Source organism: Citrus clementina, unplaced genomic scaffold (genome assembly GCF_000493195.1).
Source record: "Citrus clementina cultivar Clemenules unplaced genomic scaffold, Citrus_clementina_v1.0 scaffold_2, whole genome shotgun sequence".
In the NCBI taxonomy this organism is placed as follows: Eukaryota; Viridiplantae; Streptophyta; class Magnoliopsida; order Sapindales; family Rutaceae; genus Citrus; species Citrus x clementina.
This window is the reverse complement of record NW_006262688.1, coordinates 13,411,496-13,534,337: the sequence shown is the minus strand read 5'-3', so window position 1 is coordinate 13,534,337 and position 122,842 is coordinate 13,411,496. Positions and strand designations below refer to the sequence as shown.

At 34.4% G+C, this 122,842-nt stretch overlaps 18 protein-coding genes, 1 long non-coding RNA gene and 1 other non-coding gene across 26 annotated transcripts; 12 read left to right on the top strand and 8 right to left on the bottom strand.

The window, feature by feature from the left end:
• Window positions 1-1,168: 1,168 nt before the first annotated feature.
• LOC112101136 lies at window positions 1,169-4,657 on the bottom strand. The gene is made up of 3 exons (XR_002907227.1): window positions 3,767-4,657; window positions 1,745-1,793; window positions 1,169-1,663 (listed from the first exon to the last, which is right to left on the bottom strand). It is a non-coding gene; the product is annotated as an uncharacterized LOC112101136 (long non-coding RNA).
• A 105-nt stretch (window positions 4,658-4,762) lies between these two features.
• Window positions 4,763-6,687, top strand: LOC18052606 (pentatricopeptide repeat-containing protein At5g56310). The gene has a single exon (XM_006447010.2). The coding sequence runs from the start codon at window positions 4,913-4,915 to the stop codon at window positions 6,302-6,304; it is 1,392 nt and encodes a 463-aa protein (XP_006447073.1). The 5' UTR covers window positions 4,763-4,912; the 3' UTR covers window positions 6,305-6,687.
• Window positions 6,688-6,844: 157 nt separating this feature from the next.
• LOC18052605 lies at window positions 6,845-8,792 on the top strand. Its single transcript, XM_006447009.2, has 3 exons — window positions 6,845-7,022; window positions 7,108-7,626; window positions 8,132-8,792. The coding sequence occupies exons 1-3, from the start codon at window positions 6,959-6,961 to the stop codon at window positions 8,701-8,703; spliced, it is 1,155 nt and encodes a 384-aa protein (XP_006447072.1). The 5' UTR covers window positions 6,845-6,958; the 3' UTR covers window positions 8,704-8,792.
• Window positions 8,793-9,320: 528 nt separating this feature from the next.
• On the bottom strand, window positions 9,321-13,947 carry LOC18052604 (protease HtpX homolog). Of its 4 annotated transcripts, XM_006447006.2 has the most exons (9): window positions 13,522-13,947; window positions 13,245-13,302; window positions 12,731-12,798; window positions 11,671-11,850; window positions 11,243-11,339; window positions 10,522-10,631; window positions 10,292-10,425; window positions 10,037-10,212; window positions 9,321-9,533 (listed from the first exon to the last, which is right to left on the bottom strand). In XM_006447006.2, exons 1-8 carry the CDS (start codon window positions 13,756-13,758, stop codon window positions 10,077-10,079), a joined length of 1,020 nt encoding a protein of 339 aa, XP_006447069.1. In that variant the 5' UTR covers window positions 13,759-13,947; the 3' UTR covers window positions 9,321-9,533; window positions 10,037-10,076. The 4 variants fall into 4 exon arrangements, with proteins under 4 accessions (XP_006447069.1, XP_024045828.1, XP_024045829.1 ...); XM_024190060.1 differs by having other exon boundaries at window positions 9,321-10,212; XM_024190061.1 differs by lacking the exons at window positions 9,321-9,533; window positions 10,037-10,212 and having other exon boundaries at window positions 10,293-10,397.
• An 11,904-nt stretch (window positions 13,948-25,851) lies between these two features.
• On the top strand, window positions 25,852-28,139 carry LOC18053007 (transcription and mRNA export factor ENY2). 2 transcript variants are annotated; one of them, XM_006447004.2, is made up of 5 exons: window positions 25,852-26,033; window positions 26,210-26,297; window positions 26,432-26,526; window positions 27,338-27,414; window positions 27,775-28,139. In XM_006447004.2, coding segments are annotated over exons 1-5 (336 nt in total). In that variant the 5' UTR covers window positions 25,852-26,031; the 3' UTR covers window positions 27,849-28,139. The 2 variants fall into 2 exon arrangements, with proteins under 2 accessions (XP_006447067.1, XP_024046877.1); XM_024191109.1 differs by lacking the exon at window positions 25,852-26,033 and having other exon boundaries at window positions 26,169-26,297.
• A 598-nt stretch (window positions 28,140-28,737) lies between these two features.
• LOC18053006 (B2 protein) lies at window positions 28,738-32,086 on the bottom strand. 2 transcript variants are annotated; one of them, XM_006447002.2, is made up of 6 exons: window positions 31,979-32,086; window positions 30,204-30,787; window positions 29,792-29,892; window positions 29,511-29,594; window positions 29,292-29,402; window positions 28,738-29,176 (listed from the first exon to the last, which is right to left on the bottom strand). In XM_006447002.2, exons 2-6 carry the CDS (start codon window positions 30,775-30,777, stop codon window positions 29,129-29,131), a joined length of 918 nt encoding a protein of 305 aa, XP_006447065.1. In that variant the 5' UTR covers window positions 30,778-30,787; window positions 31,979-32,086; the 3' UTR covers window positions 28,738-29,128. The 2 variants fall into 2 exon arrangements, with proteins under 2 accessions (XP_006447065.1, XP_006447066.1); XM_006447003.2 differs by lacking the exon at window positions 31,979-32,086 and adding an exon at window positions 31,847-31,965.
• A 12,192-nt stretch (window positions 32,087-44,278) lies between these two features.
• LOC18053005 (mitochondrial import receptor subunit TOM20) lies at window positions 44,279-47,541 on the top strand. Its single transcript, XM_006446999.2, has 6 exons — window positions 44,279-44,630; window positions 44,754-44,832; window positions 44,973-45,142; window positions 45,228-45,275; window positions 46,263-46,358; window positions 47,049-47,541. Exons 1-6 carry the CDS (start codon window positions 44,535-44,537, stop codon window positions 47,181-47,183), a joined length of 624 nt encoding a protein of 207 aa, XP_006447062.1. The 5' UTR covers window positions 44,279-44,534; the 3' UTR covers window positions 47,184-47,541.
• A 907-nt stretch (window positions 47,542-48,448) lies between these two features.
• LOC18053004 (uncharacterized protein YciO) lies at window positions 48,449-52,104 on the top strand. The gene is made up of 9 exons (XM_006446997.2): window positions 48,449-48,772; window positions 49,177-49,292; window positions 49,898-49,951; window positions 50,030-50,054; window positions 50,477-50,599; window positions 51,069-51,235; window positions 51,480-51,549; window positions 51,716-51,814; window positions 51,925-52,104. Exons 1-9 carry the CDS (start codon window positions 48,548-48,550, stop codon window positions 52,000-52,002), a joined length of 957 nt encoding a protein of 318 aa, XP_006447060.1. The 5' UTR covers window positions 48,449-48,547; the 3' UTR covers window positions 52,003-52,104.
• A 1,262-nt stretch (window positions 52,105-53,366) lies between these two features.
• On the top strand, window positions 53,367-57,496 carry LOC18053003. The gene is made up of 9 exons (XM_024191784.1): window positions 53,367-53,670; window positions 54,078-54,219; window positions 54,317-54,319; window positions 54,432-54,568; window positions 55,424-55,625; window positions 56,428-56,666; window positions 56,968-57,079; window positions 57,174-57,322; window positions 57,459-57,496. Exons 1-9 carry the CDS (start codon window positions 53,458-53,460, stop codon window positions 57,462-57,464), a joined length of 1,203 nt encoding a protein of 400 aa, XP_024047552.1. The 5' UTR covers window positions 53,367-53,457; the 3' UTR covers window positions 57,465-57,496.
• LOC112101177 lies at window positions 57,335-60,544 on the top strand. Its single transcript, XM_024191783.1, has 6 exons — window positions 57,335-57,604; window positions 57,825-57,997; window positions 58,119-58,520; window positions 58,623-58,678; window positions 58,804-59,006; window positions 59,089-60,544. Exons 2-6 carry the CDS (start codon window positions 57,839-57,841, stop codon window positions 60,390-60,392), a joined length of 2,124 nt encoding a protein of 707 aa, XP_024047551.1. The 5' UTR covers window positions 57,335-57,604; window positions 57,825-57,838; the 3' UTR covers window positions 60,393-60,544.
• Window positions 60,545-60,823: 279 nt separating this feature from the next.
• Window positions 60,824-62,065, bottom strand: LOC112101163 (putative fasciclin-like arabinogalactan protein 20). Its single transcript, XM_024191677.1, has one exon. It carries the CDS (start codon window positions 61,985-61,987, stop codon window positions 60,965-60,967), a length of 1,023 nt encoding a protein of 340 aa, XP_024047445.1. The 5' UTR covers window positions 61,988-62,065; the 3' UTR covers window positions 60,824-60,964.
• Window positions 62,066-71,192: 9,127 nt separating this feature from the next.
• LOC18053002 lies at window positions 71,193-74,815 on the top strand. Its single transcript, XM_024190173.1, has 7 exons — window positions 71,193-71,370; window positions 71,462-71,502; window positions 72,372-72,429; window positions 73,206-73,299; window positions 74,100-74,184; window positions 74,265-74,330; window positions 74,540-74,815. Exons 1-7 carry the CDS (start codon window positions 71,262-71,264, stop codon window positions 74,651-74,653), a joined length of 567 nt encoding a protein of 188 aa, XP_024045941.1. The 5' UTR covers window positions 71,193-71,261; the 3' UTR covers window positions 74,654-74,815.
• Window positions 74,816-75,073: 258 nt separating this feature from the next.
• LOC18053001 (probable methyltransferase At1g27930) lies at window positions 75,074-76,319 on the bottom strand. Its single transcript, XM_006446991.2, has one exon. The coding sequence runs from the start codon at window positions 76,124-76,126 to the stop codon at window positions 75,272-75,274; it is 855 nt and encodes a 284-aa protein (XP_006447054.2). The 5' UTR covers window positions 76,127-76,319; the 3' UTR covers window positions 75,074-75,271.
• Window positions 75,157-75,237, top strand: TRNAL-AAG. The gene has a single exon. It is a non-coding gene; the product is annotated as a tRNA-Leu (tRNA).
• A 14,969-nt stretch (window positions 76,320-91,288) lies between the features above and the next one.
• On the top strand, window positions 91,289-92,387 carry LOC18053000 (50S ribosomal protein L27, chloroplastic). The gene is made up of 3 exons (XM_006446989.2): window positions 91,289-91,716; window positions 91,824-91,925; window positions 92,030-92,387. The coding sequence occupies exons 1-3, from the start codon at window positions 91,423-91,425 to the stop codon at window positions 92,210-92,212; spliced, it is 579 nt and encodes a 192-aa protein (XP_006447052.1). The 5' UTR covers window positions 91,289-91,422; the 3' UTR covers window positions 92,213-92,387.
• A 224-nt stretch (window positions 92,388-92,611) lies between these two features.
• On the bottom strand, window positions 92,612-94,309 carry LOC18052999 (protein transport protein Sec61 subunit gamma). The gene is made up of 3 exons (XM_006446988.2): window positions 94,155-94,309; window positions 93,943-94,059; window positions 92,612-92,857 (listed from the first exon to the last, which is right to left on the bottom strand). The coding sequence occupies exons 1-2, from the start codon at window positions 94,246-94,248 to the stop codon at window positions 93,944-93,946; spliced, it is 210 nt and encodes a 69-aa protein (XP_006447051.1). The 5' UTR covers window positions 94,249-94,309; the 3' UTR covers window positions 92,612-92,857; window position 93,943.
• A 432-nt stretch (window positions 94,310-94,741) lies between these two features.
• On the bottom strand, window positions 94,742-96,594 carry LOC18052998 (zinc finger protein 511). The gene is made up of 4 exons (XM_006446986.2): window positions 96,334-96,594; window positions 96,169-96,233; window positions 95,786-95,984; window positions 94,742-95,342 (listed from the first exon to the last, which is right to left on the bottom strand). The coding sequence occupies exons 1-4, from the start codon at window positions 96,460-96,462 to the stop codon at window positions 94,974-94,976; spliced, it is 762 nt and encodes a 253-aa protein (XP_006447049.1). The 5' UTR covers window positions 96,463-96,594; the 3' UTR covers window positions 94,742-94,973.
• A 3,750-nt stretch (window positions 96,595-100,344) lies between these two features.
• Window positions 100,345-102,111, top strand: LOC18052997 (peroxidase 55). The gene is made up of 3 exons (XM_006446985.2): window positions 100,345-100,646; window positions 101,069-101,260; window positions 101,339-102,111. Exons 1-3 carry the CDS (start codon window positions 100,431-100,433, stop codon window positions 101,909-101,911), a joined length of 981 nt encoding a protein of 326 aa, XP_006447048.2. The 5' UTR covers window positions 100,345-100,430; the 3' UTR covers window positions 101,912-102,111.
• Window positions 102,112-104,010: 1,899 nt separating this feature from the next.
• Window positions 104,011-104,571, top strand: LOC112100903 (peroxidase 55-like). Its single transcript, XM_024190772.1, has 2 exons — window positions 104,011-104,178; window positions 104,254-104,571. Exons 1-2 carry the CDS (start codon window positions 104,011-104,013, stop codon window positions 104,569-104,571), a joined length of 486 nt encoding a protein of 161 aa, XP_024046540.1.
• Window positions 104,572-105,518: 947 nt separating this feature from the next.
• On the bottom strand, window positions 105,519-109,557 carry LOC18052996 (protein NUCLEAR FUSION DEFECTIVE 4). Of its 2 annotated transcripts, none has more exons than XM_006446984.2 (3): window positions 108,730-109,557; window positions 106,506-107,437; window positions 105,519-106,417 (listed from the first exon to the last, which is right to left on the bottom strand). In XM_006446984.2, the coding sequence occupies exons 1-3, from the start codon at window positions 109,063-109,065 to the stop codon at window positions 105,901-105,903; spliced, it is 1,785 nt and encodes a 594-aa protein (XP_006447047.1). In that variant the 5' UTR covers window positions 109,066-109,557; the 3' UTR covers window positions 105,519-105,900. The 2 variants fall into 2 exon arrangements, with proteins under 2 accessions (XP_006447047.1, XP_024046250.1); XM_024190482.1 differs by having other exon boundaries at window positions 106,506-107,444; window positions 108,730-108,819.
• Between the last annotated feature and the right edge of the window lie 13,285 nt (window positions 109,558-122,842).

Sequence of the window (122,842 nt, the reverse complement as noted above, 5' to 3'; positions counted from 1 at the left end):
AACATCAAATGTGGTATGGGAGTAATCTAACTCGTAAATTAAGATGTGGAAATTTTGACATAATTGAACTTGTGATTGATTGTGTGTGAATTTCCAAAGTTAGCCAGCACTGAGGCTGGATTTTTTATAGATTTCAAAAACTAACTTTTTATTTTAAGAAGCACATGTCAAAAAAATATGAAAATGAACTCAAATTTTAAATTGTTTGCCCTGAATATGGGAAATCTTTTTCTTAAATGTTTGATTGAGCTTTTATCAGTATTTCATTTGCTACTATGTATGCACCAAGCCCTACAGCTGATATTGTGGTTTCATTGACAGTCTCAGTGGATGTGATAACCTCTTATATTAACAAAATGACAAAATAACTTTATATGTCATACATTTTACTCGTCTATTAGTATTTTCAAAAATTTCTTAACAATAAATATTTGCGAACTTTATATTGAAAATGAAATTGTGCTTTCATGTCAAAATTTCAAGTTTTACAGACGTCAATGTCTTCGAGTAACTAATAGATGGATGCCTTGCGTTTTGCTAAAAAAAGTTTTACTTTTCTTGATCCATACGCTGTTATTGGGAGGTCAAGCATGTATTAAATTTGATTTGATTGCCACTACCACCTTGTAACATCTTGAACAAATGATAATGTTGCAGATTTTGATTTACTAATATTAACACTACTGATTGCAGATCGTATTTGTGGACCTAAACAATCAATTAATTTCCTAAGAAGAAATATTTGCAAAAAAAGTGTATAATGTTACTTCCTACAAGTGCTCCCTATCACAACTGCTCTCCTTACCAATGCACGGAGTTAATTGTACCTTATAGTTTCTCAAAATGGAGTTAATTTTATCTCATAGATTCTTAAAATGGAGTTAATTGTATCTCATAGATTCTTAAAACGGAGTTAATTGTACCTTATAGATTTTCAACTGTGCATGTACCAAATAAATACAATAACCCACAGTTAGCATTACTAATTTCAAAGAGCAAAATACTAAATAACCTAATAATAATGTGAATTAAATGTTTATCTTGAATATGAGATGTTCAGCTCTAAGCAAACTGTTGCATGGTTCATGAATTGCATGCACAAAAAATTGGTTTTCCAATTTATAGGGAACAAGGATAATGTTACAGCCACAACATCACGTAAAATAAATATAGAATTGAAACATGTGGCATTTCATAAAAGCAAGTTGGAGAATTAGCATACCATGAATCCAGTTAATGTCTTCTCTGTTGGACAAAGATCAATGACTTCGTCGAACAGATGCACGGGTTTGAAAGTGCAATATCATTTTACTTTCCATGCTCAGTGCATAGTGGTGCTAAGTTTTAGCAAGCTTGCTTTATAAACCTCATTAAAACCAAAAGTTGAACAAACTAATTAGACCCCAAAAATTTAATCATTTCTCAATAATCTACGCATGTCACATTCTTAGCTTTTTGTCTAATTCCCAAAACTTTTTAACGTTTGTCTTTCGATGTATTGAAAATACCTAAAAACCTTTCACAATTTTGCAGGCATAAGGGCAAAGCCACTTAAACCTTTTGCCCATAAGCCAATCGTGAGAATAGTAGTATAGTTATTAATCTTCAATCCTTCACGTATGTATGTGCAATTTGCAAAGTCTTTTATCCTTTGCTTGAAGTGCTGCAATGTGCACATATAAATCAGATTGGAAAATAGAAATTAAATGTGAAGTTCAAGGTTGAGAGTATTTTGAAGAATCACCTTCACTCCTCATGTAGTGCAACAAATATTTTCTTCAGGTTTTTAATCTCTGCAGTCAACACCATTATATCGAATGAGTGCACAAAAGTTGGCAATAAGAAATAGACAAAAATAAAGTGTTGTGAATGCATCAATAAGCAAATTTAATTAAAAAAATCCCCTCAATTTGCTCTTAATTTATAATCTTGTCATAAAAACATCCAAAACAACCATTCTGACAAGACACGTTCCCTGGAACTATGATGAACCAATGATATATTGAAACTAGAAAAATAAAACGAGGAAATAATGAAAGCATGGAGTGAGGGATAAGCAAATGAACATAGAGGAAGCTCACATAATAACCTCAAAGTCCCTATTCTATAACCGTCTTTTTTAATGTAACAAAAAAGATATAAGAGAACCATAATGGAGATAGCAACTAAAGTTCCAGAAAGCACATCAAGTACCATAATATTAACTCTGGTGTTTAACCTTGGCTTCAAAAATTGGCATACCTAGCGACTCGCTAGGTAGAAATTGAAGAAAACTCTACTGTAATTCCAACCGTAACCACCAATACAACCATCCCTCCAATTTATTCATAAATTAGGACCATGCATTGTCTAGATCTTGTCCATTAAAGGGAAAATTGTATTCATATTGCATACAGCAATCCATTATAATTTAGAAAATATCAGTCATATCAATTCATAAGGAGTAGTTCATTCTCCACTAGGCTATGAAAGCCAAGCCTAATTCATAGACACCTCTAACATAAAAAAAGACACAGGCAAGTATACATGTTGGCTAATCAATCATGCTATAATTTTCACATAAAAGAACACAAAATGATAGAGAACGAGTTATTCTAAAAAGCTCACCCTCATAATGATTATTGAAAACAAAATGAATCTAAGAAAACTCATATGTTACATATCATATGCCAAATCAATCATGATATAATGTTCGTGCATGTTATTCTGTAGTGCCATTACAGGAACTCCAAATTACTTCAATCAAGTCCATAAATGAAAATGCCAGTATGTTGACAAAGTAATTTAAAACTTAAATGATATATGAGGTTTTAAAGTAAAACTGGAAAAGTATTCTTGAAGCTCAGAATAAGAAGCGGTTGTGGATGAAGAAAATTTTTTAACAACATAGTTAGTAAAATTGACTGCGAATATCAAAATAAAAATTGCTTTGACAACATAAAAATAGAGACAATCTTCTTAATGATAACTGCCTACAATATATCGACTAATATATGTAATATATACTCCTCCAAATTTCCATAAAGTAAATATACATTTCCCATAAATTTATCTTTCTTCTTGTTGTGATTCATGACTTCATGGTTGTTCTACAATAGATAAGTAATCAATTTTATAGATTCACATACCATCTTTCTTAGTCAACCACTCATTGGCCCAAATGGTTCACCATACCACAATTAATAGACACACAAACCAAGCTATAACAGGGAATAAGATAAAAAAAAAATAGATGTTGAAGTACCGCACGCCAAAAACTTGTTACACATTGCTATCATTATGTACTTTTCTTATCCAAACAGAGGTTTATGTATCTAGAATTTGGATCTTTAAAAAATTCAAGCAACATATCATACCGATAATTAGAAAGATACAATCTGACTAAATGAAATCCAAATTGCATTTGAGAATGTTGAATCAAATAATTAAAGGTTTTCAACTGGCATTCTTATAAGAACCAAATTAGTTTAAATTTTCTTTATGATCAAATTAGTTTAAATTTTCTTTATGATTTATACTCATACATTATATAACTCAACATACAACCACATTGACAAAACAAATATATAATAAAAGAAAATTTTCATTGTAAAACAGCCATATATAAGCATATTGAAAAAACTATAAAACTCTACATTACATATTAACAAGAAACAGACATATAATAGCGAGAAAATTTTTATTGTAAAGCAAGAGCACATACTATGTGATATATCTATTATCTAAGTATGAAAATAAGCAAAATAAAGAACCATGGAAATTATACTTGATTGAGCTTTAATCATCTCTCAGCTCATCATCTAAGGCACCGCGATAATGTTCACTAATCCTCATCGACACTTGCTTTTCCCATTTGACAATCTTCTTTGCCTTTGGACTAACCTTTTCTTGTTCCTTCATTGCCTTTTGCAATATCTTTTCCTACTCTTTAACCAAAAAAGTACTCAAATCCGACAAGAACTCATCGTTCTTTATACCCCAATTAAGATCATCACCAAGAATTGGACTTTCCCTACTCTTTTTCTTTGAAGCATTCTTCGGAGAACACCAGATAAGGTCATTTCTTTATGGCGAAGATGGCAGAGAAGAAGGCGAATCCATCCATGAACTCGGAGAACTCAACGGCGAAGAAAATGACTTGGATTTCAACTTCAGCTTTGATTTCGAGGAAACAGCAATGGCAGGAACAAAAGCATAAACAAACCCATATCTAGAATTTTCTTTATAATCAATTTCTCGATCTAGGTTCTATTTGGACTCCAAGAAATGGTCGAAGGAGGAGAAGAATCACAACTACAAAATGATTTTGCAGTCTCCAAGGAGGGAGAGTTTTCCATCTGGGTTTTGTTTGGAATTCGAAATAAAAACTCCGACTTTGAAGTTGGATTTGAATCATTGAATCCCTGTGGGTTAGAAATTTAGTGGTGGAGGTCGGCAGTGAATTTTGGAAGGACGATTGTGTTTGAGAAGAGATAGAACTCTTTTTGAGTGTGTTCTTAATTTTGATAGTTAAAACGACGTCATTGAGCTTGTCATGACTAGTTATAGAAGGGCGTCTCTTTCGTTGATTTTTTTTTTTTTTTTTTGTGACCGATTTCAATCACTTAAACAAGATTCATTTTATTGCTATTATGTTCACCTGGCATATGCTTGTTGGCCAAATGGTCATATCACTGGCTGTATACGTAACTTAGAGAGGTCTTTTGTTCTAAGTTTAATAATTTTAAAATTTTTATTAACACGTGTAAATATTATTAGTTGATCTTCCCCTTCAGATTCTCTAATTTAGCACACCAAAATAACACACTGAAATATTGTTTTTGTGTGTGTGTTCCTGTTGTTGATGTCACTTTGTGTTTCCCACGAAAATGCAAAATGAGACTTGCAAGTCTAGCTCATCACTATCGTAGCCATGTCTCTCAAATGTTCGTCTCTTCGCCAACCACCACTACCGATACCACCGCTTTCTCTTCTCGCCGACAAATGCAAGTCAATGCACCAGCTCAAACAAATACACGCTCAAATGATAATCTCTTCTCGCATTCAGGACCACTTCGCCGCCAGTCGGTTACTTGCCTTTTGTGCTCTATCTTCCTCCGGCGATCTCTCATACGCCACAAGACTCTTCAACAGCATTCAAAGCCCAAATCATTTCATGTGGAACACTCTCATTAGAGCTCAAGCTAGTAGCCTAAACCCAGACAAAGCAATATTCCTTTACATGAACATGAGAAGGACTGGTTTTGCACCGAATCAACATACTTTTACATTTGTTCTCAAGGCTTGTTCGAACGTCCGCTCTTTGAATTGCTGTAAACAGATTCATACCCACGTTTCAAAATCTGGGTTGGATTTAGATTTGCACGTTGTTAATTGTTTGGTCAGGTGTTACTCTGTCTCCAGTGATCTAAATAATGCACGTCAGGTGTTTGATGAAATTAGGAACAGGACTTTGAATGTATGGACTACGATGATTTCTGGGTACGCGCAAAGTTTTCGTGCTAATGAAGCGTTGATGCTGTTTGATCAAATGCTTATGGAAGGGTTTGAGCCCAATAGTGTGACTTTGGCTTCTGTTTTGTCTGCTTGTGCGCAGTCTGGTTGTTTGGAATTAGGTGAAAAAGTTCATGTTTTCGTTAAAATGAGAGGGTTTGAAATGGGAGCGATTCTTGGCACTGCATTGGTGCATATGTACACAAAGAATGGAGCACTTGCAAAGGCCAAAGCATTGTTCGATTCCATGCCTGAGAGAAACATTGCCACGTGGAATGCAATGATTTCTGGGCTGGCTAGTCATGGACATGCCGAGGAAGCACTTGATCTTTTTAGGAAGCTAGAGAAGGAGCAAATTGTGCCAAATGATATAACATTTGTCGGGGTTCTATCTGCTTGTTGCCACGCTGGCTTCATTGATGTCGGTCGCCAGATTTTTGGTTCAATGAAGAGAGTATACGGCATTGAGCCCAAGATTGAACATTACGGGTGTATGGTTGATCTGCTAGGTCGAGGTGGGAAGGTATTAGAGGCTGAGGAATTGATAAAACGGATGGTGTGGAAACCTGATGTTGTGATGTGGGGAGCTTTGTTGGCAGCTTGCAAAAATCAAGGGAATATAGAGGTTGCTGAAAGAGTAGTGAAAGAGATTATTGCTTTGGAACCCAACAATCATGGCGTTTATGTCGTTTTGTCTAATATGTATGCAGAGGCTGAGAGGTGGGAAGATGTTACAAGGCTAAGGAGTGTGATGAAACAAGGCAAGTTGAAGAAAACACCTGGGTGGAGTCTTGTGGATGGTGATAAATGATCCCTAAAATTTTTGGGAACATATGCATCAGACAGCACCATTAGGCCACTGATTTTTGTTGCCCAGGATCATTATCTGCTAGTTACAGGTGATGATCATCACTGATCGGATCTCTCCGATGGGGTGTTCCGTTGATCGGGTTATGGGACCTGCTTAGGGCCTCTTTGTTGGGCTGACCAGTGAACGGTCAGGGCAACAAGGATGTTGGCTTTGAAGCACTGTGATTTTTTGTTGTTATTCATCAAAAGATGAGGAGCCAAAAGATTATTCCCTATTAGCAATAGAAAAAGCTCTTATTTCTAGCTTTTCCCATGTATTAATTAATACCAATCTTGGACAGTTTTAACTTACCAGACCCCAGAGCCATCCTATGCCATACATAGTGGGAGGGCCTAAAGTCCGTACCAAATTACAACAATGCGTCCTTTTAAAAATAATAATAACGAAATTATTATAAATATTCAATAATGAAGGCCCACATTGCAAGTTGCAACTCATACGAAAAGTTCCGATGTGCTGTCTGAAACCCAGAATATAACTACATATGGAAGACTGTAATTCAAAGTCAACTCCTTGAGCACATGTTGCATAGTCTGTTCCAAATTAGAAGAATCGACATATGTAACACATAGGCGTTTCTCTTCTTCTCTAAGCATGAAAATGCAGCTTGAAATACTTCTTGTCCAGGTTCTCTTTGCAGGATTAGCATCTGCAGCAGGTAAAAGCAGTAATACACTTCAAGTTCACATAAAGACCACCCATTCTTTATTTTTTTAATTCTTTTCCTTTTCGTTTATCCACAGATATTTTGCAGAACCCAGATTTTGAATCTCCACCAACAAACTTAACACCAAATCGCAGCACCCCATTTGTGCTGTTGAACGGAAACAATACGATTCCAGGATGGACTTTTGAAGGGACCGTTCAATATGTTACAGCTAGTCAAACCATAAGACTTCCAGATAATGGACATGCCATACAACTGGCTCAAGATGGCAGAATCAATCAGACTTTCGCTGCCAATGGCGATGACCTGATTTATATACTTACATTGACCCTTGCCCCAGGCGGTCAGAATTGTTCAGCTAATGCAAATCTTGTGGCGTCAGCACCGGACAGCCACGGAGTCTACTCTTTGAAGCAGCATTATGGGAAGGAAACTTGGGAGAGCTATGGTCATTACTTGGGTAGCTGGGGTCAGGATGAGCCCATTAACCTTGTGATCCAAAGCCAATCAACAGAATCGGACGACAATTCTACATGTTGGCCAGTGATTGACATGCTGCTCCTCAAATCCAGCAAAACACTTGTTCAAGGCAATGGTAAGGGCATTTATATATCTACTAAACATATAGCCATAGGCCCCGCTTCATTATTTATTATTATTCAAAATCTTAAATCTTGATTATATATTGGATGGGTTCTGACTGCGAAGATTATCTCCAAAAACCTACCAAGGAAAGCGAATTAGTGCTTTCACTTATTCCAGTTGATAACACAGCTTCCATTGTTTTGATATGGTATACCATTTAACGCCTTATTGTTTGAGTCCCTTGAAATGGATGTCTTATTTAGAAACAAGGCGCCAAATTTTTTGAACACTTACAGTCTTGAGGCATTCAATTGTATATTTTGCGTATATGTAATGGCATTAAATTGTATATTTGGTTTATATATGCAGTCATACTGAAGTTATGTTTTCTAATTTTGGCGTGGACACACAGATAACTTATTGCATATATACAGTAATGGCATTCAATTGTATATTTGGTTTATATATGCAGTAATACTGAAGTTATGTTTTCTAATTTTGGCGTGGACACACAGATAACTTATTGCTGAATGGAGGATTTGAATTTGGACCAGATTTCCTGAGTAATTCTACTGAGGGAGTTCTACTAGAGTCAGCACCAAGTCCTATTCAATCTGCGTTGCAACAGTGGTCCGTGATAGGAACAGTCAAATATATCGACTCTAAGCATTTTTATGTCCCGAAAGGCAATGCTGCAATAGAGATTGTCTCAGTTTCAGCTGGCATACAGACAGCTACTACAATGCTCACCGAGGGTTCTGCATACAATTTGGATTTTACACTTGGAGATGCCAAGGATGCATGTGAGGGAATGTTTGTGGTAAGGGTTCAAGCAGGATCATTAGTTCAAAACTTTACAGTGCAAAGTTTAGGGACAGGATCTGCCATCAAACATTCAGTTACATTCAAGGCAGGTTCAGGTTCAACACCAATAAGTTTTATAAGCTACAACATAAACCAAACAAAAGATGGTGTGTTTTGTGGTCCTCTGATTGATGATGTGGTTCTGCGTGCCTCTCATGGATTTAAATTACAATTGAGGCTAGAAATTCTGATTTATGCTTTAGTTCTGGTAGCAATTCTGTGATAAGATTGATACTATTAAACATTTGTAATTTATAAGTTTAGCAGCCATTTGTTTTAGCATCATTCATTAAATCCTACTATTGTTCAGATTTCTACTACTTTCAGTAGATATATCTACAGCTTTTTCATTATTTTGAAAAAATCACAACAATCAGTGTGGCTGTTAACAACTCTTTTTATTAAGCAACATGCTCAGTGATATGCTGAATTTGCGGATAATATGCTTTATTGCAAGCATTTTTTGCCATATGATGGAAACCTGGTTAGCCTCTAAAATTCTCCCAGATGATTACTATGTTAGAACATTTTGCTCTTTTGCAGCAAAGAATCTAGGTAACGGTTAAGAACCAAAAATTTGACAGTATGTTATGATATTTGCCCTTCCATAATCACATTGTTGAAATAGCACTTATTCAGCTGCCAATTATTTTTTTGTATTTGACATTAAAAAACAAAATGATAATGTGTGCAGCTAGCTGAAATAACACTCAACATACAGTAAAACTTCATAAGTATTACAATAATACTTAACATTTTTATCCCATCAAAGCCTAGAAGTTTAAAATTAAAATGCACAATATTTTTTATGGTGTAAACAGAAATTGAAGAACAATCTGCTTCTATGGAACATCAAGTATGATAATGACTTTTCATACATATGCATTTGCTATACTTGCAAGCCAGTATAAGATTTCCTAATTGTAAATTTACAGTATCTAAGTGAAGATGTTTAGCTAATACTTTCTAAATCGCCAATGAAATCCGCTCTCCCATAGGTAGCAATGTGAGGAACCATATCATGCAAGCGAAAGAGAGAGCCTGAATAAGCATCTGAAGAAAATCAAAGTAAAAAAGCAATATAGATCGTGTGCATATATAGATGTTGTGTCAGGATGTGTCATTTCATGGGCTGGCCAATAGAAGAGCTATAAATTAGTTATGATTTATGAGCAACCTATCCTACCAATTTATGCCAGCAGAATATGCATAGAAGTATTAATTAGATAAAAATGGTTGAATTTTGAAGCATAGATATTTGGATTATAGCTCCAAGGTGTAATTTAATTGCATCAATCTAGTTGTGCCATATAGACAACTTAAAAGGTTTTATTTAATGACTTCATAACCAACATATTTTGAATAGGACAACACAATTTGTGGATGTAAATGCTTTTGGAAATCAAGCTAAAACAAACTATTGATTGTTAACTAATAATATAATTTTTTTTTTCTTAACTAATAATATAATTCAAAGCTAAGTATTTTATATCTTTTCATCTAACAGAATGCTGATGTTTTTGGAATCAAAAGGCAAATAAGAAGGGGCAACTAACCATGTAACTCAAAGCCTACTATACTATCTCCAGGGCAATGCTAAAAAGTGTGTACAGTGTTCATCTTCATCGCACGTTTCAGGAGAGATGCGTAGTCCTGACTTCTTGACCATGCATCAATTTCTCGGGCACGTAAAACCAGCAGTGGATGTGAGAGTTGCCTTGTTTGAGCATTTCTGAACAACAAAAAGTTAGACAACCAAGAAAAAACAGATTAACACAACTTATTGGAGGTCCACTCATGTTGTTGCACACCTTATGTACCACCCGACTGGACTTGAAGAAGCTTTGTCATAAGAGCGAGCTTGCTCCAAAAATGCATCCACATTCAATTGATCAGCCAAAGATGGACAGCCCCCAGCTAATTTCATTAAAACAGATATGACCACCTCTTGTAGGAATATAAAATAGAATCAGATACAAAAATGACTGAAAGGCAGAAGAGATTATATATTTTTTGGATTTAAGATGTCTGTTTTATATACCTTAGGGTCTTGGGAAACAAGAAGGGCTGCACGATCACACGTTAGTTCTGCTGCTCGCAACCAACGAAATAACTGTTCTTCTAAAGACTGAGCTATCATTCCTCCAATTCCTGAGCAAAACACAGGTATTCATACCACTAATAATGCATGTTGATCATTGGATCTACAATCCAACCATAATTATGTAACAATGAACTTTAACTGAAGTGCAGAATAAGGATCCACATGCATGCATACCAGTAATTAAAAGCCTCGGGTCAAATTATTACTAACTGTCACAAAGGATTGGAATTTTTAATTTTAGTTTGCAACTGGTGGTGATAAAACTCCTGAAGGTAGAAACTACTCTTGTCTCTTCACTAAATAACTACCCTTACCAAATGGGGAAAATGCCATGAAAACAACAAATTATTTGTACATACAATGTCATCACAAATGAAGCCATACAGATATTGTATGAACAATGCTCCATTTATAATGTTTCAAACAAATGGCATATTATAACTTTTATAATATCTATTAAAACAAGGGAAAAGAGTTCTTCTCAGTTAATTACAAACCGCTTAACCCTAGAATGTAAGATTTTTGCTGAAGCCCAATTAAATGTTTCAGTTACCCTTGTCACAATATGTTTAACACGATTTTTATGGAACAACAAGAAGATGACAGATGAAGCCATGTAATGTCAACCAAACAAAGAAACTGAAAAATAAAAACCTACCAGGTATAGTATAGGCCCCAAGGGTAAGAATATTTGCAAATGTGAGCCATACACCATGGTCGCATTTCAGATGGCCCAGCTCATGAGCCAGAACAGCCTATTTTTGAAAATCAAAAAGCAGAAAGTCAGTTGCATTTCTTCATTTGAAAGATGGAATAATTTCAAAGTAATAAGAAGTATAAAAATGTTAGTCTGCCTTTCTGTAATCATGTACATATTATATGTTCACTTTTGGTAAAACAAGATTACAAACAGAAATTAAGTCAGTTAACAGATATTTCTTGGAGTCAAATGTCCAAAGAAGATTTATTATGAGACCAGTCAGAAAATATAGCAAGGAATATCTAAGGTGCAGAAAAGGTGATTAAAACCAGAAAGTTAAAGTTACGAAATTATATGTATAATTGTAACAAGAAACAAGAAAAAACCTGCAACTCTTTTCTTGTCAGTAGCTCCACAAGGCTTGTATGAACAACAACAAATGGCTTTTTACCACTTATAGCCAACGTATATGCATTTGGAACAGGACTTTGACGGACATACAGATCAGGTGCCTCAAGGTTCAGAATTTCAGCAGCCTCAGTCATTAACTGATGAAGTTCAGGAAGCTAATACAAATAATAACAATTTAAATCAGTTGTATGGGCTAATTCATGTGAATTTTCTGGCTCATTTGACTAACATAATCTGAAAAATTAACTAAAGGACGACTAAAATTTTATTAATAATATCAGAGTAAATCAATACTATCACAATAAAAATCAACTAAAGGACAATTAAAAGTTTAGTAAGAATATCAGAGTAAATCAATACTATCACAATAAAAAATTAAACAATGAATGTACAAACATCTACAAAAAGAAATTGTATGCAATCTGCTAGGACAACGCAAAACATGTGAAGTAACCATGTTTGACATGACATCACAAATAAATACGTGGTTACAGGATGCTAAGCCATGGCTTCTGAATTCTAGTTGATATAAATACAGCATGCATGTTCCCAGAAGAGATTAGCTACTTTAGTCTATCAAATCTGTTGTAAGCCACTCTCTAAAGACCTAAAAGTAACAATAAAAGTTGTCTAAAGACCCAGGAAATTGTGAATTTCTTGTGGATATTCATGCAAGAACTGCTTCAGTTCCACCAGTCCTTGCTACATAGGAAAAGGCCCAAGTATAATTGCTGTATATTTTTCCATGAGTGAAAGTAAGAATTCATAATAAGGCACCATTTGACATAAGGGTTTGATATTAGAAATACTTGATTGTAGAAATACTTGATTGGATAACATAAGTTCAGAACCTTACAAATAAGATTGTCTTTTCTATAGTCACATCTCAAAATAACTTACTATAAAGGGAAAAATAATAGAAACCCAGTTCAAGATCTGAAACTTCACCGAAAGTTCATGTAGGTAACTAATAAAGATAAATATATCAACCAATATATCCATCTGACTCTAGGATGTTGTTCATTGAGTGTAAACCTGATTTTTCGAAACAAGAACTGAAGTTCCTATATTCTCTAGAAGCATGATTTGCTCCGTCACAGTTCCTGCAATAACAAATTCAAAGAAACTGCTTAATATTGAAATGTCACCAGAATAACAGTCATCGTCCAGCCCTTATTCCTCTAAGGCAAGGAGGTGTAGTAAAAGGCCTTTTTAACATGGATAAATGAGTTGAACTGCTCTACATGACAAATTATTCTAACATTCCAAAAATTAATGTCTTCATATGTCTATGTGACCATATAAGAACCCAATAACATCAAATTCAAGTAAAAGGGCAAATAAAGTGCATCAAATTTACATAGAACTGACAAGAAGAGCAGTATCATAGTCATGTTACATTGCTAGTTTTGAAACTTCAACTTCTGACTAGTGAATGAAGAGCACTATCATAGATAAATAATTGTAAACCATGAGACAATGATGCCATTACATTACGACAACATAATAGTAAAACATGGCATTGATTAAATAGTTAAAAGATAATTACCAAGTAGAGCCCGTCCCAAATCGTTTAATCCAGGAATTGCCCTCAATAGTAGCGTGTTCTGGCCAAAGAAAAAGAAAATAAAAGAAATCACAAATGAAGAAAATAAAAAATAAACTCTTTAATTCCTAGCGCCATTATGCTTTTGATTTTCAAGAAAAGAAAATACCATCCAAAAACACACAACATGATGGTAGTAATTAAAAGATTTTTCTCAAGAAATAAATACAACCCATCACCAAATGTAGCTCAAAGAAGAGGAATTTTAATAAAATTAAACCTGCTTGTCAAGTGGGTGCCGAAAATCATCAGCATCAAGATCACGAAACACAACAGAAGCAGCAGCTCTACAAACAGGAACCAATCTTATTCTTCGACTCTGCTTCATTGAACCGAACTTGAAATTCCCACTAAACGAGGTATGGTTTAGTTTATCAGATGAGACCCCATAGCTGAAACTGAGAGTCCTGGGCTTTTGAGTCGAGAAAAGAGAGGACGATAGAGTTACGGTGGCCATGGAAGAATTGATAAAAAGACCCAGGAAGTGAGATTAGGGATTTGATGATCAATCCAAGAAGAGTTTTAATTTGTTGGTGTTTGTTTAATTTTGCTAAATAATGCTAATGATTTTTATTTTGTTTGGATATTTTTGTGCGTATGTAGCTTTGTGTCCACAGCCAGACCTATGGCGACTGCTTGGCGCCATTTCGTTTTCCGTTGGTTGACTTACGCCGCACGAATGAAAGCCGTTAGTCATTAGCCGTGCGCACGCGATGATGTTTTTTTCTAAACGAACCCATTAAATTTCCCTAGACACCTATTTAAAAAAATAAATATATAATAATTAAAATTAAAAATCTCAAAACACTCATTTTCTCTCTCTACTTTACTATTTATACTTTTTACTATGTATTATTACATCTTAAGATCTCAGTTTCATTCATTTTTCCATTTATTCTTTTCTTTCTTAATAAATCAAACTCTATTTCTTCTTCCTATTACCATTCTTTTCCTTATTTATCTTAAATTTATTATTTTAAGTATAAATATGAAATATGAAGAAACTTTTATAATCTTCATGACTAGTAAAAATTGATTGACATTTTTTTATTATGATAGTTTTAAAAATAGTTTGTAATAACCACTGTGAAATTGATTTTGAGAAGTTAAAAATCAAACATAAATGTTTATTTTAAATTGAAAAAAAGTTTGAATTACTTATTGGAAAATTGAAAATTAGAAAAGAAAAAGAAATAAGGTTAATTAAGTAATTTTATTAACAATTATTTTAAAATAAAAAACGTAATGTAAATAAAGGGTTTAGAAAGGAAACTTATGCATGCAAATAGCCTCAACCCTTTTTTTTTTTTTTAATAATATCAACTACTTACAAGTCTTTTGGACCAAGATACTCCTAAAACTTTAAAATAAACAACACCAAACCTCTATGCAATAGCTAAATCCAATCTTCACACTCTAAAGAAGCACTCTCCATTTTACCCCTTCATATTCATCAAATAATAATTTTTATTTGAGCATGACAATAAAATTATCAACTGATTTAAAAAGCTATAAAAAAGTTAAGATTATAGTTCAATTTTTAATTTTTTGAGTGAGTTTAATATAAAGGGAAGTTCATTGGAATACAATACAAGTGTATTTGTTGAGGTCATACTATAGCCAAAGGAGGAAAGTCAGCAGCAGTCAACATGGAAGCACAACTGCCCAGCAATGATAGCTCAATAGTGCCAGCTCAGCACATTCTATTATGCATTCTCATCACGGCTTTAATAAGACTTAGTTAATAACTCGTTTTGTTTTATGTAAAACTAATACTATAAATAGTGATTGTATTATATATTTGTTAGTTGAATAATATTTTCTAGATCTGAAAAAAAAAATTATATCATTTTCTTTGTTTCGAAACAAAAGTCTATAAATAATTTTAAACTTTTCTTTCATGGTATCAGAGCTAGGCATGGCCAGCTCAAGTAATCAAAACACACAAAATGCAAGTCAACCTTCACAAATCATTTTTTCTTTTATCACTCGAATGAACCTTGATCAATCGAATTATATGATTTGGAAATCTCAAGCTCTTTCTTCCATAGAGATAATCGGCTTGAGTGATACATCAATACAGATACATCAGCACCAAAATGATTTATTTCTCGTCATGAAGCTAATAGATCTACTCAGCAAACTGACAACCCTGCATATTTGAATTGGCAAGCACAAGATCAAGAGCTTCTTAGCTTATTACCCTCTTCTCTTAGTGAAGGTATTATTAGCCTTGTTCTTAATTTAGATTCTTCATTTGTTGTTTGGAAAACAATTGAAAAGAAGTTTGGAGTTCAATCACATGCTAAAGTCCTTTAACAAAAATATGAGGTGAGTTTATTTAGGAACGATTTACTAAGTCTAGAGGATTATTGCTTAAAAATGAAAGTTATGGTTGATAGATTAGCCTATCGTTGGCAGTCCATTATCATAGAAAGATTTGATGTCACGTATCTTAAATGGTTGAGGGCCTCGTTATCTTGATGTTGCTACCTTAATTACTAGTACTACTATGGGCTTCGATGATGCATGCACATTATTGTTAATACATGAATCTAAATTAGAACAAGCTCAAAAAGATCAAAATGTTAATAGTGTGTTTAATGCCAATTATGCTCATATAAGAGGAAATGCCAAAAGAAAAGGGTATAGGGTAGATACTAGGACCATTTTTATCGTATTTTTGGTGGCCAGGGCAATGTTGATAACAGGGGAATGTTTCACAATATTTACCTCAGAGGCTTCCCTTCTAATCATGGTCTATTTGGTAATAGTTTTAATAGAGGACAACATATTGTCACTGGATGAGTGTTTGAGCGGTCCGCAACAATATGCCAACAAAATCTAAACTATGTGTTCCTTTTCTAATATGTCAATTGGTGCAGCTATGTTTCCATGAAGCTTCTGATGAATCATTGGCTATTACAATGTTAGATTTGGTTTTAAGTTAAATCATACAGCTGATGCTTTCTGAAATTGATATCATGAGAACTTTGTACATGCACCATCAAAACATTTTAAAAAAGGTAAAAGTGTGAGATATGACCAGCTATGATCTTGGTTTTAATTTTAGGGGTTCTTCTCCTGACTACGTTATAGCCAACTATAAAAATAGTCCTTAATTCTATCCTAGTTGTTATGCTTACACACCAAAACCTTATGCTTATATGCCTCGATGTACCTACAAACTAGACTCAACATACATGCCTGAAGTTAAAGTTGTTTTTGTTGTAAATTTTAAAAGAGTTGCTGATAATAGATAGTATTTTGATAGTAGTACTTACCATCTTACTAATGGTATTGCTAATATATAAATTCGTGAGAAGAGTTTAAAAGTTGAAGATCAGCTACAAGAAATGGACAATGTTTGTCTATTACTCGTATTTGAAATACATGTCTATATTGTAAAGGTTCACTACAATATCGAAATCACACACATATTACACTAAAAGATATATTGCTTATTCCTTTTACTACAAAGAACCTTTGAATATTTCAAAACGTACAACTCATGTAAAACTTATTATTAAATTTCTTTGTAATATTTATTTTCCGAAGGACAAACTAAGGGGGCATGTTCTTCTACAAGGTCTTCCTAATAAGGGACTTTATAGACTATTACATCATTCTAATTCATTATCTACTGCAATTCCTTAATCCTGTCTTTCTCAAGTTCAATCTAGTACACCTTTGTCCATGCCGTCATTTGTCAATTTTCATTTTGATGTTAAGTCTCTTTATTATTCTGTTTTGAATTTTGTTAAAACTATTGTCGATAAAAGTGCTCAGTCCTTTAAACATTGCTTTCATACCACTACAACTCCTTATTATCAAATTTTTAATGAAATAACTCTTCTATATATGAGATTTGGTTATTAAAGCAATCAAATATTGATGCATTTGTTGAAAACTTGCACTATCATCTCAAAAGGATCTCAAGTTGTTATTTACTATTTTTTTGTGCAACATGTTAGTTAGGTAAAGATCATAAGCTTCACTTTCTTACTATCGAAACAATAACTACTCAAGAGTTTGAACTTATAAATACAAATTATGGGGACCCTCTCTTGCTTTGTTCGAAAATAACTATAGATATTATATTAGTTTTTTAGATGACTTTGGTCAATACACTTGAATTTACCCTGAAGACATAAATATGAAGCTTTAAAAGTATTCAAGCTGTTTAAATTGCTGGTTGAGAATCAGTTCAATAAAACCATTAAGATGCTACAATCTAATTGGAGGAGGGAGTATAGAGTGTTCAATAACTTTTTAAAACAAAATGATATATTCCAACACTTTTATCCCTACATACACCACTAAAATGGCCTAGTTGAAAAAAAAATATAGGCATATAGTTAAATTTGGCCTATTTTACTTGCTCAAGCCAAATTACCATTCAAGTTTTGGTGGGATGCTTTCCATATAGCTATTTATCATGTAAATAGGCTATCCACTCTTATACTTAAATACTTGTCATCATATGTGAAGCTTTTTAAACACAAACCTAAATACACTATGCTAAAATGTCTTGATTCTATTTGTTATCCGTATATGAAAGACTACAATAAACATAAATTTGATTATCATTCCAGTAAATGTATCTTTATTGGTTACAACCCTTCCCACAAAAGATACAAGTGTTTACATCCCTTAGGTCAAGTTTATATTGCTAGGCATGTCATTTCTTATGAGAATATGTTTCTTTTTATTACTGATACTATTTTTCAGTCATCACATATTCTCATATCTTCTTCATCTTACATATATACATAACAGCAAGTTAATAACTTGTATACTCTTCAATATTATTTTAATGATAGCTTTAATCTTAGTCCATTAGCAAGTTCTAATAGTAGAGATATCAAAAACTCAGTAAGAACTACACATACAAATAATCAAGGAAATCAGCAACAATCTTCACATATACATCAATCACAAGAAACATAATCCAACACTGATTACTTAATCCACTTAACCAAGAACCAACAAATGATTCACTTCTTTTAAACACTACTCAACTAAATCATTCCCAAAACACACGTAAAATGATTGCCTAAAACAAAATAAGTGTATTCAAACCAAAGGTTTATACAGTTGTCCTTGTGAACAAATGACCAAATAAAGTGAAATAAGCAATGGCTGATAAAAAATGGTTTCAAGCCATGAAAGATGAATATGATGCTTTGATAAAGAATGGTACATGGATCATGGTTCCCAATACTTCTCCTTATTGAATTGTTGATAACAAATAGGTGTTCATAATTAAGTACAACACATACGGCAATGTAACTAAATACAAAGCATGACTAGTTGCATAAGGGTTCCAACAAGTTATAGTAAATTACTTTGAAATATTTAGCCCTGTAGTTAAACCATCAACAATGAGAGTTGTTTTGAGTTTAATAGTGATATACGACTAGAAGATAAGACAAATAGATGTTAATAATGTCTTTTTAGAGCTGCTGATGAATTATATGAAATTTATATGCATCAGCCTAAAGGGTTTGAAAAGTCACAATATCCTGAATATGTTTGCAAGTTGCAAAAGGCTCTCTATGACTTGAAATAAGTCCCTAGAGATTGGTATGAAAAACTCAAGAGTTATTTAATACAGGGGGCATTCAAAACTCAAGGGCTTATAATAGGCAAAGACTCCATGATCAGGGTATTGATATATGTTGATGATATTCTTATTACAAGCACTCATAAGTTGTTTTTGAAGAGTTTATATCAAAGTTTAGCACTATATTTGTGTTGAAAGATTTGGGTATTCTATCTTATTTTTTTGGTATAGAAGTTTTGTATGCAGATTGAGAAATTTATTTGTCTTAAAAGAAATATATCATAGACTTACTCACTAAGGCAAAATGTTAAATTGTAAAAGAATTGAAACACTTATAAGCACAAGGTTTAAGCTTTAAAGAGAAGTAAAGGGACTATTAGGACGATACATTGATGCAAGATGCTATAGAAGCATAGATGGTGGCTTGCAATATCTCATTTTAACCAGACCAAAAATATCATTTGTTATACATAAGCTAAGTCAATATGTGGGTAGTCCTACACTTTAGCATCTAATGACTTACAAGCGAGTATTAAGATACTTAAAGGAGACATAAGATTATGGCTCGAAGTTTAGTTCAAAATGAGAAATGAAACTGACTGATTCACAAATGAATACTAGCCATGTGACTTAAATGACGAAAAAATCTATTGGGCCTAATGTATATATTTAGGAAATAATTTAATCTCCTGGTCATCAAAGAAGCAATTTGTAGCAATTAGATCTAATGCAGAGAGTGAGTAGTTGACATGGCTGCAATAATTGTTCAGTGAAATGGGAGTACATTGTATATCAGTTTCACATATTTGGTGTGGTAATAAGAGTGCCATTAAGTTAGCCGAAAATCCAATCTATCACTCAAGAACTAAACACATTAAGTTGTATATACACTTTCTTAGAGACAAAGTACTTGCAAAAGGGCTTGAAATCAACTATATACCAAGTGAAGAGCAAATTCCAAACATCTTAAGCAAACTACTTTTATTCATCCAATTTAATTTTTTTTAAAGCCAAACTTAATGTGCAACCTTACCTATTAAGTTTGAGGGGGCAGTTAAGAGAGTGCAACCAAATAAGGAAAGTCAGGAGCAGTCAAATGTGGAAGCTCAGCTTCCTAGCAGTGATAGCTCAACCTTGCTAACTCAAGACATTCTGTTATGCATTTCCATCACATGCTTTAATAAGATTTAGTCAATAGCAGATTTTATTTTATGTAGAACTAAAATGATAAATAGCGCCTGTATTAGATATTTTATTAGTTGAATAATATTTTTCAGATCTGAAAAAGAAATTTTTATCATTTTCTTTGTTTCCACACATAAGCCATTAAGTAATTTTAAACTTTTCTTTCCACATTAAATGGTTAATGTGAGTTGATAGATTTATAAATAAGTAAAATTATGTAAAACTCTGACCAAATCAGGTGTTTCACAATCTTAAAAGACAAAACCCACAATCCGAGTAATAAATGCGTCAGCCAGACTTACAAGCCCTTGTGATCTAGGTGACTAATGCCTATTGCTCGGGTGACAACTAGGGTTGGCAATGGGACGGGATGAGATGGGATTTACCAATCCCAGACCCATCCCGTATATGCAAATGGGATGAAAAAACGTCCTAGTCCCGTCCTTATATTTTTTTTAGGACAAAAATATGTCTCAATCCCGTCCCAAAAGAGATGGGATCCTGCGGGATCCCATCCCAATTGGAAAAAATTTCATTATTAATCGGTAATGAGACGGGATGAGACGGAATTTGTCAATCCCACTCCCGTCCCACATATGTAATTCGGATAAAAAAATATTCCACTCCCGTCCCAAATTTTTTTATAGGACAAAAATATGTCTCAATCCAGTCCCAAATGGGATGGGATCCCGCAGGATCCCATCCCATCGGGAAAAATTGCCATCCATAGTGACAACAAGTATTTTAAGTAACGGGCATCTCGTCTCATTTTTTTCCTGCGCAATATCTTGCAAGTGAAAGATATTATAAGCAGGAAGAAAGATATTATGACCAGGAAATTCTTGAGCAATGTCCTTATCGCTCAATTTTTGGCAAGTTGTCATCTCACTTGATTTTGAAATTCGATTCATTTTTACTACCACTCTTCTATTTTTACTATATCTTTTTTAATTTTATAATTCTAAAAAGTTCGAAAGTAATGGTAGACGGCATGTTGTCGCCTATATTGCAATAGGCGTTGGCATGCGATCGCCTATGGGCAAATAGGCCATTTGGGCAACACTGACATCATGCCCACATTGCCCAAGTTAGGATTGCGCAAAGTACCTAAGCCATCAAAGCTTGGCATGAGCAAAATGCACATAACAAATAGTTAATGCAGACATTCTACTCACATTGTCGAAGCTTGGCATGGGCAAATGCGCACACCGTTTTTGGGTAACATAAGCCATATGACTATATCTTGAAAGATTGGCATATCAATCTTCTCTTCAAACTCATTTTAACAGACATTTTAAGTAAAAATTTCTTAAAGGCATTTTACAAACCTTAATGTTAAGAAGATTTCCATTTTCATGTCTGATACATGTCCTAATGCTTAACTATCACCAATATTAATTCAATAAACAACTTAAACAATGTTTAATGAACAAAACTAATGGAAACAAAATAACATCGCGAAATGAAGCTAAGCAAGATCTTAAATTAAGAGGAGAAAAACCATGATTTGAAGTTGCACAAAACTCTTAAAGAAAGTAAAGCGACCATCAAATAAAGGAAGTTGCCATAGAAAGAGGACATATTTGATTTGATTTATGTGATCACGAAATGAAGCTGAACAAAAATGTCAAAGAAAGTTCAACTGTCATCGAAGAAAGAAAGTTGTCAAATGTGTAAATCACACAAAATCAATGTCAAAAGTGAAGGTAGCTGCAGTCGGATTTGAAGGTTTTGCTTAAGTGGGTTTGGACGAAGTGGGCAATCACTTTGTGCCAACTTGATGTTTTCACACTATAAGAAAAAAGACTTACTAGGAAGTGAATGACAATTGTCCTTACTATTATTTTAGCTAGCATCAAGAAAAGATGACTAAATAATATCTTTCTAAGGTTTGTAATAGATATTACCAATCACACTTATAACATTTTTTGGAGTAAAGTAGAACAATTTTGAATGTGACTCTTTTTTTTTAATTTCATACTTCTTTTTTTTGAAATTTTGGTGGGAAATTTTAAATATGTGAAAATGAAATTTATAATTAACAAAAATATTTTTTACAATGAATTGGAAAATCACATATGTTAGTAAGAAAATTGACTGCTAATTTTAGTACGAAATCTAATTAGAACCATTATTTGTAATGAATGATTTTTTTATCACAAAACTATAATCAGTATAATTTAAAAAAACCTATAATTTATTTTAATATTTAAAATTTCAAAATCCACAAATTAATTAGATTCTTCAAATTAATATTGACATTATAAAATCATTAACAAAGAAGACAAAATGAATAACAAGAAATAATTATTGATAATTGTCAACAAAAATTAGGATTTCTAACAAAAAGAGTGAAGTCTTCAACAATGGCAGTCAATGAGGAGTTCTAGTGGAGCTCAAATGGTGGTGAGTGAGAATGATAGATGAACGGTGTCGAAATTAAGGGCTCGTTTGGTATTGTTTTTGAATTTATATTTTATAAAAATAAAAATGAAAATGAAAATGGTGTTTTGCAGTGCTGTATTTCAAATTTAAATATGCGTTTGGTATAATTTTTTATATCCTGTATTTTAAAATTGAAAACAGTAATATGCGTTTGGTGGACACATTTAAGAGGATAAAAACAGTGAATATGTGTTTGGTAATATCATTTTCAAAAACAGTTTTTATTAAATATTTAAGTCATATTTATGAATAAAAAGTAATTGTTTAACTAATACATACACAACTATTCCACAAATAGTTTAAACAAAATAATTATAAAAAATTACACGATAATAAAATTTGAGTATCAGCATTAATTAAAAAATGTTTATATTGTCATTTTTTTTACACTAATTAAGATATTATAACACATGATTTAAACATAATAATTATAAAAAATTACATAATGGACGTCATGCATTACATGTATACTCATGCCATATTGAAATTCTATTTCCTATACCATTCATCTCTGCAATTCAGATTTCATATCAAATCATTCATTAAAAGAATTAAAATACAACAATATGTAATTTACAATATTCACATTTAATCAATGGCGAATACAGTAACAATTTAAGTTATTTACAAATCCAGAGCTTGGGACCATGCCCTTAGTATTGCTTGCTGCGATGGAAGGCCTTGCCTCAGTCTCACTTGCCATTGTGACTTCGTTTGGGTTTCAGGTGCTTTGTCGAATGCAATAACTACCTATGAAGTGAGGGTGGTTGGTAGACATCAGCCATCAAGTAAAAAGTGCTTGTTTAGCAAAGAAGATGCAAAAGCACAGTAGTTCCAAACATAACATAAAGCCAACACAAAACCAAATTGTCCAAAACACAGAACTGAAAATAATATATGGTATATGTATACATAGGTGCCCAGTGTATTTCATATCCAATCACAACCATTTTGCAGTAATTTCAACTAAGTATCTGCCATTTGAATTAATCAAGCCTATTTGACAGAAGTCATTCTTTCTATCCCCAGACAACTCTATTTCAACCTTCAACTATTTATCTGCCATTGCACTATTTTTAGAATTATCATCCTTTATTCACCCAAATTCTTTACAACCCAAGTGAATTAAATATACTCAAATCTAAACAAGAAACCCGAATTCACCCAGGATAACATAAGATTGGGTGTAAATTAAAGCCCTATTTATATTTGATCAGTGCTTGGCGAAGCTTGGATTCTTGACGATGGTCACAGGGCAAGACGCAAGTTATTAACAGCCCATGATAGAGCAAATTTGCTGCTCAGCGAAAAGTCCAGTGCCACTCCGATCTTCTTGTCCCCTGCCATTTTTAAAATTGATTGAGAACAAACTTCATGTCCTTGTCCATGCTACGAAAGTATGAACAAATAATCAATTCCAAAATTTTGGCATAAACTAAGGGAATCCACAATATAACATGCTTTAAAAAACAATTTCTCAAAATTATTCAAATAATTAGTCAAATAATTACTCAAAATTTGCTTAAATAAAACAAATACCAGCAAGAGAAAAGGCTGAGAGAGCAACGGCAGTCCAGGCGATCAAGACAGAGCAGCAGCAGCTAGACTGAGACAGAACAACAGTAGCTACGTGGAGACGGAGCAGCAGCGACCACAGCGGAGACGGAGCTGCAATAGTGGCTGAGATAAAGTTGCAGCGGTAGCAGAGACGAAGGACAACAGTTGGCACACCGTGAGAGAGTAGATCGGGAGAGATAAGGAGAGAGTGTGTGTTGTTGGATGAAGATAAGGAGAGAGAGGACAAAGATCTGCTGTAAGATCGAGAAAGAATGGGGGTGGGGGGGAGAGAGAGCTGTTGACGAAGAGAAACAGATGAGGAGATATAGCCATGAGCTCATGATTTTGTTTTTTAATTTATTTTTGAGTTTAGACTTGTAATATTTAGAGAACATGTTTAACATGTTTTCACAATTGTAGTTATAAAAGTGTAATCTGGATTCCTTATTTTGTAATTTGTTCTATGAAATTAATGCACCAAACATGTATCTTTGTGGATTCTGAAAACGAAAACAAAAACAAGGGGTGAAAAAGGGTACCAAACAGGCCCTAATTTACTAGCTTTGGTTTCCTCAGTTTCACTTCCACATGCATGTATGTCTAATTACTTCCAAAATCAATTAATCTTTAATGCTCTCAAATTGAACTTTCTCATGCCCTTTTTATCCATATTTTCCAATTAATTCCCTATTCAACAAAATAATTTACTTACTTAAAAATAACTAGCAATTATGTAATTAAGGGTAAAATATGTATATATTATATGCTCATCAACTGTTCTGTCTTAACCAAAATTCTCGGTTCAAGTCTTGGGAATGCAGTTACGTTAAATGCTTATTGGGAGAACTTTGTCGTTCTAGTGGTTCTACCCGACTCGAATTTGGTTTAGTCGAGACCCAATGCGATCTTCGGATACCATATGATTTAATATACAAAAAAAAATGAATTGACATTTTACTAGTGAACAAATACATAATTGTAACTAAGGGTATTTTAATAATTTGTAATAATTCATTCCAATTAGAAAACAAAATATATATATCAATAGAAATACAACTCATTGTGATTTCGATCCGTGCAACTCAAGTAAACAATGATTCTGATTTTCATTCTTTATTGCAATTTTCACCCATTTTGATTTCTGTCCATTCTAATTTCAGTGAAGTAAACGCACCACAAATGTAACATCATTTATATTACATGTTATTAATTTCAACTAGATACATGTAATATGACTACTATACAACTGCACCTTTCTAGGGTTTACCATACTCCTTCCTATATATTAATAAAAATTAATAAAATCTTATCATTTGACGATTTCCGTACTGTGGGCATAGGGTGTCTTGGTATGTTATCTGTCACAATTATATTTATGTTTGGTACAAATACTTGATTCATCCTTGGAAAATAAAAATAATAATTTTGAGTCACAAATTCTTATATAAATTTATTGTATAAAAAATTAAATATCACAACTATATTTATTAGATAAAAATACTTCATGACACACATAATTTGTTTTAACAAACGCATTTATATAAGAGTAATGATAGAGTTACAACCATTTTATATGAATAAGTATGTATAAATTAATATAATATGAGGAGATCATTGTTATAAAATTACTATAGGCTCACATAATTTAAAAAAATAACTGTTATTATTTTTAATGAATTTTTCTATCACACATCGATTTACATAATTAATTTGTATAAAATTATTTCTAGCTCCATTATAAGTATTGTTTATACGATATCAATTTGTAAAAAATGAGTTTGTGCAAATCCTTATTCATAAAATTATAAAAATAACACAGCAGAGAAACAGTTCGGCAGAGCAGAGGTATAAAAACGGTACGTTTAGTGTCTAATCGGGCACAAATTCCGCCTCTCATCTCTTCTTCTGAAGTTGGGCAAAATCTCAAGAGAGTTCTAGATTTCTAAAATTTGGGTCTTTGCCTTTAGCCATTAACGAATGTAAGTAATTCTCTAATATTCTTCAATTCCTAATGTCTGAAAAATAAAAACTTTCAGCTTTTTCAGGGATTTTTTTTTTTTTTTTTTTACAATCGTGAAAATGAAAATTAACGGATTTACAAATAACAAGTGTCGTTTCTTTTGTATTTGATGTCTTTTTATGTTGTGGGTAAAAGGAGAAATTCGGTGAATCGGCCCCCAACGCCTGATGCAGTAGAAGACCAAGAAAAAGAACCTACTCTTCAAGAAATTATCAACATCAAGGTTTTTTTTTTAAAACTTTTTTTCTATTTAATATTATGTTACTTAGCAGTAATTATTGGTATTACAATGGATATTTTGATTGTTTTTTGGTGGAATTTCTTTTTTAAATGGGTATCATTTGTTTTTATTGATAGATGATTGAGAGTGGAGAAAAGGAGAAGTTAATGGAGCTTTTGCGGGAAAGGCTTGTTGAGTGCGGATGGAAAGATGAAATGAAAGCACTTTGCAGGTTTTAGCTACTTCATTTAGCTATTAATTATTTATTCTTTACATGACTTTTGTTTGTATCAAGTCTAATGATTGCCCTGGTTTCTTGTTTGTTGGCAACTCTTAGGCTGGTTTGTGGGGTGTTTTAATACGAAAATGTAAATGGAAAATTTGATAGTTTTAAAGGAGTAGTGTCCAAGATAAGGCGTGGTTGATTGGTGGGAAGTGATAATGGTAGTTAGTGTAGCCAATGAGAGTGGATGATTTGAATAAGATGTGTTAGAAGCCTATGCAATTCTAATACATCTTAGGAGGAGAAAAAATTTTGGGACACCAAGTCAAATTCAACCAAAAACGCACAGTATAATACATATTTGGTTCAGGCATGGATTAGGATTAAGATGCAAGTGAGGGAGCCACATGGGGATGAGGACTGCTAGGATGCAGTGAAGGATGATGTGTAATGAATGATAGTGAATTTCCATTAATGCAGTGTCTTCGATTGCTCAATGCAAAAAGTTTAAATCCAATGTTGTGAAAACATATGCTTTATGTGGTAGCTCTCGAATCATGCTTAGGATTTAGGAAGGTGTTAATTGTGGTTGATCATTTGCCTTTTCTTAAGACAGTTTAGAACTACCAGTTTTGTTGACTATAATACTTCCCACAAACATGGACATTTTTCTCCTTATTGTGTCCACGAGATATGACTTGCTGAAAAGAAACAGCCAATAGCATTTTCTTGTCCTATAAGTTTATTAGATGAAGCTTTGCATGATTCTGATTCTAGTGTGTTTTGTTTCAACATTTGAAAATCTCTTTTGACTCATTAGGGCATATATAAAGAAGAAAGGTACAAATAATGTCACTGTGGATGATCTTGTACATGTAATCACCCCAAAGGGCAGAGGTAAGGATTTCTTTCTTTTCCAAATTTCTTTTTAAAAAAAATAAAAATTTATGATCATCTGCTTGGAAATTTTCTCTACTACTTGCAGTGTTTAGCACATCCATATGTTGCTTAAGGCTAGTTATCAATTTAGGGTTTTAATAACCAATAATAAAGGAAGAGGAATGTGGTTTCCCCAAGTTAATTTGGTAAATCCTTACTAGCATCGATGAACTATCACGCTTTAAGAAAAATCAATGCAATCTTTTAATTTTGTAATTTAATTATACTGATATATTTTCCCTTCATTTTTTCCCCCCTCTTTTTGGGTGTAAAGAATTGGTATATCAGATGTTAATCTTGTCACTTTTTACCATGCAGCTTCAATTCCTGATTCCATAAAGACTGAGCTGTTGCTGAGAATTCGTGCTTTTCTTGCATCGGCTGCACTTTAAATGCACCAGAATGGTTTGACTTGTGTGAAGTCATGAAGCTATTGTCCAGTGGTTTTGGGAAAAATTCTGTGTAGCTTTCATATTTAGATACTTATAATTTCTGTGTGGTGGAGGCTGCTATGATTCGCTTAGGAATAGCAGAATGCCGCAAAATTGAGGAAATACAATATTACGCAACGAAGCAAGAGAAGGTTTTATCATACAATGATGTTAGCATAGGGTCTGAAAATCAATTTGTTGTTTTCACACTTTGTAACAAATGTTTTGATGTTTTCATACTTAATGTTCGAATGTCTGGCTGTGGATTGTTGATTTTGTAGTACTAAGTTGCCAGGTTTGAAATGAACCCGTGGGCTGTAGTCTTCTGAATAATTTAAGTTCGATAATTGAACAAGTGTTCTGGTTCATGCAAAATTTTCTTTCATTTAATTTTTATATTCAAAGTTCAAAGTTTGCAGGAAAAGACAACCAATTTGTTTTGGGCAAGAGGTCTGTACACCCGTGACCCGTCCAATGCTTTTGAGTCGAGAACTACAGACAGAGTTAGTAACAGTCTTTTGAGTCAATACTAAAGCTCAATCCAGGTGTAGCATTTGCTCAACTATTCACGTCTAAAGAAAGGCAATGTTTTCATTTGGATGTATGGGTTTTGGGCAGCCCTGTGCCTATGATGTGATAAAAAAAAAGGGCACCACTACAGAACGGATAGTGTAACTTGGGCGTAGCTTTCCACACACAGCAACGAAGAGCACGCTTAACAATCAAGCGTTCAACTCGCCTAGTCTTCCAAACATGCGGTATTTATCCATATGTATTTAAGGAAACCATGGTAGTCGATTCCAAGTTTGGCCGATTGTAACGTATATGGCTAGAAAGCAGAACACTCAAGTTTCCAGAGAGTTAAACAAGGTCTCAATCCTTTCAAATTATCCAAACATCATAAAACACAAGACAATCATCAGAAACTCATATTACATACACAGGACAGAGATATTAAAGCCTTCATGTTTAAAGGCGCGCACATTCTTTCTCTTTCACATCTTGCAAGTCTGTCTTTAAGACTGCATTACTATCAAATGTAATACATACTGCAAATGCTCAAGAAGTAGCTTCATGAGACGAAAATATTTTATTTAGTTGACTCACACAACATTTCCTACTTTTCACAGGAAGATTCATACAACCAGACTTTTACCATAGCTTGCGCTCTTGAGGAAAATCGGTGAAAAGCAGGCAGCTCACATCCTACCACATTTGCCAATTCCGCTAAAATATTATGCTTATGCAGCAGAGCCCGCTTGTTCACAAAGATCCATTAGATCAAGAGTCTGCATTACCACCATAAAATTCACAATATTGGTTAAAATGCCAGTACATATAGAAACCTGCAGGAAATAAAAAAGTGAGAGCAATAACTGGAAAGGAAATGCATGGTTATGATACCTCAGGAACAGAGAGCTCAAGACGAAATTTAGGACCATCGTAGTGATGCAAGACAGGCCTAAAAGCATCTTCTTCCAATGCCTTGCACAGTTTTCTTACCCGGATCCTTACCTGTTTATGATTTCAGAAAGCAGTGAGTAAAAAAGATTTGTGCTAAGTAAAAAACTGTGAGATGCATTGAATAAAACAAAGTCCAAATGTCATCAATGCAGATTTTACCTGAGCAGGAAACCTTGATTCCCCTTTACACTTTTTGTCCTCCCAGGCTGTTGGGTCAATGTTGGAGCCTCCAAAACCAGTTGCCTGTATTAAATCAATTTGTGAAGCTCAAGTGTTTCACAAAAATTAAATGTGTACAAGGTAGGGGCAAAGTAGAAACCACTGGTCAAAAACATCAGCATAAGAAAAGAATCATAGTTCCATTTAATCCCTGATGTAATCAAGGTTTTCTGAATTAATGGCTGTTAATATATTAAAAAGGCTTAAAGTTAAGAACAAACCTCAAATATTCCATGCAGTTGGTGAGTAGTATAGTTGTAGAGAAAAAGAGGTAAGCCTGGTGTTATAGCACGGACGGAATCCCTATATCTTGGAGGTAAACCTATCAAAATAATACAACAATCAGCACATAAGAATCATATTAATACTGTCAACAAAGTAAGCTAAATTCTTAGACAAAACACATGCAAACTGGTTATAAAAAAACTATATTGCTAAAGATATCAACGCAATGACTATGGCATTCACAACTTGATACACAATAAAATCAATAAATAATTTGCCCATCACGAATGAGTCATATGACCTTAATTATGAATTTACATCTGAGAAATACTGCAAAATTGATAAATGTCTTTATAGGGGTACATTCCTCAAGTTATGACCAAAAGAAAATGAGAAAACAACAATTACCAAAAAGCTGGCGTTTTAAATCTTCCTGCATTGTGTCGTTGTTGCAGACAAAGATGTACCCTCCTAGCACCTCATTTCTCGGAAGTGTCTCTGTTGCAGGCAAAGTCTTGAACCTTTTGTCAAGCGCACTGTTTGCGTTGCTATCATTGTTGTTGTTGTTGTTATTGTTGTTGTTTTCAGCCTCCTTAACACTGAGATTATTACCCCCATACTTATTAACCATCAGGTTTCCCATATTGTGCCCACTGTTTTTCTGGTACACTGAATTCATATTGTAAATACCATTCCTCAAGGAGCTTTTTGTAACATTTTCAACAACTTTGTTGTCCAGATTCATCATGTTGAAGTTGAAGTTAAAGCTCTCAAAATTATTATCTTCATGATACATGATTTTATCCCTCGGCCTTATTTCTGTCATACCCTTTGAAAGATCAAGATTGTTCATGCGTTCGCCCTTAAACCTTGTCTGCTCAGCCAACCTTGAGGCAGCCCGTAGCCATGATTGATCTTCAGAGGTTCTTGATTGCCCTCGAAGTTCATCACCTAATTGCCAAAAGCTATGCATGTTGTCCATCTTGCAAATCCTAATATGGTAACACGGAACAAATCTTATTTAATTTTTTTCCTTTAGAAAAGTTAAAGAGCATTGATAAAGAAGCAAAGTGATCATAATTAGTAGACAAATAAATAGATCCATGCAAAAAATTATAGCACAGAGTAAGCATGGAAGGAAACATAGCATGTCAACCCCAACAACCCAATCACAACCACAAACCCCCAAAAAAAAATTCCTATCATTAAGCATAACATAATATGTAAATTGGACTTATGCGGGCGTACGACAGACCAAATGTTCTACAAATGGGGTAAACCATCTCAAGAAAATGGAGGAAGAAAACAAGAGAAGCAATTCTACAAAATAACAAAATAGCGGTAATGAACAACTCAGTACTTAAACTCAGTATTTGACATAAAAAACAATTCTTAACCTTGAACATTTGTCCACACCGCAAAATAAGGAGAGAGGGAAAGAAAATACTAGATGTACTCACAATTATAGTTGAAAGCAATTTCCAACAATTTAAAGAGTAAAAGAAACCCAAAATCTCAGAAATTTGATAAAGCAAATATCAAATAGCCGTAAACAAAACAGAAACTTTCAGAAACAAATTTATAGTGGGAAGGCATGTAGAAAAAGTAATACCAGACAAATACTTCAACAAGAGATTTCAGCTTGTTATTAACAGAGCCAAACAGACCCAAATTAGTTTATTCAATTTCCTACAAAACAAAGCAACTTAAATACGAAAGATCATCATTTAAATCCAAATGCAAATCAACCAAATCGGGAAAAAAAAACACAATTCAGGGCAATACGCTTCACATGTCGTGATAAATACACAACACAACAACAAATTCTAAAAAAACAAAAACTGAAACTCATGGTCAACCCCTTTTGACTCCAAATCAACATTTCAGCAAATTTAGCTCTACTATGAACTAATAAACTCAAAAAAAAATACCACAGGATGCTAAAATCAACACCCAACAAGCACATTTAAGCTACAAAACAGAACAAATTGAAAAAATAAAATCAAGAAAATCTAGCAAAGATTCAGTAAAGAAAAAAAAAACCCCAGTACCAAGTAAACAGTTGGAAGCTTCGATTTTTGGGCTTAAATGCCAAAATTGAGGACAGATTTGAGATGGGAATTGAAGTCAAAATGGAAAAGGAACCCTAGATTTGGGGATCCATAAAAGAACAGTAAGTGTACCTTTTTTCTTTGCCAGCCAATACTGTCAAGTCTGTGATGATACCTCCCTGCTATTGCTATTCGCACGAGACGGATAGAGTGAGTGTGTGTGTGTTTGTGAGAGGTGGGCTAAGGATTTTTATTGTACTTATATTTCTATATGACGAAAATACCCCTCGTGGTTATGTGTTTTTCGGTTTTTGACCACTAATTTTCTTTTTCTTTTTTTTTTGGCGATAACCGATAAGGCCCACTATTTTTTGGGTTTCTTTGAATTTTGAATTTTGAATTTTTGTTTCTGGGTTTTTATTTTTTGTGGCGACAGAACAGTTTTCAAGTTCAAAAATCGAAATGTGTGTTGTGGTGTGTGCCATTAATTTACAAATCCACTTTCAAGTTTCAAACGGGAATGGCAGAAATTTTCACTAACGAGGGTTCTTAGGTCATCGTGACACTAAAACTAACATCAAATTATCTTTTATATTATTTTTAATATAAAATATTTCTTCAATGTAACACCAAAATCAATACTAAAATGGTGTTATGAATAGTATTACACCATATTTAGTACAACACTATTCATTTAGTGTTAGGAAAAAAAAGTCTCAAATATTCTTATTATTTTTTATTATTTACATATATGTCCTATTTTATATAATATTTTAAGTTATTATTATTATTTTTATTTCATTTTTAATTTTTGAATATTATACTAATATTTTAAATAAAAAATATTTAACACAAAAATTAATAATAATAATAAAATGCCAATAACATTAATTACTAGATTACATATTACAAAATTAAAAATACAAAATTAAATTAACACAAATTAAAAAAGCTACTACTACTAGCATAAATTAGAACCATTATTTAATAATCTGGGAGATCATTAATTTTCATAATGTACTAATTTAGTTAATTAAATGCAAATTTAATAATTTTCTATATTTTTTTGTTAATTGACATAAAATTACTTATTACTTAATTATCTATATTAATAGTAATATTTATTGTGTTAATTGAATTAATTCTTGAGAATTAAAAGAATAAAAAGAAGAATATTCTTTTTGGTATAAATGGGTTGGAGATGAAATAATAATTTGGTGTGAAAAATGTACATTTTTTGTGTTAGTGTTACATTAAAATGGTGTTAAGTATTGGAGATGCCCTTATTAGGAATTTTTTGTATTTGGAGAGGGTACAATTTTCGAGAGAAATTTATTTCTAATTTTTTATTTGAGAGAAAGAAACATGGGTAATTTAACATTTTATTTGGAAAAAGATGGGATTTGTTGAAATCGTCATTTCATCCTCCCCATTTCTCTTTTCTATTTTTATTTTTATTTTTATTTTATTTTTAAAAAATTTTTAGCGAATATATTTAAAATTTAAATTGTGAATGTAAATAAAAAAATATCATATTATTTATAAAAAAAATAATATAGATAAGAATTGGAACTAAGACTTAAATATAAATGTGATATGCCATAATTATTTTATTCATAAACAAGAGATAATTCAATTTGTGTGATAGATTAATGTTAAAGCAAGGGGAAAAAGACATTTATACTCTTAAAGATTAGGAAAATGGTCACCAATACCCCCAATTTTGAAAAATAGATATTGAGACCCTCTTTGACTATAATATCCTTTTTTCTCTATTATTCTAAAAAAATTGACTCCAATGTTTTATAATAAATAGAAATATAATAATAAAATAAATGTAACAATATATACATTTTAAAATAATTTCAATATTTAAAAATATTTTAATATTTTACAATCTATTAGATATATTTCATTGTATTAAAGTAAATTTTATAATAAACAGAAACAAAATATTAAAATAAATGTATTAAAATTTAAATTATTTTAAATATTATGTAAAATAATAATTTTAACTTTATTGGTATCTGAGATTCTTTTTAATTGTAAAATGTATTCAACGCAAATATTTATTTAAAGTCTTTACAATAAATACAAACATATTATTAAAATAAATATAATAATTTACATATTTAAATTTATATAAATGTTAAAGCATTTTAAAATTATTAGTGTACTACATAGATTATATTATTTATATAATATTTGTATTTATTAAAATTTTAAAGCTAATCTTTTAGTTAATATATTTAAAAGGTATTATGATCAAAAATGAGTTTTGGTGTCTATTTTTTAGAACTTGCGAATCTATATGACTATTTTCTCAAACCTTGAAGGTGTAAATGTTCTTTTCTCTAATGCAAGAGATATTATCGCCATGAGTGCTGTTCCAACCCGGATCCCGGATTGGAACAACGTCCTGGAGGGAGGCTGGTGGCCTTTGGATTCAAATCCAAAGGCCACCTGCGGCTGCACATGGTGGAGCCCATCATGTGCAGCCAACCCAAAAAAAATTAAAAAAAGGAATTTGGGGCCGTTGGACTTGAATCCAACGGCCACAAATTTCTTCCCTGATGCTGTTCCAATCCGGGACTGGAACAGCATCCTTATCACCATTGTAGATATGTTTAAATTTGAAGCTTTACTTTTACTTAATTTTATAGATTATCTTGTAATGTTGATAAAATTGATTTAGTTTGATGGAAATGATTTTAATTACTTTAGTTTATTTTGCTATTTTTGCATTGGTAATACAATTTTATACTTCCATTTTAATATGATTAAAATAGATGAAGTTTAGAAAATAAAGTATAAATTAAGAAAAATATCCACCGTCCACCTGTTTTTTCAATCTTTTTTAAAAATATACAATTCTTTTTTTTTTAAGTTATATTTTGTTTCACTTTTTCACTTCCGTTTGAAATCCGTTAAGAAAACTAACAGAAACTTAAAAAAAAATGGTCATTTTACCCCCCAAAACGAAAATTATAATTTCACCATAAAAATTATAAAAAATAATCAGATTAAATCTAATTATTTTCCCCATCGGTCAATAAAGAAATTAATTCCACAACCATCAAATACAAGGTTTTTTTTAAATATGTATGTAATTTAAAATACTACACTATAACTCTATTATTAATAATACCTCATTCTCCCCAAACATCTCTTGAATTTACTATTCTACAGTTTCATTATTCATTGAGTTATAATCTCTAGTAGTTAAGATTTTTTTGTACTTCATTAACGTACCAATAATGATATTCATCATTAAATCTGATTATTTTTAGCATTTTTAGGGTGAAATTATAATTTTCGTTTTGGGGGTAAAATGGTCATTTTTTAAGTTTCCATTAGTTTTCTTAACGGATTCCAAACGCAAGTAGAAAAGTGAAATAAAATGTAATTTTAGGTGGATTCCAGTAAAAAAAAAATTGTGTATTTTTAAAAAAGTTAGAAAAAACAGGTGAACGGTGGATATTTTTCCTATAAATTATTTAGGAATTGAGTACCCTCAAGGGACCCTCTTTTACTATTTTGTGACCTTATCAATCATCTTAAACAACTATGGTGAGAATAAGAAGAGTACGAGAATATAAATAGAGTATTAAGGATGAGTATGAGAATGTTGATCCCCTCCCCTCTCTATTTCCATCCCTAATTTTAAATTCCAATAATAGGATTCATTACACTTGTTATTAAGTTTCAAATTTTTAGGTTAGGCTTCAATTTTAATATGCCAAGATAGGTATTGAGTTAAGCCCATGTATAATAGACTATAATATTGATATTTGTATTATGAAAATGCATGTTTTGGATCATATTATGAAACTTTATTTGAATTACACAAATTTGAAATAAATTTTTGAAAACTACATAATTAATAGAAACTCTGTTTGAATTACGTTAATTTGAAATATACACTAAACATGTATGCTATCATTATTGGATAATAAATTTATAATGATCCTTATATCATTTTTGGTGAAATAGTGCATATAAATTGATAATCTTAACCAACATTTTTAGATTAGATTTAAACATAATTCATAAATTAAGATTCATTATAATTGGAGAGAGTTTTTGGCGCTTCTGAAGTTTTATTAGGGAGACTATCTGTGTATGACTATTATTATGTTTAGTTGAAGTATATACTATATACATAACAATGAGTAAGTGAAAAAGAAACGATGCATGATAACTGATAATTAATGTTGGTCTCAAATTATTTATTGTATTATCAATATAAAATTATAAACTTGAACTGCACTATTCAAAAAATATCTTGAATATTTATGAATCAGGCAATTAGGAATAAATAATGTTTATACAAACAAAGGAAACATAGTTGTCATTGTTGGAAACATTCTAGGGCAATAGTGTACTCGCATTTATTTATATATTAAATAAAACAAAATTCACGCACTCTTAGTGAATTTAGCTGGCAAATCATTTTCTTATGAGCTATTGAGTCTATATCCGCTGTTTCATGAGGGCACCAGCCAATAATTTTAGTCATCCAAATTGGTCTTTTTAATAAATAAATATCACAGGCTCCTTGTTATGTCTCGTGAGCAGCCGACCGCCAACTTTTTAGAACATGTGATGATTTGAACGATTATTTATTATTTATTTTACTTTAATAAAATAAAGATAAATTAAAAGATTTAAAAAAAACATGTATTTTAACAAATTTTAAGATAAAATAAATTATATCGGGGGTTTGTCTCTTATTTTAATAAAATAAGGAATTATCCTATCGTAATATTATAAATAACATAATTGGGAATTTTTTAAAAATTACATTCATTACTATTTAGGATAAATAGAATTTAATGCTATGTTTACCAAATGATAATTGGAATGGATTGAAATCGAAATGAGGGATGAGAATGAGAATAATTATTTTACTCTAACTATAGCAATCGAAATAATCAAGATTTCCAAGTTCCATGGAGATGTTTCTTATGCTGAGGCAGAAACTATGGAATGGGGCATGCAGGTGGCGAGAGAAGCTCAAGTGAAAGCTGTAATTGTGGAATCAGATTCTCAAGGTGTGGTCAGCTTAGTAAACAACAGGCAGAGCAGCAAATCTGAGATCTTTTGGGTAGTTTTGAAAATTCAGAAGTTAAGGGAAAGCTTCGAGCGTGTTAGTATCAAGTATACGCCTAGATCTTGTAATGTCATTGCCCACTCTTTAGCTAAGTTAGCTTTAGAGAAATGCGAAACTGTTGTGTGGAAGGGTTCATACCCTTCACAAGTGATGTATCTTTTCTCCTCGTTGAATTAATTGAAATCTCTTTTCAAAAAAACTATAGCAATCGAAATAAGAATAAACTATTTTACTTTGTCTTCAAATTAGAATAGATTATTACATGTTACTAAAATGTCCTTAATTTATCATCATCATCATGTTGAACAATAATAATCAAAATAACAATAATGATAAAATTAAAAATAAACATAATAACAACAAAAAAAATGGCGTGCCGATGAGTAGCTGCATCAATCAACGCGTGTGAGATTGATTGTAAGTGCTAGCATGCTACTGCTTTAGTGCTAGGTTAATGAAAAGTATTGCTGCTATGGTGCAAGATTGACGACTAGCGACTTATCAGCTATTGAGCAATTGACGACGTTAGGTGTTTTAGTGCTGGTTCAACGATTTTGGGGTTAGGGTTGGCAAAATAATAGATGTAATAGATGAGTCAAATAAATATAAATATTTAAAATAATATATATTTTATGATATCTTTTTAATAAAATTCAAGTTCCAAGTCAGGTTCCGGATTTATGAAGTAATGCCTAAGATTGACCCCGCTTCATACGGGTCGTGAACCGAGCAAGTATTTTTGTCAGCCTCACAAATACTTATATAAAAAAATATATTAATTTAATATTTTAGGTTTTTTCTTTTTTTATATAAATATAATTTATTTTTATTTATAAATTAAAAAGTTTGGGCCTTTTTTTCTAAGCCTAATAGATGTAGGTTTTGAATTTTTCCGTCAATATCCAACCCATCTATGCGGGTTGGGCTTGAGTCGGGTCGGGCTTTTTTGGCTACCCCACATTGGGGTGTTGCTCCCTATGACTGCTAGTTCAATAGGGGATTTGATGATTTTTCTTTTATTTGTTTATTATAAATTTTGTGATTTAATTAGGACAAATTAAAATTTTAGGAATTTGGGGATGCACATTTTCATTAGTCTTAGAAAATGGGAATTTGAATCCTAACCCCTATACACAATCATACTCCCACTATTTCTACTAATTTGATTCTTATTTTTATCCGTATTTTAACTAAGGGTGGGCATATTTTAACCGAACCGATCCAAACCGACCATTTGGATCGGTTTGGATCGGTTTCATTAGTAAAAAAACTGGTTTCGGTTTATTGGATTGCAAACTGACATCACTCGGTTTGGATTTCGGTTTTGAAGGATTCCAAACCGATTTCCTTCCAAACCGATTCAAACCGATCCAATCCAGAAATATTATGTAATTACATTATATTCTAAGCTAAACAATCTAACTAATTATATTTACCATTTTATGCAGACTTTGACAAATCAAAAGTAATTGGGCCATAAGTTTTGACGGACAAGATGCACAATATTTTAATTGTCAAATGTTGTTCAAGTTTATTTTAATTTTGTGAGTTTGTTTTGAATGAACATGTTAAGAACTTCTTTATTAGGATGTATTATGTTGTAAATTTGTGTGGATGTATCTTTGAATTGTTATGTAGATATCAAAGTAGATATGAATAATATAAAAGAGGTATCAATTTAGATTACGGACACAAAAAAATAACAAATAATTTAGGTAAAATAATATAAAAGAAGTGGGATTTTAGCTAATAAGCTCAAACCGAGGATCCAAACCGATCCAGTCAGTTTGGATCGGTTCGGTTTGAAAAAATTTTAGGTTGATATCGGTTTGAAAATATTTCAAACCGATAAGTTTGGATCGGTTTGAGAATATGTCTCAAACCGATCCAAACCGAATTTGCCCACCCCTAATTTTAACTAGTAAACTCATCAATTATTTTAATTCCTTAATTTCTATTTCCATTTTCATTTAGTAAACACATCATCAATTTAAATGGGCAATCTACAATTAGATTCACTAGATCAAAAAAGTGGCAAGTTACAAAATTTAAAGAAATCATAAGGAAAGGAATATTGTTATAATGTTATAAACAAAATAAATTTGGTCCAAGTATGCTACATTAGTTGTAAGTTGTAACCATACAAATAAAAAAAAATGTATATAAACATTTAACGTCATATAAAATCGAGAAGAAATAGTAAAATTGATTCTTTTTCTTTTGTTGTACAATTTTATTGCGAAGCATCTTGTCAACATATGTAGCTAACGAGTTTTTTTTTTTTTTGGAAAATTATCAGTCATATACCCTTAAATAACACCCGTATCAAACGTGTGTGAACATTTTTCAAGTGTATCACTCGTATACCCTAAGTTGACAAAATATTTCGGCCGTCCACCAATCTGTTAACTTCCGTTAGAAAGTTAACATAATTGTGGCAAATTGACTATTTCACCCTTGAAACTCAAAATGAGGTAAAAAGATAAATTTATCCCAAAAATTAACGTAAATTTTCAATACATAATTTTTTAATTTTGTTATTAACAATACATTTTTTGATTAAAAAATGAATTATTAATGGTACATAATATTAACAATTATCCATAAAAAATATCTATATTATACCATAAAAAATTATTAACAACATATTATTTACAATTATATATATTATACCATAAAAAATTCCAATTGGAGCTTGGAGGAGTAGATCTTCAAAAATTTAGGTTAAATTTTAGAGGAGTAGATTCGGTTGTAAAGTTTTTTTTTAGCAATTATTAACAATTATCTGATAAATGGGATGACATGTCATTTTTGTTAGCCAAAGTTTCATTCATCTTAAAAGACTATATTACCCTTATGATGTCAGCGCTTGCAAACGAAAGTTAACGGATTGGTGGATGGCAGAAGTATTTTGTCAACTTAGGGTATACGAGTGATACACTTGAAAAGTGTTCACACACGTTTGATACGAGTGTTATTTAAGAGTATATGGCTGATAATTTCCAATTTTTTTGTGAGAATGGACAACTTGTGAGAAGGGACCAAATCAGTATATTCAAACATCAATTGCAAACTCAAAAACTGTCAGTTAATGGGTGAGTATTTAAATTATTGTAATCCATTAAAATAGCTGAAACTCAATGGATGGATTCAATTAAATTATTGTAATCCATTAAAATTCCTCCTTTCATGGATGGATTCAATCAAATAAATCACATGAAACTCAATTGTATTAACGATTTCAACCTGACTCGTTTCACAGCACCTATCCCAAACCCATCAAATTAATATCAATAATAAAATTATGCTGAGACTTTATTGACACTATAGAAATAAAAGAGTGGGACTATTGGCACCCTTTTATTAATTTCATAAAACTCTTATTATGTTATAATGACATTGAAGGATAAATTCCAATAGAATTAACTTCACTTATATGAGATCCATATTTACTTTTTTAAATCTCTGTAGTAACTTTTTTTTTCTCTTATTTATTCATATTGATTATTATATTTTCTGGAAAAATTAGTGTTTTTGAGTTTTTCAAAGAGTGTGAATGATTTAAAATGAAAGGGGTGTTTATTTTGAAAAAAAAAGTATTTTTGAAATTAAGTGAATTATAATTGAAAGAAGGTTTTAAGAGGATTTTAGAGCGGTGCCAATAGTTCAGCAGTAAGTCATCGTATATCACTATATCATTGAAAATATCACCTTATGAGACAACTCTTAGGTTTACAAGATACCAATCTACAGATTGCATAATCATATATGTAAAGAATGATTTAGATCCCATAGTGGCAAAACAGGTTGGTAGATAGATAGTAAAATAAATTAAGTAGGCCAATATATTAGTGGCATGTTTAAAATTATACACAGATTAGAGACCTTTGCAAATTAAGAAAACAAATAAGAGAAGCAAGTGTTATCCATAATGGACGAATGGCGGCTTGGTGCGGCGGAGGATGTTGGGAGTAGGGATGGCAACTGGATCGCTCCATAATGGATATCCACAATCAGAGGCGGATGCAGCACATGACTAGTGGGGGCTCAAGCCCCCACCGGCCAAAAATTTTTTTTTAAAAATAAAAGAAAAAAATATTTTAATTTTTTAATTAGTCCCATTAAATTTATTAAAATAGTCACTATAAAATGTAAAACCCATAAAATTTAAACTTTGACTTTTAAAAAATATAAAAACATATATTTTAATAAAAAATAATGATAGTCCACTACTCAAATATTTTATATTCTAAAAAATATGATTAATTCTTCCAGTTTATATAATAATAGTAGAACGAACATTTTCAGTAATAAAACTCATGAAGAATCATCTTTGGAATCGGATGGGATAAATGATAGTTTGGTTGTCTATATAAGAAACAATAAATTTAATAATATTGATAATGAGTTTATTGCATAACATTTTTAAAATATAAAAATGCGTAGAGACTAATTATAAATATTTTATATATTCAAAATTTTAATTTTTTATATTTTACTATTATCTAATTTAGCCCCCGGTAAATTATTTTTTTAGATCCGCCACTGTCCACAATATCCATCTAATTGGATCGGATAATATCCATCCAAAAATTTTTGGATTTTGAAATGAATATTTTAAAATTATATCCAGATGGATATGGATGGATATAGATAATTATTTTTACCCAACACAAGTTTAAAAAATTTTAATTTTATAAAATTAAAAATAAAAAATATAATAAACAAACAAATGTAAAATTATTATATTAACTAGTGAAAATTTTAAATTCCTCTTATATTAAAAATTAAAATTTTTAAAATTATCCTTTAATTTTTTAACTTATTTAATATTATTAATAATTATTATTTTATTTTATTAATTTAATATTATAAATGGATATCCACCGGACCTTGCCGGACCACCACCGGACCTCGCCGGACCATCACTGGACCTCCCTGGATCACCGCCGGACTGTCGCCGGACCACCGTCGGCTTTGCCAGAAAGTCGTCGGACCGCGCCGGAAAGTTACCGGACCGCCGCCACCGACCACCGGACCGCCATTTTATTTTTTATATATATGTGTGTATATATATTACATATATAAATAGTTTAATAACTAAATTTAATATTGAAATTTTAACTATTTTATATTATTATTTTTATATAATAAAAATAAAATATCCATGGATCTCCATGGTTATATGGATAAAATCTATATTCATGTCTAATATTAAATATTGGATATGGATATGGATATATCCATTATGGATAATTATGAATTTGCATTTGGATGGATATTATCCATCCATAATTGGATATTTGCCATCCCTAGTTGGGAGTTGGGACTGGTGTGGTGATGGAGAAAGGAGGCTATGACTGTTTAATTTTGCGTGGAAATATGTGAAATTGAAATTAAAAATTTGAGTTTTGGATAGATTTTTGAAGGAGGCAATGTGCGGGTCTTCGGCAAGGTAAGCATGCATGCATGACTTTGTATCAGCAGTTTTTTCTCTCTCAAACTTAAATTAAATTTGTTATGTTACAAACAAAATCTGTAATATAGAAAGGTCGTTAACCCAAACTTAAATTAAATTTTAATGCTTTGTATAATAAAATTCAAATCCAAAGTAATTTTATTGTTTACCCAATTCAAACCAGGGCCTTGGATATAGATTGAAGTATGGGTCATGGTATTTCATACCCACCCCTAATCGTACATATTATCTCGTGCATCATTATATATATTATAAAAACATGGCTTCCTCCAATATCTTCACCGATTAAATTTGAAAACTATTGAATTTATGCATCGTTGAATCTCACTACTAACGATCCGCTCTACCAATAATAACTTGTCAGTAAACGGTATTTAAAGACTTTAATCATATCAAAACCATTACGTTGCCAGTACCACGGACCACTAATTTTCTTTGTTATTTTTTTTTTTTCAATGCCATAATAAATCATCACACTAAAATAGTGCTAAAAAAAAAGAATTTCTAAGCTTTTACCTCGAAGTTTGTTTATTATTTTGGTGGTGCTACGACACACGTAACATACCTCACGTAACCTTCCTAAAATTCCATTATTTTTTTTATATACTAATATTTATGATTAGAATTTTAATAATATTTACAATAAAAATTAAAGTTTCTGAGACTAACTTAAATTAATTTTCTCATGGCACGAGTCACGACCTAGATATATCTACTTTCTCTAATATTGAAATATTTATTAACTTCACCTAAATTTTTGTGAGAGGTGTCTATCATTTCACTATTATATACTTGGGAGGAGAAATTTAAGAATTAGAACAGAATTCCACATGTACCTTTAATTTTAGTGATGAGTATATTCTCGTTTTATTTCAAGACATAGGGTTTGAGTGTTTTTTTTTTTTTTTTCCTTTCAGTGAATAATAGCGAAATTGATTGAAAAGAAGGGAAAGAATAATGTTAAATTACAAAACGGCAAAGTAAAACGATATTTGGGTAATCCTTAAGAATCTACAAGCAGAGTATCCCACTAAACTTATGATGAGCAGGAAACTCACGACAATGAAGATTCATACCACCATTCTTCTTCTTATAGTTCGACCATTAAATACGTAGCTACCATGGTGGCTTGCAATGAGAACTTTGAAAACAAACAAGAACAGAAGTTGAATCAGCCTTCATCCAAATCCAATGCCGCTTAATGGGATTAAGCAACGTCAATGGTTGTAATAATGGCATATACAGCATAAAAAATGATGTTTGATGGCCTAGAGAAATGGCAAAGCCGCCTTGAAATGTACCGTTAAAGGCCCGAAAAATAGCTCCACCTGCCGAAACCCCCGGACTACCCTTAGCCAAACCATCAGTCTTAACTGAAAGAACAAAAACATGCTACTATTTGGTTTAGCGGTGGGCATTAGACATCTTTTTATCTCAATTTTTAAGTTAATAGTTGGAGTATTTTCATGTACATTATTGAGGTTGATTTTTTTTTTTAAAAAACAAAATTTGAAAGTAGATCCGATCATTCTAAATCTAATTATATGAATTGCACCAACATAAATTTCTTTTGGAAGGTTGCCAAAATTCTGATGATAAATATCGTAATGTAAATAAAATATATATGCTACAATAAATCCGTAATAATCATTGTATTGAATAATGTGATAATATATTATTGTAAATTTTTATATATAAGTAATTAAGGTTCAAAATCTGCGCCTACTACCATTTTTGACAAAATGTACACGTTAAATAAGAAAAATTAGAAAATTGTCACATTTTGTAAATCATCATTATAATATCATCTTAAAAAGAAAATAATTAAATTGCTTACATTTGAAAATCTAGTATTCATTCTTAAGAAGTAAAGCTAGTGTTGAAATTTCAATTATGGATCCGAAATTTGAGTCAATTTGACCATTAAACCCAAAGTCCCAAACCGCCCCAAGCTTCGCCTTCACTAAAGTCGCACCACTTTTGCACCGAGTTAGGGTTTCAGCGAACTTTCAACACACACGCAGAGAGACTCTAGTCTCGTTCATCTGTCAGTACAAAGCAATAAAGAGAGGGCGCGAGAGAGAGAGAGACACGCCATGGACATGCAAAGCGACTTCGATAGATTGCTCTTCTTTGAACACGCTCGCAAAACCGCCGAAGCTGCCTACGCCAAGGACCCTCTCGATGCCGATGTTCGTTCATATTCTTTTCTTTGATCCGTCCCTTTGTTTTTTGCCTTCTATTTTAGTTTCATTATCTGGGTTTGTTTGGTTTAAATTGTTTTTTTAAATTGTTTTTGTGGCTTGTTGGCGCAGAATTTAACGAGATGGGGCGGTGCTCTTCTGGAGTTGTCCCAGTTTCAAACTGTTCCAGATTCAAAGAAGATGATATTAGGTGCTTATACAAGTTTATATTTAATATTTTTTAGGTCATCCATTTTTGTTTGAATAACTGGCAACTATTTGATTAATGGGCTACTGGTTATTGGAATGCTAAATTTGTTAATATGGAATTGTAATTTAATGATGTGCCAGATGCAATTTCAAAGCTGGAGGAGGCATTGATGGTTAGCCCCAACAGACACGACACATTGTGGTGTTTGGGAAATGCTCATACTTCTCATGCTTTTTTGACTCCTGACCAGGATGAGGCCAAGGAGTATTTCAATAAGGCAACTCTGTACTTTCAGCAAGCAGTTGATGAGGTATTGTTTTTTCTATTTGCAGTGACACATAAATATTAGACAGTATGATATGCGTGAAATAATAGATTTGGCTTTTTTTTGGTAGGAACCCTCGAATGAGCTTTATCAGAAGTCTTTAGAGGTGGCTGCAAAGGTACTTCTTTATCATTTCTTTTGTCAATTAATGTTTGCCCCAAGATGCTTATGTTTCACGTGGTTGGTCTTTTAGTTTCTCTCGCATGTTTTGTTCATAAATTTGGTCTGACTTCAATTTTCAAATATAATACAGAATTCAATTATGATTTTGGGTTCTACATTTAGTGAGGAAATATGGATTCTGGTCCCATATTCTGATAATAATGCTGCTTGGGCAAGAGCAGGAGTGATTGTAGATATTGATTGGATGTAGGTTGGATAAATTTGTCTTCTAGGAAAATCCTAAGGAGGTCTTTTCAAATTGCAGTATGCTATGTGGAATTGGATGGGTGGTTGCCATTGAAATATACAGCATCTTTCCCTTATGAGTTTTGGGTGAGTAAGGTGAGAAATAGGTACTAGAGTTGTCTGAAATGCTGATAGGAGATTGCAAATGAATTGGTTCTTGAATTCTGCTAGACATTGCTTTGCGGTACATAACTATAGCTGCATTTCCCATTGTTTTGATTTGTCTGAATAAAACATGTAATTTGTTGTCTTTTGTCAAGTTCTTGCTGTAAATGAGTAACCTATAATGCTTGTTCCGTTGGAAGAATTGAAGTGACAGTGTCACAATCATGTGGAATTATTGGATAGAAGTGTCTGGATGCACTCAGGTGGTCCAAGGACTTGATCATCTTAAGGTGGCTGTTTCACCTTTATGAGTTGTTTGAGTTTCAATTACGTTTGCTGGTTGAGAACTAATTGACTTAAGCTTGTATTAAATTAGAGTGTTTCAATATTCTTTGCAAAAGAAATGGCCATTTGCCATGTCTATTTATCACATCTACAATGTGCTTGTTCATTGTCATAGAAATGTCAGCTGAAAACTCTTTATGCTATTGGCTCCGCAAAGATTCGTTCTGTGTACCATATGTAAGTACTTATTAATTTTGAGTTTTCTCAGCTAGATTGATACCTTATTGTCGTTTGTTTGTGTCCAAAGGCTCCGGAGTTGCACATGGAAATCCACAAGCATGGTTTAGGTCAACAAACAATGGGGCCATCTACTGGACCTTCTTCTACTTCTTCGGGTGCAAAGGTGATAACCTAAAGGTTTTTATTTTTATTTTATTTTTTTATTTGCAGCTAATATGCTTGTGCTGTGGTTTTTTTCCTGCTATTAATGATGTGTGTTGCAATGCGTCCTTCTATCACAATTCTTTCTATTTTATCTATTCAGCAATATATTTGTAAATTAATAGAAATTTTCTTAATAACAACTTTTGCTCAGGCGTTTTGGAGGACAAAGAGGTCAGATGTGTTTTTGTCTTGTATCTCTGTTGACATGCATGTGTCTTCTGTGTTGTATATGCAACGTTATTCAATAATTAATGGGTTGTAGGAATACCATGGTTTAAAATATGGGATGTTGTATGATCGTAATTGCTCGGATTGGTGCCTTGACTATACTATTTCCTGCCCTTTTACATTTCACCACGCCTAGTGCACATGCTGATGTGTGTATAGCCGTGCATTGTGCGTGTACATGTGGGTGGGGAGATATTGCATGTTTGGCCTAAAATTTATACCCTAGTGAGGGACATGCAAATTGTAATTACTTTTACTGTTTTTGTTTATTAAGGTCTGCATTGACAGTTTTGTATCGGTTAGTGTATTCCATAGTGTGGTTGTCATCAAAGATGAAGATTATTGCTTCAGCAGTTGCTTGATCATTTAATGAATTCTTTGTCCTTTAGTAAGTTGATTGCTTCTTTTTTCTTGCTCTCAGACTTCAAAGAAGAAGAAAAGCAGTGATCTCAAATACGACATATTTGGATGGGTAATCCTGGCTGTCGGCATTGTTGCATGGGTTGGATTTGCAAAATCCCATATGCCTACCCCTCCCCCAACCCCTCCGAGATAAGTGGGAGGAACATGCGATAAGTGGGAGGAACATGGTTTTGTTCGTGCCTCAGGCACTTTGAGATTTCAGTATCCACACAGTCCCATTGAGCCGTCTGATTCTAGGAGAATTGAGAATTTTCCGTGCTGTATGCCTGTACCGATCCTTTTAGTTATTATTTTAGTTATTTTCTCTGTGTAAACCGTTATGAATAAGTGTTACTATATCTATATCTATCTGTTATATGGAAATCATTGAAATGTTCTTAGTTATTTCGGAAAAGCTGTATTTGTTTTAAGCATCGACTGCATTTTTTTATTCGGCATCCATCCACTCACTGACTCACGTCGTCAAATATATTGAGTGTTAAAATCTTAAAGGCTGTGTTTGGCACATTGTATTGTATTATGTTGTATTGTATTAGCACTGTATTATAATAATATTGTACAATGCTTGGTGCTACACTGTATTGTATTAATTTTTTTATGATTAATTTAAATTATATATTTTATTATATTAATATTTATATTATTATTAATTTTAAATTAATATTATTCAAATTTATTCATATATAAATATTTATTATTAGTTATGTTATATTATAAATTTATTAATAAATTATAATATAAAAATAAAATAAAATATTATATAATATCATATTAAATTAAAAAGTTATATTATTTATTATTATTATTATAAACAAAAATAAAAGCAAAAAGCAAACGCAAAGGAAAAAAAAAAAAAGCAAGCTGCAAACGCAAAACAAGGAAAAGAAAAAAAAAAAAAACACAAGCTAATGCGGTAAACTGCTGCATTACTTAAACCCGACTTTACTTAAACCCGACTCACAGTTGGGTTTAGCTAATGCGGCAGTTTCTGCATTAGCACATTTACTTTAACCCATTCCTATGTTCTTCCAAACATAATACTAATATTAATTTAATGTAAACACTATTTTAATATATTATAATATCATGCACCAAACACACTCAAAGGTTATTGTTTACCTATGTATTATTATTATTTCATTTGAATGCAATTATTTATTTTTGAAGAATAATAAAATAGAAAAATGCATTTGATGGATTTTCATCTAGAAAATTGTGTTTTTTTTTAATCGATTTAAAATATTAAAAATGAATGATGGAAGCTTTTCTAGTTATTAAAAAATGAACTTGCTATGCGACGTCGTTTAGGCATTGACAAGTCACAAGTGACACTGGCGTGGCGAGTCCAGCGACTAGGAAGAGAGAACACGAAGGTTCACGTTGATCTCTGGGTGAGGGTGACGTGGCACAAAAAACAAAAAACTGAAAAACTGAAAAGCAAAGGGAGCTCGCTCTTTCTCGCAGTCTCTCTTTCGTTGAGACTCTGAGCTGAAGAAAATGGCAGGAGCCAAGTTGTGCGGTGGCGATACAGCATTCCTGCTACGCTCGCACTCGCACTCGCACTCGCACTTCCTTGAAGCAGCAACACGCCGAGCCGCGCCGTTCCCAGGCCGAGTCTCCTCCGTCTCTCCCAATCCCAAACCCTCTCGTTACCGAATCTTAGCCATGACTGTTAAAAGAAGCCCTAAGCGCCTTAAATACTCCGCTCCACAGTTCACCAAGGTCGTCTTCTCTCTCTTCTCTCTCGCTCTTCTCTTTTTAGTTTCTTTTATTAATTGATTATCATTATTAGTCTAAAAATTAGCTTGCGGACTGCAATGTGCGTCATTGCTTGCATGAGTGAATAAACGTGTAAAACTAAAACCCTAGTGTGTTGTTGTTGTACTGTCTACTGAGAAATAGTAGAGACTGCCTTATTACATGCACCTGTATGGTACAATCCTTGTAAAACTTTTTGTTACTAAGGTAATGATTTATTGTGTGGGTAATGATTACAGCCAGAACACTGGGCGGAATTAATGAAATTATTTCTGGTTCCATAATTAATAGGTTCTGTATAGGAGTTCAGTATGACTTTTTATTGACTTGAGCGTTGAATGATGCTTTTTCTTTCATAATAATATTAGGAAGGCGGATTGATGTATGTTGAAGCTGACCCATCGGGAGCTGACAGTTGGAAATTGGAGCCAGTTGTTGAACTTTTGAAAGAAGGAGCTGTGGGGGTCATTCCTACTGACACTCTGTATGCCACTGCCATTTGCCTCAGCCGCTCTGTTAGTTACTTTAAAGCTGTGTTTGATATCATTGTACTTTGTATATCAGGGTAGTCACTGGTGAAGGTTGGGAAGCTATAGTTGTAAATTTATATTTCCGCATGCTGCGATTGTGGGTTATTTTGACTTTTGAGCAAGTTACATGCATCATGATGAGCTTGTAGGCTAGTTGTTGATTTATAAAGAGGATCGCGCACCGTCAGAAAGACTGAAAATTGACTTTTTCGAATCCTGAAATTATTTAAACTTCTGTTATAAATTCATCACCATTGTGGTTCCTACCAGAAATTACATTATCCGGTGCTTAGTGGGTGTATTAGAGGAAAGGAGATAAAAGAAAGTAGTTCTTCAAGTTTACATCCCTATGTTGGTTGGCTTGATTGGAGGTTTTTTGTGTTCTTTGGTTCAAAATAATGAATTGCCATCCCTCACGACTTCAATATGTTGTGAATTAAGATATTAAATCAGCCCTTCACTGTGCAATAACATTACTGGATTGAAATATTCAATTGTGATCCTTTTTTATTTTTTTCCCTGAACTCTGAAAGGATGTCAATTGTTCCTATGTTCTCAGGTATGCAATAGTTTGCGATTTGAAGAGCCATTCAGCGATTGAACGTCTTCGTAGGTAATTGATGTTGTTTTTCTTGTACAAACTTCATTTCTATCTTGCTTGGTGAACCTCTCTTATTTTTTCCAATTGCAGGATAAAAAATGTAGAACCTTCTAAGGTAAGGAAGATTGCTTCTCGTCCGTTACCTTATTAGTTTAATCTCTACTCCCTTTATGAATGTTAAGATATTTTTTCAATTTTCATTATCTGGAGGTTGATGCAGAAAGCATAGTGTGAGAAATTTGTTTGATTGGGATGAAGTTTTGGGTTAATTTTGTTAGCTTGGATTTTCCTGTGTCTCAGGTTTCAAGAGTTTCTTTTTTCAAAGTTTTGTATAGCTTTTGGTGTTCTACTCTGTAGAGAAGGTTTTAGTTTGTGGACCTCTGGTTCACTTTTGTAATATTTATTCCCTTCTAAGATTCTATAAAAGTTTCTCTGTTTCCTATAAAAAAAAAGGGAAATTTGTTTGCCCTAATCCCCTTTATATTCAATTTTTTAACTATCCTTTGCAATTTTGATGCCGTCTCCTAATTTTTGCAGCCTTTAAGTATCTTATGCCGGTCTCTCCGTGATATAGACACCTATACAACTGGTTTCCCTCGTGGTGATGGCCAAGGACATGCAAATATCTTTCGAGCTGTTAAGCATTGCTTACCTGGGCCTGTAAGAATATCTCCTTTACCCATTGTTATGGCTAGCAACAAACTCTAAGGTCTCCATCAATGTCATTGTTGAGCTTGTATAACAGCTATGCATTATTGTATGTGGAGAATATAAGGGAGGCTGAAGCAGGAGCCACCATACAATGCCTTTTCGCATGCATTGCTTCTAATGTTTGTGATATTTTCATCATAACATTATGTTGATGGATTGAGACTTCATAGTGGATATTTAAAGGGGGAAAAAGGTATAAAAAAAATGAATTTCTATTATCAATTGATCATCTTAAGAATTTTTGGCCAAGGACAGTTTTGTTTCCCGGCTAACTCTGTTCAGAGTTTCTTATCTTCACATCTTTTGTCAAATTTATGATCCTATTGTAATTGAAAGTCGTTTGTACTGTGCTTTTGTGGGTACCTTGGTCTCCTTCTGTTTAGATGGAATTTATCCTGACAAAGTGTCTATGGAACAGTATACCTTTATTTTAACTGCCAGCAAAGAAGTGCCTAAAAAGTGTGTAAGATATGGGACTACGACAGCCAAATATTCTTTGAGAAAACATGTGGGTGTCCGTATCCCTAATGATGCCATATGCCAAGCAATACTACAAAAGATGGATGCTCCATTAATCTCCACAAGGTTGGTTTGGTTTATAAATACCAACTTTTGCTATAAGAAAAGAAACAGTTACAGGAAAACGGGTTTACCTTATATTTTTCTCCCTCCCTTCTTCTCATTCTTTTAGTTACTGATGCAAACAATTCTGATGAGACAAGTCCTTTCCCATAAGTGACAACTTTGCTGGTTAAACACACTGTAGATGCTGCTTTTGTATCTTTGCTATAATTATGATCCTAAACTGAACTTTTGATTTTTGTACCAGTGTGAAGTGGCTAAAGGATAATGAATGGATGGTAGATCCAGTTGTGATAGCTGATACCTATGGACCAGAGGTATGGTTTTGATTAATGAGAAGAAATTTGTATTTCTCAAATAAAAAATTGACCAGATTTCTATTCAAGGATATTTACTATAGTTAACTCAAGACCAACTTATATGCAATGCTGGGGGTCTATCTGTCTTGTTCTTGCTTTTAATAGTGTATTTTTCTCCTTTTAGGGCCTTGATTTTGTTGTTGATGGTGGTGTAAGAGTGGCTGAACCTTCCACTGTAGTTGACATGACTGGGACTTCTCCAAAAATCATACGGCAAGGAAAGGTATTCATTGTTTCATTTGATCTATGTGGGTCAACTTCTGTGAATTATTGGAAAACAATACTAAGGAATATGTTGATACTTATGTTTTCTCTGTGAATTGGGGAATTCAGGGACCTAAACTATACTGGATGGAAGAGGAAGATGCTAATTCAACAGCAATTGAAGATCTAATCCCTTCGGCTACCTAAAAATACCATGCATCTTGACATAAGCCTGTACATAATAATGGTTCATCTGCTTTCAGGGTTGAATTACCACTTTTCTACATTGGCATTCCGGTTTTGGGTTGGAGAACTACCATGACCCTGCATACCGAATACCAATATGCATGTTTTGTAAATGTCTGGTCAAGAAAAGCTACACTGGAGAAAGTTTTGGTAAAGCTAAAGTACGTAGGCCAGTTAGAACTTACAGTAAATGTTGTGCATACTCTGGCGCTTAGATAAAATGGCCTGGAAGCTAATCAAATTTGACCGTGAAGCTTTTGTTAAGTTGATGAATATCATTGGTGGTTATTAACTAACTTGTTTTATTTTCTCCGATGAGCTTGCGAGTACCAACGCCATGTCCAGATGGAGATCCGTGTAATAAATTAGAAGATAGAAACACGGGAAAGAGACCGAATCTTGAGAGGACCGCTTGTTTCACCCATAATCAAATTGATTTCATGGTTGTCACTTGTTACAGATTCAGGGCGAATGGTAATGTAAAAGAGAAGAATTTTAGAATACATTAGGGGTAATATAATTAATTAATGCACGTATAATATGTATAATTACATTTATTACAATTAAAATTTACGTGATAGTTTTGGAAAATTGATATACACATGTTATAGTATATTTGTTTTTTGTATTATTTATATGATATTTTTGATGTATTATAAAATTTATTCAAAGCTGATGGTCCTTAGTACCAAAAGGGCACAGGACTCCCATTTCTCTCCTCTCCTCAATCCTCATCAAATTGACTGTTCCCTGGAGTACGTGGGAAGCAATAAATTTTCCTAAACCGTAAGAATTATGTTGCCGGGGATTTAGCAATTAAAGTCATAAATAACAAATTAAGAAATTAAGCAGTAAGGGCCGCATGTTGCTGAATAATCTTGGCAAAGGCATATCAACTTGCATTTTATACACTGAATTACTTGCTGTCATCGCTACATTCGGAGCAAAAAAATTAACACATTTTGGTGTCTGATGCTTTGTTCATGGCATTGACAGCGAGTCTTTAATGCCAAAACCCTAAATCTGAAATCATCTCTGGGGATTCATCTTGTTTGGAAAATTTCGCAAGAAGTTGAGCAATAATGCAGCGACAGCAAGACTTCACAATAAATAAATAATTAAAGACAAGAAAACATCACAATAAATAATAAGGATCTAGAGCTGGCCAGTGGTGGTTAATGAGGGACGTGAACTACTTTAAATAAGCAGTTATGACACTGACAACTATAAACAACAATAGCCGTGGCGGTAGTTGGTATTAGCTCTTTTTGTAGTTGCTGGACTTAAAAGCCATGGAGAAGAGCAATACTAGATACAAACCCTTTCAAGCTTCACTTCTCGTGGTTCCCAGCAAAGCTATTAAAAGTTCATCTTCTTGGTTTCTGCTTAAATGTGAAGTACTTTCAAGTTCCTGCAATGGGGTGGTTCAAGTTTCTTAAACTAAGTGGTTGCCTTGCAATGATGGTGATGGTTGGAGCATTAAACTCGGCTGATTCAACAGTTTTAATTCATTTTGATCGAGCTCCCCCGGCACGGTCAAGGTTCTCTACTGCTGTTTTTCAGTTCTCAGTTAAAAGGCCCGATGGTTCTGATGCTTGTCAAAACAACGAGTGTTCTGTTCATTATCAGGTATCAGTTCTCTTCATCGTTCAACTTTTCCCTTTTCTTGTCATGCTCAATTTTGCAATATTTAGCAATGTGGGTAATCTTAAAGTGTTTTATTTTTTTATTTTTTTTTAAAAGGTAAAGGGGTAAGATGAACCCAAATAATTTTTATTTTCTCCTCACCTTGAACTCGGGTGGTGAGCAGCTACAAACTTTATGCTATTACCAATCCGACCATGCCCTTGGGGACAGTGTTTTATTTATTAATCCGGAGCTAAAATTTTTTTTGAGACAATTGCCATCAAGTTCTTTATTGTCCTCTAAAAATTCCTTGGTCAGCAAATGTCAACGTAATGATCGGCTGCTATGAGATATATTCACTTCGTTTAGGTCTACTGCTTTGACTTCAGATATGTAACTAAATTGTGCAGCTTGATGACCAAATTTTGAGGCCTTGTCCTACTGATGTTGTCGTGCTGAAAAACTTAACACTAAATGGTCAGCATGATTTTCTTCTCAATGTGACAACCAGCAGTGGAGAAAGAAACTCATCATCTTATTCATGGTTCATTGGTAAGTATACCTGTCCTCAGTGCATTTTTTTTCCATTGGGTGACCAGTTTACTCTCTCTGGGTTCATATAACAACTTCAATGTGTCTGTTAATGCAGCAGGTGATTAATCTCAGGGCATGGAAAGAGAACTATATGTAGACTTAGAATTTTGATTCTAAAATTTTATGTTTTAAGTTCTTACTTCTTGTTGGTGTTCATATTTTTCTACAAGATACCCTTCCACCGACTGCAACAATTTTAAGCAAACAGAATTACACGAATGCGGAGAAAATAACAATTGACATTAAATTCAGTGAAGCTTGCACTGGAAAAGGTGGTTTCACATGTGTGAACTCGTCAAACTGTAATGTGAGTAGTTCTTGTGCTCATAACTTAGTATTTCACAATTGGGAAAATATTCACCGTGCACCCGTTTTTTGCAACTTTTTCAAAAATACATATATATATTTTTTTTTTGTTGGAATCCACCTAAAGTTATATTTTATTTTATTTTTCCACTTCCGTTTGGAATCCGTTAAGAAAACTTACGGAAACTTAAAAAAATGACCATTTTACCTCTCAAAACGAAAATTATTATTTCACCTCAAAAATTACCAAAAATAATCAGATTAAATCTAATTATTTTTCCCATAGGTCAATAAAGAAATTAATTCCACAACCATCAAATACAAGTTTTTTTTTTTAAATATGTCTGTAATTAGAATGCTAAATTATAGCAGTAGTATTAAAAATAGTTAAATCTCGCAAATCATCAATTGAATTTAAGATAAGTAGAGTTTTATTATTCATTAAGTTATAATCTCTAGTAGTTAAGATTTTTTTGTACTTCATTAATGTACCAATAATGATATTCATTATTAAATCTGATTATTTTTGGCATTTTTAGGGTGAAATTGTAATTTTCGTTTTGGGGGTAAAATGATCATTTTTTTAAGTTTCCGTTAGTTTTCTTAACGGATTCCAAACGGAAGTGGAAAAGTGAAACAAAATGTAACTTTAGGTAGATTCCATCTAAAAAAAGAAGGAATTGTGTATTTTTAAAAAAGTTATAAAAAATAAGTGAACTGTGGATATTTTCCCTTCAAAATAAATCATGCTAGTTGCCAGCAGAATGCTCTGTATCTACGAAAGAGTTCTTATGTGTAGCATGAAGATTACATGAATTCTGATGTTTATTTTTAATATAACTATTTTCCTTCGTAGGTCATCATAGATGGCCCAGCACATGTACAGGAATCTTCACTTCGAATCACTGAACCAAATATCAGATATAGCCTTGATATAATTCTTTCCTCGGGAAGTATATATGGGCGTGTGGTAATTGGAATGGCAGATAAGTTTTGTACAGATATAGCAGGGAATGCTTTTACAAGGACAAATGGTTCCATCATAGTCATTCGCTTTGGTAAGGCATTGGACACCATTTTAACCTATTGAGAATACAAAATCAGTTTATCAAATCTAGGATGTTCATAATCAAATCTGATCCGCTCAAATCATTTGATTCGTAAAAAATTAATTTGTAAAAATCAAATATTTGAATTGGTAAATTAGATTAGATTGAGAATTTGAAAATTCGCAATCGATGGATCGAAACACGGATTTACTTTTGTAAATTTATAAAAATCCGCAAATCAACCAAAAAAATAAAAATTATTTCTTTAATTAAAAAAATAAAACTTGTAGATGTTTAACTTTTGTAGAGATTTAAATTTATAATTTTAGTTAATTTTCATGTGCTGATTTTAATAAATGAGATTTGTCTTATTCGATGTGTTATATTTTGAAACAATGTATTATTCTACCTTTATTTAAACAATTAATTTATTTTAATCTTATTTAATTTTGAATTTAATCGATAGTAAAATTATTTCATATTAAATTTGCTTTATTTAATAGTTTGTGGATTAGATAGAATTAAAAAAACTTTAATCTTTAAACCAACCTGTAAACTAGTGAATTGAATATGTAAACTAGTGAATTGAATATGAAATGGGTCAAATTTATATCCCATCCATAAATTAAATTTGGATTAAATTTTAACAATTCAAAAATTAGATTAAATTGAATTAAAAATTTATAATATATAAAATAGTGGATCATATATGAATTTACGACGAATCCTTGAAATCCAAACCACAACACCCCTAATTAAATCATATTTCATTTGGTTAATTCTATTACTCTTGCCTGAATCTTTGACATAGATAGAAGACCCGTGCTGGTTGATTTATGGGTGTCCATTCCAGCATACGAGTTGGAATTCAATGGTGTCTCTAGAACTGTCCTTGCCTCTAATAAATTGGAGGACGTGAAAATTTTCTTGGACTTCAGCATTCCCATCATGAATTCAACAGAACAGATCCTAGATATTTTTCGATTGAATTCTGGTAACTTGATAGCTGTTCACGGTAGGAGGCGGGTGAATCGCCGGTTTGTATTTAAAGTAAGCGCTAATTATTATTATTTTCTTATATATATATATATATATATATGGTAGTTTTTTGATTTGGGATCTTAAAATGCAGAAAAAAGTCCGGAAAAGATTTAAAACCGTAAAGTTTTGAAGTCTTAAAATTTAAAGCGCTTAAAACGCAGGATTTATGTGTTTTTTAAGACTTTACCGTACTTTAAAATTTTAGATTGAAACATTTTTATATTTATATACACACGCGTAATTTTTATTATGGGTGCCACTTTCTCTGAGTCAAATGAATAATGTAATACAAATTCTTTTCGTTTTGTAGCTCAAAGATATACCACAAACTGAAATTATCACACTTGCATTACAAGCGAGCTTTCTTTTAGGCATAACAGGAACCCCTGTCTCACCTGTTCCCTCGCTTATATTCCTCTATGGTATGCTAGTCAGCACTTTTCCCTCTTCAGAACAGTTCCTGTAATTCCTTTTTTGTCGCTTACCATGGAGCTAAATGATGGATTTTCCTCTAAGATTCCACTAAACCTGGGGTAGGGCTGAGTACCAGCTCACCGAGCATTACAAAAGATCCGAACATCAAAGTGATAGTTGAGTTCTCTAAGCCAGTTTTTGGATTTGAGTCTTCCATGGTAGACGTGGACGGTGGGAGTCTTAAAAGGCAGGTGCATAAAATGATTACTAAACTATTGATCTCCTGTATTTACAATGAATCATGTCGTAGCTACTTATGTTGTTAAGTTAGGAGTACATAGAACGTTAATGGAAAATATGTGACATTTTACCTTTTGCTCCATGCAGTTTTAAGGAACTTTCAAGGGCTCTATACTCTTTGACTGTTCAGGCATTAACTCAGCATGTAGTTAGAATTTCTATTCCTGAGAATAAAGTCCGTGACATATCAGGAAACCTAAATTTGGCTTCTAACGTACTTGAAGTGAAGCATTGTAAGAATAACTCTCCTGATATTTCTATGCTGCTTGTTACTTTGCATTTAATCAGAGATATGTAGATCTTTTGGATTGAAAATTCTTTGGAGTTTTGTTTAATGCAGCAAGCCAAGTCTTTGGAGAAAAATTTTCTTTCAAACACCACGTTTTCTTTCTATAGATATTTGGTATCTATGCTTTCAATACTATTCTCTACTTAAGACTTGAAGTTGCTCAGATTCAACCCCTGCAATGTCAACTGCACTACACTCGTTTGTGACTGCGGGTATGTTAGCAACATCACTGGCCGCTGCTATTCTATCAATTTCCTCTGCAAACCTTGGAATACTAGGCACTCTCAATTCCGGGAGTACTGATTTTGTTGCCTCTAATCCATCAATGAACCTGCAGGTTATAATGAAAAAATTTCCATGCAATTAACTTTTAAAAATTTAGATTCTTGATCACACATTATGTATTCTCTTTGCAATAATTTTACTTTGGTTAAAAATCTCGAACATTTTCATCACAGGGAATGGTTGGACATCTACAAGTTTTTGTTCTCTCAGACTGGTTCTTAGCTAACCAACCTATTGAATATTCTGAGACAACTAAAGGTCTTAGGTGGCTCATACCTCGTCAAAAACTTCCCTGGAGAAATGATAGTGCTTCAGTTTGGCCTAACCATGTTTATTTGGCAAAAGAGAGACTCACAGAACAGTTCAGATATCTGCCAATTGGATCCTCTCATGAAGGATCTTATCATCAGATTGGCTTAAATTTAACCAGCTCATCTTGCATTCGGTGTGAGCTACCTTTTCCAACTGTGACAAACCAGAAGTTTAGCTGGCCTGATGGACGGTACAACGTAAGCATTAAAAATGCGCCTTATGGACAATTTCTCAATTCCAGCGAATATTTCACTTATTTCCTGGTTAGTATTACTAAATTCTATAAATTTTGTACTTTAAAGACAGCATTGCATTAACGAGTACATTGATTTTGTATGTTAATTATTGTACAAATGGTCATGCAGAGAGGAGAGCCAATATCTGCTAGCAATGTGGTCAAAAAATTGGATAACTATACCGGGTAACTTTACAATCAGCTGCTAATATAATCAGCATTTGGATAATTTCAAATTTTGCGTTCACTACAAGTAAGAGTTATTTATCGGTAGTGGTTTGAAATTCTCATTAAAATTGTTCCCTTGACAGATGGCGAGACTTGGAGATGAACTTGTTCTGGCTTGGTGTGGGAGGGGGCAGCTTACTTATAGTCCATTTTCTAACACTACTCTTCTTAAGGTGGAGGATGGGGACTTCAGTGAAGGGGATGCTTTCAGTTCCAAGGTTTGAGCTCCTTTTTGTAATTCTTATGCTACCTTGCATCTCTCAGTCTTCAGCGTTTGTAATCAGAGGTAAGAAAATCAGAACAATGATTTCATTTCGATTAAACATCCTCTTGGATTCTATGAACTGAAGGCTACATCAATTTTTCAGGTGGCACCACAGAGGGAATAATCACTGGGGCTTTATTGTTGGCCATCCCTGCAGCACTTATTTTGTCAGTGCTTCTATTTGTCATAATTGCAATCTTTTTAGGCAGTTTTGTGCAATATAAAGAAATCACCCATGTGGCTACGAGTGAAAAGTGGCATGTAAAACTATGGTTTTTCTTCATGGGAAGGCCTGCTACTGGAAAATGGTTTTACAGGGAAGGGCTGCCTTCAATTTTCTTCCCAATCTTTGGGATTCTGTTTGAGAATCGAAAGGGGCCTCCATTGTTAGTTTTTGCTGAAGATAATGATCCTAACACCATAACCAAGTGGACTGAAAGTGGGAGAAGTGGGATTGGAAGAATGAGAGCTATCAGCTCAGATGACAGCAATGAAGAAGTGAGAATTCGCACATCCGTTAAGCTATTGGGGTGTGCCAGGTCCTCCTATATTATTCTTGACCTTTTGAGAAGAGTCAGTATAGGGATAATATCTGGGGCATACCCATCAAATAAGTTAAGCCAAAGCCTTCTTGCTTTGGCCATCACGCTTATACAGTTCATAAGTTTATTTACTCTCAAGCCATACATCCAAAGAGGAGTCCACACAGTGGAAAGCGTTTCTCTTCTATGTGAGGTGGGCATCTTTGCTCTATGCATCAGATTGAATGGCTCAAATCCAACTGAAGCAAAAACTCTGGGTTTTTTAATGCTGGCTCTCCTGTTCCTCATGTTTGTTGCTCAGATAATTAATGAGTGGTATGCTATGATAAAAGGCATTTTAGGACTCTCTCAGCCCCAGAAAAATTCTTTCAGACTCGGATTGAAGTTTGTTGCTAAAGGCCTTGTGTTGCCTTTGCTACCAAGGAGGCACTGGTCAAGAGTCATGCCTGGTTCGTCGCGACCGCTAACAGGCCTAGCTCCAGTCCTTCCTCAAAGCCCGGAAACTGAATGTGGAAGAAGAGGTCCAGGAGGATCTAATGCTGACCCTTTTAGTGCCATGACAGCAACAGTAGTCCCTGTGTCGAGTCCTGGCTCCCCAGGCCTTAATGTTGCTCAAGCAGCTCGTTCAACACCTACAGACCTAACCCTAGCCCAGCAGAGAGCCAGAGAAGGGAAGCAGGCAAAGGGACTGAAGTTGGAGCCAAAGAGTGACCTGAAGAAGCTAAGAGAGTTGGCAAGAGCTAGTTTTTCTGGGGATTCAAAGGGTGAGGAAACTAGTACCAGTTACGCATTTAGGCAGCAATCTGTTTCTGCTGAAACCTCTGTGGAAAATTCTCAAGCCTCCACTTCCAAATTCAAACAATGATGTTAAACACAATGAGGCTAACCAAAAGGGACGGGACGCTAAGGTTCAACCATTTTTTTTTGTTTTTTAGTTTGTGTATTTAAATGACCTGTAAGATAGATCTTCTGTATAAATTTTTCGCTTACAGAAAATAGGAAATGCAGATTCCTTATAGTTGGATAAAGTAACTGAAATTTTGAAATTTATGAATGTTCAGAGTTCCCAGAATGCTGCCTTGTTATTCCAGCACATGTTTCCCTAGTAGGAAACAGGTAAACTAGCCCTATATCTAACAGATACTGAAATAAAATTGAACTCAGACTACAGTATCCTCTATAAATGTTGCAAATATAAAGTAATCATTAGCCTAAAAACAGATATGAGAACTTGCTCTGAAGCTGATCTTTTTTATTAATAGCATTGGTTGAATCAAACTCAACTAGGCTAATGAATTAAAAGTACAACTTAGAAACAGAAGCATTGCTGTTAGCATACAATCGCCAAATCATCCATCCAAAGTTTAATACAGGGAAAACAAAGTTGAAGAAATGCTGCAGAGAAGTGAACCAAAAGTTTCCGATGGCCACCCAAATTCATCTTCCATAATCAGCTTGACTCTGATAATCATCCCCATTAAGTTCTGAGAAAGAGTCTCCAATTATCTTTTCGTCTAATGGAGACACCGCGAGCAAACTGTCGAGGCCATGCACAACAAGCCAATTGCTGCTATACATATCTGGAAAGACAACTGGGACACCATTAAGCAAAATCACATCACCAGAGTAAGCCACAGTAATCTTAAATCCTTCTGAAGAAGTTGGCAACGTTGTCCCTCCATCGAGCCTAATCAGATCCTGCCAACGAAGCAACCTGAGAACCACATGTTGCTTAAAAATCGAAACACAATCAGTAATGTTCTTCACATATGGCTCCATTGCTGCATCAACTGGTGCAAAGATAGTCAATCTTGTCTGATTTGTAAACCTCGCTAATTGCATATCAAGAAAGGTGGCCATTAAGGTATAGCCTCTTGAATTTAACAAATCTGATGCCTCACCAAAAACATCAACATCAAAGCCAATCGGTTCAATTGGAGAAGGAACAGGACTCGGTGCAGGAGCTGAGTGAGGAGGGGGGCTAATCATGACCCCAAATGAAGAATTAAAGAACTCATCTATACCATACACAACCAGTTCTTCTTGATCAAACATGGGTGATTCTTGAATCAAAACCCCATTAATGGACAAATGGGCATTGTTAAAATCTGAAGCAGTAACGATCAGTGAGTGATTGGACAACAATGTCGGTAATCTTGAGCCAAAAGCAAGAGTCTTGAGGCTATCTTGGGAGAGTCTTGAAGGTGATATGTGATATTGAAGCTGAGAAAGAGAGAGCTGGCCTGATTGAGAAAAGGCAAAATCTGATGGGGAGAAAATGGTGAGTGTTTTTGATTCAAGATTGAGTGTCTTGAAAGTGATTTGAAGGGTCAGTGCCATCGATAAGTAGCCTGAGTTTGAGAGTGTTTCCACAGCATTTGATAGGGTTCCAGGAGAGACTGCAAGAGCAATGGAGATGAGAGAGAAGATGATGAGAGAGAAGAAGAGGGTAGTAGCCATTGAAGAGTTGGTTTACGATTTGTTGAGGGTTTGAAGAAGAACGTTCAAGGGCGGGAAAGGAAGAAGAAGCTGATGCCTTATTGGTTAAAGGTAGTTATTTGATAGGTTTAGTGCCAGCTGCCAAGATTTATCAAAAGATCTTCATGATGTCTAATTCCATCCAATGAGATGCGAGTGGTGGGAATGGGATCCCGTATGCGTGCTTCAATTGGACCAATATTTTTAAAGAAATAATTTTAGGAAAAAAAAAGAAGATATTTAACCAAAAGGGCTACAAAGGTTTTAATGTGTTTTTTTCCTTTATTTTTTTAAATTTATGGTAAACCCACATGATTTTAACGTGTTCTTTAATTATTTTCCAATTAACGATAACCTCGCAACGTTTTAATCTTGATTCTATCACTGCTCTGTATAATTCTTTTGGCTAAAAAGTGAATCAAGTTCTAAGACTTAATATAATATAAAATTTTTTGAAAGAAAATAATGTAATACCGTCCATTGTTAATTAACAAATATTAAATATATTTGAAACTGAAATAAATATTAAATAAATTTTTTTGTATTATTTCACATCTAAAATTTTATGCATGATACTAAAATACATCTCAAAATTTATTTTAAAATAGTCATCTTAATTCGGGTGGCAATCGTTATATGTGCATGCCACTTAGTCAACTAAATTTGACTATTCAGTGCATTTGATTTGATATCTTTCATAGATAAAAGAATATAGTACTACTGCTACGAGTTATTCTCTTGTACTTATTTGGCTGACAAACGAGGGTTTATTTGTTAAATTTTTGAAATCTGAAATTTTATAATTTTAGATCTTTTTTAAATTTATTTGTTTGTTTTTTGTAATTTATGATTGATTTTTAAATATTTACATCTAATTACAAATAAAAACTCATTTAATAAAAATTCAAAAACATATTTTAAAATTTTAATATTTATAAATTACAACATAATTTTAATTTAACTAATCCCATGGCCCCTCTTGAGATAGCTTCCTTTACAAATTTGAGATTATCCTATAGGCCGAGGATAAGTTAATCTTAATACTCTTAATGGCACCAAACATGTGATTAGGATGAAAATAATCCAATCCCCTTTTTAATCCTCTAACCAAACGCACCATAATAGTAATAATATAAGGTCAGTGTATATATATCACATTATGCAATATTAGGTTCAACTATGATTTTACAGTTTAGGTAAGGGTTGGCATTCGATTCGAGGTGAACAAATTGAACCCTGAATCTATTTCAATTTTTAGTTCTGTTTGATTTGATCCCAAAAACTGATTGGTTTGAAAATAGAGAATAAAACTCAACCGAACAACAAATTTGATTGATTTACATTAAAAAGAAAGAAGACAAACCCTAAATGACTAAGATTCATTTGATGTGCAAGATAGGAGAAGATACGAGAAGATAGGATGAGATGAGATATGATTAGATTAGATATAATATTATGTTGTGTTTGGTGTAGCTTAAGATTGGACTATTGCATTTGGCATGCCATCAGATTGTATAGTCACTAATATGTTTTATATATTAATTTAATCAAAATTATCTTAAATTAATTGTTTTATCACAATCTAAAAAATAAATTTGCCCTCTATAAACAAGAAAGAAGACCTACACCCCCACTGTTTGAGAAAATGGTCATATACACCTCCCAAATTTTCAATAAAGGACATGAAGATCACTTTTGACCATATAACATTTTGGCTAGTATTTCAGAGCACTAGAGAGCAGAATGTTGGAGTGCTAGGCCCGAACTGGGAGGCTCTCTATAAAATAACAGAAATTATTCGTCCTGAAACTTATAGGATAAAAGATATGAGTGGAGTCTCCTTAAGTGACTTGACTGAGTTTGCTCCCCAGTTTGAGTCGCAGGGAAGTCGCCTTTGTTGGGAGAACCTGTGCCTCCCGGTTCGAGCAGGGGCTTCTAGTCTGAGTTGTGGTACGGGCTTAAAGGTGACTCCCACAATTGAGACCATCCCCAAGATACCTCGTGGTTAAGACCAAAAAAAAAAAAAAAGATATGAGTGGAGTTATGCTCCTGCGTCCTTGGAATGCAGAGCATATAAGGATTACTATCAATATAAAATTTGTTAATCTTTCAACAATCATAATAAGGCCCTCTTTGAGTTATCAGAAAGTTTAATTGTTACCGAAGGATTGTTCGCAGTCAAAATTTAACTATTTATTAATAAAACCGTTTTTTCTCAATTACTTCAGTATATATATATTTTTAAGTTTCTTGTTCTAACAAGAAAGAAGCAGGAAAAGCTAAAAGCAAATTCTAAGCAAAGTACAAGAAAGGTTAAGCAAATTCCTGGTGCAGGAAAAGTTAAAGCAAATTTCTTGGTGCAGGAAAAGTTAAGCAAATTCGTAGTGCAGGAAAAGTAAAGCAAATTCTTGATGCAGGAAAAGTTAAAGCAAATTTCCTGGTGCAGGAAAAGTTAAAATAAAAGTAAAAACAAATTTCCTAGTGTAGGAAAAGTTAAGCAAATTCTAAGTAAATTATAAGAAAAGTTAAAGCAAATTTCTGGTGTAGGGAAAGTAAAGCAAATTCCTGGTGCAGGAAAAGTTAAGCAAATTTTTGGTGCAGGAAAAGTTAAGCAAATTCAAGAAAACATTAAAGAAATTCGAGTGACAACAAAGGTAAAAGAAAGGAAAGTCAAAATTAAAATTTCTAAAAACAGACAACTTCTTAAGTCCATAACAAGAAGAGTGGGAAATAAAGGCATCATATAATCCCACTAGCCTGGTACAAAAAAAGAGGGGAGCACTATGCCAGGATTAGTCATCATCTTCATTACCTTCTAGAAAGCTATAGTCAAGGTGGGGATAATGACTTTCCATCATTGCTTTCACCTTGGCAGCACCCTTAAAAAATTCATCATCAATAATATTGGCAAATTCAGCGGAAGTCTTGTATTCTTTCACAGCTGAAGCTTTTGCAGTTGACATTTGAAGATTGAGTTCATTAAGGGAGTTAGACAAATCTTGAATCTCAAATTGGGATTGAGCCCTTAGATTGTCATAATTGGTTTTTAGGTTTTCATAGTTTTCCTTTAGCTACGCCACATGAGCTTTTTCTTCAGTCAAGCTTTCCTTTAGCTCAACAATTCCCCTTTCAAAAGCTCGCCCAGATTCAATCAAAGTATTTCTTTCTAACATCAAATTTTTAATTCTTTTTTTGGATACTTGGATGGCACAACAAAGCTGCAGTGAAATGAATAGAAATTTTAATAGATAGACAGCTTGTTGAAACACCAAGAGTAAGGAAACACAAGGTATCTGACAAATGTTATTTAGCATGACGTCGACTGGGTCACAACTTTCAATATGCCTCACGTCGTTGGAAGAAATGTACTGAGGCCAAAATTGGTTGAAAGAATTGAGATATGTTTTAGCAGAGTCCTCCCAAGCAAAGTTGGGCAAGTCCTCCATCATAAGCAAAGTCCCTTGGCTGGAATCTGATGGGAAATGAGCAGAAGCCGATATGTTGGAAGTGAAAGAAGAGCTAACAGATGGTGGATACATAGCCAAGTTAACAGCTAGTAGAGGCAAGGTCTCTTGCTGAGGATGATTAGGAATAACAGCTTGGGAAGAGGACCCTCCAACATAAAAGGTAGGCTTATCTCTTAGCTTTCTACTAATCTTAGCAAGAGGAAGCTTTTCAATCTTCTTTTTGCGAGCTCCATCATTCTCGGAAGACATAGCTAAAAAAAAAAAAAAGCATACATGTTACTATGTGCTCAAAAATATGAAAAAAGAGAAAAAAAAAACTCACCTTTAGAAGAATCTATAAGGTGTACAAGGGAGATAAAACCGAATATTAATTAGAAAAACTAGGTTGGGAGAGATATGTCCAAGATCTAAATTTTGGTGGAATATTAAGGATACTCGGCAGCAGCCCTTTCTCATTATCAGAGGTTATAGTGGAAGGGGGAGGTGTATTCCAAGTTGCTAAAAAAAAAAAAGAGAAGGGAAAAACAACAACAAATACTCACAAAAAAATGGATAAACAAAACTAAGAGATTAAAAAAAAAGTTGATTATTGAATGAGAGAGAGAAGACCAATTTCTATAAGTAAGAGTTAGACTAGTGGGTGGGTAGAAGAAGAGGCAACAACCAATGTATAAATAGGTGAGGAAATAACTCTTTTTGAGCTTGAAGCCTTGAACAATAAAGCTCCAAAAGAGCTAGGGACAGCTAATGTCAAAGAAAAAAGTGAAGTATGAAAAATAGTTAATTAAAGTGGAAGTATGGAGCATGGAGCATGGAGCATTGGAGCATGAAAAAGAGTTAATTAAAGTGGAAGAATGGAGCATGGAGCATGGAGCATGAAAAAGCATTAATTAAAGTGGAAGCATAAAGCATAGAGCATAAGAGCATGAAAAAGAGTTAATTAAAGTGGAAGCATGAAGCATGTGGAAGCATGGAGTATGGAGCATGGAGCATGGGAGCATGAAAAAGAATTAATTAAAGTGGGAGCAAGGAGCATGGAGCATGGGAGCATGAAAAAGAATTAATTAAAGTGGGAGCAAGGAGCATGGAACATGGAACATGGAACATGGAGCATGAAGCATAAGAGCATGGAAAGTCAAAAGGAACCAGGAACCATGCAATAAAGTTAAGCTTGACTTTGGAGCAAAGTAAGCACGTTTGAAGCATAAAAAAATTCACGTGAAGAATAAAGGACACACATAATTTTAAAGTCATGTCTAAGAACTAGGAACCAGGAACTAGAAAAGCAAAAAATAAAAAGAAACATATCATGTAAGAAACAACGGAAGCTTCAGAAGCAAAGCGTAATAAAATTCTAATTAATCTAGAAGCTTCGGAACCTACTTTGAGAATGAGACAAAAATAGACTCCAAATGAAATTCTAATTAAGTAGAAAAAATCGACCAAAATAAAGAATTAGCAACGACTTAGGACACTAAAAAATTGTATTATAAATTGAGAGTTTTAGAGGTGGAGAGGACAAGCGAAAAAAAAAGTTCAAAAGGCGAGTAGCAAGAAAGAAAAACTTCGTTGTAATCATTGTTCAATAATGAAAATTGCTCTCGTGACTCCCATGGACGTAGGTCAAGTGCTAAACCACGTAAATCCTTGATGTTTTACTCTTTATATCATCCCCTTTATTCAATTTTCTGGTTGACAAAAAATAAGCGTCAATAGATTAACAAAAGGTCTACTTAAATAAGTTGTAATTGAAAGACTATACTCAACTGAGCCTTATCTAATGATTATTTAATCTCATAAGTTTCTTTTAAATTTTTTGTTGTTGTTTGGTTATTTTTTTAGTAGAGTTTTTAATGATTAAATAAGCTATTTTGTATGTACTAGCAAAAATTTAAATTTTGGCTTTTAAGAGTAGAGTTGATTTTTTTTAAATGTTGAAATGTAAAAAATATGCTTTATTTATTTGATAATTATATTTCAATCATTTCATATATAACTTTCAAACACTTGCCTCTTAAAGTAATTTTTTTTTTTTATATAAAAGCTCTGATTGTTAACTAATCAACTAAAATTTTTTTAGTGACAATTTAGTTAAAAAAACTCTACTTAAATAATCTTTATTTGAAAATTTATACTAAAGAGAACCTAAAATTTGAGACTATAAGATCTTATCAAATTATTAAAGAAACTAAAGTTAAATATTTGATAATAAATACTATTTTGTATATGCTTTGCCTTTTTTTTTGTACTAACATATTTGCCAATGTTCACTTAGAGTTTTTTTTTTGGTTCGAAATATGAATGGTCTGAACTTTTTTTGAAGTCTGAATGGTTCTGAATATGAATATATGAATTATATGTTTATTTTTTCCTTTTGAATATATGAATATAAGTAACATCTTATTTGTTTTTTATAAATAAAGTGATAATTTTGTAAATAAATCATGCAATTTATTTTTTTCAACCAAATCCATACCTTATTGGTTGATGCGGAAACTAATCGTAACGAATCTACAAGAATAAAGAATAAGCTCCCTCAAATCTCCAAAAGTCAGGAACTAGCACGTGCAGATCGTAACGAATAAGAATTGATTGCTAGGGATTGGAACCTTTACGAGCAAATCTCCTTCACGAACGGATCGTCACGAGTTTATGTCACTGATGATCGGAGGACAATCACGTATTCAGAAAATCCCCTCAGTTCATGAAGTAAGAACCTACTGCCTTTTTTCCCTTTTTTCTCACTCTCTTTTGATGTTGCTCTGATTCTTATGATTATTATTGTATGTGCTATCACTCACCCATGTAGTGTTTATATAGTACAATAAGTGTAGTTTAATTCAAATCAACTTCTTAGAGTTATTTGATAAGCTACATCTTAAGATAAAATACTAATTTTATCTTATAAGAATTCTAGACAAACTCTAAGTTTATCTTATCACTTACGTTTAGATTAATTCATCCCATCATAGGTGTTAAATCTAACACCTCCCACTCACACGTGATGGGATGATTAAGTAACTAGAGCAACAAGAGTAGGGTTTTTTGACATAAAACCACAACCACAGTATCATACGAGCAAATGCAACGTGTGACCCATGAACAACATAACTTGGAGCTTGTAGAGCAAAAAATCTCAATTGCACTTTTTGTAAGAGATTCAAATAACTTGTTCATTATATTTCCTAAATTTCATTATCCTTTACATCGGTACAAACATATTTAATCACTTAACAAAAATTATGTTTGACGTTGTGCACTCTGTGTATTCATAACTGTATCCATCCCTAGGCAGATTATACAACTGGTCGACTGGTGGATGCATAAGCCAGATGTAAGGAGAATAAATCTTCCCAATCTACTCATATCTTTTAGTTCTAGGCTGGCTGTTTTCTTAGACAAGTTTTATAGACCGAATAACATCATAGTCATAGAAAGAACATGCTAAAGTAGCTATCACCAATCTTTTCCTTTAAGATATAGTTGATGGTAACTAAGGAAACTGTTAAGGTCCTTTTTATACCTCGAAGGAACTTACACAATGAGAAATCATGGATTCATTCACTCATTTTCTTTTTGGTCACAAAAGCATGCATGGTATAAATCATGCGTTATATTGAATTCTCTTTGTGTAAGAGCATATGTCTGGCTATCCACTGTACAGATCTTAAATCAATTGTTTATTTGAGTGCCCAATTTGAGTCTCAATAAGCTTGCCTTCATAAGATACCAAATGAACTCATATCTGACTTAATCAGGTTCTTCATCTTGACCCAATCAATGCGACATTTTCAAGATATAAGCTTCATGAGAACGTATCAAGTACTTTCTCTTAATCTTGTGTCTCATCTCAACTTACTTTCATTAACAACTGAGGTGACCGCTTATGTAAGAAAGCCGGTCATAACCTGAGGACATATATTTTAATAATCATATATGTGTAATCATGCCAATTAGTATTTTATGAGAATAAATCAAAATAATTTTATCACATAAAGAATTTATTAAGTACAAGTTTCCTCATATTTTCTTTCTCATCGATCAGCACAGATTCTTCTTTATCTTTCTCACATTTATCTCCACTCTCTTCCTCTTTTGTAGCTACTTTATTCTTCATTTTTCATCTTCACATCTTATCTTCTTCTTCTGTCAAAACCAAATTTTCAAGTATTTTTTGAATCTTCACTCTAATTTCTTTTGTCTCATACATAGCTCTACTTAATTTTTGGGGTCATCCAACATTTTCTCATTCCCCATCTTTATTTTTTCAGTTCTTAAACAAAAAAGTATTTGAAATCACTGTCTGCAGATCTGTACCTGCTCCTGAAACAAGCATGAGGGAAGGGTCAAGAAAGCAGTCTTTCCTCGAGGAAGCGACACCGTATGAGCTTTTGAAGGAGCAAGGCTGCAAGTTCTTCTGGTGACTAATCTCCCATCGCTAGCCAAAACCCCAACCGGTGGCCAAAACAAGCAACCCGGGAGTGGAAATAAAAAGAAGAAATATTTTTAATTCAATTAGGTTTCATCCAAATATAGTAGAGACTGAAAGATTATATAAATATATATTAATTTTAGCATATTTTATTCTCTTAAACGGCTCCCAAGTGAGCAAGTTGGATCTTGATCTCCGGTCCTGTATAGTCTTTAGTTTCTTTTTTTCTTTTTCTTTTTTCCCAACTTAAAAGCATGTGGGTAAGAGTTGTGGGGTTCTTGAATCTGAGAGTATAGCCTGGCCATTTAAGTGTTTGCTGCACTTGTTCTTTAAATAACGGAAAATACATGAATTCAAAGCAAATGAAATTTTAATGTACAATTTTATTTCCTTGTTACGGAGAAGACATAACAAGAAAGTAATTGGAGACGAGAGCGTGTAATTATGGTAATATTATTTACCTTAAAATTTTATTGCTAACTTGTAAATCATATTTATTTAAAAATTTAATCGTAGTTATGGAGATTAATCAAATCAGTTTTATATTATTTTTCATTATTTCAACTTTTTAATTACAATTATGACTTAAATGTTTATTAAGAATTGTTTTTAAAAATAATATCACCGATCACATATTCAGTTATTTTTAAAAAAAATTCAATTGGCTACCAAACATATATTATTATTTTTATATTATAAATATAGAATATAAAAAATAATCCCAAATACATATTCAATTTCAAAATATAATAATTTTAAAATATCACTTTCATTCTCACTTTTATATTATAAAAATATCAATTATAAATTTTTTTTTACCTTTTAATTATAAGTATGACAATAATTAGTAAAAATTATTTTTAAAAATAATCATACCGAACATATATTTATTATTTTTTATTTTTTCATTGTGCTTTCCAAACACATATTAATATTTTTAATTTTAAAATATAAAATATAAAAAATAATAACATATGCATATTTAAATTTAAAATACAGTAATTATAAAATATTATTTTCATTCTTATTTTTATTTTTAAAAAAATTAAATTAAAAAATAATAACAAACAGGCCCTAAGATTTCGTACGGAAACAAGTCCTTATTCCCTCTTCTCTTTTATGCGATCGTATATAAGTCTTCTTTTTTTATTTATTAATTTTGACATTTAAAATATATCTTTCATTGAGAACCCGTCTTTATTTTTGGCCTCAAATAATAAAGTAATTTATAGGCTTCTATTTTCTCTTAAAAAAAAGCGAAAAAGAAAAAGAAAAAGAAAAAGAAAAAAGAGAGGTGAATATTGAATATTATTACGCTTCCAAAACAAAAAGCATTGCATTGATAGGAATCTCTGCAATGTCATCTTCATCAATGCCTACTCCCTACTTACAAACCTCTGGAATGCTTTCTAAAGAACAGTTACTTCATCTCTTCAACCGCTTTTCATTCCTCACATCTCAGCCTGGTACGTTTTCCCTTCCGTTTACCTTTTATTTATTTTTTTACTGCCATTTCTTTTCTTGATAGAATAATCTTTCCCTTTTTGTTTTTGTTAGATGTAAAGAAAAGGGTTGCTGATGCTGTGGAAGACGAAAAGGAAAATTCTTTCTCTTTCACTATTTCATTCTTTGTTCATTGTTTTATGCTTTTTATATTCATTCTATTTTGAAATGTGTTACATCGTGAAATGTCATTCTGTCTTCATGTTGGTATCTGGGTTCTGGTTAATTCATATGCGTTGCTTGACTGGTAGAAAATGCGACAATGTTTCATTTCTTTGTTGATGAGTGCTTATGTAATGGGTTTTCGAGGAATTGATTCAATTGATATGCAGCAGACTCTTTATTGTAGTCCATTTTCATGTAGCTTATTTTAATATATGCGGTACTCACCGCCATTTCATAGTTCCTTTCTCTAGCTTTGGACCTGAAGGAACAGGGAAAAGATTGAGTCTCTGAACTTGAAGACACAAGAAAATAGGACCTTTATCTCAATTTTGCATAATGCAAATATCAGCTGTCTTAGTGAGATTTCTATCAATAAGAAACAGAAGTGATATAATCTAAAAATTGTTCGTCTTCTGCTTTCTCCTTGATGTGTATTTATCCAAATGGAAGGCATAGTGTTATTCCACTTTGCTGATGTTGGAATGGTAGTTTTGTTTGGATATTAGAAGTGCTTGCTTTCATTGCATAAAAAATGAACAGTGTGTAAAGATCTCAATTTTAGCTGTCTTTGAATATATTAGACCTCATACCACATAGCCCCTTTAATTTGACTTATGGATGTAAAAGTAAGAACCATGTTTTTGGTGGCTTGTAAGATTTCTGTTGATGTAATCTGCTTGTTGATTTAAGTGTTTAAACTTAATAAAGTGGTGTTTCTGCATTAGGAGTCTGTAAATAGTCCATCTACTTGTTGCATTTTTTTTCATTTTTCCTGAAAATGAAGTTAGATTGTATGCAGGAAGCCATTGCTGTTACTACTGAAATCCAGGAAGAGCTATTTCAGGAAATGGGTGTTGGTAAGTTTGTCATAGGTGACACTGTAGATTTCTACTTGTGTTGAATTCTGTTTAAATTTGATTGTTGCTTCAGAAGTAATCAACTTTGTGCAGTGATTGACTGTATCATTTACTTTTCAATACTAGAAAAACATTTATCATTGTGTAAAGAGTATGCACTCTCAACCTTAGTCTTGGTGGCACTATTTTTTCAGGGTTGGTTTGATTGTAATATTAGTTGTGAAAATTTTTATCTACTAGCACAGCTTCGTTAGAGCCTTGTGAATCAAATGCAATATGTACTACTTCACCCTGCCTTAGTGAGTGACATAATTTATCATGCATCTATATACACTTTGTTACATATATTCCTGCTTCATCCTTTATTTTGATCATACTCGAACTGGAATTAGGATTGCAGAAGACATTTCATCACTGATTCGGCTTGCAGTATGGTTTGAAAATGTTGACAAGGTTATGCATTTATGGATAAGACTGTATGTGCCCTGCTTTTGTATTAGATATAATACTTGTCCCCAAAACTGCATAAGACAGCCATAAACCCCATACTATGATACTTCCAGGTAATAGAATGCCAGTTAAAAATCAAGAGGATTCTGGATCAAAGATGTAATATTGGACTGCGAGCGCCGGTTTTATTTTTTACAAATTATAATTTTTCAACTGGAAATCAAATAGATTGTAATAGTTTGAAAGATTCTACATGTAGATGACATTGTACTAAGATGCATACATGGTGTAACATTATTCAAAGTATGCCAGTTTTTCTGTTGTAGATCCAAGTTTTGGTCTCACTTGCCTGGGGAAGGTGAATTTGACTTATGAGAACGATCAGGATTTGATGATACAATTCTATAAATTTGTGGCAACGTAAGCTCTCTTTATCTCTCACTTTTATCTGTACTATTTTGACTTTTAGATACCATCATCAGTCTTCTTTGATCTGTTAAGGGGAAAAGTATCCTGTTTCCACTATGTGAACTTATTCTTTTAGTGCACAGAACTGAGACTTTTAACTCATTCCCTTCATGACATGAAGGACATCCTCCAGTGTGTCTGCTTTTGGTTGCATATTGTCTCTTAAGCTCTGTGATTTGTGTGAACTTTGGAATTGTCTTCTTTCAAATGCTGAAGCATCTGTTTTCTATTCCAACATTTTAAAATTTGGTATAAGAATTAGAAATAGACCACTTGTTGGTCCTATGAAAGACGACGGGCTTGTTGACAGTTTAAATGGTTTGCATACGCAAACGGAACATGAACATATCCTTGGCTGGTTTGGTGGACTTTGCTATAGCTCTTTGACATCATCAGTAAAAAATTTGTGTAGTTCGCTTGGCCTTCTATTTTGATGAAGACAAATTGTCTTGGTTACAGAATTCCTTTCATGCAAGCATTACTCATTTTTGAGATGAGCCGTTGCTTATTTTAGCATCTGTTTTACTTAGATTCATTTATCCATATTTTTAGCCTCTTTATCTCTTAGCTTCTGTTGATGGATGAACTTCTTTGCATATGATTACTGTCGGGTTCAAATTTTTTAAAGGAGCTATATCTGATTTTTCTCTTTAAATAAGGATCAATCTAATTTTTCTAACTTTTCTCTTTAACTAAGGATCTTTATCTAATTTTTCTCTTTCAATAATATTACTCACTCTATCTTGTGCTAGGGAAGAGATGGTCTGTGATGAAGCTGTGCATGGACCAGATGAATTTGCTGAAAGGATGGATAGTCAACAAAAACTACAAGAACAGGTACTTTGAGACCAAAATTTGGGAAAACGCAATTAGTTGTAATGTAGTATTGCTGAATCTAAAGATAACTTCTTTTGCAGCAACTGGAGATGCTAAATTACATGCGTAGATTTCACCTGGATGATCAGTCTGCAATTCTCGAGAAGGTCTTTATTTGTCTATGTTTGACTTACCCGGAACAGGATAGAAAGAAATTCAGACCAGCATTCAAATAGATGATTGATTTATCTTGAAAACAACTCAAGATCTCTATGTTGTGTTGGACTTTGAAATTCAAATGATTATGTGATCTATAGAAATGTTGTTGGAAATGACGACTTCTTCCCTTTCTGAGGGTACTCTTCTGTTTTTACAGTTGCACCACCAGATGGAAGATGCCAACTTTGAAAGTGCAGCATCAGTTTTGTCTTCAGAGCAAATTCAGGAGATCGTTCGAAGGAGGGTGTCACCTGTATTTAGGTCAAGGTAGTTGGGGACTGGTTCTCCCAGCAATCTAGTTTCATTTCTGGCCGATTTGTATTTTGTATGTTCCACATGTATAGTGGTGTTACATTAATGTAGTTAATGTGCTGCTCAAGCTACACTTCGGAATTGCACAATTATGTTTCAATTATATCTAACCAAGTAAATGAATGCATCTTCATCATTTTCATCTTGATTTTCCTACATCGATATAAGACCAATCTGATAGTGAATAGAGCAATGAACTGAGTCGAGTTGTATGCATAACAATTTGACAGGTTCCACCCCATGATCTCAATTCTTTCCATAGATACATGTGAAGAAGCTTGTCTCGATTTTGACGCTAACAATGTCCCTGCAATTTTGCATGCTATTACTTTCTATTTTACATTTCTTTCAATAATTGGAACAAAATTGTAAACGGGATTTGTGGGTATCATTGGATTCGATATCATTGAGAACCAAAAGAGAAGGAAAAAACTTTAATTAAGTCTAATAAAAGCGCTAAACGTGGAGATGGCCGAGTTGGTCTAAGGCGCCAGATTAAGGTTCTGGTCCGAAAGGGCGTGGGTTCAAATCCCACTCTCCACATTGTTTTTTTTTTTTTTCAATTATAATTTTTGCATTAGCAGAAAACCGAAATGCCTCTCTGCCCCTTCCCCGGGATCGCGTAAGCACCGGGCGGTATCCGAAAATGCCAAAGCTTCCCCACGACCTTAACGAAATATTTCCTGCACAGAAACTCCTCTGCATATGCTTTCTCCACTTTCCTGTCCACGTCATGCAAGAACACGTGCGTCACACCCCTGCTCTTCCTCGCACGTGCCATCACCGCTGCCGTAAAAATCGTCGCCATCCTACCCGGCGCCTCTGCGTAATACCCACGTGGCCCGTCTATAAATATGACATCCCACTCTCTGTTGTACACGTCATCAGGCAACTCGTTCAGCACTAGCTTGCACCTGGTGTTACCTTTAAGGTGCACGTGAGGGGGCAAGCAATATTTCTCGTACCTGTAAGAGCTCATGAGGTGGTCGGCCTCGTAGAGGTGCGTCCGGTACGTCACCGTGTGGACGCGCAGGGCGGGGGCACGTGCGAGGATCGTGTGGACCAGCTTCGAATCTTCTTCGAGGAAGATTGTGGTGCCGCGTGGATTCAGTGAGGCCCACATGAGGGAGTCGTGGCCCAAGCCGAAGACGAGGAGGTTGCACGGCGCGAGGCCGAGGAGCGCGTCGAAAGGGACGCGTATCTCCGGGAGGGTCAATTGGGGGATGTCTCGTGACGTGGCGTAGTGAATGATGGCGAGGAGTTGTGTTTGCATCGCCGCTGGGGTTGAATCAATCGCGTAAATGCGTGGAATCGAAGCCTTCATGGTTCGGCTCAAGCCGGTTATGAGGAATGCGGCTGTCACTGCGAAGGTTAGAAGCGCGCCGAGGATTAGCGGACGCTCTACAACAAATCGCCGATTAGGAGGCTTCATGTTTTTATTTTATATTTTTTGCGTTAAATTAATTCTACGTCTGTTTTTTAGTATGAAAATGGTGCCTCTTTGTGCCTTTTTTTTTTTTTGCTTTTTCTTTCTTTCTTGTGACGAAATTTGGAAATAAAAGATTGGGAGGATGGATAGAAATGCGAAGGGTTTCTTTTGGCTGTGAATTGAAGGGAAGTTTATTTTTGGGCTATTTTTGTGTGTGTGTGTGAGAAGAGTTTGAGGTTGAAAAATAGAGAGAGAATTAGTAGTTAAAGGAAAGAAAATAGAAAGTTGACAAAAAGTAATGTGGTGAACTGAAATTGATTTTGTAATTTGCTTTTGGTTGACATCACACGCGAGTACATGTATATCATATGAAGGGTAAATTTCGTTTGACCCCTTTTAAATGGACATCCATCACATTGTTTACAGATTTTTTGAGTCATTACAGGACCTCATGTCATCTACCTCGGTTAGAATATTCCAATAAGTGCTTTGAAAGAAAAACTTTCAAAGAAATTTTGATGGAACCATTTTGATTCTTGTTTTTCATCCCCAACAATGATTGATCCTTCTTGCTTATTAGGTAATTATCTGGAAAAGAGAAAGTGATATATAAAGACAAAATCCATCATTAGAAAGATCGATTAATTATTTTTTTTGGAAAGAATCAATTTAATTTACTCTACAAAATCCAATATTTCAGCCATCTATGATTGAATTAAATCATATACGTGCTTTTATCAACAACAAAAATCATATACATGTTACAATGAGAACTAAATATAGAAAATAATTATGTCAATAGTTATTGACTTCTTCAATGTAGATAGTCTTGTCCTCTATTTCTAATAACTAAAAAAAATTTCACAATAAAATTAATATTCACAACAACAATCATCTAACATTTCAAAGTTTTTAAATATAAAAGCAGCAACACATGCTAAATGGAATCAAACATGGTACATATTTGGGGTATATAACGACGCGACCAGCTGCACTCGAACAATGATTTCCTTCTCGTGGGAGGAGCTATATAGCGTCCATGAGTAGGAGTCTTCTATTCGACGCTAAGGAGACCTTCTGTTTGGGCCACGGCCGGAGATCCAATTAATGGTAATTATCAAAACGTGTGTTGCTTTCCGAGAATTTAGGCACGAGGCTCGCTCAGCCACAATTACAACGTTTGAGCATCCACAACCGGGGACTAGGCAAAGTGATGAACGTGAGTCATGGAGACCGAATTCCTAGGAAAGTTGCAAGTTTTAAAGCCTTGCTCGTTAAAAAAGAGCAGCGTGAAGTTATCCCCTACCAACTACAAATTGAAGTGTTGAGGAGGAATTTTGGTTGCGAACGAGTAGACCTAAAATCTTGTATCAACATTTTGGCGTTGTTTGTGGGGAATTGAACGAAAAGCTACCATCAACAGGGCAAAACGGAGAAAAAAAAGGATAATTATGAATATGAGAGGAAATAACGCCCATGGTGGCAAGCCTGGGCTTAGTGATTTCATCACTTTAATAGAGATAGCAAATGAAGCAAAGGAAAGAGCAATCCACGAGAGAATCGAGCGAATGGAAAAGCAAATGGAGACCCTAACAACCATCCTGCACAAGCTAAGGAATGAGCAAAGAGGGATCCCTGGCAGAAATATGTGGGGATCTACCAGTGGTGTTGGTGATAAATTCTCAAGGGAGTTTAACCATGTGACATGGAACCAATTCGCCAGACAGCAAAATGCTGGCAATGGTGATAGAATGGCCCATGTTGAGGAAAAAGAGCTCAGATAACACTTACATGACATCAACAAGAGCGAGATCTGGTTGTTGCTCGTGATCCTGATCGAGCCAAGGAGCTGGAGGGAAAAGTACGTAGATTGGCGCAAGTGATAGACGAGATGCAAGGCTGAAATAGAGCACTTGGTTAGAGAATAAAGCTGGACAACGAGTCTCCTCTCTCAGCAGAGATCATAAGCGTTGTAATTTCGAGGGACTTCTGTTTTTCCGACCTCAAGTATGCCGAGAGAACCGACTCTTTAGTACACATCGAGCGCTTTAACGACATGACCGAAATATAAGGTCTATCACAAGCCTAGAGATGCAGGATGTTCCCTTTAACTTTAGAGGGATGAGCATGCGAATGGTACCGGAAGCTGCCAAGAGGGAGCATTAAGACTTTTGAGCAGATGTGACAGGAGTTTGCAGAACAATTATGAGGAGCAATGGCCCCAGAAGATGACATGATGGAGTTGATGAGCATGAAACAGTTTGAGAGCGAGTCCCTCAGGGTGTTCGTTAAGTGGTACCACTATGCTGTTCTTAACCTCGGAGCCTTCACCCATCCTCAGGCTTTGAGGGGGCTAAAAGAATGAGTAAAGATAGGTCGCCTATGGTATAACTTGAGAAGTCCCAATGTGCAGACTTACTCTGTAGCATATGAGTAGGCGAAAAGGAACATAGAGATTGAGGAAGAAAAAATGGCGCATATTAAGAGCGAGCAACTGGAAGAGTTGAGAAGGAAGAAAAAGAAAACTCCAAAAGGGAGTCGGCCTATCAAACGAAAGGATCATCCCACTCAAGGAATATGTGCAAATAGGTCGGTGCTCCCTTTTCAGCCTCATTAGAAATCACCTTAATTACAATGTGGCAGACACTAGTTTCCTCATTCTCCAACCAAAAATTAGTAGAGAGGGCCCGATTAAACCTACAACCATTCTTATTATCATGCTTCAATAGCATACCATCCACGAAACGCGAGAGTTAGCATACTAGAAAAACATTTTTCTCTTTTTTCATAGGACGATGCCTCTAGGGAAAGGTCAATGCAGATGATCGACTAGACCCTGGGTTATGGGCAGTACACTCTTTTGAAAGTCCCCCTAGATGAATTATATCATGTGATAAAGCATCATGGACTGTTATTGTTAACATATATGTTTCCATGATATTGATTTTGATAATAACAAACAAGATTAAGAATGATTAATCTTTTAAGCCCAAATTATTTAATATTCTTTTTAAATAAATTATTATTTTTACATTACAAATGTTTCATATTTCATGGAAAAATGATTTTATGAAATTGGTTGTTTTTCAAAGTTTATGGTTTCATTGAAAGAATTTTGAAAACTTTGAAATAAACAAGTATTGCTTGAAATTTTGGTAAAGGACTTATTTGAAAAGTTTCATAGTATTTTTAGATATATCATAATTTCAGAAAGTTTTGGGATTAACAAAGAATTATTTAGAAATTCTGAAATTGGACTTATTTGTAACGTTTCATAACGTTTTGGGCTATACTATAGTTTTATAAAGTTTTGGGGTCAAACTATAAATTTTGGAAAATATTTTACTGTAGCAAGCGGCTTACCGGATGCTGATAAACGGCAAGCCGGATACGCGGCAGTAAGCACCAGAACGAAAGCGGCTTACTGGATATGGTTAAACGGCAAGCCGGTTACGACCAAAAATGTGCATAACGGCTAGTAACGGCTAGTTTTTGAGTTCAAACTATATAAATTCAAAACCAATTCATTTTTGGTAACTCAAGCAAGCATAAACAAGTGCACACAACATATATTGAGCTTCCATTTCGTAAATCATCATTTGTTAAATCATCATTGAGCTATAATTTGTATATCCACTCTTAAAGAGAGATTCATTGTTGTATTTATCATTTCTCATCAAATTGTGAGAGTACAAGTGTGAGAGACACTTGGGGTGAAGAGATTGGAGAGATAATCTCTTGTTGTAAAGGTTCATTGACACCTTGAAGTCAATTGTAATCGTTTGAAGCCTTGGAAAGGCTTGGATAGTGAAATCCTCAAGCCCGGTGTGCTTGGAGGCGTGGACGTAGGCGGGGATTGCCGAACCACGTAAAAATCCTTGAGTTAGCTTTCTCTTCCCTTACTTATTTATTATTGTGCTTTTATTGAATTTATTAAGGCATTAGATTGAATTGTTGTGTGGTTTGCCTAGAATAATTTTAAAATCCCAATTCACCCCCCTCTTGGGTTGCCTAGCTAGTATTTCATTTGGTATCAGAGCAAGGTGCTCTTGTGTAGACTTAACCGTCTAGAGTTAAAGATTAATATCAACCCAAATTAGTTCAACTTTTATGGAAGTCCAATTCACCACTAGACCTTCATTCTTTGATGGTAATGACTATCCTTATTGGAAAACTAGGATGAGAGTGTTTTTACAAGCCTTAGATTATGAACTATGGGAAATAGTTTGTGATGGTTCATTCATTCCTGGGAAGAATGTTTTAAGTGAATTGGATAAGAAAAACATGACTTTAAATTCCAAGGCTATGAATGCTTTATTTTGTGCCTTAGATAAAAATGAATTTTATAGAGTTTCAAATTGTTCTAATGCTTATGAAATTTGGAGAAAACTTGAAATTGTGTATGAGGAGACTACAAACAAGGAGGAATTTCATGAAGTGTCGAATTTGGCACTTATGGCAATTGGAGATGAATCGAATGATGAACTTGATGAGGTAAGTGATCCAACCTATGATGAATTGTATGATGCTTTTAAAGAATTGCATGATAATTGGATAAAAATTGATAAAAAGAATGCATGTTTTAAAAAGAAAATGGTAGAGCTCACAAATGAAAATGAATCTCTATGTGCAAAGATTACATGCCTAGAATTAGAGAATAAAACATTGCATGATAGAGTTGCATTATCAAATGAGAAATCTAGCACTTCACACAAGCATCTAGAATCACATGTAAATGACTTGAAAAATGAAAATGATGCTTTACAAAAATGCAATGGTTCATTAAATGAAAAGATTAAAGGACTAGAGTTAGATAATAAAATTTTGCATGATAGAATTGCATCATTTAAATGCAAACAAAGTACTTCATATGAGCATGAAAAATCACATGTTGGTGAATTGATGAAAGAAAATGAAGTGCTTAAGAAAAAGAGTAATGAGCTCAATGAAATTGTGTTAAAATTCACAAATGGTCAAAAGAACTTAGAAAAATTACTAAGCACTCAAAAATGTGTGTTTGATAAAGGAGGACTTGGGTATAAGCCTTACTTGAAACAAAAATATTATAAGAATTATTTTGTTAAGGCTACCTCCACAAGTGATCATAAGATTATTTGTCATTATTGTAATGGAAATGGTCATATGAGTTTTAGATGTCCAGTTAAGAGAAATGCGTATTATGGAGCAAAATGTATTTGGGTTCCAAAAGAAATTAAATTTAACGTTCAAGGACCCAAGAGTATTTGGGTACCAAAGCACACAACTTGAATTTGTTTTGTAGGTACCACAATCAAGGAATGGTGGAGAAGTTCCTTGATGGAAGCTTGTGAGGATAATCATTTGAGCATGATCTAAGAGAAAAAGATGAGGCAAGATGATTTAATTATTTTGGTAACAATTTTTGCCATATTAATTTTGTTGAATGAATCATAATAAATAAAATTGCGAAAGTATGCTTGTATGTTTTAGGGTCAAACTATAAATTTTGGAAAATATTTTACTGTAGCAAGCGGCTTACCGGATGCTGATAAACGACAAGCCGGATACGCGGCAGTAAGCACCAGAACGAAAGTGGCTTACCGAATATGGTTAAACGGCAAGCCGGTTACGACCAAAAATGTGCATAACGGCTAGTAACGGCTAGTTTTTGAGTTCAAACTATATAAACTGAAAACCAATTCATTTTTGGTAACTCAAGCAAGCATAAACAAGTGCACACAACATATATTGAGCTTCCATTTCGTAAATCATTATTTGTTAAATCATCATTGAGTTATAATTTGTATATCCACTCTTAAAGAGAGATTCATTGTTGTATTTATCATTTCTCATCAAATTGTGAGAGTACAAGTGTGAGAGACACTTGGGGTGAAGAGATTGGAGAGATAATCTCTTGTTGTAAAGGTTCATTGACACCTTGAAGTCAATTGTAATCGTTTGAAGCCTTGGAAAGGCTTGGATAGTGAAATCCTCAAGCCCGGTGTGCTTGGAGGCGTGGACGTAGGCGAGGATTGCCGAACCACGTAAAAATCCTTGAGTTAGCTTTCTCTTCCCTTACTTATTTATTATTGTGCTTTTATTGAATTTATTAAGGCATTAGATTGAATTGTTGTGTGGTTTGCCTAGAATAATTTTAAAATCCCAATTCACCCCCCCTCTTGGGTTGCCTAACTAGTAAAAAGAATATTAAATAATTTGGGCTTAAAAGATTAATCATTCTTAATCTTGTTTGTTATCATCAAAATCAATATCATGGAAACGTATATGTTAACAATCTCCCCCTTTTTGATGATGACAAACATTTCATGTGTTTAAACAATCATTTTTCATAAAATCATTTTTTCATTAAATATAAAACATTTATAATATGAAAATAATGATTTATTTAAAATATATAAAAAATAATTTGAGCTTAAAAGATTAATCATTCTTAATCTTATTTGTTATCAACAAAATCATCATTATGAAAATATATATGTTAACAGTTATATCCCCTTGCACCAATAGCGAAAGCACCCAACAGGCGATATAGGAGTCTATTTTGTGAGTTTCATAACACCTACGGTCACACTACAGCCTAGTGTCGGGACCTCAAAAACCAAGTTGAAGATTTAGGGACCTCAAAAACCAAGTTAAAGATTTAGTGAGAAATCGGTATTTGGATGATTTGATTAATAACGCTCACTCGGCCGCAGACCAACCGCGTGTAGTAGACCAAAACACTAGTAACACGAGATGCAAGCAGCCCGTTGTCAGTGTTATAACAGGGGGCCCCACCGTGGCTAAAAACTCCAACAGGTCGAGGAAGGAAGTATTTTTTAACACCCTAACAGCTAAGCGGGCAAAAACAAGACAAATACATATCATGTGGACAAATGAAGATGGGGAGGGAGTATTGTACCCACATGAGGATGCCCTGGTGATTAGGGCCACCGTGGCCAGTAAGAAATTTGATTGAGTCCTGGTAGATACAAGAAGGTCAGTGGACGTCCTGTTTAAGTCCACATTGAATGAAATGGGGATAGCAGATCTGAGGTTGGAGCACACAAATACATCATTGAAAGGGTTTGGCGAAGGGAAGTTGATTCCTCTTGGCATGGTCAAGCTACCAATCACAATAGGCTCTGGATTTTGTCGTGGTTGACGAAGATAGCCCATAGTAGAAAATTCTATGTCACTTTTTTTTTAGAGTGAGTAAGGCGGTAAAGAACAACCGCTACTTGGCCCTCAAGTATCGAGTGAATAAAGTCGTGTAAAGGTTGTAAAGGGCGACTAAAGAATCACTTGAGGGTGTTATGTAATAGAAATTAAAGAGACAATGCAAATTACCATGCTTAATTCTCGATCAAGATCTAAAAAAAGAGTGTATGAACCAATTGAAGAGTTGGAAACTGTGAGTATAAAAAAAAAGGCTAAGAGAGAACTGTTAAGATTGGATCGAAGTTGAGAGAAGAGATAAAGCGGGATCTGGTCCATTGTCTACAGGCACACTCGGATGTGTTCACCTGGTCGCATGAGGATATGCCAAGAATCGACCCGGAGGTAGCTTGCCACAGGTTGGTGATAAAGAAGGGAGCCTGACCTGTTAAACAGAAAAAGAGATACTTTAACCATGAGAGATACAAGGCCATTAATGGTGAAGTGGAGAAACTTCTAAAGGCATGATTAATCAGGGAGGTGAACTACCCCAAGTGGATATCTAATGTCGTTCTCGTAAATAATGCCAATGGAAAATGAAGGATGTGCGTGGATTTCACCAATCTTAACAAAGCGTGCCCAAAAGACAGCTTCCTATTACCTAAAATTGATTAATTGGTCGATTCAACAACTGGTCATAGCTTGCTTAACTTTATGGATGCGTTCTCTGGATACAATCAAATCTCGATGTTCGAGTAAGATGAATAACACACAGTCTTTTTTACTAACCAGGATTTGTTCTCTTACAGGGTTATGTTGTTTGGCCTCAAGAATGCCAGCGCAATATACTGGAGAATGGTGAACAAAATTTTCAAGCCACTAATTAGGCACACGATGGAGGTTTATGTGGACGATATGATAACCAAATCGAAGAGCCCAACCGAGCACACTAGACACCCCGATGAGATGTTTGAACTTATGTGAAGATACAAAATGAAGCTCAACCCTGAGAAGTGTGTCTTTGGGGTCGATTCCGGCAAGTTCCTCGGATTTATGGTGAGTCATCATGGAATTGAGGCAAATCCAGAGAAGATCTGAGCAATTGTGGAAATGAGGTCTCCTCGTAATTTAAACGAGATACAGAGCCTCACAGGAAAAGTGGCGGCATTGAGTTGATTCATATATAAGGCAAATCCAAGTGAATAAAAGACGAAAGAAGATGGAGAGGACTCATGAGTACGAAGAAGCCTTTCAGAAGCTAAAGCAATACTTACACTAAGCCATGTTGTTGTCCACACTGCGAGGAGAGGATGTAATGTTCCTATATTTGACCGTTTTGGATTATGCAACAAGCTCGGTATTGGTATGTAAGGAGTCGAGAATTCAATATCCAGTGTATTACACCGCAAAGCTCTACTCGACCCTGAGACTAGATACCCAAAGATGGAGAAGTGGGCACTCGCCCTAGTTGTTGCTGCTCGGAAGTTAAGACAATATTTTCAAGCATTTCCCATTGTTGTGGTGACTAACCAGCCGCTACGACAAATGTTGCATAAACCGGAAGCTTCTGGTCGCCTGGTAAAGTGGGCAATAGAGCTAAGTGAGTTTAATATAAGCGACAGACCACAAGCAATGATTAAGGCATATGCATTGGCAGACTTTATAGTAGAATTTATAGAGCCTCGCGTCGATACCGACCACAAGCGTGTTGATGTTAAAGACAATGGAGGCCAAATTTGGCAGGTGACGGTGGATGGGTCTTCAAGCGTGCAAAAGGATGGGGTAAGGATAATTTTGGAAAGTCAAGATGGAAAGGAAATCTATTATATTGTAAAGGCTCGAGTTTAAAGCCACAAACAACTAGACAAAATATGAGGCTTTGATTGCAGGGCTAGAGTTAGCTCAGTCTTTGCGGGTAACATGGTGAAAGTTCGAATATATTCACAACTGGTTGCCAACTTCATCAGCGAAAGGTTTTAACTACAAGATGAGAAAATTGAGTTGTACTTGAGGAAAGCCAAACAAATGATCGGAAAGTTTGAGTTAGTAGATATAGTGCAGATTCTGACATCCTGACTACCACAGCAGACGTAAAAATGTCAAAGTCGATTCTTGTGGAAGTAAAAGCCAATCCTAATACCAAACTAGACCAAGAGATTATGCGAATAGATCAAAACAGCTCGCGGATGGACCTCATCGTCTCAAACATCTGGGACAGAATATTACCAACAGATAAAGTACGGGCTCGAAAAATCAAGAGTCAAACAACTACGTATACACTAATTGATGAGGTGCTATATCGACGAGGGTACACCTTGCCATTTTCTAGATGTCTGGATAAAGAAGAGGCAGACTATATATTGAGGAAAATACATGAAGGGGTCTGTAGAAATCACCCAGGAGATAGATCCCTTGCTCTCAAAGCTCTAAAGCAAGGATACTTCTGGCCTACGATGCCCAAAGATTCTCAGGAAAAAAACCAGGACTTGCAAAAGCTGCTAGAATTTTAACTGTCTCCCGGCGCAACCACCCGAAAAGCTCACCATAATGTTCTCGCCTTGGCCATTTGCTCAATAGAGAATTGACCTAATTAGGTATTTGCCAAAAGGGCGGGGAGTTGCCATATACACTGTCGTGGCAATAGACTATTTCACTAAGTGGTATTTCACTAAGTGGGTTGAAATAGAAGAACTCAGTAAGAGAAAAAAAATAACAGATTTCGTATGAAGAAATATCATTTGCCACTATGGAATTCCATACGCCTTGATAACAGACAATGACAAGCAGGTCGACAATCACAACTTCATGAAGTTTTGTTAGAACCTCGGGATAAATCTAAAGTTCTGCTCACCCACACACCTACAGTCTAACGAACAAGTAGAAGTGGCCAACAAAGTCATAAAGAAGTTTATGAAGACGAGATTGAGAGAAAAGAAGGGTACATGGGTTGACGAGTTCTCAGGCATGCTGTAGGCATATAAGACCTCGCATAAGATGGCCACTGGAGAAACCATGTTCACTCAGGCCTTTGGGCATGAAGCAGTTGTGCCAGCAAACATAGGAATAACCATGCACTGAACTGGTCACTTTAACAAGTATGAGAATAATGAGCAGATCTGCTTGAATAAGGACTTGTTAGCCGAGAAGAGAGAGCTGAGATTGGAAAGGATAGCCGCTTACTAGCAAAGGGTAGCCCGCTACTATAATCAAAAGGTACGAGTGAGGTAATTTAGGGTAGGCGATTGGGTACTCAGAAAGGTTAACCAAAACACTAGAGATCCAGCCCAAAGTGTGCTTGATCCCAATTATGAAAGGCCATACAGAGTCCTGCAAGTTGCTAGACCAGGTGCTTATAGACTTGCCCGCGTGGATGGTCACGAGATGAAAAGGCCGTGGCATGCCAAGCATCTAAAAAAATATTTCCAGTAAGGTCTCTTTGGAATGAATTAAGCTAGTAATGTCTTATATTTGCTTTACTCCTTGTATTTGGTTTTGCTTCTTGTATTTCAAAAATTACGCTTAATGAAGGTTTGAGGAAGTTTATCCAGAAAGCTTAAAAATTTTCCAAAGCAATAAAGGCTTCAAGTCTCAAAGCTTGTTCGAGAGCGAGACCAGAAGCCAAGATTGCCGAAATCTGCTGGACCAAAAGACAGGGAGCAGTCGATCAAATATTCAAAAACATTTCTGAGTTAGACTTGAAGCCTGCTCTAGGGCAAGACCAGAGGCCAAGTTTTTCAAAATCTAATCCACCAAACGATGGCGAGCAGACGATCAAATATTAAAAAAATATTCTAAGTCAAATAAAGGCTACAAGTCTCAAAGCTTGTTCGAGAGCAAAACCAAAAGCCAAGATTGCCGAAATCTACTCGACCTGAGCGACGACGAGCAGATGATCAAATATTCAAAAAAAATTTCCAAGTCAAATAAAGGCTTCAAGTCTCAAAGCCTCCTCGTAGGCGAGAGCAGAAGCCAAGTTGGACATGATTTGCTTAAGCAGGCATCTGAATTTGGATAAGTCAGCTCGACCAGACGATGCGAACAAATCATTATTTGTCTGATAGAATCGTTGATCGTGCTCAATGCAGGACATAAGATTAAAGTGGTCTATCTGCAGTAAATAACGAAAATTGTATAAAGTAAACAAACTAAAGTTATTCATTAACAATCTAGTGACAAGAGCAAACAATTACAAAACTTGGAATACAATGTTTACAAAATAAGCTTGTGGTACGTTCATAGTGGATTTATGAGAAGATCTACTTCTGTTAGATTGTCAAATAGGGGAGATGGAAGAGTCTCGCCAGTTGCACCTGGGGGAATGCTTGCTTCAGCAACATCAATAAGAGCAAGGAGAGATGGGGAAGTCGCCTCCTCAATTGTGTTTGGCCCTATTTCCTCTCCACCTTTTTTAGTTGCCTCCTCATTCATGTATTCAGTTACACCAGCAGCAAGCTCGTCCATTTTCAAATCGGGGTGTTGCCCTCCGAGAACAGCCATGATGCACCGATAGGAATGCCTGAGCCTTTCGTTGTAGTTGTCATCAACTTTCCTCTCTAAAGTCTCGATTAGAGTCTTGTGCGAGGTACGGAGCGACTCCAGCTGAGACTCATGAGAAGCTTTTTGGATCTCTGAATCGTCCTTAGCCTTGCTCAACTCTTTTTCAAGGGTAATCGCATTAGCCTCTGCAAGAGATACTTACTTCACTAGCTTTATGTTCTTAAGGTTGAGGTCTCCTGCTTTTCTTCTCGGTGATTTCAGCTTTGTTTTTGCTGACTGAATATCATCCTATATCTTACGATCATAATGACCAACCTTCGCTTTGTAGTAGGTAGCCATGCAACTCAGTTGAAAGGTACCGAATTGAATAGCCCCAACCAACTCCTTGAGCGTACTGCCATCAAAGTCCTCCAAAATTTTGGTCTTCACGAGCCTAACAAACTCATTGATATAAGGGACCAAATACTCTGGTTAATCATCGGGTGGACGAGGCTTGGACCCTGCTGAATGAGGAGAAGTTGCAAGACCAGCACTACCTGTAACTCCAATGGCTTCGCTTGCTCTAGGAGGAGAAGAAGGTGGTAGGGTTTTCAGAGCGAAAGTTTTCCCTATGGTGCTGAGGCGCTTCTCTGAAAGAGCCTCCTTGCTGTGATCCCCCCTTAGCGCCACCAAAATGAGGGGATTTTTTGTTTAAAGCCCCAATCACGGCGTCCTCCATAGCATAGGCGTTAGGCACTAAGTGAGAATCAACCAGGTTGCAAGTACTCATCTGATCTCTATACGAGCAAGAATTTGCTAACGCAATCTCAATTCGCCCTTTACGCTATAGTGGATGCTCTAGGAACCTACAGTATAATCAGAGGCTCTGTTAGAAATAATTTAGTCATTTTATCGACTGGTGGTGCAATACACCTTAAACGAGCAGGCAACCTAGAATTGAGAAACGAGAGGGGACATGGACATTCCCACCATGAGTTGGAGCTGCCTGACCCCATGGACCCCCAGCAAAAAAAAAAAAAAAAACTTGCTCTTCTAATTCCCACCACCTGTTCGGAGGTCAGTTATAGGTTTCCTAGTCTTGGTACTTGACATGAAATAGTACCAACCGATGTCTTTAGGGCTGCTCTTTAACTGGTACAAGTGCTTGACCTCATCAATTGTAGATTCACTTTCACCACACCTGTTCCACAGTATGAACAGACCAGAAAGTACTCTCCATCCGTTGGGGTTAAGCTGACCCGGAGATAAATGTAATCTACCAAGCATCTTCATAAAGTAAGGCTGCAAGGGAAGCCTCATTCGTAATTTAAAACTCTTTGAGAATAAAGTAATATAACCCCTGGGAAGTCGGATAGAGGTATCTTTTTTCTCAGTGATCCTAAAGTTTATATCATCAGGAATCTTGTAAATGTTTCGAAGCTCTCTAAGGTCATCTGTTGTGGTCGTGCAAGTCATGAAATCAATAAGGTAATACTCAGCCAGAGTTCTATCACTTAATTTTCTCTTCTTCTCTGGTCGAGCTACCTCTGGTGAAGACACTTCATCAGACTCTTCACCTACGTACCCACTCAAGGTTCCCTATGAGCTAGAAGATTCGTTGTCATTAATTTTGCTAGATGATGTAGAAATCTCAGGAGACATTCTCCTAGCACTATTCCTAACACTAGAATGACCTACTAGCTCTAAGGGGAACCTGATGTCGAAAATGGGCTCTATGAGCAGTCTAGGCAAGAAATTCGGTTCATCATCGTCAATCTCAATTACCTTTTCCTTGCCTTTTGACATTCCTTAAACGATATCCAAAAAGATACAATTAAATTCCTATCAACCCAAAAAAAAAATGATAAATATCCAAAATTGGAGTAAGGAAAATAGTACCTAAAACAGAAGCATACTAGAACAGATATAGAAAAAGTGACTTAATCTTCGGTGGAGGCAGATAGTTTGATCACCGGAGGGCGAAAGGAAGGAATTTTCCTTCGAAGATTAGGGTTCCCAAGGGAATCGGAAACCCTTAGGTAATGGTCATTTAACAGCACACACCTGAGAGTTTTATAACTGTTAGTTTAAATTTTGAATGAATAGATAGATTCCTGCCACATCACCCGCATTTAATGACGACACGACTCTTCGAGTAAACAACTGTTAGCAGCTTAAAGGGTAAAATGAACAGCTCCTCCTTTTAACACCAAGAAGTCAAAGTGTGTCCCGAACAAAATAGAACTACCAAGTTTCTAATATTGATCCATTGCATTATCAACACCAGAAACTGAGGGACCGGTGTTTGGGGTATATAACGACGCCACAAGCTGCACTCGAACAAGGATTTCTTTCTTGTGGGCGAGGAGCTATATAACGTCCATGAGCAGGAGTCCTTTGTTCGACACCGAAGAGACCTTCTATTGGGGCCAAGGCCGAAGACCTAATCAATGACAGTTATCAAAACATGTGTTACTTTTTGAGAATCCAGGCACAAGGCTCACTCAGCCACAATTACAACATTCTCAGGAGGGCTATAAAAGGGGCCTCCAAAGAAGGTAAAAGGGTTGGACCCTTAAACATTGAACCTATTAAAAGAAAATTTCATTTTTGAGATTCTTTTTTTGGGTTCTTGGGGGGAAGAGTTCTCGGGAATCTAAGGAATAAACATTACAGTAAAAAGCCACGAGAACAGTGGCAAAGTTTTTCCTAAGTAAGCCCAGATTGCTGATTTGAGCGTCGGAGGGTTTACGCCGGGAAAACCTTCGACGTTCTCTAGCTGGTTTTCTGTGTGTAGGAGTGTGCCGATGAGAAGTTGCAAGCTTTAAAGTCTTGCTAGTCAAAAAGGAGCAATGTGAAGTTATCCCTTACCAACTACAAATTGAAGTGTTGAGGAAGAATTATGGTCGCGAACAAGCTGACCCAAAACCCTATATCAACAATACATATACTCAACCACAATACACAAGTCAGTTAAATTATACAGATCTTGACATCTTTATAAAAAAAAATAAATAGTAATAACAATTTCTTTTTTAAGAATTCATTTCTTGATACATAGAACTGCAACAGAAAAGCATTGTAGTTTTATTTTTATTTAGCAGCCAAGATTTCTACATCCAAACAAAATTATTTCAAGTGTGAGATAAAATATATAAAACAATATTTATAAAAACTTTAAAAAAATACATTTCCAACATTTTAAAGGTGTGCGTCGACACTTTATAAAATACAAAAATAAAAAGTAATTTTATTTATAATAAAATTTATTTTCTATTGGGTGAGTACTAATTAACAATTGAGATAAAATTATTATTTGAATTGTTAGAAAATATTATAACGAATATTAATAGGCCTTCAAAATTTTATTTTAAATTTACTCTAAATAATATTATATGTAATATCATATTATTAAAATGTCATTCATTAAGTAGTTAATAATTTTTTTCAAAAAAAAATCTAACACAAATTTAGTTACATTAATCCACCAGCCAATAAACGAAATTTTGGAATGACGTAATTCTACTTCCACATAGGCAGGGCCCGCCATTCCGAATGACTTGACTTGATTGCTGAAGTGGCCAGTGGTGAAACTGAACCGAACGACCCTTAAGATAAGCGCCTCACTCGTTTATCCGTCTTTTTCGAAATATTTTCATTTCCACCATTAAACCGAGAGAAGAAAAATGGCAACAGCTTCAATGAGTGCGAGCCTAATCGGCTCGTTTAAGGGTCTCTCTTTATCTTCAAGCTCTTCCTCCTCCTTCCTCAAAGGCGATTTCACCGTGTGTCCCAAATCCGTCACCGTTTCCCTCCCACCAACGTCGCCGTTACCCTTAACTATCGAATCTGCACACAAGAAGGGAGCCGGTAGCACAAAGAACGGCCGTGATTCGCGGGGACAGCGGCTCGGCGTCAAGATTTTCGGTGACCAGGTCGCCAAGCCCGGCGCAATTATCGTCCGCCAGCGTGGCACCAAGGTTTTCACCCTAAATTCCTTTTCTTATATTAAAATTTTTTTTTAAAAAAAAATTAAATTTGTGCGTTTTAGTAACTATGTGATTTTAACCTGAAGTGAAATTTTCAGTTCCATCCAGGGAAAAATGTGGGGCTTGGCAAGGACCATACAATATTCTCTTTGATTGATGGACTAGTCAAATTTGAGAAGTTTGGGCCTGACAGGAAGCAGGTGAAATATTTTGCAATAACAAACTGTTTGTGAAAATGCTCAAGTGAATGCCATCTTGAATTGTATTGGTAGTAGAATTGAACATGGATTTGTGTGATTTTTAGATAAGTGTTTACCCAAGAGAAGTGCAGCCTGAGAATCCCAACAGTTACAGAGCAAGGAAGCGAGAGTACTTCAGGTTGCAGCGGGAGAAAAAGAAGGCTAGAAAGGAAGCTTATTTGGCTCAACCTCAGCTGGTGCTTGCTTCTGCTCTCGATGATGCTGCTGATGGCCTTCCCAATTGCTAAGTCTGAAGTGCTGCCCATTATTTTTCGACTTGTTAGTTCTTGTATCTTATTGAATTTTTTTTTCCCATTATCGTCACACAATGGAAATAGGATTTCTTTAATTAATGGCTTCTCTGATTCAAAAGTCACCGGTGATTTTGAATTTTTGAATAAACATTGCCCAACTTTTCAGTTCCATGACCGCTACTGGCAAGTATCGTAGAATTAGAATTTGGCGGTTTGCATTCTAAATTAACAAAGTTGACTGCGGTGATGTATTTCCTTCTGATTTTCGAACACAGCGCTCCTCTCCGACGCCTTGAATTGATCCCCTTATTATTTAACTGAGTTCATCGTTAGTTGGAACAAAAATTGCAGGCTTTCAAGTGGAGCATTTGCAAGTGCTAAAGTAAAGGGGTCTAAAGTAAACAAAATGATTTAACGTAGCAAGTTCCAATCTGTAAGAACAAACTAATTTTCGACAAAAGTAAAATATTTCCGGAGTAAGTCAACTTAAAAGCAAATATAAAGTCTAATTCAAAAAGATTCAAGGCATATTTGAGGTACTGTCTAATAAAATTCTAAACGGGTTAACTCATTCCTTCGTTGAAGGGTGTGAATCAATCTGCTGATAACTTCCATCATCAAAGCCAGCAACTCTGCAGCCTGCAATTTCACAAGGAATTCATTAGTCTTTAATGAATGTATGACAACAGTTAGTATTGCATTCCAAATGCATATTAATCCATAGTCAATAACCAGCAAAATTTGAATTTGATTATGGTCCTCATCCTCTTAATGACTTTTCTTCAGTAGTGTGTCTATGAAGAAAAAAACTATAGATATAATTTCTCAAAGTGCACATAAGCTTCAAAATTCTAGTCAATTAACATCCCACGGTAAGCAACATCACAAGTAGCACATCAATTGCAAAAGCAGTCACTCAGAACATTCAAGATCAATGCACAACTATTGCTAAATTTTGTAGGCAAGTTAAGCACATACAAAAGCATAAAAGAAAATTTTAAAATATACACCAAATATGCTAAAATTCAGCAACAGGGACAAATAAATTTGAAAGAAAGAACCCATGCATCTTCGTGAGACATCAAACCTGCCTGTTGTATATAGTTTGCCCACATTTTATTGGCTGTCGTTCAACATGTTTTGACATTGAATGTACTACATTTACACATTTCTTTATTTCTATTTGCAAATAAGTGGATGCTCGCTATAGGACTACACATAAGTTGCTTGCATTTTCAATCAAAGAACAGAACAACATCCTCCTAGTTTCAACAGTGTCCCAGATGAGAAAAACAAGAACCCTCTGTTTCATTGCAACACCAGCTCAAAAAACCAGAAAAGTAATGCAACGTCTTTGATGTACCAGAATAATCTATACATCTTGAGCCATTTAAACATCCAATCAAAGATGTCACAAATGTGACTGATTTTTTCATCCAAGACTGTATCCTAAAAATAAAATAAAAAAATCCACAAACCGAAAATTCACAAATCATGTAGAAAAAACTGGAGTTCGTAGTCAATGGCTCCTATTAATAAGATTTGAATACATACATAAGATTAGTGAATTATACATTGATGATAAAGATTAATCACCTTAAAAACTAATTCAATATGCATTTCATGTCCAAATTAAACCTAAAGCTTAACTCGCTATCAAATTGTAAACATACACACAAGGCAAGAGAATATTTCAATCATAAATTAAAACAATGGACTTGTACCTTATCCAGATCCAACAATAATATTGTTGATAGGGATGAAGATCAACTTGACGAAGAAACCTACGAATCCCATGACAACGAATCCGATCGCCGTACGGAACGCAACCTTCGTGAATTCTGCGAAATTTCAAAATAAATTGCAAGTCAATATACCGGCAGATTAAATCAGAAAAAAAATAAAACAATAAATTCGAAATTATTATGACATGTACCTTTGCGATCGGGCTTGTGACACCTCTTGACGAGACGCAAGCTGTCTTTTGCGAAATCTCTGAGCGGATCGAAGACGTTGTCGATGGCGTCCATTTTCGTTTTCTCCTTCAATGAAGCGAATTTGTAGATCTATGAATTTAGCGCAACCGGCTGTTGTTAAATAAGCTGCCAAAGATGATGTCAACTATCTTTCCCTATTATTTGACCAAAATACCCTTATTCAGAACGATGTCGTTTCGTTAACTGTTTGAATGCTTCCTCCGATTCTTCAATTTTGTTTTTTGTGGATGAAATTCAAAGACAACCAATTTGAAACCTTCCTTGTTCGGCATCATGTGAAATCAGATTTATGATATGATTTCAAAACTTTGCAATGATTGAGCATTATATCCCAGATCATGTGGCGTATGAGTAATATTTTTTTAGTTAATCAAAACATTCACGGAATATCATTTGAAATTACTTACATCACTATTCAAAAGGAAGAATTAACATCAAGCGAAAAACAAGATTTCTTTCAAAGAATAACATAGAAATATATTAATAAAATGATCATCACTACATTAACATTTTTAATTCATAGGTAATAATATATGATCAATAAAATAAGAAAAGTGGGCTTCGAAACAAGTTGTCAGCTAGTCGGAAGTGATTCAACTCCAAGGGTCGATGGGAAATTTCAAGGGATGCACCATCTTTCGGCAACTCATAATCTGTTCAAAGCTCATTGCAGTCTGCACAAGACATGAGAATTGGTACTGCAGGAAAATACTGAAGCATGTGTAGTGGTCCAGATTCAATCAGCGTATGCATGCTGGCTATCTTTTTGTTTGCATTGAGGTGGAGTCTGGTTTTCTTTCGCGTTGAACAGCTCGAGGGACAAGGGTCAAGCCACGAGTGTGGCGACGACCAAAGCTAACAGACGAAGGAGTGGAGTCCGAAGTGCTTAATTTAGAGACAGCAGAAACAAGACCATTGATGGTTTCATCTTCTACTTCCATCGAACTTGAAGCTTCCTTCTTTTGTAAAGCTTGTTTACGTTGGTTCTTCTGTCTCTGTTTCTTGGATGGGTGGGCCTTTTTGAAGAACTCAAATGAAGTAGGGAACTTGTGCTTGTCCACCAGATGCTGTTGCCGACTTTTGTAGTTCTTGAACTTCAACCCACAGCCTTCAACCAAGCATTCATACTGTTACACACAAACATGCAGCAATATGTTGTATCTCAAATAAAATCAAGAAGACAAAACTCAAGCAGATGCCGACAGACTCGAACCACAAAATGAGTATTATTCATAGATCTAGCCAATTAAGATCATTGATTCGGGTTCTAAGAATCAGTAATCACGTTATTAACAGAAAGGCCATCTATTCTAGCAAAAGCTATCAGTAAAATAGATGGTCATATCTGTGGAATTTCTCAAGTAATGCACAAACAAGTTCAAGTCAGAAATGCCAAATGATGTAGGATAAAAAGGAAATGTGACTTGTTATAGAAACTTGAAACTGCACAAAGTACCATTTCTTAGCAACCGAAAAGATTCCGCCATGTTTTAAATCCACAATAAAAAATAACCATACACGATTTAGTCATTGCTTCACGACACAAACTTAAGTGGACAAAAAAAATTACCATGGGATAGCCACGTGCAACCTTTGCCTGAAAGAAAGAATCATGAGCTTCGGATACATGTATGCTCAGCAAACGCGATGTTGGATAAACTCTGCAACACACAGAACAGGATGCAGTATGCCGGGCATTGTAATGATCTTCAAACTCCTCTAAAGATCTCAATCGTGCATTACAACCAACAATAGGACAGCAGACTCGCCTGTTCAAGCATCAATTAAGGACAATTTGAATAAACTCGTAAAGAGACACATTTATAAACCTTGATTCTTAATCAAACATCCAATTTCTGGATAATAATGAATAATAAGATCCATAACCTAACACAAGAAACACACACAAAAAAAGAAAAAAAAGGTTAAACTATTACAAGTAAGTAATAGTACCTGCCATCCTCGGTTACCATATTCTCAAGTTGGTACTTTTCATCTTCACTGAAATCCAAAGCAACCTGTAAATTGAAAAAAATATATATATCAAATGATTATTACTTAGAAAAAAAAGATAAGAAAAAATGCCTCGAATAAAAAAAGAAAGTGGGGAAAGAGGACCTGTTTAGCGAGAAGTTCGCGTTCAATGTTGCCGGAAGCAAAGAAGGGAGAATCGGGGCGAAAACGACGACGAACCGAAGCCCAGTGCGGGAACTCTGATTCGAAGTTTGCGTCTAGAACCATCGCCATGAATTATCGATATCGATTTTGAGTTTTCAGCTTTCGGTTCGTTTTCGTTTCGTTGTTTCTGGTGAATTCAATTTTGAACTTGTCTAGCGGTTGTGGAGAAGAGAGTGGAAGCGAGGAAAGGAATAGTGTTGTTTCGGGGAGCAGTTCGGATTTGAATCTAAAATGAAGGTTGGGTTTTGCTATTGTGCCCTTTACTGGCCCAAGAATGCTAAGATTTATGGCCCAAAGCTTGGGCCCCAAACCATGTCATGGGTTGTTTTGTGTCTTTCAAGTAAGTTTCTGGTTTGTCTTTGGTATTTATTTTTTGTTTATAATGTTATATTTTTCTTTTGATTTTATCGATAAAAATTAAAATCACAACCGGCAGCCACTACCGGTGATAGTCAACAGCAAGTAATTTATTATTTTCATTTAAGTAACGTTTGATACCATTAAAATTCTTGTTATTGGCTGCATGGGATAGGATAAATATCCCCACAAAGAGCGAAGGCTTAGGGGTGGATGCTGGGGGGACAGTAACCGACCCGATTTGAAAATTTTGGGTTCGAGACTTCAACTCGATTGGATTGAATTATGACCAGCTCAAGTCAAACTTACTCCAATCCAAAATACCATGCACACACAAATCATCTGTGACACAAATTTTCGATCAGATTCGAATTATATCCAAGTTGGAATGGATCGAATTACAAGTTTAGATTATTTTTCCCAACTCAATTAATTTAAAAACCCGATCGAGTTAATCTGAACCTAAATTTACCCACCCTAAATGGGTGTGAGCTAGCATTGATAAAATTTTCTAAATTTTGATCAAGATTTGAGATCCTAGCCCATTTGGGTCATGATTCGAGATAAAATTTTGTCCCAATTTACTATACATGTTGAAATTTAAAATGTTTGAAAATCTCAATCGAGATCTCGACTGACTCGAAATTTAAGTTTTTAGAAAAGTATGATAATTCAATTTAAGGAATTATATCTCTAATATGTTGATCATATGTGTATGACAACTCGTTTCAATAAATTATATATGTGTGTGTCGTCACAAGCGTATGACATGTTAGTTATAAGTATATGAAATATTGTTTGTGATAAAATTTATAACGTATGATAGAAAACTCACGTTATCTGAGACAATTTGAAATTCCGATCGAAAAGGAATTTAAACATATTTTTGTCCAAATTTAAGTTAAATTTACTATTTGCAACAAAACCAAGATCGGCAAATTTTGACTAGTCCCATCCTATTACCAACCCTAGTGCGAGCTAGTGGAGTAAAGAATGGTCAAGGTCAAACTTATGGCTGAGTTTGGCTTGTTCAACAAGCATTGATTGTTTTTGCTGTGTAGTCTGGTCCAGGTTTGTGCAGCCTACCAAACACGCCCCGAGGATGTGCAAAGCATGCGGTATTAAAGATTGAATTTGGTTGGCAATGTTTTTAATCTTAGACGTGGCGAGGTAGGGTTTGTTCGGGCAAATTCAATCGCCCAGAATATAGTATGCAATTATCACTAAAGTTTATATTAATGTACCTTCCCTATAAGAAACATTCCTGATTCAAAGATTATGTTATGTCATTAAATATCCAAATTTAAAAGTGAATGACCCAACTTCTGTTTGGAGTGAAACGAAGGTTAATTTTTTTAATGGGTAGTTTAAAATTATAACTTCTAAAGAATTTTGAAGATCGTATCATATGGTTGTCCCATATGATGATGTTTCAATATATTTAACTTTTTCCAATACATTGAAAATTCAACTTTACTTCTTAATTATTTAAACATATTCCATATTAACATCAAAGGGTACCATTTAAAATCTGTAAATTAAAGCTTAACAACCACAATCAAAAGGTTGAAAATTGAGATAGTGGTGCGATGATTTGGCCTTTTACAACAAGGAAAAAAGAAGGGTCAAAGGTAAATATTTCTATATCAAAGTTGTCAATGGGTGCAACACTTCTCATTTTGGGCCCCAAATTTATCCTCTATATAGCATATGTTCGTATGGTGGTGTGATGTTCTAGATGAATCCACGTTATGGGGTCGGACCAGATCAGCTAAGAGCTAGATTAGATATTACAGATGCGACGGCTATTGAAAGAGTATAAATTTAATTTGTGCGTGGCATGAGATTGGGGGTGCATGTTTATTGAAAGCAAAAAGAAATTAAAAGAAAAATAGAAAAGGTGTGCGTGGGTCTATTTTGTAAAATCTCCACTATTCTTCCATTCTCTTAGAGATTTGGTTAATTATTTTTAATTTTTTTTGAGAAGTAATTATTTTTAATTAGTTTCATTTGATTGATCATTTAAATTCGGATATTTGAAAGATAAAGAGGTTAATAAATAGAAGATTTTTATGTTCGAATTATCCTCTCACAAAATGACAATCTTTAAAATACATTCTAAATTATTATAAAGTTTAACTACTTTCATTTTATTAAGAAGATAAAAAAAATCATCAGCTGACCTAATTTTTTTTCTTTATCTTGTGCACAAAAATAGAGATAAGTTGAAATTTATAATAAGTTGAAGGTATTTTTAATGATTGTCAGTTTCATGAAAGGGTGATTCAAAATTTATCCTAAATAAAATAAAATAAAAGCAAGAGGCAAGTATATATATGTATCTTTCTGGGTATGCACATACATCTGGCCACGTAATGCTAATCTTACTTCACTCTTCTAACTAATCGTTATAAACAAGTGTTAAAAAAATGAAGACAGATAGATTTCGAACCTCTATAAAATTTTCAACACCTAAAAGAAAACAGTTTTTTTGAACATAATTGTGATTGGCGAGAGTTTGTTGGCCAAGGTGATTGGCTCCGTGTCAAATAAGAAAATCAAACAAAATTACATCACGTTTCATACGTGTAGTGAAGATGAAAGCTTCGTTCTAACGGCTCTGAATACAATTATAATAATCAAGATTAACAAAGTCTAATTAGGGGATATTGACACATATTTCTAATTAATTTTTACAAGAATTGGCAATATTGGCTCAGTCTATCAAAGTACACAAGTGGGTTTTGCTTATTTCCTAGAATTGCAATTACCATATGGGAAAACATTTATCTTTGCACGCCTAATGCATTTTTTGGCCATAAAAAAGGCAAAATTAGCAATGGTTGCTAAGCATATTCCAATGTGAAATGTCCAGTACTGGATTTAAATTTGTTTTTTTATCGTCGTTTTCATTTCTTCGTATGCAAGCAATCAGGTGAATTTGGATGTGCGTAATCCATCTAAGAAAATGCCCTTAATATATATATATATATATAACCACCATTTCAACAGACAAATAACGTTGATTTTCCTTGCACTTGCTAATGCTATTCAAGAAATGGTCTTTAAATTTGACTTGCAAGATTCAATCAGATAAACTTGTCAGGTTATTAATTATGGCTACTTGCATTGCCCATAGAATAGAGAAAATTAATTTATCACCTCCTCCAACTTGTTTTCACAGTAACATAAACAGAAACACTTATGTATGTATACAGCATAATCACAAGTTAATTATTACCAAGCTGAGATATATAATCAGTAGCGCGTGGCTATATCTTAGTGGGTGGTCGGTTTTGAAAGACAATGAGTGCTAATATACAACAAGAAGATAAATTGTGAAAGCTGTGACGGATCATTCTCAAGTGGGGTGTGTTCAATTTTTTTTTGTAAAAAGTTATTAACTGTTTACTGGACGGAAAAGTGTGGACGTGTGCATTAGGGAAGTGTTCATGATTCAATGGGTTGAAGTTAATACCAAAAGTATTGCGTTCATATAGACCAAGCAAAGAAGGCAGCCTGTATAGCATATTATAAATATTATCTTTGTCAAGCTTGTCACGTTTCTGTTTTTTTCCACATTCATTTATTTTTTTTCTCTATATAAGTAAGACTCATTAGTAGCCTAACCAAAGATACACAAAGAAGAAATTAATGAAGTTGCATGCCAATAGCTAGAGATGGAAATGGGAGTAATGAGAGAGATGATGGTGTTTTTGTTTACAATTCTTTTGATTATGCAGAGAGGCGATGGGCAATTGGTAGAAAATTTCTACTCGTCAACTTGTCCTAATGTTGAATCCATTGTGAACAGAGTGGTGTCAACAAAGTTTAGCCAAACGTTCATCACCGTTCCGGCAACTCTCCGGCTCTTTTTCCACGACTGCTTCATCGTGGTAACTCATTATAACTAGCGTTTATCAAATACTAGATGATCATAAGGTTATATTTTCTGGTTTATAGCAGAAGCAATGTTGTTGTTGTTGGTTTTTTTTTTTTTTTTTAGCAATTAATTTTTAGTAGACGGGTCGTTATTGGAGGCTATCACACGTTATAGCTTAGACAAGAACAATTACCAAACCATTTTGACTTGAGAACATAATAGCGAATGGCTTAACATGGAGTTAACAGATTCAAGTACCACAAGCTTGGTCTATATCATTTGACAACTCATAGTACAATATAAAGTGGTGGCATGGAAAGAAGAATAGAAAGATGCACACACGTGTTTGACTAGGGTGGCATCTCTTATGGCTTAGGCTACTGTGATAATTAGCGTGGATTACAATAATTGGCAACTGAGTTGTTTCTTTGACAGGGATGTGATGCCTCGGTCCTGATTCAATCCCCAAATGGGGACGCGGAGAAGGATGCCCCAGACAACCTTTCCCTTGCAGGAGACGGATTTGACACTGTTGTTCAGGCTAAGCAAGCTGTGGAAGCACAGTGCCCCGGCGTAGTCTCTTGCGCAGACATCTTAGCTATTGCTGCAAGGGATGTTGTAGTTCTGGTAATAAGCATCATTATTAACTAGCAACCACTATGTTTCCCACTTTGTGAAGTTAAATTTAATCCGATCAATATGCAGGCTGGAGGTGCTTCATTCAGCGTAGAATTGGGAAGACGCGATGGCCTTGTATCTAGAGCCTCAAGTGTGAAGGGAAATTTGCCAGAACCAACATTCAATCTTGATGAACTCAACCAAATGTTTGCCAAACACGGCCTCAGCCAAATTGACATGATTGCACTCTCAGGAGCTCACACTTTAGGCTTCTCTCATTGCGACCGCTTTGCAAACCGCATCTACTCATTCTCTTCATCATCTCCTGTCGATCCTTCATTGGATCCAGCTTATGCCCAGCAGTTAATGCAAGCCTGTCCGCGAAATGTTGACCCCCAAATTGCCATCAACATGGATCCTGTAACCCCACGAACATTTGACAATATGTACTACCAGAATCTAGTGGCGGGGAAGGGCTTGTTTACTTCGGATCAAGTGCTATTCACTGATGCATCATCTCAGCCTACTGTGAAGGACTTTGCTAGAAACCCTCTTGACTTTAATGCAGCATTTGCCACAGCTATGAGAAAGCTTGGCAGAGTTGGGGTTAAAACCGGAAACCAAGGAGAAATACGAAGAGACTGCACAGCATTTAATTAGTTAATCTGCATAAGTTAAAAGGTGTGAATAAATAATAAGCCTTCGGCTGTGGAATAATTTTCTTGAAAGGAGAATAATTCATTTCTTTTACTAGTTCAAGGTCTTCGTAATCTTTGTGATTGTGTCCACGCTCATTTATTTTGGCTAAAAAAATGTAATATTCCAATCTTCCTTGAAAGATATTACGCTTTTCTGTCAGACATTAATTACTTGAATGAAAAAAACTTCTGTAATGGCACGTTTTTTGTGATTCTTTCTGATTGTGTGGTGGCTTCAACGTCCCACCATTGAAAAGAAAATTTCTTATGGCTTTCTGTTGCCAATCTGTATTGGATTTCGCTGTTTCGGAAACCATGTTTGCTAATTTTTAGTAAGCAATCTTATGAAACGATACAACAATTGGATTCCAAAATTTGTTTTCTCGTCATTTTCATCATTAAAATGAATAACAGGCCAATCAACTCTTGATGAATTTATGGGAAATTATCTGCCGTTTACTCGTTTTTTTCTAATTTTTTAAAAAATATACAATTCTTTTTTTGTTTTTTTACTGAAATCTACCTAAAATTACATTTCTTTTCACTCGTCCACTTTCGTTTGGAGACCGTTAAGAAAACTAACGGAATATTGTGTAAATGACTTTTTTACCCTCAAATGTAAAAAATAAATTATCCACCGACTACATTTTTTTTCGTATTTTTTTAAAAATACACAATTCTTAATTTTTTTTTTGTGAACTCCACTTGAAATTATATTGTTTTGCACTTGTCCACCACTGTCGTTGTGAAATAACAATTTTACCTTTATGATGTCAGCAAAGTTCTAACGGTGTTATAACGAGAGTGGACCAATGAAAAAAAATGTTAACTTCAAGTGGAACGCTGCAAAAAAAAAAAGATTTGTATATTTTTTAAAAAGGGTAAAAAAACAGGTGGTCGGTAGATAATTTTCCTAAATTTATCTATTCAATTTATACACCAATACATTGAAATTTGGAAGTAAGCCCTTCAAATTTTCAAATATGCAAGTGAAGCCAGTAACCAAGGAAGAATAAGCAGAGATCGCACAGCCTTTAATTGATTAATTTGCACAGGTGAAATGGTCTGAATAAGAAGCATTTGGTTGTGAAATAATTTCCTTCAAAGGAGGATAACTGATTTCTTTTTTCACATATTCAAGCTTTCTCTTATCTTTGCGGTTATGTCAAAGCAAGTCTCATTTGTTTAGGGAAAAAAATGTAACATTCCAATCTTCATTAAACTGGATAAGTGTTTTTGTCAGCTATAAAATAATTGAATGGACAGAATTTCTGTAATTGCATTGTTTCGTGATTCTTGCCCATTGCTATTAGGGTTGAAATCTTGGTAAATTTGTGAATACTGCCTACTATTAAGTGTGAAAGTGCACAGTGGATTCTATGTCTCCCCATTGAAACCGTGTTTGCTAATTTATACTAACTTATTTCGTGAAATGATAGGTTTACTTGGTTCCATCCAAGGTAATTTCTAATTTGTTTCTTGTGTCAGTTCCATCCAGCTCTTTCCCATTTATAAGGCACAATCAGGTTCTATAGTATCTACAAAGACAAACACACCTCAGATAAAGGAAAAAATGAAGGTCTTGAGAGGTTTAAGTCTGTTAATTGTTCTGAATCTGATAATTGTTGGCATGGGAGATGGGCAAATACTAGAAAACTTCTACACTGCCGCTTGTCCCCACCATAGTAAAGCAGGTTGTCTGCCAAAAACACTTCTATAATCCCTGCAACCATTTCGAATATTTTTCCACGGCTGCTTCGTTAACGTGTGTGTGTGTGTGTATATATATATATATATATGATGGCTAAATGCTTTTCCATTTCTAGTTGCTTGAAGTAGATTGATTAGTATTTCCAATGATTTTGCATGTAATTTGATGTGTCCTAGTGTAACAGATTGTTCTTTTATCAGAGTTAATTCAGTATGTCTTAAATTTCGCTAAGCTTTCAGATTAAGCCAATGTCAGGGGAATCCATTTCCAGGGTCTTCAAATGATTTGTTTCTCCAGAATTGCTCTAATGGTTGACCTAGCTCTAATTGCAGGGTTGCTACACCTCAATAATGATTAATCAAAAAGAAGCAGAGAGGCTTGCTGAGGAGAATCTCTCGCTTCCACCATTTTGTTTTGACATTTTAATCAAAAGAAATCAAGCAGTGGAAGCGGCATGCCCTGGCATAGTCTCATGTGCACACAAATTGGCTATTGCTGCCAGAGATGCTGTAGTTCTGGTAAGATTTTCAGAAACCAAAATGCACTTCAGTTTTCAAGCAAGAACTAATATTTCTTGTTGTGTTTGATTTCAGGCTAATGGACCTTCATTCAATGTAGAATTGGGATGTCGTGATGGCCTGAACTCCGATAGGTCTCATGTTCCTGAGAATATCCCGGATCCTCCCTTTGATCTCACCCAACTTAACCCCAATTTCGCCAGAAAAAACCTTAAACAATTCAACATAATTGCCTCTCAGGAGCACAGACTATGGGCATATCTAATTGCACCCACTTTAAATAGCGTATTAAATAATACTCTCCGAACATTTAGCTCATCCACTGTGAAACAAGTCAACCACAACAAATGTTGTATTTCATTTGTGAATGATCGTGATCTTCAGCATTGGTAAAAGAATCCAGTACAGCAGCAAATTAACTAGTACCCACTTCTGGTTAAAAGTGACTGAAAGTCCGAGAACAGCACAAATCATGTATTATCAAGACTCAAATCATAAAATTAACATAAGACGGTAAGAAAGAAAATATTGCGTCATTTGAAGAATTGAATTCTGTTGAAAATGGGGAAAAATAAAGAGTTTCCAGGTTGTGAAATGCAAAACCAGCAACCGCGAAAATGGTCAAACTTTTCACCACCAACAATCCCTGAATTTTCAGAAGTTTATCAGAATATGCAAAGTCAAACAATTTTTCATCTGTTCAGCTGATTGAAATATCATTGATTGAACAACATGACAAAGAAATAAAAATTATAAAAACTAACAACAATCATATCACTACAATCGACTTTGAAAGGAATAGAAATTTAAATTTGTTTCTGTGGCCTTTTCATATTCATTTTGCTAGCAAGGGGGTGAATTTTGATGCCTAATTTGTTTATTTGGATATCTGTTGCGATTCAATTTAGGATTTAGCTGTTTCAGAAACCATGCTTGCTAATTTTATAGTAATTCATTTGGTGATGTGGTAGAATTACTTGTTTCTTGTCATCCAAGGTAATTACTAATTTGTTTCTTCTAGAAAATGTTATTGAACCACAGCTGGAAGCAATTCAAATATTTTCCTAAGTTCGCATTAGGCATGTTAATAATCTTAGTTTGATGATGCAGCACTGCTCGAGATCTTTACTAATTACAAGGCACAATCAGGCTCTATAGTCTCTACACAAGACACGATAATTGAAAAAAAGGTCTTGGGGGGTTTGATCTTGTTAATGGTTCTGAACCTGATGAGTGTACTTGTCCATCTCCCCTGCGAACAATCATCAGATTCAGAACCTTTTTTTTTTAATCATCAGCTATGGTAGAAGACTGGAACCCAGAAGAAGAATCCAGTACAGTTGTAAACTATCAACCCAGCAAAAATCATGTATTGGTTATCAGGCCTTAAATCATAACAAATGTGTGGCTAATTAATCTTCAACAGAAAATAATAAACAAATATAACACAATGAATTGTCCTGGTAAGAACCAAGAAAGGTGGGGAGTGTACAACAGCAATCAGATTAGAATCTTTCAAAACTACGTGGCAGCTTCCAATCACAGGACAAAAGGAAACAGAACAAAATTTCTGATCTTATACGGTATGTTTGACCCTGCCATCTTCCTCTCCACTGTAAGCAGCTGCGGCAAACTCAAGAATTCCACACACCCTCATTCAGAGAACGCAAGTACCGCAATAAAATCATTGGAATACTCTAATTGCTAAAGCTCACTTTTTAGTTACACCAAATTTGAAGAGCGGGATTTTCCATAAAGGTGGGAATAGACATTCGTTGTCCGATGAACAAGAATCATGCTTAGGATGACTGCAACAATGCAAAGTCCTGACATTATCATGGAAGTAAGAAAGTAGCATATGGAACCTTCACATTTCAGGGGTTCATCAACGCGAGGCATGCTTGTAAAAATTGACCCTGCATTTAGCAGATGGTGATGGGGCTGATGTTGCTTCTCTGCCTCATGATCATAGATATAGCTGGCAATTAGACCAGAGAAAACAAGTGAACCTGCAGGATTAGCCAGTGTAAGAAAGTTGTACAAAGCCCCGAACTTTTTTAAGCCAAACAACTCGGAAGCTGCTGCCGGAACAATTGCCCAGTGAGCTCCATAGCCAAGCCCAATCAGCAGAGTGCCAACATACATGGCCCCAGGCCAACCCATCCCCAAGAAGATATGACCAATTGCCATCACGAATTGCGCAACAGCCATTGCCACCGGTCTTGGATAAGCGTAGTCCCTATACAGATATATCATTAGGATGGGTAGAAAGACTAAATCTGAAGCATTATTTATAACTAAATTTAGTAAACATGTAGTAAGATTACCTGACAATAATCTCAGAGAAGTAACCCCCACCAACACGACCAAGGAAGTTCCAAATGCTGATCATGGATACAAAGATGTGAGTGTTATCATATCCTAAAGACTGACTCATCTGACCCAGATTATCAATGACCGTCAGGCCAGATCCAGACCCCAATAGAAGTGAGAAAAAAATAAGCCAAAAGTCTGCCTTGATTAAAGCTTGCGTCAAGGTGAAGTCCTCCCCTCTATGTGGTCCCCTCCTCCTCTTGACCCTCACTGCTCCTTCTGCTGCTGCGTGGAATAGTCTTGCTTGTAACTGAGCAATTCTTTTTCGCCTTTCTGATGCCGGAAGCAAGTCTACATCCTTAGGTTTCTCATCTTCCACCTCACTGAGAATTACCTCATGAGTCTCCTGATTGGATTTGCCAGGTTCCATGTTTTCTGGTTTTGATAGAAGGGCCTCTTCTGCTGGATCTGTTCGCTCTAGAAAGAAACTTAATATTATCGGAATCACAATGGGAATAAAAAGAAGAACAAACAAAATCACCGTGAAAATTATTATCACAGTGTGGTTCAAATCAACTAGATCTTCAACAAGCATGACTCCCATTAGATAAGCTGCCAACAGAAGACAGACACTATAAATAAAGGTGAAACTTGAGCTGTCTGAAGGCCGGACTTGTCTGTGACCTCCAACAGGTCTGATGATGAACATTAGAGCAATAACAACCATTGCCGGTCCAACAGCAACCATGAATATCAGATTTGCATGATCAGGGGCATGGATCATAGTATATACTTGAGTCAAGATAGCACCGCCTAACCCAGCAAAGCCCTTCAGTATTCCCACCACAGGACCCCTGCTTTTAGGAAAGTTTTGCACACAAGAAACCAAAGCAGCTGTATTGAAGTAGGTTTCGCCATTGTTTCCCACGAAAATAAGAATGCACATCTGCATACTGATGTGGGTCAGCAATTTGATCAAGGGAAGATGATAAATAAGTTCAAAAATGTTTCCTTATTCTATTGGACTTAATTGATGGAGTAGAATAATTTATTCAAGGAAAAACTTTATAGTTCAACTGGAACAGTAGAAAATGATTCTAGCAACAAAATTGTATCGAGTAACTTAAGAAAGTACTCCCAACTCAAGACTATATGCAACTTGTAAAAGCGTACTAGAACATAAAAATTCACCTCATCAAAATAAATCAAAGGCTTACTTTCTCAGGATTATGTGATTATTGACTGATGTCTGATATAAACTAGAAAATGCATAACACTTGGAATATAAGTTAATATGATAATGACATTAATTTCATTGACCTATATTTATAATATACAAAATCGATGCCCAAAGTAACAACTAAATTTACTAAAACGTCTACATATTTCTTAAAAACATCACATTTACCGAAAAGCACCATGATATCACAAGTTTGGTAGATGCCTTCCATTGGAGGAATGACGAATGAAGACTAGACACTTCATTTCTTTTTTTTTTTTGGGAAACTTTCAATTAAACTCTTAAATAAATCTACTAGATGCAACTAAGATGCACAATGTTCTCTCCTAAATCCGGAGGCCTTTTGATTGGTCCACAATTTTATCTTGTCAACCAGAACTTGTAAGTGGTAAATGATAAGGACCACGTTAATTTGATTCTCCCAATTCAATCATAATCACACCAAAAGTTCCAGAAAAAAAACAGTAAGAAAGATGGAATTAACCACCGGAATTGTAAGATCCCCGACCAGAGTTACACATTTAAGCACCGAAAAGAAAGGAAGTCAAAATCCCCACCAAACTAAAAAGTACAATCAATTTTGTCCGCACAAGGGGAAAAGCAAAATTGGCTTTGACACTAATAGTACTAAAAAGGAAAGAGCATCATTTGAAGAAATTGAATACTGTTTATAAAGTAAAAATGTTTTGCCTTAGCCTTTCCAGATCCTAGAAACACAAAATCAACCAAAATCCTTAAATTTTAAGAAATTTACAGAAGGAAGCATATGAATCAAACAATTTGCAATCAATTATAGAAAATCTAAAGATGGAAAGCAAATTAAAATCCTTGCTTTAACATCATGAGTCATGACCAAAGAACATAAATCAACCAAACAATACAAGACTACTAAATTTTCAGATCAAACAAAACCAAGATCATCATCTGATAACTAAAATCAAATGATGAACAAAAACCAAAAGAAAAAAAAAAAGGGAATATTTGAGATTGATACTCACAGCCCACAAAGGCAAAACAGGAGCTCTACCAGTGACAATCAACCAAACCCAACCATAACCAATAAAATTCTGCAAAGCACCAACAAGAAGAGCACCCCAGATAGGCAAGACCTCACACAAGCTACCAGCCAAAAAGCCAACACTGTCACCAAGATCCTTAGCCACGCCAAGCCTCGCTATCTGCTTCTGATTATAGTTCAAAGAACTCTTGATCACAGGTGATATGCTCCCAAACAAGTACCCTATCCCAGCACAGGATTGAATCCACATTGCTGCCACAAACACCAGCCATCTGTTGTTGAAAAACGATACAAATCTCTCTTGAAACTTACCCATCGTTCATTCAACTCACTCACTCAATGCTCAATATCACAAAATTAAAAATGTTGAAGCTTTGTGCTTCTTTTGAATGGAAACTGATTTGGGTATGCGTAGAAATTTACAGGATAGATAGAATTTTTTTCCAACTCCTTATATAGTTGTGCTCAGTTTAAGCCTCTGAGTTTTGATGGGTTTTTATTTACAAAACAACAAAAGAAAACATAATTGACGATGATGTTGACGATGATGATGATGTGTTCTGTCTGTAAAATAGGCTTGTGGTGTTTTGGGCATTTACAAAGGCGGCATTACACTTGTTTATTTTGTGGATTAAAATAATATTGGGAAATGATGGCTATCGCTGTCTTCTTCTTCTGTACCGTAGGATAAAGAGAATTGGCATCCAACTCAGACGCCATGGTAATTTCTAATTATTATTATTATTTTAAAATATAATTACTAATTATTTTGAAGCAGACAGTGGCGTTTCGAAATTGTGTTTTTTTTAATTTTGGTAAATTAGTTGGGAATACAAAACAGAAATAAAGATATTAAAGACTTTTTTATTTACTTCCCTTTGTTGGAAATATAGTTGGCATAGCCATTAACATAACATTTACAGCTTACACCAGCAAACATAACAAAATTCACCTAATTTTATAGAAGGAAAAAAATTTAATGACTGCATTATATTTTGGTTTTATTTGGTATTAAGGTACTATAGAAAAAAAAGTGTAACTATAAAATAAAAGTTAATAATATCTAATAATATTTATTTTTAAATAATAATAAATTTTTCATCATATAAGTGTAAAATAAAATCAATTTAATTTTTAAATTAAAGCAACTAATGTGTATTAAACACTTTATAATATAATTTTTAAATTATAATTGTGAAACATCAATTCTTAATATAATTTATTAAGATTGATGTTGATGTTTAATGCGTAATTGATTATTTGTATCAGTAGGCGTAGCATCATTTATGGTCAAAATCATTGAAGCTCTAGAATTTTAGCTTATAAGCATGTGAAAATTTTCAAAACTTTCAAGTTTTCTCAATAAAAACAAAAAAGAAAAAGAAAGAACTTCTTTTTTTCATTTCTTATAACAAACACAATAATTTTGTGAATGGGATATTATTATTATCTATCTTTTTCGTCTTTGATTATTTTCGTGGGAATCATTTTTCAACGTTGTCTTTATCAAGTATCTTTATTATATTGACACATGCATTGCATGGACAAAAGGACCATAGCGAAGAAGAAAAGATAAAACCATTAGGGAAAATGATACCTAAACTACCACAATTTATTTAAACATACACAAAGACCAATCAAGATTTGAAAAATAGTTATAAAGATCTCTTTTATGACTATTATATGATTCAATAATAGTCATAAAATATTAACCTTAAATAAATTCATCAACAACAACAGTGACAATAATATTAATTAATTAATAATGATCTTAATAAATTTATTTATTGAACTAAAAAATATTAAAATAAATTTCCTAATGTAAATTACTTTATACCTTATATTTATTTTAATATTACAATTGTATTTATAAAAAAAAATTAAATAATTGTTGGGTTAAGAGCTAGATATTAACAAAATCTGTATGACATATAGATATGTGTTATATATGACGGATTAATATTATTCAATCTTTTAAATGTTCAAAATAGTTTGAAAATGTATATTATTTTATTTATTTAATATTAAATTTGTATTTAGGGAAAACTTTTTGGTTAATATAATCAAAAGATTTAATTTTTAAAATAGATATATGTGACCATTTTCAAAGGTTTAGGAGTTTGTATGTACATTTAACCAAATCATGTGAGTATATGTATCCTTTTCGCAAATTGTTAATCTTAAAGCTACGAAGTGGCATTATTTTATTATTTCTATTAGTAAGAAAAGTATATTTTAGCAAATTATGCAGTCTAACTTTTATATTCTTTTCAAGCTACGCATGTGAAGATTTTTCATGATTCACTTGTGAGTCGTTGAACCTAACTAATTTGACCATTTAGCTACAAATTCAACAATCATTTTTTTTTAAAACCACCCGGATTCCAGCTACTGCATTGAGTTTCGACTAATCCGGATTCGGAGTGTAGTCATAATTAAGGTTTCTTATCCCTCTCAAATGCTGTGTTTAATGGGGGATCGAATCTGAGAGCTCTTCCCAAGCACAACCGTTTGGTAACAATCACGTTTGTTATTCTGATAGAAAAGTGCACTATACTTTTTTTTTCCTTTTTGAAATCCTATTAATATTCAAAAGATTACTTCAATTGTAGTTACAAAATACAAATATACAGAAATTGCGCGTATTCTTTTATTTATTAATTTATTTTAGGAAAATAACATTATTTTTTTTCTTTCGAAATAAGAAATATATTAAAAATAAAAAGATTACTTCAAAATTTTAAAAGAAAAAATTAAAATTTATTTTGTAATTGCATGTAGTTAAGAATTTATGGTAATTTCCGTGTTTTTTTTTTAAAAAGGGTTACAACCCACGTGTAACATTATATTCTTTTGGATCAGGCTACGGTGCAACTGTGGTACCGTGCCACAGTTGCATCCAACCGTTGGATGCACTTAGATTGGTGGAGTCCACTGACATCCAACGGTTGAATGTAATTGTGACACGGTACCACAGTTGCACTACAGATTTCCCCTATTTTTATTCTAAAATATGTCATCTCAAATCAAGTGATATTTTTCTAGATGACTTGACGTAAAAATGTTTCTTGCATAACAAAATGAGACAAATAATACATTGATTGTAGTCATACATACCCCTCGGATATATATTGAAAAAAAAAAAGGAGGCTATGAGAGTACAATATTAGTCTAAAAACATAGAATGTGAATTTAACCAACTCCTTTGTTGTTTTGTGAGAATAATTGGTTTAAAGAAGAAGAAGAAGAAGAAGAAGAAAAGGAAACAGAGGAAAAACTTGAAATGAACATGAACTCTTCGCTCTTTCACTCGTCACATGCCAGCAGCACTAATGTACAGTGCGGCTCTCAGTCGGTTGAACTTATTATATAAACTATTATTTTTGTCTGCATATACTGACAATTTTCTAATTTTGGGTTGAAAAAACAAACGAATACTGGTCTGGGATAACTTAACTTCTCTGGCAGGTAATTATATTATTTTTTTTGTAAAAAGTGGCTTCAACTTTGAATCATCCATATCCAATATCAGGGGAGGATTTTTTTTTTTTTTTTCTTTCCAATATTTTCGAGTTTGAATGTTCAAATTATGCTACAACAGAGCCGATAAGTTTCGATAAATTTTTAATATAAATGAAAAATTTATAGATTTATGTAATATTTCAAAAAAGAAAGTCAAACTCAACAGAAAGACTGTTTCTACTCTCTAACAATTATGAATTGAGGCACATGTGAAAAATTAGCAACAAACTTGAGTTTTAATCGTCATAAAGCGGGCGTCTTTACAACTAAATATTATTATAAACAAGTAAAAACGTTCCTACGTAAGGCAATGATTAAAAAGTAACCCAAGAATCGGACAATCAATAAAAAAAAGGTCCCATGAATGATAAATTCTGCAATTTTCCACTTTCTTTTCTAGTCTATTTATAAAACCACATAAATATTCAAAGATATTTTATTATACCTATTTATTTACTGTTTACCCACCGAGTTGATCCTCCTATAGTATATTCTGACAGACAAACTAGTTTAATATAAAATAAAAAGCTGGAGCTCCGTCGAATGTTTTGTCGGTTCATAATAATAATAATAATAATAATTTTTGGTTGAGCTGGGGCTAACATGGCATCATGCTGTTTGATCTTATCATTAAAAGAAGGAGAATAAAATAGATTTGCACGATGAGGCAGCTAAGGGCCACATTTGTACACTTTCCGAAAAAATAAATTAAAAAATAGAAAAAGAGGGCCACAGGTATGTATCAAATATCACGTGGGGCAATTCAAGTGGATATCCGACCCTACCCGGCTGGCATGGTTGACCTTATAAGTCCATTTTATTTGTTTGCTGGAAACTGAAAAAAAAAAAAAAATGCACTGGCAAAAAATGCCCTTTCTGGGAGCAAACGGTTGCGTGCCCCCAAGTCACATTTGATCAAGCATGTGAAACTTGCAACTTGAAATTAAGAGCATTATATATATAGACTCTTAATAGAATTTTGGAGGGGAGTTTTTTGGTATATATCAGCTACGCAATCTTTATATTCCTAGTTTGATCAAGTGGCATGTCGTCGCCCTTGCCCAGCTCATAAAGAAAAAGATGTGATGAGAGGAATATATATTTTTCTTAGTGTAGTGGATTGAGTAAAGACAATAGCTAATGTTGCCCAACAAGTCTTCATTACAGTGGGTGATGGCTATGTGATGGCTATGGCATATATGAATCTTATTTCGTAGAATAAAATAATATGAAAGTGTCATTTTGAAAGCAACAAGTAGCAAAATCTACTTCTAATCTTCTATTTGGGCTGATTTGTTGGATTAAATGTATGGCCGAACCTTAGATTTTGGCTTATCTAAATCCACACCAAAGCTTATCCACTTGGTCCAAATTTGAATATTTAATTGATTGGGGTCGGATCTTGGAAGGTAATAGCTTATACAACATGCGGAGAGCACGTATCGAACTCCTTTTTTTTAAATATTATTTTTCACACCCAAAATGCTTTCCTTTATAAGTTTATTTATTTATTATTATAAAGATAAACCTTCTACTTAGAATGACAATCTTCAATTTACTCCCCAAAAATGTAAAAATTTTACTTTATTCCTATTTAATATTACAAAGACTTTTGAAAAGTTTATCAACGCATCCCCATTGGTCCTCATTTTCTGATTGAAGATGAGGAGTAAATTTGAAGTTTTTATATTTTTAGAGACAAATTAAAAAAATTATCATTTTATTTAAGACGTGAATTGAAGTTTATCTCGAACGTTTTCCCACATGGGTTGTGAATAATTTGGGTAGATCCAACAACATTTGCAGAATAAGGGGGCCCATAAATGTTGGGCTTTCACCGGCGCGTGTCTGGTCCACGAGTTGGCACTATTGGGATTGAGCCTCCTTCTTCAAAGTTAAGGGAGAAAGATGCAAAATGAAACCCTCCAGCACTGTTTTGACTTTGTATTCCATATATTTGACAAATGTGCTTCCATTTAGCTCTAAAAATTTAATCAGATTTGCTTTTAAGCAGTTTTTTATTTTTATTTTTTCTAATTATGCTGGCTACTCGAGATCAAATCGTCAAAAAAGTGGAAACTTAAAAAATCATTCGAGTTTACCTATCCCACGCCAACTCTACCATTTGAATAACAAAATATAAAAACTAAAATAATGTGTCTAACGTTTATATTTTTAAGACATAATTACATTTTGGGTTTGTATTTATTTTTTATATTTTGTATATAAGAGTCTATTATCATTTTTTTTTATTTTTTGGTGCTTGATTTAGTGTTTCTAATTAAATAACTACAATGTCAAAATATAGTGGTTATGTAGTTGAGTGCGACTTAACTTTCTTAAAAGTGATTTTTAACTTTCAAGTAAGATTGACAAAAAAGCCTGGGCCGGCCCAAGCCCGTAACAGCCCGGCCCAGCCCACGACTTGAAGTTAAGGACAAGGGCTCTCACCTTGTAAAGCCCAGACATAATGGGCCTAGTTAAGGACCTTCCACAAAAGCCTGGACTTAAGCCTGAGCTTTATAATATAATGCATACATATATTTTTTAAGAAATAAATTATAATATATTAAAAATTTTAAATTGAAAAAAACTGAGAAATAAAAAAAAGCCGAGATTAAGTAATTAACAAAAAAACAGAGCGAAACCAAATTCCCAAAGCATAAAATCCCTAAATTTATCTCTACATCTCTAGCCGTTACATCAGCCTCTCACTACACTCTCCGCCGGCAGCCAATAGCCGATGTTTACTGCCTCACCCTCACACTGAATTAAGGAGCCACCACCGTAAGTAGCGATCCACCATCCACGCGCGACGCAGCAGATCCAGCAACCCATCAATAGTGCAGCACCAAACGGGCGACGCAATAGCGACCCACACCCACCAGCAGCACCAGCACGATGTAGCTGCAACCAATCGAACACGCACAGTGCAGCAGTAGCGATCTCAACTCCAACGCAACCCAAAACTAGCAGCACTAGCAACGCACGCGAACCAATAGCAAACCATCACCAACTCCACCCTAAGTAAGCTTTGATTTTTTTTAATTATTGTAGAAATCCAGAGATTACTGAAGCCTTTGTTGATGTTGTAATGGAGAGTAGTTTTGTGGAAGAATAGAGAGAGAGAGAGTGAGTGAAGAAGAAGAAGATGAATGTTTCATTGTTGTCATAGCAAGTGGATAACGAAGAAGAAGCACTGTGTTTCAGTTTCAACCACAAATTCTTTTAAAAATTATTAAAGGGTATTTAACATTTACCTAGTTTATCATATTTAATCTCTTGTAATTTGCATATTTTTATTTGATAGGTACTTTCTCTATTTTGTCATCAAAATTAAGCAAAATTTTCACTTATATGTACATTATTTTTTTATGAGATTTGGTGGATAATTGATATGTTGTAGGAAAAGTTTCCATCTATAAATGAAAATGCCAGTAGCTCTCAGTCAATAAAAAAGAAATAAAAACAAAAATTTATTAAATTATTAAAAGTCCAAGCCCTGTCCAGGCCTGGCCCAGGCCCGTGCAAGCCCGGCCCCGGCCCAACCCTCTCAAGTTTGGACAGGCTTTAGAGGGCTTGGGCTCTTTACCAATTACATGGGCTTGGACTTGGGCTTGAAAAAGCTCGGCTCAGGCCCGCAATTTGCCAACCCTACTTTCAAGTATAAGAGTGTCTTGTTGTATTATATTTCGGTGAGTACGAGGTCGGTCCATAGAGAAAAGATTTAATTTGTTTATTTTATTTTATCTAAAAATTGAAAATAAAATTTAAATATAAACAACTTAATTTAAATAAAATTATGAAATTGAATTAGTTAGGGTTATGGATCCACTCTTAGTAGTAAATAAAATTTAATAAATTCTTTTTGTCATTTTTTTAGATTTATTACTTAAAAGATTAATTATATAAATTATTATTATTTTTCCTTTATTTTTATGATGACTTAAGTATTTATTGTGCCAAAATTTAATTTGTCTACAATAAGTCAAAATACCATTTTACCATACCTTATATTAAGATATTAAGAATTTATTGTACCCAATTCTCTTGTTTGTCTACAATAAATCAAAATTTCAAAATATAAAATATGTATAAAATTAAATAAAAAATATTTTAATTTATAAAATTAAAAATAATTTGATAAATTCATATATATTTACTAAGAGTTTTGCCTTCCCATAACTATCAATATTTAGGTAAACATTTTTGAAATAAAAGAAATTATTAAAATTGAAAAATACATAATTAAAAAAATGGAATTTGAAAATTGAAATAAAACTAATTCTATTTATTGAAAATTTATTACAAAGAGAGATGAGAAGAGGAATTTGGGAGGAAAGAAGAGAAGAGAATGTGTGGAGAGGTGTGTTTACCCCCCTTTCTATTTATACTAATACATGGTAAATCTACACCACACAAATAAATAAATCTAATTACATCTTAGTCTTACATTTGTTCCACTAATAAAACATAAACCTAACTTAATTCACTTAAACACATCCAACACATTTCACTAACAATTATCATACCTAACATGATAAAAATTTATAAATTTACAATTACCACTTTTACCATGGTAAAAACTTAAAAATTTACAGCAAAAGTCTTGGATCTTCCTTGATAATGACATAATTTCTCAGACTTCCGGAATCTAAATTTGATATTCGTACATTTGTTTGGAGTATCAAATTGCATGAAATTATTATTTTTACCTTATAAACACATAAAAATACGCAAAATCAAATACTTAGAAAAATAATTAAAAATTTACAACATGTTACACAATTACGAATATAAATTACATTAATAGTACAAAATAACATTTTTACCTTTTAATAAACATACAGTATTTAATACTAATCAAACTTAATATGAATGTACTATACATCCACAATTGTCCGAGTTTAAATAATAATAGGAGATAACAATTAAAGATGATTTACTTTAACTTTATGAGACTCACTAAATTGAAAAATAAAAAGTAAGAAATAAAATAAAATTATGGAACTCCCCCACAAGACCTACTTTTATTAAATATATTACTTTATTTGATCGATCATATATATGCTTCAACCAATTATGATAATATATAGTGAACAAATACATAGAAGTGGGTGCGACTCAAGTATGTTGGAGGATATTACTCCTTGATTATAGGAACAACTTCATTCAAACACTTTTTGAATATATAAGATAATTTCCTATTGTAACAGTCCACTAGAATAGGAATTATTGTTGTATTCTCTTTGTATAAATCTTTTACGTTGTTTAATGAAATAATAGAACAATCTTAAATCGTCTATATCTGTCATGGTATCAGAGCTTTAAGCTCTCCACCTTCATCTTCTTTCAATTTGTTTTTTTTTTTTCATGCTTTCTCACTTCACTCACTCCATCTTCTATGGCCCATAACACTACCATCCGTAACACCAATGACCCAACCAAGACCTTAATAACCATCAATGTAGCTGCTCAAACTCCACTTAAACTCACTTCAACCAATTATTTGTCATGGAAACTACAATTCCAACCCCACTTCATCAGTTATGACCTGATGGGTTATGTTGATGGCACCAAGCCATGCCTTGCAGCCACTACACAAACCACTAACCTTCCAACTCTAAATCCAGCACACATTCTGTGGATTCGATAAGATTAGTTGATCTTAAATGCCATCATTGGTTCCCTCTCTCCTACTATCATCCTATTTGTTGCCAATGCCAAAACTTCACAAGAAGCTTGGACCACCCTTGCCAACACATACACAAAGCCATCTTGAGGCAGAATTAAACAAGTCAAAAACCAAATAAAGCATATGACAAAATGACATGATACCATCGCTGAATTTCTCCAAAATGTAAAGGCGAGCATAGACGAGTTTTCACTTCTTGGAGCGCTGTTTGATGAAGACGATCTCACTGACAAGAACCTAAAGGCACTCAGAGATGATTACAAAGAATTGGTGTGAGCCGTACAGGTCAGGGATACCTCAATCACCTTTGAGGAATTGCATGAAAAATTACTTAACTATGAAGCCTCTCTCAACATTCCAAAACCAGAACAATGTTTCTCATCACTGCACATGTTTCAACTCGCACAAATTCAACCTCCTATTGGTGGCTAAATAGCACTCAAACCAACCACTATTCAGCTCAAACTTGCAACAATGGCGCACCCCAACACAACAACCGCAATGATCGACTACAACAACCTTACCTTGGTTATTGCCAACTTTGTTGTATACAAGGACACATTGCCAAAAAGTGTCCGTCATATAAACTACAACCAATTCAGTCAAATAATGGTAGCTCGGCACCACCATGACAACCCAAGGTAAATTATATTGCGACCTCATCAAACAACCAAAATTGGTTGTTAGACAGTGGGGCATCTTATCACGTGACCGCGGATCTTGAAAATATGTCCTTGCACACACCATACAGTGGAAGTGATGATATGTTGATTGGTGATGGGACTAAGTTACCCATAACTCACACTGGTTCAACTATTCCCAACTTATCTCATAAATCTTTTCATTTAGAGAATGTCCTTGGTGTCTCTTCTATGAAAAGAAATTTAATTTCCATTTATCAATTTTTCAATTCAAATAGTACTTCCATTGAATTCATACTTGATGGTATTCTTGTGAAGGATCTCAGCAGAGGGACAACACTACTGAATGGCCAAACTAAAGGTGGCGTGTACGAGTGGCCCAACGTCAATCCCATCCTTGCCTTTTCAAGTGTCAAAACCACCTTTTCCATTGGCATTTTCGATTAGGCCATCCATCCGATTTTGTTTTTAAGTATATTATGTCTGCTAATAACTTGAGTTTCTCTTTTTCTCCATTGTTTGATCATTGTAGTGCTTGTCTTTCAAATAAAAGCCATAAGCTGTCTTTTGCAAAATCTGCAATAACTTCAACTCGTCCTTTATAGGTTATCTATTCAGATGTATGGACTTCACCTGTGTATTCAATTGATGGATACAAATACTATGTTATCTTTGTCGACTATTTTACTAAATACACATGGTGTTATCCTTTAAAAAAGAAATCTGATGCGAAAGAAGTCTTCCAAAGATTCAAAATTATTGTAGAAAAGCACTTTGACAACTCCATTAAAACCTTTTACTGTGACAATGGAGATGAATTCATTGCCCTAAGAGATTTTCTTTCCATTAATGGCATAGCTCATCTCACTACTCCACCTCACACATTAGAGCACAATGGATTATCTGAACATAAACATCTATATATTGTAGAAACTGGCTTAGCATTTTTATCACATGCATCCATTCCTTTACAATATTGGTCTTATGTTTTTACAACTTTTGTGTATTTGATCAACAAGATGCCTACACCCACTTTACAAAATCACTCACCCTATGAAAAGCTTTTTAACTCCAATCCAAATTATTTAAAACTCAAGATCTTTGGATATCTATGCTATCCCTGGCTTAAACCATACACATCATACAAATTAGAGTCCAACTTTAAGCCTTGCATTTTTCTAAGGTATTCAACCTATCAAAGTGCTTATATATGTCTAGATCAACAAACCTCACACATATCTAGGGATGACAATTTAATCAGGACTCGGACAAACCCGGATAATCTGGACCGGGTTTAACCCGCACCAAAATAAAATAAATCCAGTAGCTGGAATTGATTTCATCAACCCGCATGCATCCGGGTCCGGTTCCGATTATGGGTTTGGGTAAACCCGGTAATCCAAAACCCAGACCCAAATATATTTATCTTAATATGATTTTTTAATTATTTTTATAATATAAATAGAAAAGAAAAATCAACCATGCCCTAATTCCCACTTCTACAGCCGCAGACACCAAAGTCCAAACCAAAAGCCATTCTTTTCATCTCTCTTCAAATCTTTCTCTTTCATCTTAATCTTCTTCATCTTCACACTTTCACAGCCGCCCTAGCCAAAGCAAAGTATTCTTTTCCTCTCTCTTCAACTCTTATTTTCATCAAATCATTGTCGTCACTTGTCATCGCTTCGCCACCTTCATTGTGTTTCATGTTCATCAACATCATCGGCCGCCGCTTGTCTATCTATTTCATGGGTTTTGGTCGACGTTTGTCTGCCTTTACGATTGCAATCGTAGCTGTGGTGCTGTGTTCATCATCATTATCAGCAGCCTCTATTTGTTGCTTCGCCAGTTGCGGATCCTTAAAGTTCGTAAATATTGAATATATGAATCGTCAGTTTGGATTGTAGATCTGTGTTATGGATTTGTGTTTGTGAATATTTTATTTTTTTGAATCATTGAAATTAGAATTGGGATTTGTATTTGTGTATTTGTGAATGTTTTTTCAAATTGGGGTTTGTTGTATTTGTATTCGGTTTCTTTAATTTTTTAATTGATTAAGTGATTCGGGTTTAAAACCTGCAATTCGAAAACCCGAATTTTTCCGAGTTGAACATGTACCAGACCCGCTAGCAATAAATTTGGGTTTAAATCCAGATCCGGAACAACATTTTAGTATGTGGGTCCAGAATCGGGAAGGCCAAACCCAGACCCAGACCCGACGTTTTCCATCCCTACACATATCTATTTCTAGACACGTCAGATTTGTTGAGCCAGTTTATCCTTTTAAACACTTACAAGTTACAGAGTCACAACCCAATTTAAACACCATAGACACCTGGATCCCTCCTCCTATTCACATATCGTCCCCTGCAACCCCAGTGCCACTTGACACAACCCCAGTGCCACTTGACACTTCACCCGCAGTTGAAGACTCTCAACAAAATCCTTGTGTCACTTCAACCTCAATAACCACTTACTCTACTGCACCTCATAATCCCACAACACACAACAGGTCATACCATGGTGATAAGAGCTAAAAACAACATTCATAAACCTATTCAGAAAATGAATCTTCTTACCCAATTATCCAGCTCAAAAGATATTGAACCATCCACTGTCCAACAAGCACTAAAAGATCCTGAGTGGAGACACGCCATGTTTGCTGAGTTTGATGCCTTGGTTAAGAATGGAACATGGAAACTTGTACCCCCAGCATCCAGTTACAATCTAGTTGGCTGTAAATGGATTTTAGAATAAAAAGAAAATCTGACGGTTCCATTGAAAGGTACAAAGCCTGTTTAATAGCAAAATGATTTCACCAACAACCAGGCATTGATTTTCATGACACCTTTAATCCAGTTGTGAAACCAACCACGGTTCGAATCATCCTTAGTATTGTTGTTAGTAATGGCTGGCAAATGAGACAAATTAATGTTGAGTACATAAAGGCACCAGGTCAGCCATACTACTGTGGTACGAGCAGAACACGGGGGTAAACATTATCCGAGCAGAGATGGATGCAACCAGGGAAACATACCGACCAGAAGTGTATGCCGAGCCGATACTCATCCCCAGGAAAGCGGGAACACGATCCCACAGAACCGCGGCCGTTACGCTTTTCCCAGAGCACAGAATCGCGGCCGTTACGCTTTTCCCAGAACACAGAATCGCGGCCGTTATGCTTTTCCCAGAACACAGAATCGCGGCCGTTACGCTTTTTCCAGAACCATTGAAGGACACGTAAGCTCCCACGTTTGCCACGATGCAACGGTTAGAGTCCCATGAGGGCTGCCATTACCCGAAAAAGGTAGGAGGAAGGGCAAACGGAAACGTGGGGACAGCGGCTATAAAAGAAAAGGAACTCGACGGGGAAAAGGGAGGAAAAAAACGGAGAGAGGGAAAACACTGCCAAATTGCATCCAGATCATTTTCTTACAAATTTCAGATAAACTTCTTGAACCCAAATTGATTTGTTTTCCCGTAAACACCTTGAGCTAACTTAGGCATCGGAGGGTTTACGCCGGAAAAACCACCGGCGTCTCTGATCCGTTTTTTGTGAGCGCAGGCTTATTTATAGAAAGGAGGGCGATTCCAATCTTAGCGAACGAGTAACAGTAGATAACACAAGCGTTAGTGAAAGAATCTGGTCGGCTAAAAGGCGAGCAGATTTCAGCATCAACATTTTGGCACCGTCTGTGGGGATTTTGGATAAAAAGCTACCACCAAATTAGCGGTTACCGGAGAAGCAGTGAACGGTCAGATATGGATGTGTCGAGAAAGGATACTCTGAGGGAGGACAATGAAACGGTGGAGATAACCACTCTCCTGGAAATTGCGAATGAAGCCCGAGAGAGGATGATGCAAGACAGACTGGAGCGGATGGAAAAGCAAATGGAGACTCTCACAGCCGTATTATTTGAGCTGAGGGACGAGCGGAGAAGGGATTGTGACACCCCCGTGGGAAGAGATGAAGTCGGAGTAGAACCCAGCCTCCGGAGACGTAGAGTCGAGGACATTCCTCCGCCCGCAGACCAACCTAATGAGGCGCATCCCCACAGAAGTACTGGTCGGGTCCCAGGAGAACATGTGGAGGAAGGGAGAGACCAACCTCGCCCCGGACGGGTACTGGAAACTACTGGCCGAGGTGCCGGTGTTGATGAAGGGGAGCTCAGACAGCGGCTGCAGAACGCCGAGCAGGAGCGAGACCAGATAGCTACGCGTGATCCTAACCGTGC

Excerpts from the sequence above, each read along its gene's own strand:
- LOC18052997 (XM_006446985.2), top strand. The coding sequence starts at position 100,431 with ATGGAAATGGGAGTAATGAGAGAGATGATGGTGTTTTTGTTTACAATT. Across the intron at positions 100,647-101,068 it reads TCCACGACTGCTTCATCGTG|GGATGTGATGCCTCGGTCCT; the intron begins GTAACTCATTAT and ends TTTCTTTGACAG. Across the intron at positions 101,261-101,338 it reads CAAGGGATGTTGTAGTTCTG|GCTGGAGGTGCTTCATTCAG; the intron begins GTAATAAGCATC and ends ATCAATATGCAG.
- LOC112101163 (XM_024191677.1), bottom strand. The coding sequence starts at position 61,987 with ATGGCTACTACCCTCTTCTTCTCTCTCATCATCTTCTCTCTCATCTCC.
- LOC112100903 (XM_024190772.1), top strand. The coding sequence starts at position 104,011 with ATGATTAATCAAAAAGAAGCAGAGAGGCTTGCTGAGGAGAATCTCTCG. Across the intron at positions 104,179-104,253 it reads CCAGAGATGCTGTAGTTCTG|GCTAATGGACCTTCATTCAA; the intron begins GTAAGATTTTCA and ends GTTTGATTTCAG.
- LOC18053001 (XM_006446991.2), bottom strand. The coding sequence starts at position 76,126 with ATGAAGCCTCCTAATCGGCGATTTGTTGTAGAGCGTCCGCTAATCCTC.
- LOC112101177 (XM_024191783.1), top strand. The coding sequence starts at position 57,839 with ATGTCAACTGCACTACACTCGTTTGTGACTGCGGGTATGTTAGCAACA. Across the intron at positions 58,521-58,622 it reads AATATTTCACTTATTTCCTG|AGAGGAGAGCCAATATCTGC; the intron begins GTTAGTATTACT and ends ATGGTCATGCAG. Across the intron at positions 59,007-59,088 it reads TTCAGCGTTTGTAATCAGAG|GTGGCACCACAGAGGGAATA; the intron begins GTAAGAAAATCA and ends TCAATTTTTCAG.
- LOC18053006 (XM_006447002.2), bottom strand. The coding sequence starts at position 30,777 with ATGGACAACATGCATAGCTTTTGGCAATTAGGTGATGAACTTCGAGGG. Across the intron at positions 29,893-30,203 it reads TTTAAAACGCCAGCTTTTTG|GTTTACCTCCAAGATATAGG; the intron begins GTAATTGTTGTT and ends TTATTTTGATAG. Across the intron at positions 29,403-29,510 it reads AATCAAGGTTTCCTGCTCAG|GTAAGGATCCGGGTAAGAAA; the intron begins GTAAAATCTGCA and ends AATCATAAACAG.
- LOC18052996 (XM_006446984.2), bottom strand. The coding sequence starts at position 109,065 with ATGGGTAAGTTTCAAGAGAGATTTGTATCGTTTTTCAACAACAGATGG. Across the intron at positions 107,438-108,729 it reads CTGTTTTGCCTTTGTGGGCT|ATGTGCATTCTTATTTTCGT; the intron begins GTGAGTATCAAT and ends ATCAGTATGCAG. Across the intron at positions 106,418-106,505 it reads TTCTCTGAGATTATTGTCAG|GGACTACGCTTATCCAAGAC; the intron begins GTAATCTTACTA and ends ATATCTGTATAG.
- LOC18052605 (XM_006447009.2), top strand. The coding sequence starts at position 6,959 with ATGAAAATGCAGCTTGAAATACTTCTTGTCCAGGTTCTCTTTGCAGGA. Across the intron at positions 7,023-7,107 it reads AGGATTAGCATCTGCAGCAG|ATATTTTGCAGAACCCAGAT; the intron begins GTAAAAGCAGTA and ends GTTTATCCACAG. Across the intron at positions 7,627-8,131 it reads AACACTTGTTCAAGGCAATG|ATAACTTATTGCTGAATGGA; the intron begins GTAAGGGCATTT and ends GTGGACACACAG.
- LOC18052998 (XM_006446986.2), bottom strand. The coding sequence starts at position 96,462 with ATGGCGATGGTTCTAGACGCAAACTTCGAATCAGAGTTCCCGCACTGG. Across the intron at positions 95,985-96,168 it reads ATGGTAACCGAGGATGGCAG|GCGAGTCTGCTGTCCTATTG; the intron begins GTACTATTACTT and ends ATGCTTGAACAG. Across the intron at positions 95,343-95,785 it reads TTGCACGTGGCTATCCCATG|TATGAATGCTTGGTTGAAGG; the intron begins GTAATTTTTTTT and ends TGTGTGTAACAG.
- LOC18053005 (XM_006446999.2), top strand. The coding sequence starts at position 44,535 with ATGGACATGCAAAGCGACTTCGATAGATTGCTCTTCTTTGAACACGCT. Across the intron at positions 44,631-44,753 it reads AGGACCCTCTCGATGCCGAT|AATTTAACGAGATGGGGCGG; the intron begins GTTCGTTCATAT and ends TTGTTGGCGCAG. Across the intron at positions 45,143-45,227 it reads TTCAGCAAGCAGTTGATGAG|GAACCCTCGAATGAGCTTTA; the intron begins GTATTGTTTTTT and ends TTTTTTTGGTAG.
- LOC18052999 (XM_006446988.2), bottom strand. The coding sequence starts at position 94,248 with ATGGACGCCATCGACAACGTCTTCGATCCGCTCAGAGATTTCGCAAAA. Across the intron at positions 94,060-94,154 it reads TCACAAGCCCGATCGCAAAG|AATTCACGAAGGTTGCGTTC; the intron begins GTACATGTCATA and ends GAAATTTCGCAG.
- LOC18053007 (XM_024191109.1), top strand. The coding sequence starts at position 26,184 with ATGTCTTTTTATGTTGTGGGTAAAAGGAGAAATTCGGTGAATCGGCCC. Across the intron at positions 26,298-26,431 it reads AAGAAATTATCAACATCAAG|ATGATTGAGAGTGGAGAAAA; the intron begins GTTTTTTTTTTA and ends TTTTATTGATAG. Across the intron at positions 27,415-27,774 it reads AATCACCCCAAAGGGCAGAG|CTTCAATTCCTGATTCCATA; the intron begins GTAAGGATTTCT and ends TTTACCATGCAG.
- LOC18053003 (XM_024191784.1), top strand. The coding sequence starts at position 53,458 with ATGGGGTGGTTCAAGTTTCTTAAACTAAGTGGTTGCCTTGCAATGATG. Across the intron at positions 53,671-54,077 it reads AGTGTTCTGTTCATTATCAG|CTTGATGACCAAATTTTGAG; the intron begins GTATCAGTTCTC and ends TAAATTGTGCAG. Across the intron at positions 57,080-57,173 it reads CTCGCTTATATTCCTCTATG|ATTCCACTAAACCTGGGGTA; the intron begins GTATGCTAGTCA and ends TTTTCCTCTAAG.
- LOC18053000 (XM_006446989.2), top strand. The coding sequence starts at position 91,423 with ATGGCAACAGCTTCAATGAGTGCGAGCCTAATCGGCTCGTTTAAGGGT. Across the intron at positions 91,717-91,823 it reads TCCGCCAGCGTGGCACCAAG|TTCCATCCAGGGAAAAATGT; the intron begins GTTTTCACCCTA and ends TGAAATTTTCAG. Across the intron at positions 91,926-92,029 it reads TTGGGCCTGACAGGAAGCAG|ATAAGTGTTTACCCAAGAGA; the intron begins GTGAAATATTTT and ends TGTGATTTTTAG.
- LOC18052604 (XM_024190060.1), bottom strand. The coding sequence starts at position 13,758 with ATGGCCACCGTAACTCTATCGTCCTCTCTTTTCTCGACTCAAAAGCCC. Across the intron at positions 13,303-13,521 it reads GGCACCCACTTGACAAGCAG|AACACGCTACTATTGAGGGC; the intron begins GTTTAATTTTAT and ends TTCTTTGGCCAG. Across the intron at positions 11,851-12,730 it reads TTCTTGTTTCGAAAAATCAG|CTTCCTGAACTTCATCAGTT; the intron begins GTTTACACTCAA and ends TATTTGTATTAG.
- LOC18052606 (XM_006447010.2), top strand. The coding sequence starts at position 4,913 with ATGTCTCTCAAATGTTCGTCTCTTCGCCAACCACCACTACCGATACCA.
- LOC18053004 (XM_006446997.2), top strand. The coding sequence starts at position 48,548 with ATGGCAGGAGCCAAGTTGTGCGGTGGCGATACAGCATTCCTGCTACGC. Across the intron at positions 49,293-49,897 it reads GTCATTCCTACTGACACTCT|GTATGCAATAGTTTGCGATT; the intron begins GTATGCCACTGC and ends CTATGTTCTCAG. Across the intron at positions 50,055-50,476 it reads AAAATGTAGAACCTTCTAAG|CCTTTAAGTATCTTATGCCG; the intron begins GTAAGGAAGATT and ends TAATTTTTGCAG.
- LOC18053002 (XM_024190173.1), top strand. The coding sequence starts at position 71,262 with ATGTCATCTTCATCAATGCCTACTCCCTACTTACAAACCTCTGGAATG. Across the intron at positions 71,371-71,461 it reads ATTCCTCACATCTCAGCCTG|ATGTAAAGAAAAGGGTTGCT; the intron begins GTACGTTTTCCC and ends TGTTTTTGTTAG. Across the intron at positions 71,503-72,371 it reads ATGCTGTGGAAGACGAAAAG|GAAGCCATTGCTGTTACTAC; the intron begins GAAAATTCTTTC and ends GATTGTATGCAG.